The sequence below is a fragment of the Ischnura elegans genome, chromosome 11 (genome assembly GCF_921293095.1).
Source record: "Ischnura elegans chromosome 11, ioIscEleg1.1, whole genome shotgun sequence".
NCBI classification, from domain to species: domain Eukaryota; kingdom Metazoa; phylum Arthropoda; class Insecta; order Odonata; family Coenagrionidae; genus Ischnura; species Ischnura elegans.
The window spans coordinates 71189178-71333356 of record NC_060256.1 but is presented as its reverse complement, the minus strand read 5'-3'; the positions used below and the strand labels follow the sequence as shown (position 1 = coordinate 71333356).

At 39.9% G+C, this 144179-nt stretch overlaps 4 protein-coding genes across 4 annotated transcripts; 2 read left to right on the top strand and 2 right to left on the bottom strand.

The window, feature by feature from the left end:
- Window positions 1-1381: 1381 nt before the first annotated feature.
- LOC124168504 (two pore potassium channel protein sup-9-like) lies at window positions 1382-10782 on the bottom strand. The gene is made up of 5 exons (XM_046546826.1): window positions 10252-10782; window positions 9998-10153; window positions 8940-9283; window positions 7788-7906; window positions 1382-2459 (listed from the first exon to the last, which is right to left on the bottom strand). The coding sequence occupies exons 1-5, from the start codon at window positions 10376-10378 to the stop codon at window positions 2075-2077; spliced, it is 1131 nt and encodes a 376-aa protein (XP_046402782.1). The 5' UTR covers window positions 10379-10782; the 3' UTR covers window positions 1382-2074.
- A 72-nt stretch (window positions 10783-10854) lies between these two features.
- LOC124168505 (enolase-phosphatase E1-like) lies at window positions 10855-11837 on the top strand. Its single transcript, XM_046546827.1, has 4 exons — window positions 10855-11103; window positions 11248-11343; window positions 11413-11609; window positions 11729-11837. The coding sequence occupies exons 1-4, from the start codon at window positions 10984-10986 to the stop codon at window positions 11760-11762; spliced, it is 447 nt and encodes a 148-aa protein (XP_046402783.1). The 5' UTR covers window positions 10855-10983; the 3' UTR covers window positions 11763-11837.
- A 15462-nt stretch (window positions 11838-27299) lies between these two features.
- LOC124168503 (enolase-phosphatase E1-like) lies at window positions 27300-55043 on the top strand. The gene is made up of 6 exons (XM_046546825.1): window positions 27300-27491; window positions 27976-28077; window positions 28204-28385; window positions 33748-33880; window positions 40416-40539; window positions 53266-55043. Exons 1-6 carry the CDS (start codon window positions 27384-27386, stop codon window positions 54600-54602), a joined length of 1986 nt encoding a protein of 661 aa, XP_046402781.1. The 5' UTR covers window positions 27300-27383; the 3' UTR covers window positions 54603-55043.
- Window positions 55044-57606: 2563 nt separating this feature from the next.
- On the bottom strand, window positions 57607-95818 carry LOC124167683 (basic salivary proline-rich protein 2). The gene is made up of 2 exons (XM_046545667.1): window positions 95484-95818; window positions 57607-62462 (listed from the first exon to the last, which is right to left on the bottom strand). Exon 2 carries the CDS (start codon window positions 62448-62450, stop codon window positions 60441-60443), a length of 2010 nt encoding a protein of 669 aa, XP_046401623.1. The 5' UTR covers window positions 62451-62462; window positions 95484-95818; the 3' UTR covers window positions 57607-60440.
- Window positions 95819-144179: the final 48361 nt, after the last annotated feature.

Here is a 144179-nt window from a genome sequence, read left to right as displayed (position 1 = left end):
AATCACAAAGATGCTACCCAACACACATTGTCACAAAAAATGCCTTAAGGTTTACATTAAGATTGTCTTACTCAGTGATTCGACCCAAATGCTGGCTTTAGGACAGGAGCATATACATAACTAAGAAATGTTGATTAAAAAGTTATAAATGGCCATATTGATTAATGCTACGGTTCCACCTCCATTATTAGAACTTAAAAATTAGATGAAGAAGAACAATATTTAATTTAAAATGGGTTAGAGCCAATTATAGTTTAAATAATTTCAAAAGGCAAGTTTACAGAGTGTTTTGGTCACGTAGGCCACTCTTTTCATCGGATCATCTTGCCTCACTCAATCTGTGTGCTAGCTCAATTGGTGTTCTGATAGGAATTCAAGCTAAACAGCTGAAAACCATTTCAGTGGAATTAATAGTTTGAGGCATAATCCAAGACATTGCTTCAAGTTGAAATGAATATCATTGTTAATTTCCAGTGAGTAACTTTACCCAAGTTGCTTCTAAATTTTTTAACATCATCAGGCGCCATATTGTTGTGAGACAGGTGATGGTGGCACAGCGTGTAAATCGGTCAAGCAAAGTTAACAATAAGAAATTAACTAAGTTTTTCATTTCAACCCTTCAAAGAGAAATACTTGTACTTATTACCCTCCGGTTTAGTTTGTGAGCCTGACATAAAGGCCATAATAAAAATATAAATGCACATATGTGTTCCATAACAAGCATGCAACAAACTCAATTAAAAATGCCCCAGTGCGGAGCACGTCAATTGATGTGCTCTGCTGGTCGGATGGGGGTCCTTTCTCCGCCTCCATATGTGACTAATATCCACTCCCGAGTCTTCCGATCGAGTGCATGGCCTTCGGCAAGTTTCCCTCTTTCGACCCGTGTGCGCCGTTTGAAAATAGCAGTATTTGAACGGAAGTTATGGCGTGAAAACTTTCTCTATTTTTCTTTCTTATTTTATCGGCAGATTCTGACGACGTTCATGAAAATCGGGCCCGCATTGAATGTGTTAATTCTATTTGCTTCTCTATCTCACTCATAATATTGAACGTTTATTCCAAAAACTAGGCCAGTGTGCATTTACCAATTTCTGATAACAAAGATACCAAAAATTGAAGGCAATCAGGTAGAGACTCAGATTTGAAAAGTAGTGACAATGTGAGGAAAAGATTAAGTACCTATTCACAATGGCTATTTATAAAATGGAATGTCAAAAATAATGACTACATGATACAATTGGATGGGAAAAATAATTACCCATGAGTCATTCTTTGAATCCTCAATACCAGGTCAATCAAACTACATCTTCAGCTCACCAATGACAAAAAAATTATTTTGGCTTTAAGTCTTTAAAACAAAGTTAGATCAAAGTCATAAGATAGTTAATTTAAAAAACATAGGAGCTACATATACAGGCTGTCACCTTTTTAAATCAATGGTACACTAGTTTGTTGCCTCAAAGTGGTCATTGGTATGCAACGGGAAAACATATACGATTTCCACCCTTTCCTCTTCTGCTCACAACATCAGTGCCCCAGCATAGATTGATATGCAGTCAGAGGGAAATCTAAAAAAATTAGTCATGGCAGCTATCACTACTATAGAGATTAAATTGTGCAAAGCAGACAGAAAATCCTAGAAATCTTCTACGTTCATTTCCACATGGACTTCTCTTCATAGACTTACGAATATGGCTTTACAAAACCATACAATCACACAAACACAACTTTGTATCTGAAGTACTTAGAGATTACAAACAAGAATGTTATGAAATTGATGGCTGAGGGCAAATCTTATCCCTAGCTAATGAATGAATTCACATGAATAAAATCTTTGCATTAAAAGGACATCAAACACCAATCATTCGTAGAGTGGAATATGCTCTAAGTGCACTTTTCCATTCAATTATCTTTACAAAAACTGTTTCAACAATGCCACGAAATTCCAAGATTTGTGAATAAATTCCCCCAGAAAATGTCACATACCTCAGTTAATGTGTTTTAGGCTTAGCTCTATGGAGCTCAAGAAAAATTATTACCCCAATATGATTCGAGGGATGAGCACTGCTGATCAAACAGATGCTCTTTTCACATTTGAGCCCGCACCTAAGAGGGCAAGACCAGCGGCTTGACGCTGTGACTTTGGGTTCTTGTGACCTCGTATGGGCATGGGCCTGCTCTTTGAGCCAGGGCAAATGCTAAGAAGACGTCGGCACCCAGAAGCTTGGGGTGAGGGAGTAGATGCATGAGAATTATTCATGTGTAAGTGATGCCTGTGGGCCAGACAAGTGCACGAGCAAACAGACACTTGATCAGCAGTATCAGAAGCATTCAAAGACACCATGTGACCAGCCAGCAGCTTTCCATTCACAGCCATTACCTCGCCATCCAGGGTAACAACATGATGAGATGCGGACTGCAATTCATTGTCCTCACGTCTTACATCTTCGGCATTCCTAAATGGGAATAATGAAAGAAATAAATCAACAACTGGTCAAGAGTAGTTCAAAGTATACCGGGACTAGCCGCGGTGATAACTTTTACGGGAGTCACCCGCAATGCACAATCGTGCGAAAGATCCACAGAGAAAAAATCATTCGCCTTGGCCAGCCAGCAACATCTTGTCCGGTAATGTCCGAAAATATCCACAGGGAAGAATGACGCCTCGGTAGCTTAACTGGCTAAAGCACTCGACCGGAAATCGGGGGATCCGGGTTCGAATCACTGTCAAGGCGAATGATTTTTTCTCTGTGGATCTTTCGCACAACTGGTCAAGAGAAAAAAGATAAATTTAATTGTCTTTAAACAACATAAAAATATATACAGTAGAACCCCGTATTTGCGTTATCGGAATTTACGTTTTCCCGCAAATTGCAAGTTTTTTTCTGGGTCCCGTCATATTTCCTATCTCTCCAATGTAAATAGAACCCTGTATTTACGCCGTGTTTTTTTCGTTTTCCCGCCATGTGCATCACGACGTGCCGGCTAAAAAAATTATTTGCCTACTAAAACAATAAATCGTGCATATCAGCCCTTAAAAACTATCTTTTGGCTTCCTTTCGCGCATTTGTATTTAAAAATCCAAGAGAAAGAGACGCAATGAGAACTATTTTCGGGAAGAATTTGAATGTGGCGGGACAGAACGCCATTAACGTCGGAAAGTTGAACTACGTCATCTCGTTTTCTGTCAGCGGCGGAAAGATTCACGATATGAAAGTAGGTGTTTTGAGCAATCGAGCTATGTAATAATTATAATGCAAGAACTCCTGAAGCAATGTTGACAATAATCATGTAGCCTATAATTTGATACGAGAGTTTGAAAGGAAACCAGACGTGCTGAAACGTGATAAATGCCGGAACTATAAAACTTGACCGACAACTGGGATCATTTGCGCTGACTTCATTCAACAGTTGCGTAGCAATTATGGGTTAATTAAATACTTTAAAAAACTTATTTTAGCTTGAATTGTCCCATTCAAATAGCAGTGTATCGCAAACTATTGTAACTTTAAAAAATTATGAAGTCGCATGACAGTTTGTACTACGCACTTGTTCGCCGAGGAGTAGTTCAGATACTCGTGTGTTGCCAAGTTACCCTCAATTCGTACGGGAAATAGAATTTATCCGGCTTGAAAATGGAGATTCGAGGTGAAAAATTGACATTTTTAATTGACGAGAAAATGAAAATTTTCGAGCTAGTTGATTCCCACACCGGAACCCGCATCGATTCAAACGCTGGCGAAGCAACTCGAATGTTGGGACTGGCAATCCGATCGGATTCCCAGTCTAAAAATTTAATACCGTGGTGAAAAATCGCGATGCCATTGTAAAATATGCAAACCAGTGCGGACATTTATCAAAATAGAGAATATATGTGAAGAATTCCAGGTAAGAAGAAATAGAACGAATTCTAAAATAATAGTTTTTAGGTGCAAGATCATAAAATGTCCCTATAAATGGTGTCATTTAAAGGCCTGTTTACATAGTACATTAACCCATACAAGTTAATGTCTAAATTATGAACACGAAAATGCACCGTGTATTCACAAGGAGGCTCAATCATTTAATTCAACAATAATAACTTTGATATAAAAATAAAGAGAATTTTGTAAAGTCATTGTTATATCTTATTTTTAATCTCAATTAAGACAAGATCTTTTGCCTGTCAGGCCCTCTGTGCCACTCCCAGAAAAAAATCCTGGATCTGCCCCTGCCTACATTCGTACATGTCCCATTCCAGTCCACAAAAATCATTCATGCAAGCAGAAATTAACTCGTACGTGTTAATGTATTGTGTAAACAGGCCCAAGGACCCTTGAGAAAAAGTATTTCCCCACAAGATTGGGAATCGAAGATTCCACGGCATCTATAATGGTTGGTTGGATAGATTCAAAAATAGGTACAGTCTTGTATATAAGATGGTGAGTGGTGAAAGCAAAGATGATAACATAGAGACAGCAACTCAGTGGAAAGAATCTGAAGATATTAGAGTTCTGGAAGGTTACAGCACAAAAGATGTTTTCATTGCAGACAAAACAGGATTATTTTTTAATTTTTGCTGCCAGCAAAAACACTGCGCTTCAGAGGGAAACAATGTCATGTAATAATGCTTAGTGAACAATTAAAAAATTAACATTTCCAAAGCCAGTATGTGAATAAAAGTGAAAATTCTTTATTTCCCACTATTTGCATTTTCCCGCAATTTACACTTTTTTTCTTGGGTCCCTAGAAAAGTGTAAATAAGGGGTTTTACTGTATGTACATACATATCGATGGCCAAGTTCTAACAACACATAGCTTAAATTCGGCCTGTTTGAGACAAGTATCTTAAACAAAGTGTGACAACATTTAAAAAATATAATACAGGCAAAAAACAACTCTTTGGTTGCAAATGAATGCTTCTTTTCCAGTTTTATGAACTTTTGATTTTTAATTTCAGTGTGCACGTAAAATAAATTAATCATTTTTTTGCTCTCCTGAAAAGTTGCTATTTTTGAGATAAATGTTGTTAGAACTTAGCCATCGATATATCAGAATGGCAAATCAATAATTAAATATAAATTGAGACTCATTCGTTTCACAATAAGCTTATAAAATTAATTATTATTTGTTCAGATATCAATAACTTCAGTATCTGAAATACAATAACTGAAAAATGTTCCAAATGCCTAGCAATTAGCACATAAAGGCACATCATATGAAAGACATTTCCCTATCAGTAGGTGGAGGTTGACCCAAACACAGTAAATTAACAATAGTAACAAACATGAATTCTCCTAGAAGAAATGGCTACTCTATCACTCTTTATCAGCATTAATACTTCAGTAAATATGTATAACATCAAATAAAGAAAAGAAATCATAAACAACATAAAAGCTTATGATGCCATATATAAAGTACTATGTGGAAAATACCATGCTAGATTAATCTTAGGCGGCGATAGTTGGAATAAAAGCAAGCCAACTGAGCATAAATATCCTTCTTCCAACAGTATTAAAAAAAAGTCAACTTCAAGAATCAAGCTTAGCCTATCTGATATGAGAAGATCTAAGAGTTTAGTTCCATTTTCAAGTTTTTACTTATCCCTGCATTAAGGCTTCCACAGTGTTTCCATAATGATTCTTGGAGTCTACTTCCTGTGTGTTTACATTTTGCAGTATGTCTCTTTGTTAAATTTAGTTCATCTGTTTTATGAATGCGGAATTAGAGAAAATAGTATAAATATTTTATCATAATAGCCAGACACAGTAAATGGCAAATCTAAACCAATTTTGGTAGATATATGAATGGAAGATTCATCACGTGATCTTTGCTGGCATCTAGGATGAGATTTTTAGAACCCCTAGCAAAGTCAAGGGTGGTCATTGGTGGGAAGTTATTGTTGGCAACTATCTCAATGAAAATGATTGAATTAGTAAGTTTCGAATGGCCAAAGGCCTTGCGAATGGCTTGGACATTTTAGCCTCATTTTAAAACAAAACTACCGGTCGTGGATGACAGAAAAAGACCGCTATTAACAACTGAGTTGGATTAGCTGAATGTGTTTACCACTCAGACTAGCCGCGGTCAGGCTGAGCTGATATTTCAAACTGGTTTTGAAAGTGATCTCAACCCACTTGCTCTCAAACCAGTCCAGTCAGACCACTCCCTTTACCATCCCGTACCGAGTTCAGCTATACTCTGTACATTTTATCTCTGCGGGTGAGCTGGTGTGGCCAAAGCAAGTGGAGGTGAGGGGAGGGAAAGTTTCTCGACATGTGAATTTTACCTTTGCCAATCAGCAAAAAGTAGGCGTGGCCTCAGTGAGTCGCTCTCAGACCTCTGCCGAGTGAACATCGTGAACCTGTTCGTGGAGCAGTGCTACCAAACCTCATGCTTTTTACTTATATGTCTTTAAGTATGCCTTTCACCAACGGTGCCTCATTCAGCGTGGTAGCTGACAATGTCATGGGCTTCTGTGAAAGGATTATCCCCAATGCCTTCCATATGAGTAGGTGGGGGATCTGGTTGGTGTGGTGGCTAGAGTGTTGGCCTCCCACCAAGCGGGCCCGGGTTCAAGTCCCGGCAGAGGCAGAGAATTTTCAGAGACTGCCCGATCCCTGCTTGAATGTTGTGTGGAGGACATTTCAAGCGCAACACTCCGTCCGTCGGATGGGACGTTAAACCGTGGTCCCCTTGGCACCTTTCGTTAAGAGCAGGCTAATGCCGATGCTGGGTTTCTCTCCACCCTTCCTTCCATACCCTTCCCTCATGGCGCAAATTACCTCAGCTGTCGGTTGCCTCCTCCGAGTACCATACCATGAGTAGGTCTATTGTTTCGGCACCGGGGCCAAAATACCTGCGGCTAAAGTAGGGCGGCTATGCACATTTGGCAACGTTATGTTCGCTCCTCCTCTATCTCTCGGTACTACCCCTCCCCTATCAGCGAAGCCATCCGAGAGTATACAGTGTCTCACGAAAGCTCACCCGCAGACATTAAGTGAACAGACTATAGACTGATCTTAGCAAACATAGTGAAAAAGGCATAATAAATATGGACATGAAAAAGGCATGGTTCTGATGCCACAAGAATAATGTTCTCCATGGCTTTGTTCTGTGCATATAGCCAAGACTTTACGAGAGATTTTTGAAAGAAGCAAGAAATCATAAAATATAGAAAAAAGAAAAATGAGTTGCTACTTGAAAACCTAAAAAATAGCTGCAAGAAGTGGGGAAATGTAAAATACAGTAATAGAAATAGTAGGAAATGCTATACAGGAAAACAGGGTCTACGGCATACTTTTGAGCCAGTAGCTTAATGCTGACATAAACATTTAAAAAACAGGAGAGAATCATTCCAGAAAGCACTTGAAATGCACAGTTAACTAATTTTCACTGACTTATCAAATTAGCACCATGCACAATCCAAAAATTCAGGCTTTTTTCTTGTCAGTGGCTTTAAAGTGGTATGAAAATTGTAGAAAGGTTAACTTGATTTGATTTGTGATCATATTTCCTTCTTAAAGTTTATTGTACTTTCACAATGAGGGTTACTCATCATGTCGATTGCTACTCTGCGCCTGACAGAAAGCTAGAAGGTGGAAAGACCATGTTAATAGGTGCCACCGGTAGTCAACTTGTCAAATATTACTCATCAAAATCATTTCATGCAGAAAATTTACACTATTCCCAATTTAAGGTTTTATGACATTCAAGTTGTTGCTTTCTACTGCTCGAATTAGGGATACATGTATCTTTAAATAGAAAGTAAATGAATTAACTTTGCATCATGGACTAAAACTTACATAGTCATGAAGCGAAGGACTAAGAGATTGATGCTTGCAGCCACCACAGCTAGTCCGAAGAGAATGAACACCAAACTCAACGCAACATATCCAGGTTTGTTGCTCAGTGCCTGGTCATTCTAAAAAGTAATTAAAACAAAAATTTTGAGAATTTTTTGTTGGAATCTGTGATTTATCTTGACACTGCATTCATTTTAATAACATATAAGTTTGCCATTTGGATTGTCGCCTTCTTTTGCTTGAGAAGTACAGCTGATTGGTATTGCTTTGTATGTACTTGATCATATATTCTGTCTGCAATCAACTGTAACTATTTTTTGCATAAGTGAAAAGGTTGGTTGCAAAGAAAGATATAATACATAAGTTCATTTTCTAATGCTTTGCTCCACAGAACTTAGTTGAGAAGTAAGAATTAATTAAGAACTGCAACATTTTGTACTCAACATAGGAACACAATCATACAAATTTTAAAGAGAAAGACAAATTAACCTCATGGAAAACTAATACATATTTGGTATTCAATTTTTTTACACCCACAAAAGACTTTCAGTTTCTGCTGCACCAACTCCAATAATAACCATGAAATACATACATCATTCTGAAAACTCATGTAACACAATGGTAAAATTTTGTCTATGCTATCCACTCAAGCAGGAAACATCTGCCTGAACATAGCATAGAACCAAGATTCCCATGTGTGTTTCCATTTTTTCATGTGTGACCATAGATTTGTTTCATTTTTACCACGAGGACAGCCAGGCCAACACTAATACACAGTGGTTATGTATAAATATTTTTCCAGTTGATTCGGATAGTTTCGATATTAAACTTTTGAACACCTGTGAACTTTCTGCTGAAAGCTGAATACGTGAAATCAGCCACATAACTTACATGCACTCATTTGTATGATATCTATATTTCATGAAACACCAACGGAACAAATTAATGCAATAATTTTTCAAGAAGTGGCCCTCTGATTGCCCCCATTACTCAAAGCAACTACCTATCCTTGCCATACTTGAATTACTTATCATCTCAGTATCATTAGCTTACAATATTCAACAGATTCATTTTAAAGATTCAGTATATATTGAGAGGGTACATGGCACCGAAAATTCTGAGTCATTGTTATCATGATTTCATTGCACTGACCTGAAGAGCCACATAGTCACCAAATCCAATCGTAGTCAGTGTGACGAAGCAGTAATAGAAGCTATCAAAATAGCTCCATCCCTCATAACGAGAAAATACTGCAGCTCCAGTTGTGATGATTGCGGAAGACAATAAGCCAGTTGCCAACATCAAATTCATTTCAGTTGCTTCTGTTTGGCGAAAGCGAAGCCATCTTTTCCCTCGACGGATCACAAGAGATGCACATTTATTCAGTCTTTCACCAATACTCTGGAACATTACGAGGCCGAGGGGAATACCAACCATTGCATAAACTATGCAAAATGCTTTCCCTCCGTATGTTACTGGTGTGGAGTGCCCATACCCTGAGTTTAAAAAAATCATCATTAACAAAAGGCAGGATTAGGAAATCATTACAACGAATATGGAAAATAAAATTCACTTGGTACATTCCACAATGCCACTTGATTTTCGACCATGGTTTCAACACTGCTTTGTCATGATCAAAGTACAATACTATATTCATTGAACTTTATTTTTTTATGGTTACGGAAGGTTAAGTGGCATGCGTTTGAAAACTAAGCACTGTGGACACACAACTACATGTAGAATCAAGTCGATAACACTAAATGACAAAATAGCAGGCTGCTTTGATTGAAAAATAATTTCACAAAATATATCTTTCCATTACAAGATGGCAAACTTTGGTCATTAACCTCTTCCTTTTGGTAATCAAAATAAAATTCATAAAGAAACAAATATGCATTTACTCCAATTCCACAACCCTTACCCAAGAAAAATACCACACATAGAGTAACAGCAAATCCAACAAAAGGTCAAATTTCGATTCTTATCAAAACATATCAGTATGCTGTCCAATGTCCCTTCACTTACACTTCATAAAGGCAAGCACCCATAAGTAGATTGTTTTCAAGATTGCAAAAGATGTGGCCTTGTGGAACAAAAATCAACCCTGAGCGACATTTACAAGCTTTTATTATAATTTTTACGAGAGCTTAGTGAAAATTAATACTGATGTGATGAAAACTTCAATAAGATACAATGTAAAGGGTATTTACCTATCATGGCTAACACGACAGTGGCGAAGTAGAATGCACCAGCAAACTTCCATTGAGGTCCAGCTTTGTGGGGTTTGTTTTCAATTATGACAATCTCAATCATTTTATAATCTTCTTGGGAGAAATTGTATTTCCGGATAAGCTTATCTTTCAGTTCTGAAATTGAAAACATTGTGAAATCAACAAAAGTAAAAACCTCATTACCATAAACACAATTGAATCTAAAAAATTCATTCAAAAATGTTCATAGGTACCAGATAAAAATTCAAATCGTTTCCTCTCGGTGTCTGATTCCAATGCATCAAAAACTGCTGCTCCAATCAACAAATAAGTGAATGTGCAAACCACTAAAGACAGTGTCCTTACGTTTTGCCGCTTCATACTTGTTACTTTTATTTTTAAATATACAAACGAACAGCAAATTCATTAACTGAAACACTTATCGACGCACTCTCAAAGCCGACCGCAAGTTTGATAACTGCCAGTCAATTGCTACCAGCGGCATAGAAATAAAGTCCCTGAAGACGATTACTACCATTACAATAATTGATTCTATTTCAAATATATTTATATTGATGTAATTCCTAGTCTCACGAAGCCCTCGATTAGAAATCTGAGAATGGATCGATTTTTCCGGCGGATGATACGAAACATCACGGATCCAGCACACCAAAATAAATCCAGCGAAACCAAATACACATGATCAAAGAATAAAAGGGGCAGAATTTGGAAAAATTTCGAAAAGTAAACATCTACGAAAGGGTTCTTGCGTTCTTGTCTACGAACATGCGCTCGGGCGATATTATTTGTTTCCTTGCAGACGATTCTCTTTTCGCTAGTGTTTTGATTGTGAACTTTGAATCGAGAGCTTCCAAGTGCTTTAAATGTTTTTAAATGTGTATTGTTATTTTTACATTTTTTTAATTGTGGGCACTATTCGCTGATAGAGGTGGTGACTCATATTTCATTTGGAAAACCCATCTACAATGGATGATCTTATCAAAGCTAAAGATCATAAAATTGAAGATATTGTAGAAAGATTGCACTCTTTTCAAGTTGTTTTGTCAGACATAGAAGGGACGACGACTTCCATTTCTTTCGTAAGGGTGAGTGTATCCTTACTCCGTCTTTTTGAATAAATAAGCGAAACTGAAAGCATTATCCAACTTTTTATCCAGCTTTTTGTGGATGCTTTTTAGCATTTTGAGAAACTTTGCCTTGTCGTTTTCAAAGGGATGCTCCTTTTTCAGAATGTACTAAAAACGTATTGCATACAAAAGTTGGATAGCTATATTACGGAGCACTGGGACAGTGCGCATTTGTTAGACATCCGTCGTGAAAGAGAGGTCAGTAAGAATATTTTTTGTATTTTTTCTCAGTGCATTTAAAATTAATTCACATTCTCATATGAAAAGTCCACAGGATCAACTGGATGTAAGAACACAAACCCTCCCGGAGAGGAGAAACCTAACTCGTTGTCCAAATCAGAGAAAGATTTAGTTGGAGAGTACTTATTAAATAATATTAATTCCAAAGAAGCGTCTTATGCTTCGAAGTTCTTGCTGACAAAAATATGGGAGGAAGGATACAAATGCGGAGATTTAAAAGGACAGTAAGTAAATAGCTTCTATATTCATCTTGAAAGAAGAGATGAATACCAATGTAACTTAAGTTGACTTTAGGAAGATGAAAAGGTTGAAGATATTAACTTAGTAATGTTGATTTTAATAGAGAGGGAATAAGGTTGCAATGTAGACTGAAATGAAAAGATTATAAATAATTGACTAGTGTGTGATCATGAGCTGCTAAAAGAGGTGGATCGAAGGTTGGTTGCTGTTAATCCCGTAATAAAAATTATGATTACATCTTCATTGACATGCTCAAGTTAGTATGTACTCTCTTACATTTTACAAAATCAGCAGTCACAGAAATCCACTCAGATTAGGTTCAAACCCACAGCTTAGCAAGCAAGGAAATTACCCTGCCGCCAATGCCACAATGAAGGAAGAGCTTCTTGTAATTGGTTGATCAACGTATTTGTGATTATGATATTTTTGAGAGGTAGCTAGTGAACAACAGACGTGCTATGTGAGGGATTCATTATATGTTGTCATATTAACCTTACTGTTTCTTTATGCCTTGTAATTAAATTATATTTTTACAGCTTATTTCCTGATGTAATTCCTGCCTTGAGGAAGTTGAGACAGGAAGGACTTTGTGTATACATGTATTCTTCTGGCATCAAGTTTGCTCAAAAGCTTCTGTTCTCATATTCTTCAGAGGGTGACGTCCATGAGGTAAGATGTAGTACTCTCCAGGATCAATATTATTTAATCTTCCTAGTCACTGCAATGCTATCCATGTGGATCTGTCTGACAACCTCTGAATATTTGAAGTAGTCCAATAGGGTGGTTTCCTTCATCAAAGAAAACGAAAGGCATTGATTGCGATTCGTTACCCACCATTAGTGTATTCATAATATACAAATTATTTTGTTTTAGAAATACCGGGTTAGACGAATGGCAATGGTCCATTTTTATCCTCATTTGAAAAGGGCCAGATTGGCGCCCATGCGATGCCACTCCACGTGACGTCACAGGGACCTAGTTTCTATACGAGAAGATAGGAGTTATACGTCGTCTGAGGTTACCATTGCATGCATGAGGCGCAGAGCTCAGGGAAACATGTCTTAACAATCACTTATTAAAACTGGCTAAGGTCGGAAAGTTTTCCTTGTTTGATAAGTTATTAATAATCCTTATTTAAGCCAAGCGCTACCAGCCAGCAGGGTACTAGGCTAGCCGCTAGCAGCCTGCGTCGTATCAGCGCTAAGCCTCGCCTCAAGGTCACCTCGCAGGGCGGGAGGGGGAACCAGAAATACGTCACGCGGAGAGACTTCCCGACATTCATACTTAAGCGTCGCGTTTTCGCGCGCTTGAAAATTTTCACTTTTCATTTAATCGCGAAAAATAGATATCGTCATTTAAAAATCTAAAAGCGTGAAATACGTACTCCAGGAGTAATAATCTTTCGATTTAGGCAATAAAAAAATAATAGGAAACCACCCTATTGTCTCATCTGTGGACTAATGCAGGATTTCAATTTTAGACTTGAGCATTGATTTTCAATGATCTCAACATCAAGTGGATGAATTGGATGCCATTGACATGTTGGACTACATTTATTCTCTTACCAGTGGGGTCTGGTTCAAATCCTAGTGGTGGTAAGAATATTCATAGTATCCCTATCTCTGCTTGGGCATAGAGGACACTTGAAATGTGGAACTCATATCTATCATATGGGATGTTAAACTGTAGTCGGTGGCGGATCCAGGAGAGAAACAAGGGGAGGCTAATTGGGGGCAGTGGCGGATACAGAAAAAACTCAAGGGGGGGGGCGCAACATATCTTGAGTTGTCTTTACTTTTATCGTAATAAAAGATGATCAAGTCACAGGCAAAGTATATGAAAATTTTATTTAAAGTGATTATAAACATGTAAAAGACAATGCCATCTTGATATAAAAAAGTTACAATTGTGGTTTTGCAATGTTCGGCAATACAGGCGGACCCGCAAGGGGGGGGAGCGCGCCCCCCATCTGTATCCGCCACTGATTGGGGGTTGAAATTCCAGCAGTAGCGGGGGTTGGAAAAAATTACCATTTTCAGGGCCGGCCCTAGCAGGTGCGGGGCTAGGGGCGAACCTTCAGTGCGGGGCCCTTCACTTAAAATATTAAACTCTATAACCCATCTACAAACTCGAGCATTTTGAATCCCTACCACTCTCTGGCTAAGTATGTGTTCCCCTCCCAAATTCAGACTTCGTAATTACGCCGTTATGATACCATCACGCAGTTGAGTTCAAAATAGTATAATACAAATAAAATTTATTGTATCGTTGTTATCACTCACACGACACAGTACTGTACCTACTGACAAACGCAATTGCACAATAAAAATTACTGCATTATTATTCCTTTTTCATAATATTATTTTTTGTCTAGCATGGACTTAACAATACAGTAATAGTTGAAATTGCGTTTCCAAAACTATCGTTTATTTTAATTTTTTTTTTCACGAACACCCGGGGCCCCCCAAAGCACGGGGCCCGGGGCGGTCGCCCCGCCCTAAGGCCAGCCCTGACCATTCTATCTAGTGTAAATTGGATACCCAAGGGGCAGGCTGATGCAAATGCCAGGTTTCTCTCCTTACCCTTGAATAATGGACCAAATTACCTTAACTGAGTATCGTCCACTCCAAATATCACACTTAACTGAATACACATATTCCATAGATCATGTGTAAGTACACTGTCATTTATTTGATGACCAATGGATTTCTAATTGATGTCCACCCCATGAAGAACAGTGTTGAATATCCATTTCTAGTTACAGCTTGAATGCATTATTTTTGGAATGTTTCTTGGAGAAATTGCAGACATTAGCTGTGTTGCCAAACGTTCATTGCCTTTGTTTCTTGTACCATGATGATCTTTCCCTATTTCCTTTCCTAACCTCTTACCTATTTTTGGCTATTTACCTTATTCCTATCTCCGTCACCTAACCATCATTCCTCCATATTCGTTATTATTTTTTTCATTCCTTCTATCATTTCTTCCTCATTTTGAGGATAATTCGTCGAGGAGTTATTTGACCAACAAGCGTTATGTTAAATGAAATATTCACACTTTTCAAAATTTGAGCTCAAACCTCGCTCAACCCACCCACCCAGCTTTCTTCCTGGTGCACTGTCTCAGGTCCTCCCAACATTGTATTTTTTAGGTCCCTCAAAAATAGCGTAAAGTGCTGAAACCGGTCGGGAAATAAAAATGCGGTTGGTTAATTACAAAGTGTGACTCTTTCCTTTTACATCTGACAAAACTGTGACATTTTCAAATGTCCATTTCTGAGTCAACAGTTTAGCACTCAACCATTGCTCTCCAACAGCCCTTGAAAATGGTGGAAATAAGGAGTCCAAGCAGAAACTGAAAAGGGTGGGAAGGGATTAATCCTTTGCACGAGGAGGTAGCAAGAGGTATTCCCACCTTTCGTAAACAGCTCTTGTGATGGCTGGTGGTAAGAGGGTTTTTGATATATTCTTTTATTTCCATGCAGACAAACTCTTTTGAAAAGACATGGCAATGCCCGCCTCTCTCTCTCTCTCTCTCTCTCTCCATCCCACCTCCCCAGTGTCGCAGGTCACACCTCCTTCTGTGATGCCGCTCGAAACGTTCCGACCTTGCACGAAAGACCAGTCACAAAGATATTTTAAATAGATATTTAGTGACAATCAACCACATCTTGAACCCAAACACTTTTAATGTGAGTCTTATTCAATCTCCCACATCCAATGTCAATCTGCATTCAAGCTTGCATCCCGCATCTGCTTCCCTTTTCCTTGCCCTCATCAAAAATCTGCTCCTGAATTCCACTCCCTCGCTCAACATCCCCAACTCTACCCACATCCTTCCACACATGTAATATAAAATCAATTTTAAATAGTCAATGATCAAGGAAATCGAGATCAAGCCATAATCTTTGAGTTTTTATTCAAATTCAATTTTTCAACTTTGATCTTGACCATTTAGTTTCATCTCAGCGTTGTCACTACTGGCCTATGATAGCGCCATCCGTCACATGTAAAAGACTCAGGCTGGTAACAACTGAATGGCATGGCCTTGATCATCAAGAAGTATCTCAATCAGTTGATCTCTCATAAAAATTTTAGAGGGGCCGAATAGTTCCCAGTGTTCCAAGATCCCAAAACGTTAATGTTTATACACTTGTAAATTTTTACTAATAATAATATCATGCATTCTGAGTAGATTTTTTTCTGCTATTCAAGTGTGTATTTTGAGTGTTTTTGAATGAGTAATTAACATATTTTTTTACAAATGGTTTAAAAAAAACAACCATTGATTTTTTTCAATTAATCGATCTTTTGGTTCCAATTTTGATTTTTCATGAAAAGTGGGGCTTTTCATTTTGATTAAAAATCTGTTTCAACTGGCATTTTTCCATCATTATGCCCATTCCCCGCTGCCCCAATCTGCTCCCACATCATCATTGCCCTAATGCTCTCACATTCCGTATCCAAGCCTCACATCTGCTAAGCACCCTAACCTCCCATATGCACCCGAGTTCCACCCTCATTCACCATATTCCCAAACTGCAACCACAACCCCATCACTTTTCTGCACTCGGATTCCAGACCCATGAACCACTTCTCATGGTGGCACCGATGTCTTCTTCACTCTAATTCCTCACCCCAGTCCCATATCACCAGAAACTGAAGAATGAATACAAAAAAGAATTGATATTTGAAAATGTGAATCTGAAAAAGCTAGCAACAAGGAGCGAGGGCTGGCAAAGTATTATATTAATAAGTGATACTGAAACATGGAATCCAATCTGGAAACAATAGTCCCAGAGAAGAGTATTTACATAGATGCATCCATCTAAATCTATGATGTTGAATTTATTAGATGTATTTGAAGTTAAATTTGGCTTGGAAAAGAGTTATGCAACCAGTGAATTGCTGTCTTTGTGAGATGAAACTGTGTTTTAAATGGAATTTTTATTTGCTAAATATAATCAAATACACAGTGTAACTATTATTATTTTTATATTTACAGCTAATTTCAGACTTTTTTGATCTTGATGTTGGCTCTAAAGTGGAGGCTGAAAGCTACAAAAAAATAATGGAAAAATTGGAGTGCCCAGCTGAGGCAGCTATATTCCTTACAGATAATGTAAAAGGTAGAGTGTTCAGTATTCATATTGTCTTTTTAAACAATCCATCCTATTGTAAACTTTGAGTGGGTCCTTATGTTTTAGTGTGTATGTAATCGGTAGGGTTTCATTTTTGAGTCGAGTCGTGACAGATAACAGAGAAGGAAATTCTCCAGCCTTGAGGTGATAGATAATACCACAGTCCAATTGTGCGAAAAACATTGCATCGCGGGTGACTCTGTAAATATATCACTGTGGCTTGTCCCGGTACACTCAGACAGTAATGAACTTGGAATGATGCATGCCTATGTATAGGTATTCAATGTAACTGGATATAACTTTGGTGACTCTAGGGATAAGTTACTGATTGAAAATATTGTTGAAATCTTCTTAAAATGAAGGAAAGACAACTGCTCAGCACACACAAATGTATTTTATATCAGTTACCACAACAATGGTAACAACATTTACTTACATTTTCGTTTCCAGAGTGTTACATGCTGATGGCATATTCATATTTTTCTTTTTAATGTCAACAAATATGACACTGACATCCAAAGAAGAAGTACATAATTGATTTCCTAATATACTTACTCTATGGTGGCAACCGATGAATTTTTCCCGCGGCACATACATTGCAGAATTCTTCTTTGCTCTCATCTACTTTGATATTTATTTGCTTTAAGACACATTTTACGTGCTTCTTGTGTTGATGACTGAATCTTTTGTGATAAACATGCAGTATATCCGCTGAGGTCACTAAATTTACTTCTGTAGGTAGTCCGGGTTTTACAGCGTGCATGTCAAGCACGTATAGACCACGGCTTACACGCCCCGTCATCATCGTTTCCCCCGTGTCTTTGTCTTCAAGTTTGACACTTTTATCATCTAGTCTCGTGCAAAAACCTTTTCATGCAGATGCTTTCACAGATAATAAGTGAGGGCTTGCTTCAGGAGCATGAAGAACGTCTTTAAATTCCTCATTTTTCCAAGTCTTCTTCAAATGCACGTGAATTTTAACTGTTCCACTTCCATGAGCCAGCATGCCTACGCCTGGTTTTCCGAGTGAAACCATTCTAGGAACAGCAAAATTTGTCTATGATACAAAATATTGCTTATTCGGGGTAACATGATTGGTAGCACCTCGTGTTGCAATACCAGCTGTCGGCTTCAGCTTAGCAATTAATTGAAGTGCCAAGGAATGCAGCATTCTTTTCAGATTGGTTTTATCCAGTACTTCAATTGTTCCTTTTCATCAGACACTTCGCTGCTCAATGACCTACCTATCTGTTTGCACTTAAGACATGGAATTTTTGTTTTGCACGTTCATTAATTTTCTTCAATTTCTTACTAATACCACATCTATTTTGTGGATTTTTCTTCTTTGGGTTGTTGTGTGCAACAAACGTAGCCAATTCGAGTGTACTATGGTCTCACAGTTCAATCATACACAGTTTCTCAGACTTTGATTTCCCTACGGTATTGTGTCCCACAAGTCTTTGAAATTGTCGTATTCTTTTCCTAGCATGGATAAAATTCGACTGTTCAACATTCTTTCAGGTAACTCATTTTCTTTGTGTTTCTGCAATTCATTATTCAAATCCATGAAAAGTTTCTGTAGCTTTGCAACATGTGTGGTGATGCCCTCTTTTTCATCCCTAACACGAAAAAAGCTTCAACCAACATATTTGGCCAAGGAGCCTTTTACTAATGCATAGTTTTTTTGCAACATTATTCTAGCAGATCTCAGAAATCACCTTATCATATTATGGTGGTCTTTGAGGCTTTTGGCTAGAAGTACACATGTCTTAGTAATTGAGGAAATTAACGGTGACAGTCCTGGCCATATGATCAAGCTGTACAAGTGATTACATCTTGCGGAAAATATTTATGTTATTTATGCAAGATCTATATTCTTCTCCTCAGTCACCTTAAGTCATCCAGCTGGTGGAGTATCGCACATAATTTTTTTTAAAGTCTTATGGCTAAACCTGTGCTAAGTATTGTTAAAAGTAAAGTATTCACTATGTTATGAATCAAGTATTCATTATAAATCCCACTAAATACTTAGTGCATTTTTCCAATCATATGGTTCTGATTTTTGAAATAAATATTTCAAGTTCCATTGGAAGAGCAGTGGCCATACTAAGGACTCTTTCAATTGATCTTAGTGAAACCCTTCCCATGACACATTTTTGGACTGCACGGAGGGCTCTGAGTGATGATGACCGGTAGCCTTATAGAAAGATTTAATGGATATTAGTGTACTGTAAATTCTGTCTCTGAGACTTCCATCTGATTTGCATTCAGTTAAAATGTTCAGAAAGGTTTTAGAGTATCTTGGCCTTAATATTTTACTCTAAGAAACATTTTAACTTAGTTACTTTTTGTAAAAACAGTACTTTTTTGCAGTGAAGTTTTCTCGGGTTTTGCACCGGGTCAGGTCCTCCATTTCTCCTTCCAACGTTTCGATGGACGACTTGCCCATCGAAACCTTGGAAGGAGAAATGGAGGACCTGACCCCGTGCAAAACCCGAGAAAACTTCACTGCAATAGGGTAGTTTCCTTCATCAAAGAAAACGAAAGGCATTGATTGCGATTCGTTACCCACCATTACTGTATTCATGATATACAAATTATTTGGTTTTAGAAATACCGGTTTAGACGAATGGCAATGGTCAATTTTTATCCTCATTTGAAAAGGGCCAGATTGGCACCCATGCGATGCCACTCCACGTGACGTCACAGGGACCTAGTTTCTATACGAGAAGATAGGAGTTATACATCGTCTGAGGTTACCAATGCATGCATGAGGCGCAGAGCTCAGGGAAATATGTCTTAATAATCACTTATTAAAACTGGCTAAGGTCGGAAAGTTTTCTTCATTTGATAAGGTATTAATAATCCTTATTTAAGCCAAGCGCTACCAGCCAGCAGGGTACTCAGCTACCCGCTAGCAGCCTGTGTCGTATCAGCGCTAAGCCTCGCCTCAAGTTCACCTCACAGGGCGGCAGCGGGAACCAGAAATACGTCACACGGAGAGATTCATACTTACGCGTCGCGTTGTCGCGCGCTTGAAATTTTTCACTTTTCATTTAATCGCGAAAAATAGATATTGTCATGTAAAAATCTAAAAGCGTGAAATACGTACTCCAGGAGTAATAATCTTTCGATTTAGGCAATAAAAATATTATAGGAAACCACCCTATTGTTCACCGGGAAAAAACTAAAAATTATATTACAATACTTTTTTGTTTTACATGTGATCAATGGTAGGGGCAAGCTATTGTTAATCTTCGATTCAAGTGCTACGTTCCAGTGCTCAGTTTTGAAAATCCCTACTGATCCTTCGTAGTAAATCTTATTGAAACTCCATCATTAGTTTTTATAGCTAACTTGCTGACATTTAGTGATTCCTCTTTATTTGGTGCACAAACTTGAGGGACCCTTTAAAATTGATGAGTCAATGGCCAGGGTTATAACAGGGCACAGAAATCAGGGAAAAGTTAGGGAATCTCATCTAGGTATATCAGGAAAAATTTATATCATAACAAGTTAACTGCCATACTATCAGCTAGCTTAGGGCTTGCATCTTTGATGTGGAAAAATGTGGTAGATTTACCTTTGGAAATAAATACATAAATGCAAGATAAAACCATGTTACCCATTGTGTTAGAGAAATTAAGGTTCTAATAGCATTCTATTGCATAGCAATATGTATACACTATATATGATTACATGTACTCTATAGTCATATAATTATTTTGTTTTCTTAACTCTAAGAAATAAAATTCAACTGCAAGCCTCTCTGAATAACCTGTGAGAAGTGCAATGTGTATTTTCCCATGTGGTAACTGGGAAATACAGGATCATATGCGATGACTTGAATCACAGGTGAAGTTGGCCATGATTGTTAGAGCCAAGCAAAAATGTATGCAATGATCAAAAAGAGAGCATGAAAAAGCCACGAGAAATGAAGATTTTTGTCAGATAAAAGTCAGTGAAATTGCATTTGGGATAGCGCAATGTGTAGTAAACACAATGGCTATACCTATCAGTAGGTGCTGCTCCTGAGTGAAGATGTTCAGCCCACCTTGGGTTTAGCTGGGAATGTATTAGATTTCATCTTATTTGAGCATGTACCTTTTTTGTATTCCCACAGTCTATGGTAAATTAGTAAATATTTGATTAATGGATAATTTATGCCTGGCTAATGTCTTGGGAATTTTTGTGTCGGGGAGTGTTTGACATTGTTGGCAAAGGAAATACATAAGTGGATAATTCAATGAATGATCAATTGAACTAGGAATAGTTGAGGCTCCACCGCCTTGGTGGATCTTAAAAAATAATCAGTGTTCTCTTTTCTTCTTTCAGAAGCAGATGCTGCCAGAAAGGCTGGATTATATGCAGTACTAGTACTTAGAGAAGGAAATGAAACTATTGATGCTGAGTATTACAGCCTCTTCCCAAAGATACATTCTTTTGAAGAAATTACCTCATTGTATAATAAACGAAAACTGTCATCTAACGGTGAAAGTGACAATGTTTCACCGATGAAGAAGAAAAAGTTAACGGAGGATATGGCCGTTGGGGATAGAAAGTAAATGAAAGCCCTTTTTGCACTTATTCACTCTAATACCACATGCAGAGATTATAAATAAAGTTTTTTCAGGTATGACTATTGCCTTAATTTAATAGCTTGAATTTTCAGTATTCCCCGTTTTGAAATTTGTCACATACTTTTTATATTAGTTTTATTCACAAAAATAAGGTGAAATCTCACTCAGATGGTGCTATCCTCAAATTCCTTACCCAGGTAGCAACCTAGTACATATTGGCCTAACGTAGGCTCTTGAATGGCGAGTGTAGGCTTTTGGTCAATCCAATATCAGCTACCGACATTTGAGCCTTCTGTTGCATTGAATATTTGCTGATATTCAGCCGACATATACTGGGCTGACATTGGCCTGCCATTAGCCCAACATTTTGCCTATACTATCAGCCATATGCATAGCTGTCAGTTGTTGAGAAGAGCTTTTGTTTTAATAAAGGAGTTTCCTACTTCAAGTATTTAGGTAAAATGGCATGTAATGAGATAATCAGAATATTTAAGGACAAAATACCAGCAGGAAATTATATGTTAGGTCTAAGGTATGGGGAGGTTTAGGTACAAGAGAGTGAAGGAATGAGGAGGGAATTAGAAATTGAGTTTTGGGGTATGGGAGGGAAAATTAAAAGACCCAGCCAGCACATTATAAGTCATTGAGATAAGGCGAAAGGAAGGAATAGGGAAGGTGCTTGTAAGTAAGCTTGTCAGCCTTTTGTTATGGGTTTCTGACGGCCAGGCCGACAAACATCCAGGGTGATGACGAAATGGAGGCCAAACTTTCAGCGCTTTCGTAGATGGTGTTATTATTCTATCGTTTTAGAGTATTCATTAAGGCATTTATGTAGGTATAATAATGATGTTTTTATTCTTGGCGATACCATATTATGAGGAAAAATAACATCATACGGCCATAATGTGAAAATTATTCAATACTCCATGGGGCCTGAGGGGGCCCGAGCCCCCCCAAAAATTCGTTACAGATGTGAGGAAAAAATGTGTCAGGCTTGTCGATTTTCCCCAGAGTGTCCAGATATCAAGATTCGAGTGATCAGGTTCTAATGTTGATCATCTGACTCTTCTAAAATGCTTAAAAAACTTAATATTCACTACTTATAAAATTTACCGGGGCAAGGTCCCCGGTTTGGGCCCCCCCAGTATTTTTTGTAAGTCGGCACCCTTGCCATAAATTAAAATTCATGAATGTTTGATTGTGTGGAACTTGAATAATTTCAGTGTGTTTTATGCACGCAGCTGCTAAGTTTTTCTATAAAATTGGTTTTTAAACTGATACCTACACCTCTCATTTTTAACAGGTGCTGCAGTGTAATGATTTGCACACAAAGTTGCTGATCTGGAGGTCACTCGTTTGATTCTCTCGAATGTATTTTTTTTTCTTTCCGCCACTAGGAAAAAGTACGTGCATTATGCACTGCATCCTCACCAGCCAGCTGCTTGCAGTTGTTAATTTTTTTTCTATCTACGGGAAAATCTGTTATCAGTTGTTCAGCTCTTATAAGGACTCACTGAATTTCACCGTGTAGGCTTTAAATTCATGTCAGACTGAGCAGCGTAACATGTGTAATATGCCTTTCTGCCACCCTTGGTGCTCCAACAGAAGTGACTTATGTAAATCTGAGGATGGCATTCCTTACATATTCTTCCCTAAAATCTGGAGGCAGAATTTTCAGATGTATGATAGCATGGGGAATTGTGTATGCCTGCCATAGAGAGAATAGAAGAAGAAAGAATTACCAAAAGTGTTGCATGAGAAAAGTTCTGCCACTCAAGATGCAAGATGGAAAGGAACACCAGGATATGGATGGTTAGATGGTGTACTTTTAAACCTGCTTTTGCTGAATAGCAAGGAATGGGAGAGAACCAAGATTAGGAAGACTAAAGACAAATTGTGAATGAGTTCAAGACCCAATTAGGGCTGCAATGTCTCGAAAAAAAGAGACAAAATGAAGCCCCACAAAATGCTTAATGGAGAGGTAAATTTACTAAGCATCATAATTCAGTTTAAGAGGCAGTCAGAATTTCAATGCCAAATATAGCCTGCCTTAAGTCTTAAGGAACTTGAAAAATGTCTTCCAACAAGGTATATTGCCACCAGATATCATGAAATATGTTTAAACTGCAAATTTTCCTTTATTTACATTTTAATAAAATATTTAATGCCAAAATTGACTCAAAGTCATGCAGCAATATCGGTCTAATGTCAGCTTATGTTGGTCCGACGTGCTCTGTGCCAACATTGGTCTGATATCCGTTATTGAGACTATATGCTGGTCCAATATGCGTGTTACACATCCAGCATCGCGCCAAAGTCTGGCCAATATCTGGTGCTACCTGGGTAAAATAAAGTTTTCAAATAAAATTTTTAATTAATCTTAAGCTACCACTAGAGCTATTTAAAAAAATATTTCATCAGTAAGATTTACTAAGTTTATTTTTAATCCCCATAAGTAAATTTGAATTCAAGTAGATCTAGGATTGCCATGTCCTATGTAATATAGTTACAATCATAACCACAGATCTCTTAATTTTTTTGAGCCATCATTAATATATAAATAAATAAGACTGATAACAATTAATGAATCATTGCACCTAATGCAATTGGAAACAAAAAGTTGAAAATTTTTAAAAATTTCAAGAAACCAAATTATAATCTATAAATCCTATCTCATCCTCCAAATCTGCGAAATGCATTGAAAGAAATATTTTTCTTTTAAATGATGAGAAGCGATTCTGACAGTAAAATGTTGATAATCATGGATCAACTCTCAGTTGAAGTCCTGAGTAAAATACATTATGCTAACATGAGGATAGAATGCAAGCTCCATTTTTAAATGTTTTCTGTATAGCTGTGTTAGGACAGAAATATTCATGTCTAATTAAGTAGCTGGTCATCCAACTTCTGATGAAGTCTCCTTCATGTCATCATTCTTCCATCTGTTTGACAATTTCCAATCAACCTGCTAATTGGATTACGCTCAGGATTCATAGTTGACCCGTTGACCTGTGGTGAGGACTATCTTGTTGTATAGATCCTGCATTCCAGTTCAAAAAAACCCTCTTCTCCCATACTTCCCTTAACTTTTCTGAAGCTAATTTACCGGTATAATTCAGGAAATTAAAGGTTAATTAATTTTTATTTTAATGTTTAAAAGATTAGATGATTAGGTTCATAATCATATATAAACTTCAATAGTGATACATATATGGTTATTGGCAACATCAAAAGTAATGGCTTTCCAAAATGGTTCTCTGCTGAGCTCAGAAATTTAATATGTCTTAAGAAGCTGCATCATCAAACGTTTAAAAGAACTGGGAGTCATTTAGACTATGCAAAATTTTCTGAAATCAGAAGGAAGTGCAAAATCCTATCTAAAGAATGCTACTCTAAGTATATGGACGAGGTTCAATCATCCATTTCACATAATACTAAATATTTCTGGACTTATGTCAAGAATACCAAACAGATGGACAAATTTCCCCACCACATGACCTACGACAATATGATTGCTGAAAATTATAAAGAAATAGCTGACCTATTTGCCTCCTGTTTTGTCAAAGTCTACAGCAATCAACAGCCTGACAACTTAGTTATACCTAACTATGACACAACACTCAATCTGAGCAAGCTTCACATTTCTTGTGAAAACATTATCAGCAAACTGTCTCATCTAGATCTAACAAAGGGTACTGGCCCTGACAACATTCCTGCAATCGTCCTAAAAAGTTGTCGTCATTCATTAGCCTATCCTTTGTTCATATTGTTTAATAAATCCCTGGAAAGTGGCACAGTCCCAAGTGCACTAAAGACCAGTTATGTTGTACCCATCTTCAAAAGTGGAGATAAAACTGATGTGTCGAACTACAGACCAATTATAATTCAGTCTGTAATAACCAAAGTTCTTGAGAGCATAATTGTAGACAAAATAGCTCCTGACTTAAACTCGCTGATAGTGGAAGAGCAACATGGATTTCGGCCAGGTCGTTCCACTGTAACTAACCTCCTAATATATCAAGAATACATAATAAATTCCATGTCCCAGCACTCTCAGGTTGATTCAATCTATACAGATTTTTCAAAGGCATTTGATAAAATTAATCATAAAATTCTAATTGCTAAACTAAAAGCATATGGTATAAGTGGTCAACTTCTAGCCTGGGTTGAAAGTTACCTACATGATAGGAACTTGTATGTTAAAGTGAGCGGAGTTCTGTCCTCTGTCTTCACTGCCAATTCTGGTGTACCACAAGGGTCGCATTTGGGGCCACTTCTGTTCCTAATGTATATTAATGATATCAACTTCCCCCTGCATCCATTCAAGTACTTACTATATGCTGATGATTTAAAAATTTATGGCTGCATCCGATCACTTGAGGATTGTAACAAATTGCAAAATTGTCTCTACAAATTTGAAAAATGGTGTAATGATAACCTCATGGCACTAAACGCATTAAAATGTAATGTAATAACCTTTCATAAAATTAAGTCTCCAATTATGTACGACTATAGCTTAAATAATGCTACTATCTCTAGAGTTAGTAGAATATGTGACTTAGGTGTTACATTTGATTCATCCCTGACATTTCAGTATCATATCCAATCCATAGTCATAAAAGCTACTAAAACAATGGGTTTCATATTCAGAATTTCAAGAGATTTTGATAATATTCATACTTATAAGATCCTCTATTGCACTTTAATCCGCCCTATTCTTGAGTATGCCTCTATTGTATGGTCCCCGTTCTATAACATTCACATCAAAGCTATTGAGAGTGTGCAACGCAGATTCATTAGATTAGTATCCTACAGATTTAACATCCTCCCTATTATTTATGACTTAACACTATCCCTTCTTAATCTGTTACCTTTGGCAACCCGTCGATTACACCTGGACATAACATTCCTTCACCGTCTACTGCATGGAGACATTGACTCTGTTCATCTGGTAGAAATGATCCCTTTCCATGTCCCCATTTTAAACACTAGGCAAACATTCATGTTTTCACTCCCTCATTCTAATAGAAATTACGCCTTCCACTCACCCTTAACCAGAACTATGCGGAGCATTAACTACAAATGTAGTAACATTGACCTTTTTAATTTAAATCCAAAGAATTTAAGGAGGGAGCTGCCTTTGTTTGTGCAATGACTTGGATGATTTATTCTTGTGTATGGTGATAGTGTCTGTTTCCACTGTTTGAGAGATGTGTGACTGGTCAATCTGTTATTCTTGACTGCTGTGTTTGTTTTTTTTCTATTGTTGGTTTTTGCAGCAAGTTTGTGCGATTGTTCCTATATTTTTGGGAGCTTGGAAATGTTTTCAATCTTGTGTTAATTTGTGCATTTTTGTAATTGGGAGGTTTTTCCCGTAAATAAACTATTATTATTATTATTATTATATAGAAAGAATTTTTACATTGTTACTATTTTTATCACCAAGATCATGGTATAGTCTGAGAATTGGAGTTCGATTTGGCCCTCATAGTATTTCTTGTGCCTTCAGTTTTGATTTGGATTGTTATTTGGGTACTGTACAACAAAAAGTTTTCTTAAATTTTTGTAATTGAGGTGGCCTTTTTCTTTAATTAAAGATTATAAAGTCGCGGGCCAAGTCAACTAATAAAGGCCTCTTTTACATCCCCATTTAACGGCACATGTTGTAATTATAAGTAAGATAATTGTGGATGGTGGCCTGCTCTTTCAATTTTCCAATCGATTTTTGTATGAGGACACGTAATGCTTATGTGTGTTTGATATTTTTCAGGCCATAAAGCATGTTATTAAATTTAATAAGCTGCTGATGGAAGTAATTAGCTTTACATAATTTTCAGTGTTTAACTTATCGGATATTTTTCACAAACGTAACTTTAAACGTCGCGGCAAATTCACCTGCCAACAGATGTCTCTGCAAATGTATCAATCCGCGCCGCGCCAACCGGCAAATACGTACGCCCTCTTCACCTAGGTTAGGGAACGCCGGTATTGCGAATTTGACAGCCCTTGTGACAACAGGTCTATTATCTTTAAGAGTAATGGCTGTCGACATTAAGAACCTAAGTGATTACTCTGATAAGATAAGAAATGTATCGCATATCCTCTCAGAAACTTTGGGTACGACAACATCCTATTCCTTCTTTGAAGTAAGTATACCTTCTGGGAACTGGTGCACGTGCAGCCATCACCGGTCAAAATGTCTTCTAGTGTGCACGTTGCTCTGATTTATTGTAATCATGGGTCAGTTATGTTTACTTCGTATTAGTTTGAGTTTTTTGAATTCGGTGTTTTTGAAATTCATTAGTTGTTTTATAAATGTTCTGTTAATGTTGAGGATGAATGATGAAATGTTTGATGCGTGCTAAGGATAGGTAGTTGGGGACAGAATTTTCAGGTATTCATGGTTTTCTTCGGCCATCACACCCGAAATTTAGAATATAAACAGTTAACTTGAAAAAATTTTTCTTGAGTAACAGGGAAATCAGCTTCAACTTGGAGATTTCAATTCGATTTCCATTAGTTAGGCGAATGAAATGACGGATGAGTCTTGAACGTCAAAATAGCTCCACGAGATGCCTTTCTACTTTCTGTTCGTGCATGTTTAATATGAATGTATTATTTCAATTTCAGGATACCTTACGTCCCTATGTGAAGAAGAATTTGAAGGAATACATCCTAAATCACTGGAATGATGAAGAGCTTGTGGAGATCGTGAACGCGTTGAAAAAGCAGGCGAGTGTCATCAGCTTAATATTTTATGAACGTTTATTGTTTTGCAGCAACTGCGAAGTGCTTTTCATGTTGTGCATTATATTTTACTCGTCGATTTTAGTTTTAAACTTCATGATGCTGTTACAGGCGGAGGTGGAATTGAAGGAAGGATGGGTTGGAGGTGTCGAAATTCCGGATGGCCAAGACAGCGATGCTACCAAAGATGCGATAATTACATACGCATTAAGCCAGATGGACGGTACCAATTTGTCATCACTTAATCGGCTTGTCGTGAAGGACGGCTATTGCAAGGGGCACTTGAAGGGCCAGTAAGTTGACGGTGCTAAGGGCATTTTGTACGCGTTGATCCTCAAGTTAGAATTATTAGTTATTTATCATTCTTGTTTGTTCTTAAGCCGTTGATCTGCATATCTTCGCTCAATGAGCTCGCCGGAAACGTTTGTTTCCGAATTCTGTCATTTTGATAATTAGTTAGGTAATTTCCTCTAATGAAGTGGTTATTTATTGAAATAAGATTTTCTGTAAATTTTTTGGTGAAACCAAGATTCCGTATCAATTGAGTGAGAAGTATGAAACTCGTGGATTTCTGTAAAAATGATGTGAATGACCCTATTGATGAGTCATTCACATTTCTGACATGGTGGTCACTTGTTTTGAAAATCTGTTTCACATGTAATCCTGGGATGTCAGGCTAAGTGAGGAATGTCTGGAAAATTTGTTGCATACTTCACTGTATTTGCCTCAGGTTTAACTTAATGGAATTTTCAGGGTGGGCAATTATTTTAATATCTGATAAATTTGGGAATTTAATTGCCGAGAAAGTTGCAGAATGTCAGGGTAAATCTTCTTTGTGGTGAAAATCAGCTTAAAGAAGTTTCATCATCCTCTTGAACATAGGTAAATGTTAGACATTAGAAAATCCTCTTGAACATAGGTAAATGTTAGACATTAGAAAATCTGCACTTCATGGGCACCTCATATTCCAGTGGCAACTTCTTTACTGTGGGAAACTTAAATGATAAATGTAGTTCTCTCTGGTAATTTTATAATCTCGCTTTAATTTTCATAATCATTATTTGCAACAATCCTGGGATTTATATGATTCCACTTAGTTTGCTCAATAGCCAATCTTTACACGTAATCATCCTCCATTGCCTGATCCTTACATTTTTTTCCAAGGCCGTCCTCTGATCTTGCTACACTTCTATGCATTTGTACCACAAGAGTAAGATTGTATGACTAGGACAATCTAAAACTAAGAGGGAAATCTACTCTCTAGAGTAGATTCCTCTTCAACCGAAAGAGGAATCTACCCTACAGAGTCGATTCCTCTTCCAGTTGAATACTGTATTCACCTGAGATGTTGTTGTATGAATTTCTCACTTGTTTCTTTCAGTAAGTATCAGAGTTCTTTCACCTCTTCAAGGTTCTATTTTTTAATGTTAATTTTAAGCCAATGTCTGACCATTGTTCTGTCCATACTAATGATAATCTTCAAACTTTCTGCTCTTTTCTATTATGGGTAATTCAAGGTTGTTGATTTTTCCCCCCCAAATACTCCTGGAGCCATATGGCAGAAGCCTGACAGCTTTCTTATTGCAAATATCAACAATTACTGAAGACTAACAATCTAACGCCTTCATATTGGTCTCTCAGTGGTCCTGATTGAATCTCTGGGAGTTGTGTAAAAACTCCAGTTCCTTTGCTGGTACTCTTTAAAGCACCGAATTCCTCCTGCTGTTCTAAGTATTTAATACAAGTCCACACATTCAAAAGCCATATTTTAGTTCACCAATGCAATATTGGCTTGAATTTATCCATTGCTTTGTCAACTTGAGCTGCTGGCCTAATATTGCTAACTTTAGTTTTTCCTTAAATTGGATTGATATTCACAAAGGAACTCGTGGATTTGTTTTATTTTCTTCTGTAGATGATTCTTGTCAATGCCTTCAGCTTGTGCTGTCATGCTTATGCTCAAAAAATTTTCAAATTTCTCAATTTCTTCGTTTTAGGAATAGAAAGACGATACTCTTTGTCCATAGGTATCTCACCTTGAGGGTCTTTCTTCAGATTGTTTTGTATGCCAAGTTGAGGGTGACATAGGGTGTAGTGTCTCAACCTGGGTCACACCATTAAAAAAATTTGTGTAACATAGAATATTAGTGTATCTGTGATTGTTACATGTGTTGAATACCATAGTGGAGGCTAATTCCAGAGGCCTAGTAATTGAGCTTTCATGTCATCCTTCATAACCTCACTTTCTTTTTTGATTAGGTGATTATGTTTTACTTCATTGTTGTTGCATAATTCTTCCAGATATTCCTTTTGTCTCTTCAAATAATCTATTATCAATAACAAGGTCTCTATATTTATCCCTTAATGCTTTCCGGTGTGTTCCAATTATATTGCATGTTTTCTACACCTAAATTTCTGTGGTATCGTGCGTTGCGAGTGTTTTCTATCTGCATCTTCTTTGGCTGTGACTTATTGATAATGTTTTTATTACCACTACCTTGTGCCTGGCAGATTTTTAACAGTTTATCTCTTTCATTGTTGTTCTTCCATCTTGACCTTAGCTGGGATGTAAGAATCTCCTAAATAATAAGATTTTCTTAACCTCATACTTGTTTGATGATATCATTACCTCCATGGATATCTTACTCTTATTAATTGTCAGTTTGTTTGGGGCATGTAAACCTACGCCATATAAGTATCATCAAGTTAGGTCTTGACATCAACCCCTATCACCCATGCTGTACCATACCACTATGCTGCAGGAGGCTTTTACTGCACTTACTTTGGTACTCTTTCTGTGCATTAGCCCAACTCCTGCTCTGCATTTTAGATGTCGTGTATTCATAATTCTGGTGCTTTTATCCAGAAATTTCAATAGTATGCAGGTTGGGAAACAAATTAAAAGATACATGTGTTGTATGTTCCACAGAAATTTAACATAAAAGTGTATATTTTACTATGAGCATTCATCAGTGTATCTTTTATTATGGCTCCTGTCACCAAGTTCCACCAAATATTGCCATCAAGCCTCTATTTGAGTATGCAGGTCCCTTTATTTCACTGATTCTCAGTATATCATAGTTCACTCTTCATATTTTTCACTGTCAGATTCTCCAGATGTATGCAGGCCTATTGATCTCTCATTCTGTGTGGCTTCTTTTAACCCTTTCACTGCTGTTGAATCTCCGGAAACCTTCTCCTCACATGCGGCGAAAATGTTAAAATGCTCTTCCTGGCCCATGGAGCAGGCACCTCCGGGATGGGTGTGGTACACCCTCCGAAAGGTCGCTAATCCGCGACCCTATCCTCGACGAACTCACCCTCGCAGGACCGTCTCATCGGCCCTACCAGCGGGGGCCCTACCTCCGGAAAAGTGACCGCTCTGACTAAAATTTGAAAATCAATCAATCAATCCGATCATCACAAAATTATTGTTTTCATCGCACTCCTGCCAATCAAGCAATCAAGTACGTCTTTGAACCGTGTTTCTGCGATGAAAAATAGCGATTTTGTTAACTTTGCAACAAAACGTGGCTGCGGACCACTGGAAAACTGCCATTATATTAAAGTTAACAAAATCGTTATTTTTCATCGCAGAAACACGGTTCAAAGACGTACTTGATTGCTTGATTGGCAGGTGTGCGATGAAAACAATTATTTTGTGACGATCGGATTGATTGATTGATTTTCAAATTGTAGTCAGAGCGGTCACTTTTCCGGAGGTAGGGCCCCCGATGGTAGGGCCGATGAGACGGCCCTGCGTTGGTGAGTTCGTCGAGGAAAGGGTCCTGGATTAGTGGGTCCCTTCGAAGTGCTTCGGCGAAAGTGCTGACCGCATGGCAGGGAGGAAGAAAAAGTACGTCCACCGCAGTCTACCGTGCGGACGTACTAGGTACGTCCACAGCAGTGAAAGGGTTAAATCATACCACATTAGACCAATGTACTCTTTTGTTCCACCATGGAATTCCAAATGGGGACTAGTACCATGGAGACTAGTACTAGTATTTATAGTGTTATTCAAGTAGGAAAACTTCTATAATGGTCTCTGATACCGGTACTTAATCTTGTACTAGAGATCATTTTTTCTCTCACCAAGTTTGGTGTAGCTTTTTCCTTCCCTAGTTCTGCCCATGCTCTTTTCCAGCTGACTATCCAAATAATTCTTCAGTCAGCTCCTTTCCCTCCTCTGTTCTAAGGTCTCCTGACCTTGTGTGTTGAGCACTTCAGGCACTTCTTTGTGTGTACATATCCACTTTTTTTTGCTTTTTCTTAGTTATCTGCTCATTATATGGGTCCCGAGTATTGTAGTATACTCAAAGAATTGGGAGAATTAAGGTTTTAGAGGACATGTGTTTTGTGATGTTACTGGTACCTTTGACAATTGTCATTGCTGAATGCATTTATTTGGTGCAGTGCACGGAACATGGTTTATGCCATCGCGCAGTGACTTAACTGCTGGTAATAGAAAAACTGGCAGCAAAAAATTAGGCACAACTAGTTTCCTTTGTTGATCATATCTGTCCCGGATAATACCAGATCAATGATCACATCACTACACCTTGTGCAACATGCAGCCAATGATGTGCAATTTTGGAATAAAGCACCAATAATTATGAGATATTTCATTTACAAAATTGTATACATATACACAATTAATGGCATACACAGTTCTTATTTATCTGTGAAATAGCACCAATACTAAAGAAGAGCGGTAAGTATGAGTGAAATGGGATTTTGATGGGCATCTACCATAACTCTTTTGCTGCTGCTCAATCTCCAAAAACCCACCCCTTACGTGCGGCAAAAGTGCTGAGTGCATGGCAGGGAGGAAGGAAAGGTACATTCACAGCAGTCTGCCTTGCAAACGTACTTGGTACATTCACGGCAGTGAAAGGGTTAACCTTCAGGTATTATGTGTACGACTTATAGGGAGCAATTTTCCATTTATTATCTGCATATGTTTAACCAATCTTCCACTGTAATTAGTAAAGTCCATATCCTTAAGAATTGGGTCTTTGTATATCACAACTAAGGTACAGTGAACCCTCGATATAACGACACCCCACGGTGCACTAATAAACACTCGCTATAGCGAATTGTCGCTTTACCGGAGGTGGAGCAAATAATAGCCAATATACCTGTTGCGAACAGATATACAGGAATAGGAGTGGTGCGGCGACAGATAAACATCTATCCGATAAACGTAAGCATAAATCCAGACGAAAGGCGATGTTTTTTTGCATCACTAAATTTCCATACTCAAATAACGACCAACTATTCAAACAATTTATATGCGCCGCACTGAATAAAAATCATGCAAAGCATTGTTTCGTCATCGTTATATTTATCGAACGACAGTTTACCACATAAATTTTAGACTGAGCACTCCATTAACTTCATTTCTGACAGATCGCTAGCAATTACAGAGGTTAAGGAGTCTTCATGAAAGTCTTCCGGCGGTGAAACCCTCGCTATGGCGAGAGCCAACACCGAAAGGGTCTCGTAAAAATGAAATTTTTAACACTCTTATTATAGGGTCAATTGACGGTGCATCGGCTATCTCTCGTAATAGCGGGGGTGTCGCTATAGCCCGTACTCGCTTTAACGAGGTTCCACTGTATTTCAGATTTTGTATGTATAATTTTTTTATTGCAGTGTGTTCCCTGATGTTATTCCTGCTTTTAAGAAGTGGTCTGAGGAAGGAAAAAAGATCTATCTCTATTCATCTGGAATGGAATTATCTCAGAAATGCTTGATATCAAACACCATAGATGGGGATATGTCAGAGGTTAGTTATCATATGTTTTACAAGGTTCTTATACATATTGCATCATGTCTTGCCTTGCTCATCAAACAGAAGGTAGAGGAAAGATGTGGTGGAAGGTACTGCTTGCTTTTGCGTATCAGTGTTGTTTTTTGCATGAATTTTTTGTAAGCTTGTTATTGATGGAAAGGAGATAAGGAAAAAAAGGAATAATAGAGACCCTGGAAGTTGTAATGTAGAAGGATTTTAGTAATTGTTGCCTTCTGTACGGTTACTATTTGGAATGAACTTTGGAGCTGTACATTTCACTGTAGCATAGCATCTATCATATAGTTAAGATGATACATTTTTCTTTAATGAAAGTTATGTTAAGGTACAATTTATTTTTCCACTTGAACTTAATGTCAATGGAAACAATGAAACTTCTATTTAATTGTGTTGCACTTCCTTGGGTATGGTGCGAGTATTTAAACAGGATATATTTCCAGTCAAGACAATTTCTTTTGTCCCTTAAACAATTGAATCTGCTTGTTGACAATTCTCAGGTTTTTCAAAGTTGAAGAGAACCTTAATCATTCTTTGAGGGAAAGGTATGCTCACTTGGCGCTTGTGGAAGTAGACCCTCCTCATCGCCAGCCTCTTAAACTATTTTCCCCTCAGCTGATACCAATGTACAATGTGTTTTTTACAACATGAAATCTTTCTATGTAAAGGCATTTGTGATTTTGCCCTTGCCTCACTTCTCTTGACTGAAGATGACATTGATTGTAGAATGTTCATGTCCATATAAGAATCATCTATTTGTAGTTGTGACGAAATATTTAAATTGTTGAGGTCAGTGCTTAGCTAAAAAAAATGCCCCTGTGTTTCAAAACTACAACTAATTATTTAGGCAGTTCAACATATACTGATTTCTTGTATGATCTGTACTGTGGACCTCAGAAGCGAATGTGCACATCTGGTGATCCATTACTTATTAGCAAGGGAGTTAATCTTCAGTTGGTAATGCTGTTATAAATAGATAAGGCAAGAAATATTGAACGTGGATTGGAAAAGGTTGTAACAAGAAAGATTAGAGTAGTGACATAGGGTAATGTCACTCTGTCAAGTGGAAGTTAAATGTTTCGACTCAAGCAAGCTTGTGCCATAGGCAGAAGTACTTCTTCTATTACCTCTTCCGCATGTTTCTGCTAATTGTTACGTTATAAAGCCCACCTCGTAGCAAATTCATACCTTCTTATTCTATCTGGGGATAAGTTAAACCCCAACTCTCAGATTCAGCTGTGACAGATTGAGTCAACTCCTGATCATTCGTGCAAATGAATGTAAAGGCCGCTGTACACGGTGAAAGATCATTCGAAAGATCTTTCGAAAGATCATTCGAATGATCATTCGCAAGAAATTCATTCGCCGGTACCGCTATACACGGTGAAAGATTTCGGTGAAAGTTCTGCACTGAAACGATGCGCACTGGTGCGACTATCGATAGTGTATTTCGATTCTAACGATATTTCCGACCGTTTCTCACCACATGATTTGTTTAGGAGCTCGCAGACGATGGAACGCTTTGTTTACATGTGCGATTCAATATACTTTGGTATTGCTTTGACTTTCGGTGGGGTATGACGCACTAAGTAATGAGAGGAATTAGAACGATACGTATTGACAGCGGAAAACCACTTTAATAAATCGTGCGTTTTGTACTCCCGTAACGAAGTACATAATTGGTTGTTTTCGCTGCAGAGCAAAGATGATTATGCTTCAAGATAGTGTGCTCTGTAACAAGATCATAAGGGAACTTACTCTTCAAATGGCTGCCCGAGGTCTTTTCCCTCCCGATTCATTAAATTATAAAGTTAGTGAAAATATAATTTGGGGAAAAACTGCACATTGTTACTCGTTCAGAAAAATCCTATCTCAGTCCCGTATTGATGCCGCAGCGTCCAGCTCCCATAAAAAAAGAACATAATAAGCATACAGCAAAAGCTCCTCAAGGTTGAAGGCCGGTCGACCATGAGTTTTTATGTTTGGGGTTCCTTCGTGTACACAGCCTTTACAATGTAGTCGAACAAAGGTCATTCCTGTGCGAGAAAAGAAAGGTAACGTGAAGAGAAAAAAGGAAGCGACCTGTTCTATTTTCGAAAGAATGCGCTTCAGCATCCTCATACTTTCTACAATGAAGTTGGCTCAGTGCTTGCTATCGAAGCAGGGGAAGAAAGTGGACTGTGATATTCATGGGCTAACTTATAGGGTTTGCCCCTTGAATTATAGGCAACCCCGTGAGATTGTGACTCCCTAGGTGGGCCAATGTGATGTCACGGCTCGTTTTGGCTGGAATGTGTTCACCGAATAAACAGATATTTTGTCATTAATTGGCAGTCTCACCCCAAACTTTAGCGTTCAAATCATTGAATACAGTTTGATAATTGTAAATCAAACAAAATATAGACGCAATCGAAGAGAAAAACGACGATTTTGAACTTTAAAAATCCGGAATGTTTTTTCCAAATTACTCAATTTTGAGGAATGATGTTTGTGAATTTACTTTCTTTCAAAGTAAATATTTATGATTTAAGCTATCACATGAGTTAATATGCTTCCAAAGTTTATACATATTATCTTAAAATTCCGAGGTGGTGCTAATGGCAAGATGGACGCCATGCGCTCATATCATTCACGGAATCATTCAAGCAAATTAGGACATGCTCGAAATTTCTTTCGGGTGAGTTCCTTGAATGATTAGAGATAGGCAATATTGTGATCCCATAGGTGAGCCAAGATAACGTAGCGGCTCGTGTTGGCTGGAATGTGTTCACCGAATAAACAGATATTGTGTGATTAATTGGGACTCTGACCCGAAACTTTAGCGCTCAAATAATGAACTATAGTTTAATAATTGTAAATTAAACAACATAAAGACGCAATCGAGGAGAAAAACGACGTTTTTATTCATTAACTATCCGAAATATTATTTCCAAATTACTGACTTTAGACAGTTGATGTTTGTGAATTTATGTTCTCTCAAAGTACATATTAATTATTTGAGCTATTTCATGGGTTACTATGCTTCCGAAGTTTTAATATAAAATATTAAAATTCAGAGGTGGATGCCAATGGCAAGATGGACGCCGTGCGCTCATATCATTCACGGAAATCATTCAAGCAAATTAGAACAGGCCTGAAAGTTCATTCGAATGATCATTCACGCTGGAAATTTCCAGGAAATTTCCGTTGTACACGGTGAATGATGGATCATTCGAATGATCTTTCGAAAGATCTTTCGAAAGATCTTTCGAATGATCTTTCACCGTGTAAAGCGGCCTTAAGACAAGACCAGGATATTGGATAATAATTTAACCTTAAGGGTTATATCAACATTTTCCATCTTGATATGAAAAATATGTCACATGCTAGCAAGCAAAAGCAATACCCTAAGAACAGAATTTGTCAATTATTTTCCTGTAATTAATAATGCACTACTCAAACCAACTTCAATTTATTTCTTCCATCATCTTTTCGTAACAAAATCTGTAATATTCTTTTAAGATGCTTTTTATTGGATTCAATAACTTCTTGATCCATGTATTGAACTATGTATTGCTTTTACATGAAGAGGCAAAACATATGCTGCCATTTTGTAATTATTTTAAGCTATATCTCCTACAGTTAGCAAACACACATAATATACTTCTGCTAATTTCTGCCCTGACTCTCTCTATTCATTCTCTGTGATCAGTTTTAGTTTTAGTGATGAGAAATAAAGTTATCTTCTGCTTTTTTACTATTTTATCTCTATAGCAAAATTGTAGCACTACAGGTTATTGTAACTTAGAAAATTTGCCTCATAAGTGATAAAATAATATTTAATCATGTCCATCGCTGGGCTCATTTAAGATTTTGGAGCACTGCCAGTACACTGAATGAGAAGCTTGGTTGCTATGAGTGTAGTAGAAAGTTTGTTTGATGGGCTGCCATATTTATCACTGTATCAGCAACTGAAGACTTCATTTCAGAGAAAATGTTCCCAATCTCACTCGATATTGCTATCTTTTGGTGAATTAGGACGAAGCATTGAATTTGCAAATTATGAATGAAAATAAGGAACATACTGATGGAGAATAGCAGATGAAACTGACCGAGGTGCAGTTTAATGTAGGGCTTTGTTTTTAAAGAAATACAGTCGGATCCGGAGTTAATGTCTTCGCATTTAACGTTTTTCCGCATTTAGCGTTTATTTTTTTTGGTCCCGATTCATTCCCTATTAGGACAATGTAAAAATTATCCGTATTTAGTGTTTCCGCATTTTGCGTTTTTCCGCATTTATGGTCGAAAAAATTTGTCCCGCTCAAGATTTTTTTGCTCGATTTAACGTTTTTTCATGACGGTTCATCCAAATCTTCGAATTTATGCTCATCAACAAGAACAGTCTCATGAAAGTTTACCAAGATTCGATAGAATCTACCGGGGAACGCTTCTTCAACTGCTTTCTTCCGCGAGTTCAGCGCTGCGACCTTAAACTTGCAAGCTGGATGATTTGTCATCTCGTAATGTTTCGCTCCCCTTCTGATCCAAACACCAGACACTTTTTGTATCAGATCCGATCTAATGGAGCAAAGTCATCCCTTAATAACCTCGAACTACCTTATCCTTCACTTCTTGAACTTGACTTCGATGATACGTGACGACTGATGACACGAGTTATCCTCCGAGGGCCGCTACAATAATGTTTTCTCGTAATGTTTTCAATTGATGGCTTATGCCCCTTTCAACTCTACTCCCTACGGGCAGTCCACTATTAGCCCAATATTTTTCCAGTCGGCTACTTCCTCTTTTCGAAAGAGGAGGCCCAATATCAATTGTGCAGTTCACTAGAAGATTCTTTCTGTAATCCATTCCAAGGTCAGTTTCCACGGAGGAACAGCGAAAGAACAGACGAAGTGTTTCCCCTGTCATGACCGTGAGTGAGAGCATTCTTTCCCTGTGGAACAACATTACTTTACATCGTAATTTAGATATCCCGGAGCCAATTTACTGACATGCGGCTGGTTGATATCGATGTTGATTCAAAAATATGTATCTGGTGCTAATTAATGTCAAAAGAGAATGACAATTGGAGTTTTGACGAACTATCACGGTCCCTGACTCTAAATAAATTGCTCATGCTGGAAAAAAATCACCGCATACTCATGATAGAATAGATGAGTGCGAAAAATACGAAAATCCGGCAGGTATCCCTTGGTGGTTAACTTCGACATCGTAACCCTGACGAAATTGCCAAACTCCAGAGGCACTGACAATTTTTCTGATGAAATCCAGTTTTGTTGAAGATTAAACCTTTTCTTTTAACTTAAAGTTAAGCTAATCGTTATTCATGGTCCAACCAAATTTCACTAAAAGTTGCCGAGAAACAAGGTGAGTTGGAGTCAAGGTGTTCAGCGCGCCGCGTAAACAACTTCTCCCGGTTCCATTCGACCTGCATGAGGCCGTGGATATATTACAACGAATCTGGTGCCATCATCGAGTTGAATCGCTATCGACTTGTACGCATACTAGAAATAAGATTCTCCTTTTTTGGATGACCTCGAAATCCAAAATGTGCGCATGGGAGGCTTTTTAAAGGCTCATAAATCCCTTGTTTTGCCGAGGCAACAGATAACATGAAGTTGGTATAATTCCAGAAAACCTCCCTTTTACTAGATATTCGGTAGATTTAGGTAGGTTTAGATTTCGGAATTAGCGATCTTCTGCTGTCCCTTTATTTCACTCATCTTTATAGATGCAATGGTGATTTTTCGAGTACCTACTTTCACCTTTTCTTATTATATTAGAAATGCTAGTCACCTACATGTAGCTTTTACAGAAAAAAATTTAAAATTTCATCGAGACCACTGAAATGTACGTAAAAATGGAATCACTAATTTCTATAATAATATTCCGTGTGGGAATGCTTTTCAGTTGATGCATATTATAATTTTCTTAAAATATTTCTTTAAAACAATTGTCATCCTCTCATTACTTATTTTTACTTCCCATCTTTTTAGCTGATTCCTGAAAAGTATTATCCAACCTTCATAGGGCTGAAAACACTTAATCAATGAATTTTTTGCTGCATGCAGCACCTTTTAGTTAGGTAAAATAATATTTTTTATTCATAAAAAGCCATTTCAATCATTACAGACCCTAAAACCTGAAAAAAAATGGCAGGTCCTCATTTAGTGTTTTAAAGTTTGTCCCCCCTGAAAAACCTTAAATCATGATTCTACTGTAGAACCATGATTTAATAAGGGAATGACAATCTTTGTGCATAGGCAATGCACTTTCCAATTACACAATGTTTTTAAATGTAATTTTCAATGATAAGTACAACCCTGTGATTGAGTTTTTAATTGTTTAACTGAGGAGTAGCCAAACACTAGCACCATATTGTAATTTTATCAAGTTAACCAAGAACGTGAAGTTTTACTTAACTCAATGCATTTTATGAATACCTCATGTACATATGTAGATGCATTTTATGGAGTTATATAAATAGCATGTCTAATAATTATTTTTTCTTTAGCTTATTTCAGGGTGTTTTGAGAGCAGTGAATACCCTCCTGCAAAATCGGAAAGCTTTCGGGAGCTCTGCAAGAAGGTGGATAGCCCGGCCGATAAAGTAGCCTTTTTAACTCACAATGCTACAAGTGAGTATGAGATTTAAATTTTTGGCTCTTATATGTATTTTTTAGTGGGGTGTCGCAAATTCAGGTCAGTAGTGTTGTCCAGTTAAGTTCATCCCTTCATTGTTAGCATTTAATTATGGGAGGTATTATACAGGCGGTCCCCGACTTTCGTACACAATGCGTTCCCGAAAACTTGTACGAAAGTCGAATTGTACGAAAGTCGAACCATTGACTTCCATACTAATTAGGGGTTACGTTCCAAAAGAGCGGAATTTACGTACTAAAACCTTTTTTTTCACGGAATTCATTTCAATTGACTTAATTTTAATAATATATTAATAAAACTCCTCAAATCATATAATTTATTTCGAAAATACGCAGAAAATGCAAATATAAGTTTAAAAAACAAGAACTCCGTTGGCTATCGAGTGAAACTTCCTCTTGGCGTTTAAGTTGACATTCCACTTATTACGTCCACTATAAATAAAAGGACATATCAAGTAGCATAAAAATATGTATTCGTTGAACCCGCACTCTGGATACCTTTTAATTTTTACACCAAAATTCGATGTTTGGCAGGTGACATTCGTGATCGCGTATATTCCGCATGTTATTCAAAAAAGACAAAAGACAAACGGAATTCGGGTGATATGTCGTGCAATATTGTTGCTGAAGGTTTACATGAATTAAACAGCACTCAAACGAAAAAACACAATTAGAAAGAAGGTCTTACTAGTTTTATTGAAAGCTATTCGATGATGTCTAGTAAACTTCTTTTGAAAAATATCTTCAATGAAGGCTTTCCTCTTCTCTTGATAAAGGAGCCAACAGCAGGCAGTCTCTCTCCGAAATAAATCACCTAGATCAGAGTCAATTACCAACAATTCCCTTCATTATATACGTTCATATTGTTCGCATATACTGCCAATACTGCAATTTGAAACAATTGAATGTTGGGATGCGCAATAAACTTAGCGGGAATTTTAAAAAAATTACAGACCAGCGTCCGAAAGTCCGAATTTAGTGTACGAAAGTCGAGTAAAAGGTGTCAATTTTGAATGTACGAAAGTGCGAATTGTACGAAAGTCGAGTGTACGAAAGTCAAGGACCGCCTGTATATATAAAGTAAAACCTCTTTTTATCAAAATGGAGGGGACCAAAATTTGGGCAGTTTTATGTCTGGAGGTTCACTATAGAGAGGGTTGTGTTTGGCAGTTTCTTCATATCATTTGGAAATGAAAGGCAATGCTGTCTCTCAAACCATTATATTTATGTTTTTAAACATACATGCATGCATAAGTGAACATGTATTTGCAATGTAATGATAATACACACTTGAGTCGTCGTTTGAATGAAAATTCCAGCTGTCCTGCACAGGGAATGATCGATTAAAAATTGGCCTGCTAGAATTCACCAAAATGTATTTCACAATAACTTATCACATTCATAATTCATAAAAATATCCTGATAGGGATGAATAAATGATAATGGAAATTCTGATTAAGATGAGCAAAGCGAAAAAAAAACATGCATGAAGCAAAAAATGGAAATAAAGCGACCTTTTCCCCCTCGAAAGTATGGTTCAAGTTACAGTATACTGAAAATAATTACGGCTGACTTTCACATGTGCCCTTAAATGAATTTTCTTGATTGTTCAAGAATAGTTCCCTCTCTGGTTTTATTAGCACTTTATCTCTCAAGTTCGTTGAGGACAATGCACTAGAGCCAAAAAGGAATGGAGATTCTGATTCCGTGACTAGGGAAGTGAGCGTATCTGGGTAACCAGAATGTTGGACGCGTCTTAAGCAGAGGTAGAGGGAAATACCAGGAGGCATCGGGGGAATGAATATCTTTCAGGTTTTTACATCTGGGAGGGTTGCATGGTGAGGGTGGGGTGGTGGTGATGAACTGGGATTTTCAATTTTCTGCGATTTCAATTTTCAGAGCCACCCTCCCACTTCAATGAAACGATATCCCATTAGAGTGATGTCCCAGAAAACTGACCTCTTTCAATTCCTCTTCTAGGTTTATGGTTTTTCTTGATTTTTCTACCCACATTCCTATTTATTGCCATTGTTCTGTTGGATTTTACTCTGTATGGCTCTATCAAAATCACCTACTGCTGCACTGTATTCCTGAGACGCAGAGGGCTTAAGACTGCTGGGAGGGAATGAAGCAATTGTGTTTGAGACTATAGTGGACCCTTTTATGTGTTGATGCTATTCATATGCAACTCTGCCACAGCTCCATTTCTCCCCTGTTATTAGGGATGACCTTGAAGGCTTTAGTATGGACCCTCTGCCTGGTAGTCAATCGCCCAATAACCTATGACGGCAAAAATTACGTCTCAAACCATATTGCTTTAAAAAAACTCATTTCCTATAGCTCCACGCTTAAGTAATGATCTAAATTAACTGTTGTCATTCTGTTAAGGAGACAAGATAAATTACTTCGGTAGGCTGGCCATCTGGACCGCATGACAAGTAATGCATTTGGCCGGTGCTCAACAATGGATTTCGATTAATATGTAAACAAAAAAGAAAATCTGAGGCAAGCAATACTATTAATATGCATAAAATGATAGCAATTTCCTGCCTACTTAGCGCAAGTTCACGTTTTATCATGAGAGCATTAAAGTTTTTTGACTAGGCTACACTGCATTACGATGCTTCGCAGAGGAACGGATTTGTGCTACATCGAAATTGCAGTAATTATAATTGTGCTATGCGAGGCATGGGTGTATTTAGGTTTATTATGCTCTAATTGATTGACACAAAGCTTTCTATTTACAACAGCCTTATAGCCTTGTTGCTTGAAAGACAGGGGGAGTGCATTCCTTCCCCTCCAACTCTCCTTCACAAACTTGCCCAATCCCTCACTGAGTGGTCGTCTCGCACTGAAGTTCGCCGAAGTCGAAGTCTATATTACCCTTAATTGTGTTGCAAGTTGTGAAGTTACAATTTAATTTAATTATTAACTATATTTATAAATATGTTTTTCATAGCGTGGAAAAATTTTTACTTGGATAAGGAGAACTCATTCTGTGCCGTTTGCACACACTGGCGTAAATATATTGTGAGGAATAGCAAAATCCACCTCACTAATACTGAAGCATCTGCCATAGGGTGGTTTCCTATTATTTTTTATTGCCTAAATGAAAAGTGAAAATTTTCAAGCGCACATAAACGCAATGTCTAAGTATAAATGCTGGGAAAAGCCCATGTGACTTATTTCTGGTTCCCGCTGCTGCTGTGTGAGGTGACCTTGGGGCGAGGCTTTAAGTGCTGCTACAATGCAGGCTGCTAGCAGGTAGCATAGTACCCAGCTAGCAGGTAGCGCTTGGCTTAAATAAGGATTATTAATACCCTATCAAAAAAAGGAAACTTTCCGGCTGTAGGCAATTTTAATAGGTGATTATCAAGAGATGTTTCCCTGAGCTCTGTGCCTCATGCATGCATTGTTAATCTCAGATGATGTAAAACTGCTGACTACTCGTATAGCATCTAGGTCCCTGTGACGTCACGTGGAGTGGCATCACATAGCCGCCAATCTGGCCTTTTACAAATGAGGTTAAAATTGGCCATTAACATTCGTCTAAACGGATTTCTAAATCCAAATAATTTGTATATAATGAAAACACTAATGGTGGTTAGCAAATCACATTCAGTGCCTATTGTTTTCATTGATGAAGGAAACTACCCTATTGCAATGAGAAAGTGACAACATTTGGAGAAAACATGTGTAAGGGAATTTTGAAGGTACTAAAATGTGTATGACAATCTAAACAGCTTTCCTTTTATTGTATGTACCCTGAAGAAACTTGTATAATTACTTCATTGTATAGCGCGATATTAAAAAAAAAACATTTGACTCACAAAATATCCGAAGATTCGACACCTGAAATCAAGTATCCGATCTGGATCTGGAAACAAATCCTGGATCCATCCATTCCTGCTCAAAGTAGTGAAATTCATTTTAGATTTATTATAATGATATCTGTGTGACATGAATCCACAATATTCTACTGATAAAAAAACACTAATGACATCACAGGCAATAAGTACTATAACACAATAGCGGCATACATGTGAAAAATACCTGTCATTAAAATGGCAAAATTGTATTTTGCCTTTGTATATAATAAATTTAATATCTTGAATAGAATTGTTAGTCAACATTTATTTAAGAGCATATTTCTATGGATGTACTCTATGGATGATATTTAGTGATATCCCTTAATATTCATTTAATCAGGATAACAGCATGAGGTCAAACATCTTTATTAACCCTTTCGAGACGGCAGAGTTTTCGTCTTAGCATGACTGCTGTACTGAGCCCCAAGAGACTTCTTTCTCGTGGTACGGAAATTTTTGGAGGGCATTCATTAAGAAGCGTCTCGCTGAACCTTTTTCGACCCCTCCACGCAGGGACTTCGCATTATCTCGGACTCCGAGAGTAGTTGTGCTCCCTCCTTTCCGGGTTTACAACCATACCTGCGGCATTGGTTCGTGGTCAACTTATGTATTGCTTATATGTATTTAGCAAATGGATAATTGTTGCTTGCACGTAAATTACAGACTTTGAATTGAATTCCTCATTTTTATCTGAGCATTGTCAAATTTTAAACGAAGTTCTAAGGTCATTATTAACACATTTAACGCAGCAACAATTTCCATGTTGATGTTTATACATAACTCGAGATATAAGTTAATATTTGTCGTAGAATTTCGTTTAAAAATTGTAAACACTGCTCTAAAGACAAATAATTCAATTCTTAGTGTATATTTCTTGATAAATGAACAAATATTTATTTCGAAAATTGACTGTATAAACAATTGAATGACCGCTGTCCCGTACCGCTGAGAGGGGTTATAAAAGACGAAGGGTCCGGGTACCTGCTCCTGGATTCAGAGGGTTAATCCTAAACCCCGAAGCATTGGGTCCAGAGACAAAGACGTCGTAAACCCACGACCGTCCTAAAAGGGGGGGAGCTAGAAAACGTATATACAGTAAAACTTCGATTTTACGCACTTTGATTTTACATCAAGTCTCGTTTTTACGCAGCGACACTCAAGTCCGGCCTGAAAGCATAGGGAATTCCAATGGTGAAACTTCGATTTTACATCTTTTCTTGATTTTACGCAGTTTTTCGATTTTGCGCAGCATAACCCCAGCCCCAAAGAGGCCGCTAATCTTGATTTTACGCAGTTGTCTTTCGAATTGTTTTGAAAATCCCGACTGGAGCAATATGAAGTAAGGTTATTTATTCGTCTCAATGAGTTGCAAAAATGAATACAAGAACGGTTGAAATGACGTCGCGCTGTTGAGCGTGAAACTAAAAACATCGCGAATCTAATTATTGCTTCCCCCTACGACCTCTCAGTTATATTTCAGGCTCCTTTACGAACGCAAATATCGCTCTTAGTTAAAATTTGCCGTAGAAGGATATCGAAACCTAAAATATACGGCTACCGCCGTGTATGCGTGATTAAGACAGATGATCGCCGAAGATATTAACATTATCACCTTTCGTTTATTATTCGACTTATTGATCGACGCTGTTTATAACATATTTATTTTAATTACAGTAGATGGTCGTTAATCCGGAATTATGAACAACGGAATATCTATCCCTAATGGAAGGTTTTCTAGAATTTTGCGAACGCTATGTTTTCCTTCGCCCCAGCGAAATCTAACGGCGAAATTAGCCGTTAAAAATCCTCCCGTGCCAAAATTTTGGCTTCCAAGGTGATACAAAAAAGACAGTCGTACTTCTAATACGGACGTAAGTCGATGGTGATTCATCACGATGGTAAAAGCAGCATGCGTTGTCTCATTCCGCGGGCTAACCCATCTGCGAGACGAATGGAGGCGAGGGAAAGTTGATTGCGCGGCGCGCTTATCAGGGCTTATTCAACTTGTATCTCATTTTCAGTGGGTTTAAATGAAACATGGTTGGAACTTGAATAGCTATTATCTTAACTCCGCTAGGTGGCAAGCGTTTATTTTTAACGGAACGGGAGTTAATGCCCTCTGAGAATAACTCGCGTCGTCAATCGTCATGTAATCATTGAAGTAAAATTCAAGACGTGAGTGATAAGGCAGTCCCTTTAAACTCAGGAATGGCTTAGCACCATTAAATCGAAATACAAATAGTGTCCGTTGTTGTTATCAGATGCAAAATATTACGTTAAGATGAGTCACACGGCTTGAGTCGAAGGTCCCGGCGCTGAATTCGCGGAAGAATGCCGACAGAGAAGCTATACCCGGTAGATTCTATCTACTAATGCTAAATTTTTATGGGAAAATGCTTTTTTAATGCGTAAAAATTATAAAGAAGGAAGATTGTTCTGGACTATTAATAATTTTTTTATTCATCACTGGCGGCATGACGGTAGTTGCGCGGTTATTTAAATAGCTCACTTTTAAAAAGTGATCTAAACACCGGAAAAATCTGAATTTCCGAATATCCCGGGTCCTATGTGCTCCATATTATCTATGGTATGCTATTTGGAAGGAGGTAACTGACAGCTGGGGTCATTAGCGCCATGAAGTAAGGGCTGGGGGGATAGGAACCCTAAATTGGCATTAGCCAGGTTGTAATGATAGGCCTTAAAGGGATGAGGGCTTAACGTCCCATCTGCTGGACAGAGTGGTGCACTGGAAGTGCCCTCCACATTACTCTCTAGTAGGGATAGGGCCATCTCTTATAAGTTTCTGCTACTGCCAGGACTTGAACCCAGGCCCACAGCCTTTGTGATGTATTAGCAAAATTTTGCTCCATGTTAATGGGGTTAATTTGGATGACTATTCTCAGATATCTCATTTCTTCAATCTCCAATCTTTGTTTGCCTGCAGGTGGTTAAACGGATTTCCTGCAAACTGCTTTTAATGAGAATATTTTCGAAAATTAGCTTCTCTGCGAGCATTTAGTATCGCCATTCCGACATTTCTCCTGGGTAACAGAAGTAATCTTAGTGCCAGAAATGCTAGCAATTCTACCATGTTATTCAACCATGGGAAACAATGTTCAGGAATGCATCGTTGTTTCTCTAAAGGTAATACGTCATCTGGGGTGTTGCTTGTGAGTAAATAAGATTACCTATTAGGCTTCATTTCATTACCTCCAAATGAGTAATTGAATCCAGGAAACATATATCTGAAGCGATTGAAAAGGATTTCATGCTCTTTTACCGTAAAGCCTCACATATGAGACTTTTTCTGGATCTGGTTCTGGCTCAAATGAGAACTATTCAAAAGTGTATGACTAAGGGTTTTAAAAATAATGAGCAAGAGTTATCCTGAAACTATACTTCTCCTCAATGCCAACTCTTGATTTTACACACTTTGATTTTACACAGTGCCCATATTTCGGTCCCTCCAACTGCGTAAAATCAAAGTTTTACTGTATACGGCTTTCGATCTCCTGGCCGGGAAAATCTCACATGTATATATACGCCCGTCGTCTCCCGGGTCAGGAAACGTCCACACGTATATATACGTGTACAGTAGGGAAAAGGTTAATGCATCACTCTTCCAAAGCTTCTGTTTTTAGTCACTTTGTCGCTAGTCCAATTGTTGGGCACTGTTTTATGGTAAATGATGTAAGAGCTACAGAAATGTCCACTGTGGAAGGGTGCTCAGAATTGCATCACCTGAGGTGTTCATTAGGTGGTTTGGCATTTCATTGTAAAATATTTTTAATGTGGATGTGAGGAGTGGTAACTTCAATACAGGATTTTTAAGTGCTAAAGGATATTTCATGGTATTGATACATCAGCTAAGAAAATTTGCATTCTTTTTTTTCCAATATTTCAAAAATTGTTGAATCGCAATTTTATTGGGAGAGATGAGCATTTCACAAACTTTCATCAAAATTTGAGAAGTTTCAATGGTCAACAGTGCTCGGAAGAGGAATGATTTGATCTGAATGTATGCTAGCAATTTCATGAGGATGATCATTTTCATTTTGGTGGTACTCAGTTTTTGTACATAATTCCTTTTCTATTTTCTGTTAATTTAGGGTTCCACTGGCTATTTATTGGTTGGTTTCTTTAGCTGGCCAATGGCTACATTAGGGTGCCTTGCTTGAATTTTTTTCTTCTTTGAAAATGTATATACAGTAAAACCTCTTTCCTCTTTGCATCAAAATGGAGGGGACCAAAATTGGGGCAATTTGATGTATGGAGGTTCACTATACAGAGGTTTTAGTGATATGCACCATTTTATTAACATATTTAAACATACACACATGCATTAGTGAACATATATTTACAATTTAATGATTACACAAAGGTAAAAGTAACTTGTTCAAGAGGACTTTTTAGGAAAGAAATTAGTTACTGGGTTTGCTTAAACTTTTTTCAAACTCTTTCGAAATAATGTTTTCAATTCTATTGAATACAATCGCATTCCTCCATGCTTAATAAAAACCATTCAATTACGTTCAATGAATCCTCATCTCTTTTTTGTTGGGAACTGTAACTGATTCCTCATTATCAACATCTTCCTCTAAATCCATCTCTTCCGGTATCCTGCAATATATGTACGTCTCCTTCACCACTATCTTCCCACTCATGTGGAGAACATATGAATAAATCATTATCAACATTTACAAAGTCTTCAAATTTTGAATTTGTGTCAACTATTTTGTTGATTTTATCCTACTCTGTAGCTTCATTCTCAAATATCTCACTTTCTTCCTGTTTGTTACCACCTGTGATCCCTGCCTTGAAGTATTTCTCAAAAATTGATGATACTAATTTCTTCCACAAAAAGCTCAGCCTGTGCATGGTCTGAAGGATGTTCCATGAGCACTTTTAATGTCATTTTCACTATCCACTCTCCATAACAAATAAATCACTAGCTGTTTTCGATAATGCCTTTTGACCAAAGAAATAATCCCCTGGTCTAAGGGTTGTAATTTAATAGAAGTGTTTGGAGGGAAGTACACAAGTTTTATATTTCTTAACATAATTCCTTCATCCTCTTATTTCACTGCCTGAGTTTTTTTAAATGTGCAGCCTACGTATGTAGTTTCTTCTGTTTTTCCTCAGTCGTTTAAAGTAGATGTCAGGGTGAATGATGGTATTCCAAAGGTCACTGCTACATCTTTCTTCTCCCTACCCTTGTCGATGGCTCGGAAAATTGCTAATTATGTGGTAATGTCAAGCAGCCGCCTTGTTTTATTTGTCGAATCCATCATCAGCTTATAATTAAGTAATTTTCATGTTTTCATATTTTATGGCAAATAATTGAAAATACTCCTTACAATATATTTTAGAAAATTGATTTATCATTCTTAAAACATATGCCTTGTTTAAGATTATAATAAAATGAATAAACTCATGACTATTGCAAAAAATAAACAAGAAATTGAGCATAATTTTGAAAATTTCGTCGAATTCCCTTTCTCTGAAATACAATGCTCGTAGAGTTCCGAAGAAAAACTCTGTCGAGGGCGCGAAGAAACGCTAGGTCTGCGAAACGACGTGATTTCCTGGTGAGAATGCTGGGCGAATTACTTCAGAATGTGGCGGCGACGGTAAAAAATTTCATTGCTCTACCATGTATCAGCTAATTTGCTGTCTCCTTCACCTAACATTGTCGTGCATGGAGTGATGCTTGTTCAGTATTGCTAGAAATTGACGTCCCGGACTCACGATGGAAGAGTCAGATTTCGCGGCATAAATACGCACACAAGACACATGACTGTCGCTAAGCGCAATAAATTGTAAACTACGATCATTCACGAAAGCATCAAAAAAATTACCAAGGCGGTAGTAAGAAAGTGCTACACAGGGAAATATGGGAATAAAATAATTTAAACTGTATTTGATTTATTTCGAGTCACAATAAATTCATGAAATATTTTCATTTTAGAAGCGGAAGTAGCAATGCGGTTGAGTAATTCTGTCTCCATGGATGGGAGTGAAGTTAGTTGAAATATTTCCGCCGGCAAGGGATTATAGGCTGTGCTGGTCGCCTCTTTTATTTACTGAAGTATGTAAGCACTTACAGTAAAATAAAGCCATAAATAACAGAAAGCGAGTGCGCAATTTTTACCATGTTTCGAGAGAAAACGATGCGTTCTGTCTTCATTTACTGTTTGTTAAAATGATTTGGATAGTTGGTTGCCTCTTTCTTATTTACAGTTACGTATGCTCTCATATGGAACAAAATAGCCCTAACTAATGGCTAACGTGAAAATTACAGTACCTATAGTAAAGGTGTTTAAGAAAAGAATAAGGGTGAAACATTTGTCACTGAAAATGTCATTCCATGTTCGTTATCGCGGCTGCATTAATGGTCTCTAGTTGTCTCGGTACGATTTGCGGAGGTAGTTAGGCCGTCTCGGGGGTGTCTCGTTGCTATGATAAATAGAGGTTTTACGAGATAAATAGGTTCACTATAGAGAGGTATGCCTATAAATTTACATGTAAATCCTACGGGACCAGAGGGTTGGTACGAAGTATGGAGGTTTACGATGTATAGAGGTTTTACTGTATGTATGTCAAAATTATATGGGCAGTGCCATCTGTAATATGTTCTTGTCAATTTTATCTTACAAGGGGAGACCGCATACCTTGCTCTGCCTTTTTCAATGCCGTATTTTTTATGGCAATCGGAATGGCGAACACATCTCTGAACTGATAGTGGTTCCATTGAATGGGCCTTAGTTTGGCTGTAGTTAATTAATTTCCGAGTGGTATTTTAAACAAGCGCTATATAATCCCAAAATAGCCCCTATACTACTACAGGGTCAGTTGGTCTAGTGGTGAGCGTGTCCGGCTGGCTCCTTGGGGGCCCGAGTTAGATACTTTGTCCTTGCAGTATTATTTTGTAGTTTTCATATTCATCATACGGCGACAAGTTTTTCACTAATCGCAAGTCAATTTATTTGCGTTTAAATTAAAAAATGAACCCTGTTCTTTGACTGTAGTGGATGGTGTAATCTTGGCAGTATGTAACTTCATTATCGACTCGTATGCTTCCCAATGAATTAAATTTGTAGTATTTGTAGCATGCTGACAAACTGTCTTGTAGTTAAAATAAATCATCCTGCATTGATCATCTCATGTATTCTGAGCTAAATATTTGAACGTCGCAACACTAAAACTGTTTTATTCTTGCCAACTGATTTTTTTTTATGGAGAGAGAATCACTGTTTTTGGAGATACCTCCGTTTTTTTCTAATTATTTTATAACTATCAAATTACTGGAAATTAGAATTGGAATTTTTGTGATCCTATTATCAGTATTAAAGTCTTGATTAATTAAAGTTATGTGGTGTCATTGTGGTCAGGTATTTTAGAACTGGTTACCAAAGTCATGGTGTCTGCTGTGTAGTCAAAAACTGTGCCTGATTTTTTTCAATCTAAACTCAGAAAATTTGACTAGCTTATTTTGAAAGGAACATGCTCCTCGAGAAACTTTCGCTACTGTTTTTTGGTATGAATGTTTCGTAACGATTTCATCCACTCTCCAACAGTTGGTGCAATACGAAATCTTAACTTAAAATTAGTAAAAGAATTTGATTATAATGGTACTTGTTGTCTTCTTGCCCCCAGGGCTCTGCGAAGCCTAAGGGACAAGTACCCATATGCCAATGAAGATGATTCTGGTTACTTAGAGACATTGCCAAGGCAAATTTCAACCAAATATGTAGAGATTATGTCCCTGAATTTTCTGTAGACTCGTAGGGAATGCTAACAAATGACTGTTTGATTTGAGATCGTACTAATGGTCGTTCGTACTGCTCAGAAGCATAGCCAAATCGGAACCCAACAGCATATATGACATCCGAAACCCATCTTCAAAAATGGCATGCAGAAAGCTGCATTTGAAACTATGCCCTACGTTTTCTTCACTGCAGTGTAATAAATACTCGGCTTACTGCAATTTAATAAAAACTCTGTTATAAGAAAAGTATATTTATGGAACAATATTGCTTAAATATGCATGGTTTGAAATGGCTGTGGCAAAACCTTGTAAGTTCTCCATTATGCCTACTGCCGAAGTCTTGCTATGAATTAAACAAGATGCCTTCAAATGAATAATTGAAATATGATAATGCAGATTATGAAGAAAGACCAGCTATTGCAATCGTTACCAGGGGTGGAGTGTACTACTATACGTATAGTCAAGGTCATTAATTATTTCTGGTTTCAACAGTATCACATTTTGGTGGACACAATAAATGATGTTAAGCTTGGAACCATGACTAATAAACATTCATAGAAAACCATAAGTTCTAAAGTCTTGGTTATGTTCTATATTTAGCTATGTCAGGGTGAAGGGTCTGGAAGAAATTTAAGATTGATAATACTCGTTAATCGGAAATTGCTATTTATTCACTTTTGTATTGGATGATTTTCATAATAATATACATTAAATTTCTGGATGTAATGAATATTTAATTTGATTTTAACGTTCAATTTTTGTTCAAAGTTTTATTTCATTCGATATCTTATTTATATTTGCCAGCGTGAAAACTACATTTGTATGTTAGACAAATTAAAAGGAAATATTGTTGGAAGTTAAAGATGCTAGAAAGTTTACAAATTGCATTGGTTGAAATATTTGATTCAACTTTTATCCATTCATTGTGTTAACCAACTCCTTTCCAAAAAATGTATAGTTATGAATGATTGCAAAAATGGAGTTTCATAGATTTTTATAAGATTTTTTGGTCATTACCTTTTTGGCTATTTTGACTAATGAGAAATATTTGATTTTATCTCTTAGCTGCCTGTGCTGCTCATAAGGCTGGATTGGTGGTGATAATGTTAAGCAGGGATGGAAATTCGTACTTGGGGAATTGCACACGAGAGAGTTTTCCTGTGATCACATCTTTTGATGACATTTCTAAGCAAATATGTGGTAAGAGAAAGGCACCAGTAGAAGAAAATGCTGATGGTAAAAGGGCAAAATTAGATGAACAGCTTGTAGAGAAGGAAGCAGAAAAACAGGTGGAAGATAAGGTGGAATCTGTGTCAGATTCTAATGCTCAGGCGGAAAAAAGTGAGGTGGAAGTTCCTGTAGAGATGGATTCTGAGGTCAAAGATGACCCTGAAGAAAAGATGGAAGTGGATGAGGAAACCAAGGAAATCGTTAAACCTGGAGATTGTGAAGTGAAAGTTGTTGTTACTCCTCCAGTGGATGATGCCTCTGTAGAAAAGGATAGTGAGAAAGTCGGTGGTGCTGAAGAAGCTGTTGAGAAGGTTAGTGAAGAAGTCGGTAGTGTTCCTGAAAAGGCTGAAAAGATTAGTGATAAGGTCAATGGTGCTCCAGAAGAATTAGAAAAGGTAGGTGACAAAGAGGTGCCTGAAAAGGTAAAGGAGACTGCTGCGGTACAAGGTGTGGCAGAAGAGACTGTTGATAAGGTGAAAGATGTTCCCAAAGATTCTTCTGAAAAGGTTAAAGAAATTGAGAAACAGGAAGTTGATGAGGTGAAAGAGAAAGAAACTGTTGAGACGGTGAAGGACTCTAAGGAAGAAGCTTCTGGTAAAGTAGATGATGGTGAAAAAGAAACTGCCATGAAGGGAGATGAATCAAAGGAGGGATGCAATGAAACCAAGGAGGAGGAACCCAAGGCAGATGTAAAAGATGAAGTCAAACGCGAAGTAGATGCGAAGGAAAGTTCAGAGAAAGCTGATGTGGCAGAGGATGTATTTGATAAGGTGGAAGGAAAGGTGTGCGTCAATGAGAAGGTTGAGGAGAAAGAGTTGAAAGAGGAGAGCAAGAAGGAAGTGGCAGTGGAGAATGTTACTGGTGATAGTTCCTTAGAGGCTAAAGCAGAAGTGACTGAAGCAGCAGCTAAGAATGATGATGCAGCTTCCTCAGAGGAAGATAAAGCAAAAGAAAATGGAGTTTCAGAAGCTAAAGTAGTTGAAAATGGTGGCGATGCTGTTTCGGTGAAAGAGAAAAGCGAGGTGAATGGTAATGGTATAATGCATGTGAATGGGAAGGGAGATGGTGTTGATGGAGACAAGGCAAAATCTGCTGAGAAGAATACTGAGATAGTTGCCAAAAAGGTAGAAACTGACAATAAAGTTGAAGCAACTGCTGAGGAGACTGCTTAATTTTATCGTATTTATGGTATTTACATTCCTGGATATCTACTAGTCCTAGTACGCATAATTCACGGTTGAACGTTCTTACATAGGTTCACTGCCTTTTTTGTAATGGACTTTTTTACTACTATTTTTTGAAGACTGAAGGTTGTATTATCCCCTCTGTGATTCACACTTAGCCCAAGGGCTGTGCTATTGTCAATTGCTCAATCATTTTTTTAATGCCTTGAACAGATGTTGTAGGCTCATGGGAACTTCTGTGTTCAAGGTTTTTTTTTTTAATGTCTTCCCATGTGTTTTATTGTTTGGAGAGATTCCATGTCCAGCATGTATTTAGGGAAGTTGAAATAATTTATTGATGTTTTGTCTGTGCTATTTTTCATGGAAAAATTTTTGATATTTTTTCTTTTGTATCCCAATGCTTAATAAATGTCTTACATTTTTTTATTAAGTTTTCTTTTATTCTCTTACCATAATTTATAGGTTACGAATAAGTGTATACAGTTCTTATTCCTGTTTACCTTCCAGTATTTTTTCATTGATGCTGTTCACTTGAATTCCTTCAGTATGCTTGTTTGTGAATTACAGGATAGCACTGCAAGTCATTCATGCAGACTTACATTGATTTTAAGGTACCCATAGATCTTTTCTCAGAACCTGAAAGTTTTGAATGATTTTCAAGTATCATTACATTACAAGAATGCTCATAATATTAGGGTTTTTAGTAGGCAATACGAAACATATGCAATTGTTGGAAAATCTGGAAGATATGTTGGTGAAATGGTTGGTTGTAGGATGATGCCAAATGAAATAGATCTGTGGGTTGCTGGTTTATGCCTCTTGAGTTCATATTTGCTTTACGAGTGCTTGAGTAAATCTGCACCAATATGTTTCAGTGGTATAATATGCTTCTGCAGCAATAAATTTCGCAGGGGAATAGGAGTGAAGGGCCTTGTGGGTTGGTGTTTCCATAGACAAACTCAGCATTAAAGACTAATTTAACTCTTTGGTCTCATTTTATCCTTAGTTCACATTCATTATCCATCCCTTGCCGTGTACACTACTCAGTCAGCTTTTGGTATCCTATACTCTGTTTTTGTGGAAATAAGTGGTTTACTTCATGTTTGGACAATCTAGGATTGTAAAATATAAAGCATAGCTCTCAAAATATGGAAGGGCATAGCTAGATAATTATGTTGAATCAGCCCATAGGGTTATTTCTAAGATTATTGGCCCAATAAGAGTGCTAAGCCATTTAGCCATGCCAAGTATGAAGCCTATATTCATAATAAATTTGATATTCTAGGCATTAAAACATGATTTTCAAGCCTTAAAATATTTCTTTTGTTAGTATATTTTTAATGTTCTCATGATAGGACGCCATCTGGTATGCATTACCACAATTTTAGAATTGTTTTCGGTTTTATTCATTGCATCAATAAATTTAAATAAACAGTTGGGACACAACAACCAAAATATTTTAAGATTATGTGCTTGACACTTTGGAAAATATGAACAAACTTCAGATAGATAAAATTGAGTTGTGCACAAAAGGTCGAGTCTTCAAGGAATGCACTATGTTAGCCATGGATGGTTGATGGTCATATTACCCCTCGCCATTGTTATAAACGTGAGTATTACGTACAAGAATGCTTAGGTTTTTGTTTCTTGGTTACCAATGTTATGTTCACCTGACTGTATATCGATGGCTAAGTTCTAACAACACGTATCTCAAAAGTTGCAACTTATCAGGAGAGCAAAAGAAACAATATTTTTAATTGTACAATGCAGGGGCACAGCTAGGAATTAAAGCTGGGGAGGTTTATGTACAACTAACATCAGGGTGTGTGGGCATATTGAATACCCACCAGGATAAGCGGTAGGTGCGAGATTAATAAATTGCAGAATTTTAAGATAAATGGTTTAAAATGGTGATTTATACGGCTTTCTGAGGGATATTTTATTTATCCTTACACTTTTTTATTATTAATACAAATCCAATTAAGTAAAATGGATTAAACTTAAAAATTTCTGTGAGCTCTGGAGGGGTTTGATCACCCAAAACCTCCCCCTCGCTGAACCACTGGTACACTGAAATTAAAAACGAAAAAGAAGCATACATTTGCAAACAGTGGTTTTTTGTTTGATTTTTATTTTTCAAATGTCATTGTTCAAGATACCTGTCTCAAACTGGCCAAATTTTGAGGTATGTATGTGTTGTTAGTACTTACCCATCGATATGTCCAATGAAGTTGGTTTAAAATCATTATGTAATGGATTATGGTGAATATGAGCTTTAATGTTTCCCATGGCCCATTTAGCTCACTGAGACCTTCAATTGAACCAAGAATCTTATATCTCCCAGGGGTTTATTCACCTTACTTATCCTGACATTATACTCATCCTTTTTGCCGTAGTGGAATGTCATTCAAGGCAGGGTTGACAATGTCACTCAGCGTACTGCTGAGGCACCTGTGATGTGTGTGAAGCATATGCAGATGTGGATTTGTACTGTCATTGTATTGAAATTTCTTCAGATGTGTGATATGTCCGTGTTGCAGAAGTTATTGCATCAAAGATTTGTAATGACCCTGAGATGGAACTGAATTCTTTTCCTTGGGAGGAAACAATATTGGTTTTATGAAGGAAAAATGCTTTGCTGCATACCATTCTACACCTGCATTTATTTGGCTGCAGTGCAGAATAATTTGTGAATTTCAAGTTTTCAGTGCTGCATTATGAATCAGATATCAATTTTTAGCTGTTCTTTTGGGTCTTAGCTGTTATCAACTGATGCTCTTACTTTCATTTGAAATATGTTTAATGCTCACCTCCATGTCCCGAGTACAAATGATTGTTCAAGTTTAAGTCCCAAAAGGGATTACCAAATGATCCTCGTTGGAAGAAAATTCCACCTTTCTTATTATTTAAGTTGCTGACCTAACAGGAAAGCCATTGAGTTTTTTGGCTGTCTCGGAGTTTCATTTTTAAGGGATAAAAAAAACACATTGCGCAGTTTGGAAACCATTATTTTATTGCTCATTGCTTTGTTCCTGTTTCTGTACAAGGGTTTCTGTACAGTATGCATCTATTCATTTGCTGAAATTGAATAAATACACTTGCATATCCTGATATAAACCATTAATAAAGCACTGTATCTTAAACGTTAGTTGCTTCTCTCCCATGTCCAATAAAATATCTTTGGCTTTGAAAATATACAAACCTTTTGTACATTAATGCCATTAGTTCAGCAGGAGAAAAATCATTTTATTCAACGACAATCTTTTTGCACATGGTTTGGGGTTTTAAATGGAGTGATTATTTCACATTTGAGTTACCAGCAATGCAAGAGTGATACTGAATGTTTGTCATTTATTGAACAGGTCCCATTATGATACCATGAATGGATTAAATGTGGAATCAATATATAAACACAAATACTTGAGATAAGTCTCTGTACCTGAAGAGGATCTCAATCTTGTAAAATTAATCCAGTGATGCTTCCTGTGAGAGCTTCAAAAAGAAATGTCCGTAATGCCAAGAGTTGAAACAGGAATTGGATAACGTTGGTTTTTCTTATTAATTTTCCCTTTCCTCTGGTCATATTATCCTTAAAAGGCGAACAAAGTCCTTCCATACTTTAAAAACATGTGATATTTCATTATCAAATTTAATTAAACTTCATAGAGTAGCTAATTTTTACTAAATTTTTTGTTTATAATGAATTGGTAAATTCAACTAATATGCAGCCATACGAGTTACTAGTGTAAATGCACCCTTGATTTAAAGTTCATTATTTTCAGCTTGATGAATTACCTTCGGCGGAGAAATATTTTCTCTATTTTGGACCTCTGTTGCTTTTGTATGTAAAAAGTACTTATGGACAATTGAACAGACGTTTCAAGTTAGCATTATGTACAAATTTTCTCTTTAAATTTGTAAAGTTTTCATGATGAATATTAAAGCCACTTAATAACATAATGAGAGTAATCATTAAATTTTTTAGTGTAACAGAATTGAGACAATATCACAGAACAATCATTTTTGCTTGTCCATCTGCTATTTTGCCGAGTAGCTTGTATTATAATATGTTATTACTGTGATTGCACCAATATTTCATGTTGGAAAAAACATTCACTGGATGACAAAAATAGTAGAAAATTGCTTCATCCAGTCAAAAAACTGGTCTCTCATTGTCATGAGCTCCCCATCAAGTGTTAAAATTTATGCATGAATAACAATTACAATGAACAACTTCTCACCATAGCCAAATGTTAAATTCTAGGATGAATGACTCTGCAAAAAGCACAATTTTGAAAGGTGTGATATAACATTCATAATGGTATCCTGTGCTACACAAAATTATACTACTAACTTTTATAGTGACATTTTCGCAATATCCTAAATACCATCAGAATGTGACAGCCAGGAGAGCCTTGAGATTGGAATGGATAGTTTTTTTTAAGCTTCATTATTCTGAAATCTTTTGCAGAAACTCTTCAGTGGATGATAGATTTTTTGGACTAGCGTTTTATCACTTACTCAAAATATCTGTTTTCTCTGGTCAAAATATATTAGCTTGATTTTTTCCTTTTGCCTTTACCTGATAACATCTGAATTCTGAAGCATTTCAAACCACCCATTCTTGCTTTGGCTGCCAAACCATGTGTTAAGATTTCTCTTCATATATGTATTAAGAATTCACTGTACATATCAGTTTGCCTGAAAGGCTGCATTTCACAGTATTAGTCCCGAGGCTGAATGAAAGATCATTTGTAATAAAATTCTGTAGGGTTCTAAAGTGATTAAATTTCATTATTTGATAATTCTCAAACAACTGTATTGCTAATCCTCAATTTCTTCCTGGATTTTGCCAAAACATTAATCAAAAATCAATGCATCACTTTTTTGCCAGGTGATTATTATTGCCGCAAAGTTTAGATATTGAAGTTTGATGGCCAAGTTTTGTGGTTATGATTGCTAAGCACCCCTGTGACTATACTGTGAAATGTCAATTATCCAATATGTTATGTACAAATGGACAAAGCTGCCATTTAAATGGATACAGCAGTCAAAAGCATTTCTTTTGACCTAACATGCAATCTCTGGTAACAGCTATGAGCACTGATTTTCTATATTTGCACCATACATGGGGCACATTTCTGAATATTCAAAAAGAGCCACATATTTTGTACACCAGTTCTTATTATTTCCTTCAAAAAATATACATATTTCTCACTAAATTCTAATTCAAATGTACAGAAAATCAAGAAAAATCTCAATCATTTGATGTCAAATTATGAACAGAATTGAGAAATGGCAACAACAGCACATAAACATATAATGGCAATTGATAATAAAGTGGTCGAATTATCTTCAGAGAAGACAAGTGGGTGAAAATTCTGTCGTTGTTGAGAACACTTGATGAAATTATTGAGCATTTTTTGTCATTACCAGCATTCTATGTCATCCATATCTTAATTTAAGTTACTACCATTGAGGTAAAATGTTCATACAATCACAGTATCTCATTGGATGACATATGCTCCTTGCTCCATGCCTTCAGAGTAAGGAGAGTATGTTATTCCAAAGCCAATATTTGGATTTCCATCTCTAACAGACGACAGTTAAATAATCAATAAAACAATAAACAAATAGACCTTATACATGATGCTTTTGTGCATGTACATATTTCTCTCCCATATAATATATATATTTTTATATATATATAGACAAAAATTGTGGTCAGAAGGGACACACTAATCATCAAACTGAAGAACGTTCTGATTATGCCCCTTCTTCCACTCACAACCTGAGGTGAACTCGATGACCACTGTTGCATTCCTGCTACGTCCCAACCAGGACATGCATTAGGTTATCTATGTCCTCACCAGGGGGACGGAGCCCAATTCCCGGGCCCATGGCCCAACCACTACCACGGTCACTCATGGGCGACATAGAGGATGAAGAGGACGTCGAGGCACCACACGAGGAGGAAGAAGATGAGTCCGTCCGACACGATGGGTGTGAAGAAAAGTCATCAACACCCAAGGGGGCTAGTTTCCACCCCGGGAGGAAGTCTTCAAACTCATTCCCTAAGTCTACATCACCAAGTAAGAGGGACGAAGATGACACAGGGGTGTGTTCAGAACACGAGGACAGGGCACTAGAAGACGAGTGGGCAGGGGACGTGAAGGGAGAGGAACACTGGGGCGTGGCGGCTGCCGGGGATGGTGGGGACGGGTAAAGCTCCCCAAGAGAATTGTTGTTCAAGGGATCCAAGTCTGACTGACTGGATAAGCTCAGGACGGAGCCCCAGTTGATACCCCCGACGTCGGCTGGTGTGGCCTCGATGCCACTGCCTGGATGGGTGGGACTGGGAAAAGGGGTAGCCCTCGGCGCTGTCGCAGAGAGCTCCCGGAGGTTCTGTTCATATGGAGGAGGGACCACGTGGGGGAGAGGTCCCGTCTCCGGGACGCCACACCTGTAAGGGACTTGGTAGCTGCCGCCAATGGAGTCGGAGAAGCCACCCACTTGGTGACCATGGGGCAGGGGAGGGTGACTCGGGTAGCCATGCCCATGGATTGGGGGGCCCTCATCCTCGTCATCCTCTTCCTCATCATCGTCCTCATCACACTGGGAGCCAGGGTGCGGCGAGGGCGGTGGCGGGGGGTGGAGGGGCGAACGCCCCGCATTGTGGGGTGGAGGAGGGCCGCCACAGACGTGCGGGTTGCCCGCCCCGCCGTGACCACCGCCGAAGAACACTCCCTCCCGTTCCATCTCCCTCTCGATGCACCTCAGCGTGTTGCAGATGAGAACCGACCTGTGCAGGCTGGGGTCCGGGAACTGTCTATACCTCCCCAGTTTGCACATGGAGATGTTGAGCACTGCCAGTCTCTGCCTGCGGTAGCAACAACACCCGCCGTTGATGGGACTCCGACCGGACGTGGCCCGATCGCAACACCCGTTGGGCGGGTGCCCAACTTCGGACGGTTCCTGAACACCCATGCAAGCACCACCACTAGGGTTGCCGCCGGCCGGGCCGCCTCCACCGCCCAGCACTCTCCTGACGGGCGGCCCGGACGGGGGCGTGGACCCGGGGCAGGGGGCAGAGCTCCCGAGTTCGAGATAGGACTTTCCGTTTTCGTCGCACCTTATAGTCTGGTTGGGGGGCGGGCTGGGCGGAGGATGGGCGGGTCCGGGAGAGTAGTAGCCCTCCTCGGGGCTCCCAGGGTGCCAGTAGTTGGGCGGGCTTACCCTCTGGGGGGGCGCGAACTGGGGGTGCGGCTGCTGGACGCGAGAGCAGTAGGGCGAAGGGGGCGGACACCGGGGGTCGGCGGGGTCGCCGCCGTAGTAGGGCGTCGCCTGCGGCGGCCTCAAGTCCGTAGGGTGGTGGTGCAGGTGGGGATGGTGCAGGTGGGGGCCGGTGGGAGGGTTGAAGAGGTGGGCGGAAGGGGTGTAGCACTGCGCGGAGCCGCCCATCTCGTCCCCGTAGCGGAGGCACTGCGGGGCCAAGGGGTTGGGCGGCAGGAGGTAGCTCCTGCCGGACGGGAGGTACTGGTCGCCCCGCTCCTTGTCGCACTCCTCCTCCTCGTCGTCCTCCTCCTCTTCCTCCTCTTCTTCCTCCTCCTCTTCCTCCTCCTCCTCTTCGTCCTCCTCCTCGTCCACCGGCGGCGGCGGCGGGTGTTGGCCTTCCCGCCGCCTCCACTCGGGAGAGCCTTCTTCGACCCTCAGCCTCGCGCCTCCCTCCTCCTCGCTCACCTCCTCCTCCCTCCGGCCCTGCTTTGGTGAAACCAGGGGCTGGTCCGCCCCTTCCTCCCGTTTTCTTTTCGTAGCAGTCGTTTGCAGACCCATCATGACAGTCAGAACCTGCAATGACAAAAAATATTTCTATCATTAATACAGGTGGCCATAGTCCAAGGATCTCATCCCTCCGGAAAGACTCGGATTGGGTTCCAAGAGTGTGTACCATTAAATTTTTCACAATAATGGACAGTAATGGACAGAATTATAAATTACCGAAATGTGATGAAGAATATGATCGGATCAATTCTGAGGTAGGACAAATTTCATGCTTTAAAATCAATCAGATATCTGGTTTTACACGACTATTACTTTCTCTTAGTGATCATGGCCTTATTTCTCAATCATATGATGTTTATACACTGCACTAATAATAGGTTGATAAGCTATAAATATCAAAACATCAGCTTACATAAAATATAGAACAATTTGTTCAGAAAGAGAACAGAAAATTACCATAGCAACTTTTGTGAGTAGACTATTTTGAAAAAAATACCACGGATATTTCAACACTGTTTTATATGAAAAAGGAAATTCGGACAATTTATTCATAGAATTGTCGGTCTCTTTCAACCCTAACAGGGACCAATCACAATTCAATAGGGGTTAAAAGATTAAAATATCACCAGCGATGACTATTCTCGCCAGGGGCGGATCCAGGATTTTTTTCTGGGGGGGGGCACGAGCAAGGCCGTATCCAGGATTTTGTTCTGGGTGGGGCACAAGGATACCTCGTAATACAAAACGAACACAATGATAATGGGACCGTATTAAAAATATTGCATATTTTTGAGGGTCTGGGGGGGGCACGTGCCCCCGTGCCCCCCCCCCCCCCCCTGGATCCGCCTATGAACCCGCCATACCGAATGCGGGAATAGCACCCCAACACATGACTATCCCTAACATCAGCATGATTTCTCCGAGTAAGAGAAAAGTTGGAAATACTTTTCTCTTTCCCGGGATAAAGTGACGCGAGCATTCATGGAAAAAAGCCTGTTGCTCGAGGAATCGAGACGAGATCGCCACATGTGGAGGGAGGGTGAAGGAATAGATCTGAGTCATCTTCAACTCCGGCGAATGCATGGTTGGAAAATGCGTGCGTCACAATCTCGTCTAAAATCAGCTGGCGAACCTACAACGACTATTCTGCGCCCAAAGTTCGTCCATTTTAGGATTCAACCAAGTACTACTCACGAAACTCACACTTGTCAGTAAAAATATTTGATCGGACATCTCCTCAACATATTTCTAATCGGAGAGCAAGCTGTCCATTTCCAACTACCTCCTCCCAAGGGCGTACCCAGGATCAAAACTGGGGGGGGGGGGGGGCAAGCCATTGTTGTTCAAGTTTAAGGTACGATGTAAGCATGGAAAAGGAGAATGAAATCCACATTTTAAGGAAACTATAACAGCTCTTCATTAGTTTTTTAAATTAATTGCTTGAAAAAATATTATTTTCCTTAAAAGCATTAACGATTTTTGCTTCTAGGGGGTTCAGCTACTCCCTCCTGCCCCTCGCTGGGTACGCCCATCTCCTCCTTTTGTTCCCCTCCTTTGATGCTTGCTTGATTTTTGTAAAGGTGTCCGGAGCTGAACATATTTTTCGAGAAAATTCATGTTAAATATCTCACTAGACGAGTACTTATATCTCATATGTTGTCATCTATTTTATCTCCTCTTTTTCACCTGCCATTCGTTCCGACTAGAATAAATCGTAAATGTAAGTGATAAAAATGGAAATTACTGGATCAGAGAAATGCCCTCTTAAGAGAATTTGGAAAGCCTAAAACTTCCGGAGCGTGTTTCTTCCTCACCGAAACATCTTTGGGGCACTAGCGTCCAAAAGATAGTGTTATTGTCTGTTCGCTGGCCTGCGTGGGCTCGAAGGGAAAGCAGCGTACGTTTCAGAGTAAATGGGTCAGTGGGACGGTAGTGATTGCGTGACTTAGTCGGTCGCCGCACCAGAGACTTCACGGACCTTTGCCACTCGGGAAGGAGGCTGCGTCTTATAAAACTGCTCCTCGAAAGCATCTCCGGGCTGAGATGATGTACTCCGTCCTCTCACAAACCGTTCTAAGAATTTAGGGTGGAGTATTTCACATCGCCGACCTATCATTCCGATTCGGGCAAAAATGTCTCACTGGATTCATTGGAGCGTTTTCACCACTGCGACTGCCTCACAGTAATACTTGAAACCATTACCACAATTTTAAAACTCAATCCTTCGCGAATGGAGGGATTTAGTATTAAAACAAAACTACGGATTCAAATACATAACGAATATAAAGTGTTAAACTTTCGCTCCGATTCCATCTGTCTCTAAAATTCTTTGTTCTTAATTTACATCAAGAGGCTAAAATGAAAATCAAGAGGCTCTTAGTATTTTTGGACTAACACCACGCAAGTTTCACATTTTATAGGATTTATAGAAAAAAAGATGGACCTAGTCAGCCTTAAATCTTTCCCACTTTCTACAACGTCCTCATAATTTATTTTATTTCTTTAATTAACATCTCATTCATGGTTCGCCGAATCGACTGAATTACCTTCACTAATAAACTGGCCCGTCAGGAATACAACGAAAAAATCGAGTGTGAATCGACCGTATGCGACCACGACGCGTCGCCGGCCTGCTCCATAAATGAGAGGAGCCCGCGCGCTGGATATCGAGCTATTTGTTGACGTCCCCGATAGAAACTGTGTCCGACGACGTGACGTCTACCTCACGCAACAATAGCCACGGCGACACGGGTATGCATTCACAGAGACGGTACAATACCCCACCCCCTCCCCCATTACGAACGTTCTCACTCACCCCACCGCCTCAACTCATTGAGAAGACTCTACGACTCAAAAACATGCGATGAGGTTACTCATATGAGTTCAGGTCATCATTTACTTGAGGAAAAAAAAACACCTTCCCTAGCAGACCTCCCAACACACGTAGATGCCCATAGGGGGAGAGATAGGGTGTAGAGTGGGGTTTGATTTCCCCTCGATCCCTCACCCCCTCGCAAACACCTTGGAGCAGACGAATCACCGCCAAGGACGGAGCCGGATCGAGAGGGAACCGTCAAATGGGACTGGGGGGTGGGTTGTGGCTATCGCCTCATTCTCTCCATCAACCCAACCGCCCGCCCTCGCATATATATCGGCGCCGGGTTGAATGACTAGCACGCGAGACCCCGTGCCAGTAAATCGATTCGTATCGTCCTACCCCCGCCTCCCTTCCCTCGCGAACGGTCGCGTTCCGCGCAGTCAATTTTTTTTCCTCTCCTCCTCCTCCGCACGCCCATCTGTACCACCTTCCCTCTCTCCCCACGAGTGTGACAGCACCCTTAAGCGCATCTGTTTGCTTCGTGACGGGGGATCAAGCTAGCGGAGAGAGAAGTGTGCGTGGTCTCGTCTGGTGCCCACCCCCACGAGGATGCGATGCGTCCGCGCGTGATTTCAAAGTCGTCGGACTTGGGGTGGTGATGATGTTGGGGGAGGGAGGAAGGGGGGGAGGGAGGGAGGTCGAGTAATTTAAAGCTCTCAAGAGAGAGAAAGGAAGTTGTACTCGTGGCTTAACGGGACGTGGCGATTTTCATTTGTCATCCACATGCTTCTCCTACCTTCCCCTCTTTCCGTTGATACTCCATTCCGGCTTGCCCACGTGACTTTCTCAAGTCCTCCGTTTTTTCTCCCCCTCAAATTTTCCCAAGGTGAGAAAGACGCGATTTTGTCACACGTTATCACTCCAACTTTTTTCGTTCTACATGCAGTACCAATATTTGTTTCCTTTGGTGCAGGGTAACTTTTATGTCTGTGGTAACTGAAAAAGTATTCGGATTGAGACTGGAAAGTAATGGTAAGAAATACAAGAAAACTATGGATCCTGTCGTATTTCTGGATGAATTTAATAATCAGCGCGTCAATAACAAATCCTTTAGCCCGCATGCACGTGTTTTTAATCACACCTTCTATTATGAGTGGCAAGTCAATTCGAGAAACGATACAGAAATTGATTCATCTCCCCTCATCTGATACCCAACGAAAGGTGAAAATAATGTAGCAAACAAAATATTAGTAAACAAATAGTCAATGGTGTCTTGATTATCGTCATCATTTTAGGTCTATCTTTCTGGGATTCCTATATTGCCTTGAAGTGCAACGCATTCCATTGACGCCACATCCGCCCTCAACCGGTCTTAGCAAGGTTGTGAAGACATTCCGCGAGTTTTGGCAAACGTCTCGAAGAATACAAAGATATCCTCAACGGAAGCTGAAAGAACCAGTTATTCAAATTCAACGTTCTCCAGACTAAGATTATTTCCGCTGAAAAAAAATGCCACTCGCTCTCGTTTTCGGCCCTGAAGCTGTTTACGGAATCGCGGCGACTACCGCTTCAAGCGGCCTTACAACAGCGGTGCGTGGGAAACATGAGTCTGACCGAGACCAGACAGTGCGAGCAAACATGAGCTCCCGCAAGGAACGAGACAGCTATGACTAGAGATGAGTCCAACTACGGACACAATTTTTATGATAGTATGGACGACCATCAGTGGCGCAGCGAGGGGGGGGGGGTTTGGGGGTTAAACCCCCCTCCCCCCAGAGCTCAGAGAAATGCTGAAGTTTAATCTATTTTACCTAATTGGATTGATATTACTAATAGAATAGTGTAAGGATTAATAAAATATCCCTCAGAAAGCCGTAAAACTCACCATTTTGAACCGTTAATTTTAAAATTCCGCAATTTATTAATCTCGCACCTACCGCTTATCCTGGTGGGTATTCCATACCCCCACACACCCCGGTATTGGTTGCTCCTAAGCCCCACCCAGCCTTAATTCCTGGCTGCGCCCCTGGACGACATGAGATTAACATCGTCACGTTACAAATCAAAATTAGTTAGAACTTCATCTGTTTCCGCCCTTTCACAAACTGGCGAGCAACTAAAGGCATTTCCACGAGAAGTGAGGAAAAATATTTATACTTCGTTCATAAATCGGAAATAGACACATTACGTAAACACTCCTGGCACATTTTTCATGTGCATTCCTATTCCAGTAAATGAATTCTGAAATCACCATTAACGGGGCGACGAAGCCCATGAATATCTGGTAAAATGGGTATTATTAGGGGCAATACTGATAGAGAAGGAGAAGAATATTTTCCACGAACACACTCTTCTTTCCTCACGTATCCATACTTATTTCCTTTGAGGTGTAGTCCATCCCGATCCTACTCATCTCAAATCGCATCGCCGATCTGCTAATGATTGGCAAGTGAATTCGATACTATACGACACATTCGATACTATACGACAAATTCGATACTATACGACAAATTCGATACTACACGATACAATCGTCGGCGGGCGCTTATCTCCAGCGGGTAGTTAGTACAAATACAAAGGTTCCGATCGACCTGAGACGACGGAGGATTGTCCATGGGTAGAGATTCCACGAGAGCGAATACTTTTCGAAAGCGCATGGTCCCGACCGCGGGTGGGGTTCATCGTCGGGACAGGACGCCCATCGCCCCGAGCCCCAGATGTAAAAATGGAACGGTAAAAGCTACTGAGGTCCAGAGGCGAAGAAGTTCCGCGTCCACTATGTGGTTCGCTCCGTCACCCCTCTCCTAAAACGTCTTGCTTGAGGGGAGGTAACCCATCTCTCCCCTTCCAACCCCCTCCCCGCCCCCCTGAATTCCGCCACCCCCTCCCCTTGCCATTGCGACGGGGAGACCCACCTCGTATTTACAACGCGCTCCGCGACCAAGGACGGTGCATACCCCCAGGTCGTTCCTTCTCGGGGACAACAGTCTTCTCCCCCCTTCTTCTCCCGCACGTGGCTGCCTCCCCTCTTTTTTCTCTTCCCCTCACCTCGCTCATCCTTACTATCCCGCCGGGTCCTTTGTTTGTGTTTTTTCTCATCCGAGGCATTGTTTGAGTGAGGGCCGACCGGAACGGTCGTCAAAATAACCCGTGCGTGAAGCCAAGGCGACTAGCCGTCCGCCGTCTGGCGGTTTGCGGACTGATTTCGTTTTGCATGGGACTGACTTCGCTCCTGGCACCGTCCGTCGCATTTGTGATCCTCACCTGTGTCTGCATGCGATAGTCAACACAGGGAAATAGGCCACTACACGATAAGTCCCAACTACTTGGATGTGGCAATAATGGTGACTCGCTCAACGGCGAATTCTGCTCGAGTATAAACAATTAAAATCTATCCCCCAACTGCTTTATAATAGCAACATCTCTCAATCCATTCCACGAAGTTATGTACAGACGAGCTAAATATTAAGGGATTAATCAATGTTCAGCCGAATATTTACTTTAAGTATCATAAGGTTCTTTATAGCAATTTAAATTGACGGAGACGGTAGTTTCGAAATACTGAGGAAATGTAACCAAAAGTTTCACGAAATAGTTTCCCGTTTCCGATAATTCACATGAGGAGTAGAGAATTCTATCAGGAGATGTATCTCCGCCAGAATGGTAGGATTGCTATAAATTGGTTAAACATCGATTTTTTGTACTATAAATATACCAAAAGCCCATATCTTTAGAGGCACAAAGTTAATAAATTGAGGTAATATGTACGGGTATATTTTAATTGCCAGTGAACATTCCATCCATTTATTACCCTTCGTCCTCTAAATAGTACGGTCTTGGGAAATGATTTGCATACTACAAATGATGCTGTTTTAGAACGCTCCCTTTTCACTGCCGGATAGCAGGTTCTCTCCCCCAATCGACTCAATAGTCACCGAACTCTAACCGAACGATTAATCCAAAAGCCAACTCCAGTAACAACAGATACTTCCTCATTATTTCGTGACGTGTGGTGAGCCAACCGTGCCAACAACATCATACCGTCGCAGATTCATAATTTCCGCCTTCTCCAATGACGTCGGCTGGGTAACTTACGCAAACAAAATTAAAAAAATTCTCGAAACTGTTTATTCCTTGCTGGCGAGGGAGGGGTCGGAGGGGGGATGGTTTCGCCAACTCTTCCTCGTTTACGTCCTCACGTCGCATATCTGTGGAACTCTACCATTCCTTGAACTCCGGGAATCCTTGAAACAGCAGAGTGCCCTGTAGTCATTTCAGCGGTAGTAAACGCAGAGAGAGATTTGAGATTGATGCCTACTAATGAAGATATAGTTCCTCAACAGGAGCAGGCCATGGTTAGTCATAAGAAAAAATAAACAAGTTCCGAGATATTCTTCATATAAATTGGACACTAATTTGAATCTAATATTTTTAAGTAAATCCCGAAAAATTAGAAACGGAATGTTCGAGAGCCACTTAACTAAATTATAATTATCGAAAATATTTGACAGCCGATTAAATTCATGCGTAGAAAGTTATCCTGGTTGTAATAACCATCACAAATACCTCAAGTTAACTACTACAGATTTGCATTTCATTTTAGACTATGCTACATATAAATATTAAAATTTTACTCACAAACACAAGCACGAAAGCACTGAGTTTATGCAAACATGAAAGCGAACAAACGATATTAAAAATCATGTCAGAGTTTGAAGTCTATTGGAAACTCGATAAAACATAATTCTAGACTCATTTACATTGCCTGAGGCATGAATCGCTCGGCCTCGGAGTTGAGCCAGTAGAAAAAAAGCTAGAGATAATTTCAAGCCGATGCGAATAAAATTCGTTGTGTTTTAACAGAGCTAAGATGTGCCACTCGAAAACCAGTTTATTTTTTGAGGCATGCAACGATGAGGGGAGGATATCTTTGCGGAAGGTCATGGGTGAAGGATTATTGTTGCCTAAGTGGCTCAAAGAAATCAATCCTTAATGAGAGTGACTTCCAATGTTCTTATCCACCGCGTTAATTGAGGTAAAAAGGAGGTAAACCAACTTCCGCTCTTTTCTGCATTACGTGAATTTCGAAAGCCTCTTCCACATTAAATAATGCATACTTAGTTCATTTCTATTCATTACACTACACTACCAACTAAAAATTGACTTTTTGCGTGTGGGGCATGACAACTGACCTTATACACTTAAGTACTCCGCCTATATTGCGATTAAGAATAGTAAGAATAAAGTTTGGATGCAGTAGCTTTTCTAACGTCGAGAAATATTTGAAACATAGTCCAAATATTCTACCAATGCTATTTTACGAAACATTTAGTTGTATTATAGATCAAAACGGAAGAATAGTAGACCCCCAATCCTGATATATTTCCAAACGGTGGAGCCAAATTCCCTTCTATAAAAGACACACATACTTTATGGCGATGGATTCATTTTACTCTCATGTACGGCAGTCTTTAAGTTAAGTTGATCGAACTCTTCAATTTCTTGACGATTTTAGACAGTAGACATGCGCGGACCAGCTTTTGGATTCCCTGTTAACTCTAATGGGTACTTCATAAGTTATTGCTATAAGCCTAACATGCTCACTGTTCTAAAAGGGCCTTGACATCATTGAAAACTGTAGCAAAAAGCATGTTCCCTTAACGCATCACGCAGAAATAAGATATAAACGAAACTTTTCGCTCGTTTTAGATGTAATCGATTATAATACTACATGACTGAATTATTGCTTAATTATGTTACCTTTTGTACAACCTGTTGGACCCAGAAAAACGGTGGATGACTGTATTGAGGTATTATTTAAATATACCTTTTTTCTAAGCAAAAAAAAAAGAAAATGTTGTCATGCTGGGCAGGTGGCCAGGGAGGATACTGTAAGGGCTTAAAACACCCCCCAAAATATGTTCAGCTTTCCCAAAAATATAGGGTGACTGATAGCATACAAAAGGCGGTTAGCGCATGTCCATTAAAAAAAAACATTCTTCGTTTATTAATGCGGATTTCTAGAGTTTTTCGTAACTCCCCCATTACAAAAGTCTATTTAACCATCAGCAAAAAATTAATTTCTGATTTGTGCCCGTTTTTCGCCTTACGCCATCTCGATTCGACCGCCCAAAAGAACCAAATCGACCTCGACGACCAAGTTCGGCAGCGCGCCCGAGAGATGGCGCGAGGATCCCGGAGAATTCCGAAAGCTCTCCCGCAGGCACCGGAGTGGGTCGACCGGCGAGAGGCAGCGCGACTGCCGGCGATAAGAGGAGCGCACATGCGGCGGACGGAGGACTGCCGAGAAAGAGAATACCTCCCCCTCCCACTTCCTTTCCCAATCCTCCTCCTCCTCCCCCCCCACACCCTCAATATCCCCCCTCCCACCGCGTTGCCCTCGCAACATCCTTCGCCGCCTCCGCAGGTGTGCAGTCGGCAGCGCGCCTGTCGCAATCCTCCTCACCCATTGGTCGGCGAAGTTCTCCATTTTCCCCTCACATTCCCTCCTCCTCCTCCTCATTTCCCTTCCCAAAGGTCTGCCCTGACGGACGCAAGAGACGGGGGAGTTTTGAGGGGGTGGCCGAGGAGAATATTATTTCCCCTATCTCGGGGCCCTCATTTTTTTTCTTCCAACCAGCCGACACGCGGAAATCCTTCGTCCTTCCTTCAGCGACACACCCGAGCTGGCTCTCTCCATGTACTCAAGAAGAAGAGCTTCTTCCTCCACGATCAACCACGACTACTAATGCGGGGAACCAAATCTAAATATATGGGCAAAAGTTGCGTCAGTGCTAGTTTGCGAAAAACCTTATAGGAAACAAAAAAAACTCCAAATCGCAGGAAAATAATAAAAGCAACATTCAGCTCCTCCTAATTCAATTTGGGAACACTGCATCAGAGACGAAACAATCACTCATTACGTCTTACAGCAGACGAAAAGCATTCTGCGCGACAGATATTAACTCTCAGTTCACCACTATTTTTAGTCCAATATTTAATTTAAAGGCACAATTTTGGCATAAAGCCCTAATAATTCCAAGTCAGCGGACATTTATCGTACGTAAAGAATTCCTTAATGTACTAGAATTAAGATTTTGGACTAAAACATAAAAGGAGGTGCTGGAAGGGGTAGTCAATGGACAGTCCCACTATCAGCCAACTAGGATGAGATGGATACGACTTATTGTGAATTGTTCCGGATTTTATTCGGAAAAATCCGGAAAGGCATCCTCCCCCCACAGATATTAAATTGATGATAATAACAAATATTATCACCAGGCTTAATATTTGCGGGGAATTCCAATATCAAAATAACTGAAAAGGATTATAATTGCAGCAAATTCCTTACCTTCGCTGCCACTTTTTAAATCGCCTTTCATAACTCATTCGCGGATTTAATAAATGGAATGATTCGCCTCCAATACTTCAGCGAAAGCTAAATGCAGGCCTTTTTGGTTTATTATGTTATAGACTGGCTTTTACATAAGATGAGTTTTATTTACGTCCCTACTTGCGGCGTTTCTTATTCTTTAGCCATGCGTCACTGAACAAGAAGAAAGCTCGCCTTGAAAATTTTTATCGCGCTGTCCGGACGCTGGGTAGTATCTCAGGATGTGGATACGTGGACAGCCTGCTGTCGAAGTTAACCGCCCACAATCACAAACCTTTTCCCCTGTCGAGTTTCCAATACACGCGCCGGATCTGCGTTATTACGACTTCCCTCCACTATCTTGACGAGAGATAGCCTATGATTTACACAAACGGTACTCAATACAAATATTTCTTCCGTATTTCCAATAACTGAAATCGAAGAGAAAATTAATTTCTAGATTCTTCAAAACTTACTGACGTATCGTTAATTCTGACGAACGGCAGTTTCGATGAGAGAGGGCCAACAGTCTTAGCCGTGACTGACACCAGATAGGCATTGACTGCGTTCTACCCAGACTATAGTTAGAATGCTCTGCGCAAAGCGGTATTCCACGAGGTCACCGGCTTTCTCATTTTACTACGAAGTCAACCTGATAGCCACTCACACATGCCGCTGAACTGGGCGCCTAATCCATTTCATTCTGTCGTCAGATTTTAATTACGCTTTCCATACGGTTACCATAAAATTTGTTCTCTTTTTTTCCAACCTAAGTACATCCAATGGTAAATCAGAAGTTCTTTCGCAATCACCAGTCCATTATGACATTATTGATACGTGAAACAATTGAATTTCATGCTTATAAATGCGTGTTCTAATGATAACATTATGGGAAGTAACAAAAGCCACAATAAGTGATTTTAGAAGTGTAATGAGATACTTTAATTGGCAACTGAAGTACGGAATTCGAACTTCCTTCTACCATGCAAAAAGTCCACGTGTGAACGTATTTGGCTGCATTTTGTAGAAATATCGCACGGGAATGACAATATTTATATCGATTAATAAAATAATATTTTATTATTTTGAAATGGAAGTTTTAAATGTTTAAATTCCACTGAAATTGTTTATGTATCCCTACTGTAAGTCACAGGCAGAAAGAAGTTGGTTAACTGAGGAAACACAGCTGACAATAGGATTTCTTGGCGCGCACTGATAAACTCCAACCGGCTTGTGAGAACATATAATTCACACGGAGGATTTTGGAAATAGATTCAAGTAAAGTTGTCAGTTTTTCTGGGGAGAGAATGTTCATTTGGACTTATCGGAAGTATACCTCGGTGCTCTCATCCATTAACCAAAAAATAAATATTGGAGAACGTAAAAATTCGAAAGATAATATGTTGACTTCGAAGCAACGAAAACGCTGGCTAATAAGAGTAGCAAAATCCCGTGCTTCGCTCGGTGTCTAACTCCAAGGATAGGGTCCACGGCCCTCCGGGGCAAGTTGCGTGGCAGCCAAGGGGAGGGAATAGAACGGATAACAAGTTGGAGGCGCTGCAGTCGTTCGGACGAATGGCAGAAAGCGAAGATATGCGGGGATCCTTCAAGCGGGAGATTTGATCGAAGTTCACTCTACGACATCGCGTGGCGGTTACGATCTTCATGCGCAGCAATTGCGCAATGCCAAGTCACCACGACCTTGAATGTCGACGTTAGCTAGTCAAAACTAGGAATACGTCTAAGCAGGAGGAAATATTCCTACAATTCACGTCCACTGCTTTTATATAGTAAAACATAATGTATTGTATTGATATTTAATCGAAGGACAAGTGAACTAAATTAATATAAAGTGCACAAATAATATATTCAATAATTCCCACTTCTATATAAAATTCACGTAATCGAATTCAGCTCCCCGTACAGCGTCCTATACTACATTAATTGGTAGCATAATTGAACTATCTTCGTCTAATATTCACCATTAATAAATTCTACCAATTCCGTCAGGTGCGACGAAAATATAGTTCTTACCCCTAGTGTTGAAACATTCTTCGAAAAGAATTCATTCCCTACGATATATTTACTCGTGGATTAACTGTGGATTGCGCAATACTCCGATGTGGAGTGACTTCACAGCTCAAGTATGTCTTAAAACATAGGAATGGAAACAACTTTCCACATAGAAGAAAATGCATTGGGACGATCGCTTAGAATTTCGGCCAAACGAATAGCTGCGGACTGAAAGGTGCTCAATGATACGAGCTCAAGGTAGGGCAGCGTATCTGAGACACCACGGCGCGCTCCACCGAGATAACGGTTCCCGCCTGCAGTTCGCAACATTGCCCCACACGAGTCCCAAAACGAGTCGCCAAACACCATCGATTCCTTAATCCATTTCACTCATCCTACATCTATCCTATAATATTCCTTGTTTTTGACAGACCAACCCATCAGTAAAACCCACCATACGTCACTGATTTTTGATGCCCCAAGTACCATGACGAATGAAGTTCTGTGCCAAAGACTCGTGTACGTATGAAGTTTATTTATTTCTTACTCAAAAGTATGACAGAACTGGGATGGATTATGCGGTCTACATTTATTACGCACCATTTCATTATAAAAAGGATTGTGGAGGAAATAGGTTTGAGCTTCTTAAGAAGCTCCGCTCGCGTCGGTACTTCAGAAAAAGCCGTCTTGCTAGCGATAAGAAACCGAGCGCCCGGAGGGATATCTTATCGGCAAAAAGATATTCCCTTTGTAACGCCATTCCTCCGACACGCAGATATTCACTCAAAGAAAAATATGAGGTCAACAAATACTCGGTTTAGGTCGAAACTCCTTGTATTTTAAATTCTGGAGCATCTTTTTCTTCAGAATTAGTTACTTATCACATTTCTGATCCATTTTTCAATAAAAAATTCTCATTCAAGGAAGGAAATTTTAAAATCGTCAATTTATACAAACATCAGATGACTATTCCGTATTCGGAGTCCACCTGGCGATTAGAATTGGAGAAGAGATAATTAAATCCGGAACCAATGAACCCTTAGTCTCAAGAATAGATCTAGCTATAACGCTTTCAGTGTGTTACTCTTCCACTGTCCCACACATGCATCCCTTTCTATGGACACCAATTGCAACTCAACTCAGTGGCGCAGCGAGGGGAGGTTTTGGGGATTAAAACCCCCCCAGAGCTCAGAGAAATTTTTAAGTTTAATCCATTTTACTTAATTGGTTAAATGTTACTAATAGAACAGTGTAAGTATTAATTAAATATTACTCTGAAAGCTGTAAAACTCACCATTTTGAACCGTTCATCTTAAAATTCCGCAATTTATTAATATCTCGCACCTACCGATTATCCTGGTGGGTATTCCAAACCCCCACACACCCCGGTATTAGTTGCACCTAAAACCCTCCCCCCCCAATCTTAATTCCTAGCTGCGCCCCCGTCTCAACTGTATTGGTTATCAGCGTTTTCAGCGGATTTAAAGCAATGCCGTAATTCACCCCGGAGCTTCGTTTTCAACATTACTCTGCCTCTACCGATTTATTTGTAGGCTTTATTTCTTCGAGGACTCTATTCCGCTACATGAGGCACGATCTAAGGGAGTCGCTTCATTAACCTACTTATTATTTTCCAAGGATTATTCGCACCTCGGCAACACTGGCATCGTAGCGAAGGAGACTTAACCGCGACCGCTCACCCACCCACTTTTCCGTCTCCGAGATATCGCTCGCTCCACACGAGCGGGAAGATTGTCTAAAGTCAAAGATCATCTCCCTACTCCGAGAAGCGCGACGCGCAATACGTACTCGCATTCTCAGTGCATTTTCCTTGATCGACGAATATGCAGTGGAGAGAAAAGAGCGATCTCTCGCAGAAGAAATTATTGACGGATATATTATTCGTTTCAATTTCGATGAAGGGAGGATCGTCACACAATTCAAATCAGTGCTTAATTTTTATAAAAGTAATTTCCTATTGGTGTACAAATAATTAAGCGTTTCTCGCTCTATTTATCCCTGAACGCCACGCTAAAATAAACCTCTCGCTTTGATAGAAAATTGGAAGAAAGAGGACAAACGAGATGTTTTATATGCTTGATAACAGATGTTTTGTTAAATTTCATTTTTAATAATAACCATTACACTCATAAATGGTCTAATTGTTTTTTAAACCGCACATTTTTCTCATGCGTATTCCGTGGCATACACTTTAGGAATAGTGATAAGTGCGATATCTTTCGATAAGCCTTTCATTTATAGTGGGAAATTATGCAGTTAATCATTCCGTGAGTTAAATTAATTTTCTGAAGTCATACATATTTAAACTGAAATTTACGGAATCATCGATCATCAAAGCTATAGAGAATAAATAGCGTTGCATTTGCTCCAAGTATGCTCGGCACCGCTTGCTAGTTGTGGCTAAAACCAGCATCGATATTTAGAATCGAAATCCGCGTATGCCCCTCTCTCTCTCGCATTCCGGCGGCAGGAGAGTATTCAAGAGGTGAGCAACCAAGAGAATCGAAGGCCTCGGCAGAAGTCGAAGGAAATAGGTGTGTTGAAAAGAGCGGGGAGTGAGAGCGGCCCTCACGGTGGTGGAGAAGCAGCTTTCCCACCGGTCCCACAGAGAGAGAGGAAGGAGAGGGTGAGGGGCCAACTCCGAGAGGGAGCGTATGTTCTGGGGGAGGAGGAAGAGGGTTGACTGGATGATACCCGCACTGCCTCTCGCTACGACGATCGGCCGCAGTGGAACGGTCTTTGCCGGCTGGCTGGCGGATCCACGACACGGCACCACCGCCCCCTCCCCCCCATTCCCCCCCGAAGGCCTTTCGGGGACGACCGCCTTCAGACTCTCGCGGACTAACGACCACCTCCTACCCGCCAGGCAGGCGGCGGCGACGGCCGCAGCCGCCCTCTCGCCTTCCCATGCCAGCTCCGGCCATTCTTTCCCCACACTCCTTCCCCGAACCTGTTTCCTGCGGCGTTGCCACACGTGCCGCATCCGTCTGCGAAGGCCTTTCTCTCGCAGCTCGGCCTTCCTCGATGGAAAGTAGGAGCCATAGCGGGGTCGACTGCCTGCCACCCCGTCAGCCCCCTTCTCTCTCTACACCGATGGCCAAACACACAAAAGGGCCTTTTACTGCATATCTCTTCTGGCAAAAGTAAAAAGGTGGATGCCGCGGCTCCATTCCTAATGACATTCGTTATTGTGTAAGGCTACTATCGAGTTTTCGTATCTTGTTTGTATGCCCAGGGGGAGGGAGACAAGTGAGGACAATAAACGAGATTATTCTCGTGCAAATTTTCACCCATTTTTAACCTGTTGCCGTTGGAGCCACTCATGAGCTTTCCTGCTTCAATTGTTGTTGTGGAGGTGGGTTTTGCAGGCTTTTATTGCACCTCAGTATACGAAAGAGGATTGGAGCTATTTTCGCGTGCGCCTTTGGAGGTCAATGATGACTAACAACCGGATTGAATGGTTTGAACTACCTTAGTTATTGTTCCCAATATTTCGGCCGATTCTTGGATTCTCCAGTGCTAATAAATAAAGTTTCCTTTATAGCCGCTGTCTTCTCCGTGCTATTATTTTACAATGCCACTCGCGATTCGAAGGATCGAGGCGCGCAATACTGCATTGTCATTTTGTTTCACTGACGATATCTTGAGTTTACCGAGTATTTCTCCATCAAGTGAACGTCTTCAAAAATATTGAAAGGATATCACAGTTAAATTTAAAATCACGAATATTTTTGCAAAACTCGTGTTACTATCACATTAAATATGCTCAATTCCTAAAATGTCAGTGCTACAAAGTAGTGGGGTAACAAAGCTGTGGAAACAGGAAAATTGATATTACTTTCCATGACCAAAAATACAAACGACTTTTTCGCATAAGAGATTCAATTTAAAAACTATATCAAAGAGCGTGCACGTTTCCATATTGGATAAGATTTATTTGGAGATTAATTAAGCTAGGTTCATTACGAGTTAGGTATTCGATTGATGTAATATTACTAACGAAAGATAGCTAAATAATCGTAAAATAATACCTCTTACTGATCAACGTTAAATTTACCCTTCCATATGCAACAATAAAATGACAAGCTGAATGCGACAAGTAAACTTACATGAAAACGCACTTTATCACAGCAAGAAGTAGTTACCGGATTTCATTAAGAGCGGACAAGTTATTCTGGGGAAAATATTTCATTTGTAAATAAAGTATAAAAAACCACTTGAGGCAGTACAAATACGGCCGTTGAAGTCTCCAAGTTTCAAAGGCTATCTCCATCAGATGTAGGCAGGTTTGCAATGTATTTAGAAGTATTCTTGGACAATAATACAGGTAGGCATTCAGCATCTCAACGCATAACGATATCGATTAGACAGCCGTAAGAAATGCCATGGAGGCCATGCGGTAGATTATTCATTAGCCTCGGAGCCTCATAGAGGTTGATATTAAAGAAAATTTGTCCAATAGTGACAACTTCGCCCGCCTCTCTACCCTTCTCCCTTCAAAACTCGCAATACGGGAGTTTGAAATCCCACAGGCTCGAGCGGTAATGCAACCTTAGGTTTTCGAAAGCGCCGCGCCTTCCAACGTAGCTTCTCACGAAAAGCCAACCCCTTTGTACGCTCTCCATTGGCGTACGCTTGGCATCGCTGTGCGTTCCGTGCTGATACCCACGCTCGCTCGGAAACGGAGTTGACGGGGGAGGGGTAGTCTGAAGCGTTCGGAAGGGAAGAGAACTCTGGGCTAACCCAGGCGGGTTCTTCTACCTCTATGCCGCTTATTCAGGCGTTGATGTCTCCCGTGCTACAGGCTGGTTTTTCCTCATGCTGAATGCCGTGGAGTACTGCTGAAAGAGGGCCGGTTATTACGAACTCAGTGCTCCTCTTATGAAATACCGACCTCCTGCCCCAGCCCATTGAGTCATGGCAGAGCGCACTGAAGTGCAATCATTCATGCGTCATCCCTGGGGTCATGATTTGGTCGTTACATAGAACTAGATCTAGCGTAATGAAATGGAATGCGAGCTTTGAAAATTTTTCTGCATATTACTGATTTCCAATTCAACAAATTATATTTTAATGAATTTTTTAATGAGTTAAATGAACCTGCATGGTTTTAGATTTCACATTTAAGGTTATGGTGTTTCAAATTGGGTATGATTTTTTTAACCAATGCACAATTTAATGAAGAATGATTTAAAAAATATCAACACCAGAATTTTACATGAAAACGATTCCTATGTTTCTATACTGCTTATACTTCAATTTGAAGCAAAACGCCTTTTCGTTCCATTTATTGTGTACAACAAGTTCAGCAGCTTGCAGCATAATTTTTCTTGCATTACACTTTAGACCTCACCACAGTTGATGCAGTAGACATGATACTGCAAGGCAACATGGATAGTTTACTAACTTCTCGAATTTATGCGATAAAAATCCCAGTGTTCACACACGTCAATTGAGCCATGAAAATTTGAACCATGAGTAGCAATAATCTCCAAAACTGCAGTCGTTTCAACAAAGGCGGGAGACAATGGAAAGCAGTAGTAAGTAAGCCACTTCGACATTCGCAAGGAATGTACAGAAAAGAGGAGGACAAAATTTTTTAAATAAAACAGAAAAATTGGTTTTATATGCATGAATCGTGTAAGTGAGAAGATAATTATTTTTATGAGGATAATACCAACGCAACGAAGACATATTCATATCTATATTCATCACTGCTATTCATTGATTTTCACGGTTAATATGCAGATGAATAGCTGTAAAACTGCCGAAATTCAAAATCGGCACGTCTAATTCAGAAGTGAATAATCAAACTGTACCTATGAGAATATGCGATGGAAATAATTCTTATTTATAACAGAAAAAGAATATACGCTCGTAGACCTTAGAGCCTGATCCTGTTTTCACCTACGCTTCAAAAATCTGTCTCCCTTTCCACTGAACTTCCGCGCGGCCCGAAGGGAAGACACCAGATGTCAGAGTAGAATGACAGACCAATCCCGATTTCCGTTGCCAACGCCAGCGAATGGACCTATTCGAGTTGAATGAAATGGACAGGGAATGGTGGCAAAGGGATAACCCCAGGGCTATAGGAAGGGTGCGGGAGTACACAAGGGTCAACAGGTTATCCATGAAACATTTCCATTGTGCACGGCAAAGTAATGAATTAATACGTTTATTCAAGGCCCTAATTCTTTGTTTCTGGTAATTTAAAAAGGAGAAATAGAACGCGAAGAGCAGTGAAAGTGACAATGATACAAAAGGCATACCTTTCGGATCATATGAGAGTAAGAAAGAATAAAATCTCTTACGAAAGTCTCCTTCCTTGATATCTATTTCTATTATTAGATTCAAGATTTTACCGATTAGCCAGTGGAGTGGCGGTGAGTGATGTCTTCGCTCCGAAACCTTCATGACATCAAATACTCATTGTGTAGTGTAAGAAATATAATGAAGTACTGCGAGAATAAATTAACCCTGCAAGGATCACATACTTCCCTAGGAATGAATTGGGTTAAGTATTGGTTAATTTTGTAAGTGATACGGAAGAATAACGATGACCACACTACAATTGAGTGCGTGACTGAATATAAATCGTATCTTTCTTAAAACATTATCGAGCGATGGGGACTTTTTCATGAGAATCTGAATATTAAGGAATTAAGTACACGCCTACTAATATGGCGTAAGGATTAGTGCGTCGATGTGGAAGTACTGGCAAATTACCGTTGAAGTCCATAATTATATGTTCGCCGCTGAATCCAAAGAATGTATTCAAAACTTTCCAGCCAACAATAGCAAGGTTCTCGGTGCCACAGGGTACATTTCGGTTTTCGGTCTAAATTTGGATACTTCACCATTGCGTATTTTTACCCCGGCTTAACCAAGCAAGAGAGTCGCTGCTGACGAACCTCTCTCCCCAATTCAGCCGTTGGACTGACGTGCGGGGAATTCTTCCTCCTCCGAAACTTTCGGGAGAGCTAAGAATTCCACTGTCTCGTCTCCTCTCCCGGCTTCCCTTCCTCCCAGAGCATATTCCCTTCCTCAACCTCCCACCCATATCTTCGCCGCTCGAGAAGAAGGCTTTCCCCGGCTTCGTCGCCCGCTGGCCTCGGGAACGAAAACCCGAGTGCCTACCGTGCCCACTTCACCTCCTCCCCCAATACGTCGCCGCACCCAGTCGACTTTCCTCTCTCCCGGCTTCGAATAGCGTGGCGAGCAGGCGCCTATGGGTAGGCGGACAGTGAGCGGACTCAGAAAACTCAGCCCTCGACACGGCGAGGAGCACGGAGGTTGAGTAGGGAATCGGATGAGTTATTTTCACAGCGTCCGTGCCTCAACCATCAGCCGCCAGCGTTCAAAAACCGATGCATATTTTGACCACAAATGCAAAATCAAGTTCAAGAAGCAAATAACGGACATTTTGAAAAAAAATACTTTTTGCATTTAGAGGAATAAAGGAGTGGAAGAACCTACATGAAGATATTTTAAAGATCTTTCAAGCATATCCTAAAGTTTCAAAGAGCAATTGTTCATTGATTCTTGATTGATGTCATTGTGATTTATTAGGAGTTGGAAATTGGGTTATTTGGTTCAAATTTCATTCGTAACCTATATGATATTATAATTAATACATTTTTATATACTATGGAAGTATTTTCTACCTCTTTACTTTGTTGTTAGATAGATGGACGTTTCATTCATTTATTTAAATCCCATGGTGCACCAGGCAATAGCCTACTCGTAGCAATACGTCATAAATAATTAATAAAATTTCAAGTCTTATTTATGCTCTATCGGGTTTCCGTCGCCACGAGTGCTGTTCAGCGAATCCTCACGAATGGATGAGTCTTACATTTTCCGCAGATTGATCTCGCTTTCGAAGAGTCACACTTGATCATATTTCTAGCCAGGAGATACAAAAGCAGGCGATAATATTGGGTACTTACATTGATTGAATATTTACAGATTGAATATTTACAATAATGTAACTCTGAGAACGCTTGTTGTAATATGTGGTGCTACGTTTAGTATTCAGAACGGAGTCATGTGTTGAAAAAAGGCCGTGATAACCTTTAATCCTTGAAACATGTAAGCAATATCAATGAGGCATAGCTTGAAATTAATAAATTGTAAGTCCAGCGGAATGAAGAGTTGACGTTTACACAATGGTTACAACCAATCTGTTTTGAACATTTCATCAATAACATCGATAATATCGAGACGAAAATTATATTTTCAAGGCACATGACGACAAATAGCTTATAAATCTCTGAAAAGTAATAGAAAGGTATTCGGCCCACGAATACGCTTTGTCGAAATACGATAGAAATATTACTGTAAGCCATGTAACGGAATGGCGCTACGTAACTTAACTGCTTATTCAAGTGATTGCCACGTAATATGCATAACTTTTATTAAGAACGGTTCGTCGTAAGAGGAACTCAGTGACTCAGGAATGCTGACTGATTGTGAGAATGGAAAAAATATGTTTCAGCGGTCCTACACTCATCGTAACTCTTTTTATAATTCCAACCGAGTTCCCTTCCTCCCCTCTAAGAGCACGGAAAAAAATTTTTCGCCCAGACTCTGGTGGTCCACGGGTTGACGAGAGACGCAGCCTCCGAAGGGGAAAAGGAAAAAGGGCTCGGGAGCATAGGGGAGGAAGGTGATGCGTCTCTCCGAGGGGTGGCTGTGGAAAAGGGGAAAATGAACCGTCGGGGGTTGTGCGAGGGTATACAAGTCGACCCGCAGGGAGGGTTCTACCCCTGCACGAGGGGTGACAATTTTTGCCGTGAGTCGATGGCATCGCACGTGGGGAGGGTACGGCTCAAACGCACAGGGTTGCTCTCAGACCCCCTCGGTCGCCTCTGCTCTCCCCGACACACTCCGCGGCATCTGACGGCGAAGAGCATTCACGTACAGTCGCTTTCCCCTCCCAAATGCAGTCAGTCGCTCACTGCTACTCTCCGTACCCGCCCCCCTCTACCTCACACCCCAAAATCAAGCCAAACCCCGCCTCCTCCTCCACGGCGCTATTTATCGACTGTTGTCATGTACACATCATCCTCTCAAGAGTTTAGTCACCATCTCGCGTCTCCTGGACGTCGCGATCCACGCCGGCCGGACGCCCACGTGGTCTTGTTTATCACTTACGACGACTCCCTCAGCCTCCCATAGACAATTTAAGGCAGGCGGAGATATTGGAAGGGAGGATCACGCAATACGGGTCCCACATGCGTACCTCACTTCCTGCCCGGACCTCACCACTTAACGAAAGAAGTCTCCGGCGGTGATGGGGGCTATATACTATAGTCACGCACCAAAAAAGAATCATCTCTGCCGAGGGCTCAAAGGAATGCATTGTTCATTTAAAATCCACGATATGTCCAAACTGTAGTTTCATTATACCTGAAACTATTTCATAGTTAAATAAAATAAAAATATTCTTCCATACAGAAACTGCTCACATTGCTGTCGTTAAACGTCGAAGTGTCCCTTCGACACATAATTAAGAACGACTTCACGATAATTTTGTACCTTGACAGGGTAGAAATTCACACCGATTGGAAATATTCCATGTTTTCGAATTTTTTGCTTCATAAATAAAGGCCATCAGTGTAGTAGAATTTACATAATTCTCAATAGATGAATGTGTTTGTGCATACCTACATAACACGTACTGAAATTACAGCAAACAAAGTAATATTTTTTCTATCCACCTCAACCTGATTTTATTTTAAAAATCTATATCGTCGATCACAGATTGGATGAGAAAACCAGTCTGTGAGGCGAAAGACGCGCCTCCACGACTCTTCGTCTCTCAACGACTCGCCTAGTGGTTCCCTGTGTTGCCACCCTACTCAGCGCTGCGCTCGTGCCGTCCGCTATTTCGATCGTCAGCGCAATACACAATAAGTGACGACGCGGGCTACTCAAAAACATACAACGCGTTCAATTCTGTTCTGGTCCACGACAGAGGATAGTTATCGCGCACGTCCGAGGTACAAACATTTGCATTACCGTTAAGGAAATTCTTCAGTGCTTCTGTACGTAAAATAGTAGAAACATCGCTTATTCCACCTGTACAAGCCGAGTCAGTTGGAAATTCTGGGTAAATTCATGTCTGGGTATTTGATCTCTGGGTAAATTATTAGGTAAATACACGTTGAACACAGTAATATCTTGACCCTGCATACCTCAACAGCTTTGCTAATCGTCAATTTCCCGTTCGTTTTAGATGTCAGCACTAGAGGGCAGCACAGGTTTAAACCATCGTCGTGCGAATGCACGATAGTTCCGACAATCGCTGGAACAATCGTAATATGAATGAGGCATTATCGTGATTGTGTAGCACGGTGGAGCGGGAATGGATTTGACTTGCGGGTGCTCCTGGTTAGAGCAATCTCCCATCGACCTCAACAGCAGCGAGGACACAGGTCAGTCCACGAAGCCTAGACTGTAAGGACGAGGATTTCTCTCTCTCTCTCTTCGATTCCCAAAACCTTTCCATAACTCCCACCCATTCTTATCTCCCTCACACCCACGACGTAGTCAGCAGCACCCAAGAAGGGGATCCCTACGTGGAGACGGTCGACATCGAAGCATCAGCGCCGCTGGGAAGTGGCTGGCTCGGGGCCAGAGAAAAGGTTCTCTGGACGGCGATCACGGCGCCGCGGGGCGAAAGCGGAGCGCAGTCGGAACAGCCAGGCGGAGGAGTTCGAGCGAAAAGACGAGAGAGCTTTTAACACTGAGCACCATAGCAGGAATATATATGTATTCGGAAAAGAGAATAAATCTCTATCGCAAATGGTTCAAAGTACACCAAGAGATGTAAATAAACTATAGCCTTACGGTAGTAAGGCAACTTCTAACCGATCAGAAAAAAACAATTGAGCAGTTATAGATGTTAAGCGCTCATTATGGCCGACAATGAAAGGGCGTACTCACAAGAATTAAAAATTTCCATTTGGAAAAGATGGTGAATTTTGACTTTGAAGGGTGAATATCGATTACTAAGAATCAATTGAAAATTACTTTTCGTAAACGCTCATAAATAACTCCTTCAGTCTATTACAATTACATATCGCAAATTAATCAGTAAGAAACAATAGCAAGGATGCTTTTCAAAAGAAGTGGCCATTTATAAGTAACTGGCCACAAATGGTAGCGTCAATGTAGAGCTTCCTCCTTATCCTATGAACTCTGCAACCCTTCCTACCTCACGTCTGGTAACAGGACCTCACTGCTTCGTAAGCGCTCTCCTGCACGCAGTCTTTTAAAAGCTGTTTTGCTGCACGAATGAGAAGCGCATTGTGGAATGAGACAATAGGATACAATACGCTCTCTCATTGGGTTAAAATCAGTATCACGGCATTAACTAGATTATTCAAAGATTACCGAGCAAGTTTCCAGAAGGAATAAAAAGTCAGTACCAATAAAACACGGTCAAAAACTTGGCTCCGCGGAAAAATTATAAGAAATTAACAGAATTAAAGCCATCAATGAGTAAATATTTCCTAAGGGATGTACAACGATGAGTCAGACCTCTGCGATCCACGCTCTTAATTTTGAAACAGTTGGCGCAGCAGAGCAGCAGTTGCGAGGAAGAAAGAAGATTTTGTTACATGCGTCGCTGACCAAGCCCTTCAGAGTTAGTAGTAGTCCCTTTCGAGCCAAGGCAAAGACGAAGCACGCCCTCCAATCCCCACAATCGAGGAAAACGAACGCAATCCTCATTTCGCTTAAAAATAGTGGAGCAATGACAAAAGGGAACTCCTCAGCGCTCTGGGTTAAAAAAAAACAACGAAGAGAGAGAGAGAGGGTCTTTCTCCACGCTATATACACTTATCTCCCACCTCCCCCGCCACCGATACCAACGAGACGTACATAACTCGGAAAAGTTATTCCCCGAGTAAAAAAATATACCCCTCCCCTTAACCGTACTCCCACCTCTCTTCTCCCGCGCCAGGGTACAAGTAGGGAGGGGTGTATGCGAGGCGGTGCAGGAAAAGGAATGCCACGGGGAAAAAGGGGCGCCTCCGGACGGCGTCGGGTGCAGCGCCCGCGCCGCACACAAGCCGCTCCACCCCGGCACGTGTGGAGGGAACACATCCACGCCCGCCTCACACCATCCCTCATTCCCACAGAAAGACAACTGCCGGCGCTCTCCGCCGCCGTTGGGAGCCAGGCGGAGGAGATATGCCATAATATCTGCGCCTCTCCGTCTCTCCCGTGCACGATCGAACGCTGGTCTCCCGTGAATAAAGACACGGAGAACCGCGTTCACCGCACTGCCAAAGAGTTGAGGCCGTGCGAGCCCCAGTTCGCACCAACAGCAAGTGTTGTTTCTCCAGAAGGTAAATTTACGACGGAGTATTTGCGGTCGCAGTCTGAGAAAACTACCGCGCTGAGTACAAAATCGATCGAATTTTTGACAATTATTGAAATTTCAGATGACATTTAATCATTTGACTAGAAAACAACTGTGGTTAAAGGATTAAAAAAAATATGATTACGGTTTGACGGTATGATTCGTGAGGATAGATACCTGCCTGTTTAATTCATTTTGCATACCAAACGTGTAAGAGCACTTTTCTGTGCAGAATTTTGTCCATACAAAATAGATAGCCATCAGGCTCTTTACCATAGTGTCTATTTCTAGCCACGGCCCCTTCGCATCACGAATACCCATGCTTCAGCAGAGAAGGCATCCCGCGAAATGGGGAGAAGGCCTCCCGATTGGGCAACTCTGACAGATACTGCGGCGCAGGCATTGCGGAGAGACGTCGAGGGCAGAGGGAATGGACTCGGCGATGGTGTTACCATCCTCTCTGAGTCTCCGCTACGATCTCTCTGTGTGCCAACCCATTGCCTGGGTATGCTTCGCCAGGGGAAGTTTCCGCGGGGAGGAGTGGGAGGAGAGAGGGGCGGTCACCGCCCCCTCTGTCCCCATCCATGCGCGCCGCGAGGGGAGGCGACGGGTGGAGTTTTCCGTGGAGGCGGGGGAGGCATGCGGGAGAAGGGGGCGTACATATATGGTTGGGAGAGGGAGATTGTAGGGTGGGGGCTGCAGGCAGCAAGCAGTCAGGTCGTTCTATCCCCCTCCTGATGGCACCCCCCCTCTCCTCCCCGCCCTTAACGTCATTCTCCGTCCCCAACCCTCTCCCCATTCCCTTTATGTGCTTCATTCCCCATCCCCACATCCCCGATCCTCCCACTCACACGTTATCCCCTCGTCGGGCCACACGGAGGGACCACACGTACCCACACGCGGTCCCCCGCCTTTCTCCCCCATCCCACGACCCAACCAACATCGCCACGAACCCCCTACCCCATCTCCCCCACCTTCCCCACACTCTCCTCTCCGTCCCTCCCTTCTGCGGCTCTAACTATAGATCGGGCCAGGCTGGAGCCGAGGACGCTTGGCAACGCCGCAGCTCGGCGCCCCGACTCGCTCTCGAGGGGTGGGATGGGGGAAAAGGGATGGGTTTTTGGGGCTTTCTCAGCCCGTCGGGGGGGAAACAGATCGGGAGGGACGTATTTCGTGAGGGTTTTCGGAGAGGAGAACCGCGAGGGAAGGGGAAGATTCTCTCCCGCTCGCGGTGGAAGGGGTTGGGGAATGCGGGGCGGGGAAGGTAGGGTCCACACGTGGTGTGCTCCTTACTATTACGCACTGCAACGAGATGTTTCTGTGTTTGTGAGGGGGTAAAGGGAGGTGGTGTGCACTTGAAGGGGAGGGGGTGGGTAAGCTGCGAAAGGGGTGAGTCGGTGCGTTTGTGAATGTTTCGCGGAGGGAGAAGGTGGCCCTCTTTTGTGCTGGCGGGGAGGTTTCACCCAAAACATCAACATTGGACGTGAAGGCGGGTAGGCATCTGGGAGGGGTGGGGTGAGAGGAGAGGGAAGGAGATATATAGGAGCGCCTCTGCCGCTTCAATCGAGTGGGGGAATGACCTACCTACGCTCCGGCTACCTCTACAGGTAGCTGCTCTTCCTTGATTCGGCTGATGATGATCATCATGCGTACGTGCCGCCGGCGACGGGGTGGAATCAACCCCCAGAATCGCCGAATCCGTACCCGCGCGAACGGAGGCGTTCATTGGGTTCGGACCTCCCGCGATTCTTCGCTCTGATCGCGATTTTGGAGTGAAAGGGAGTGATGATCTTTCAGCGTGACATATGCATCTGGGAACAATTTTATTTTAGAAAGAACACAATGATATGGACGAAAAATAATCCGGAAATTCGATTGAATTATTAGGTTTCAGGTTGAAAAATCTTCGCTTCCAACGTAACACACTTTCGACAAATATTCTCGCGGTGTAACACATCGAAAAGCCAAAAAAATATTTAAAACTTCTGCAAACAATAAGTAAAAACATTAATTTACTTTGATAAAAATCATTGCAGTTAATTCAGCAATAGAAAATGACGCGCAAATAATTATATCATGGCATTTTACAACTTTATTAGTAAAATGATCTGGGAAAAATATATCCATATTCTACGAAATAAAAAACAAATGCTCACCGAGTACTGAAATTTCTTTCAACGACAAATATACCCTTTGAAAACAGTCCGTGCACTCACGGGTAACGCCAAATATTTCCGATAACGTTAATAGAATGTCTTCCCTAAATCGGCTTTTTTTTCGATATGCTTCGCTAAATATATAATGTGGCATATACTCGAGGATCATGTTCGCAAAAACGGAATTTCCATTTTTATTTTTTTTGGTAGGTGTCGCCGATGTTTTCTAACGAATATATTTGCTTATCTCCGCCAAAAAAAATAGTTCGCTCATGAGATTTTAAGCATCTTAGGAATGATACGCGACCATTTTAGATCAAAATCAAACCATCATTACCAAGACTCGTAAAACAATTAGGAGAAAGCGATCAAAATGACTTCTAAGGATTGAGATAATTTAAGTAGCCCTAAGGATTGATATATTACCGGTCTTTTTCTATGCAGGGAAAAAGTAAACGTTTAAAAATTGGTTAGTATTAACATGAAATTTCCATATAGACGTTGTATATACCCGATTACTATTTTTATGTGCCGTTTTACTTGCCTCCCTGCCACTTATTCCCTACTGTTAAAATTTTCATTAGCAAACTCCTAAGAAAAAAAGTTCATGATACAAGACAAAAACTTATCCCCTTATTATCTCAAGAATTTTAGAGCGGTTTCGTTCAACCACTTAGGCCGCGGCGATGACGCGGAAAGCCAGCTATATCTCGCTCGAGGAAAATTACGTCCAGAGACTTCGAAATGGTTCAGACTGAACCCTCGCCGCGGCCCTTTAAATTTCCCGCAGTGACGCCAGACCTCCGCCCCCTCGCCTCCACTCCTCTCGTCCAGATGGAGCTGGCGATGCCGTCTCGAGCCGGAAGAGTGATGTCATCGACAGCCTACGAGTCTGGCATTGGGCGCCTCTCTATGCGTGCATGTGTGTACTGGGGGCAAGGGTCTTCCCTCGCGGATGAAATGAAATCACTCTCGAGGCAAAACCGGGGATAAGTCTCTCCGCTATCGCTGGGGTCATTTCTCGGGGCACCTACGCCTCCCTCCACCGGGACTCAGTGCGCACTGAAGCTCGGAGTAGAAAGGCCTCCACCCGAAGGCCGCTGGTACCCCTATGAATGTGGACTAGACCATCCCGTGGGTATCGGACTGCAGTTAAACAATACCTATGGGTTCAATTGCGTGAACTTTAAACAATGGCAAGGTGGTCTTGGTGATAAGGATATAAAAAAACCCAATCGGGCCGAGGTTGAAAAATGCGGCAACAGTAAATGCAACAGCAACATAAGGCGTGTCGTAGACATTCGAAAAATGCAAATACATATTTTATTTGATGGAAAGATGATGATTTAGACAGTCATTAGATTTTTTTTGTTACAACGTCCTTTCACCCAAAACTATGGCTGTAGAAGGCCGAACAGTTAGCCAGGAGTTAGTAATAACTACTGCTCAAGTAATCATTTCCCTCCAAGCTAATAATAAGATCAGATGATAGCTATGACGAAAAAGGGGATTATTTCCTTTGCCAGAGTTAAAAATTATGCACAATTAAGTAGAACTTATCATGAGTGATTATGGTAGTAAAATCCAAATCTCATGCTTTACATTTTTAATGTTTCAGTTATGGTATTTAATCGCTCGAGATCATGAACCTGATTCCATACGAAAAGAACATTTGTTACTCACAGTGAAATATAAATACCAAGAGACGGTACTTGTTGACCGCAAAAATATTTCATCAGGAATTAATTACAGGCTATGTAATACTAGGTGTTAGTATTAACTGTTTCATCACTATTACAGCAATATTTTGTCCGTTCGTCAAGAAGAAGTCTTGCTTTCATTGTCAACACATTTGAAACGACTGCAAGACGAGTTTTCTCTCTCCCCCTCTTCAACTGATGTTTGCCAAAATAGTACAGTATGGCCGCGCTAAGTTGTAAAAATTTTCCTCGATTGGAAACATTTGGACTCTATACCCACGCGATGATATTTTTCTGAAAAAGATCTAAAGCAAAAGTACGTATATCTTTCCCTTGCATAACTTGGAGAGGATGTCGTGGCGCCTAAAATCCCGCTTGCCCGAAGGCGCCTGTTTTGATACCGGAGCGCAAAAAAAAGGTTGATCTCCTACGGCATCTCGGACGCAAGTGCGCCAGAACGACCTCCAATTGCACTCCCACACAGCCTTTACCCCTACTACCCTGAAAAAAACAACCCTCCCTCCACTTTTCGTCCCCTCTTTTCACGCAATTGTCCCAAGTATGGACAGCCCCTTAGATATTCCTCCCCTCCAACCACCCTTTCCCGAATCTCCCTCCCCTCCAATGTCGTCCTTATTCCCTTCGTACAGTTTTTCATGCCTTTCCCCCCTTCCCCCGCAATCTTATCCTTCCCCTACTCTGACAGTCCATTCCACCCTCACCCCACAAGACCTCGTGTCGAAATAGTACCTCTGGCGGCCGCTTGGCGCCGTTGCTGCAGAGATGCGCGGGTTTTTCGGATCGATTCGAATGGGAGTCGTGAGGGTTTCGTGTGATTTGATGTCCCGACGGAAAGCATCTTCGAGTTAGCAGTAAAAATTAATTCACTTTACCAAACTAAAACCTCGAAATAGATTTCTGCTCCCATTTCACTCAACAAATAAAGGCATGAGTGTTGAACTAAAGTTATGTCCATTATTACTCACAAATTATGGCTATTATCACCACTATTTCAATAAAATTTAATTACGTAGATCTATATTTTTATGCTTTTACAGTCTTATTCGTCCATTTCACTCGTTTCCATACTTATAATTCACTTTCAAAGAAAAATACGAAGAAGACAAATTGAAATTATTAAAACAAAACTACATAACTACCAATACGATAAAGCAAAATCGACAAGCACCATTAACACTGAAATTAACACGAACTACGTCCAAATAGCCCTTCTCGATGGCATAAGAATAAAATTCGGAAAATCGAAACTGACCACGGTTTTGCCAATATTCTCATAAGGAAAAGTTTTGCGAGTTACGCCTAAATTCACAATGAAAGTATGTTAAAAAATACGAGCAAAATTTCTTTCGTAAATCAGAGGAGATTCTTGAAAATAATTTGAAAGCTGAAGTTCACAAAAAACGACAAAATTAATATGAAAATCTGTCAACCATGATCACTACTTGCACTAATTACCCGCTCCTACACGTAGAAAGAAAACTTCACAGAAGGGAACGAGTGATCCGTCAGAACGTGGCAAACCGCGCAGGGAAGCCGTTTACTCCACAGGATCAGGCGCCGGTAAAGCCTCACTAGTCGCGGCGGTAACTGGGGGCGCGCGGGGACAGCGGCGAGTCCCTTCCGTCCCAAGGTGGAACGCAGGGTCCCTACCTCGACCCGCACAAAGTCCTCGTACAGTCATACATCGTATGTAGCTCAAATAGTGAAATGAAAGTACTAATCAAAACGCAATACACGCAATAACACTAAAAAGAGATAAACACATCAGCGACGAGAAGCTTAGTGAAAGATTTTACTTAAAAAACGGACCATGGATTATCACAACAATGAGCATTTCCCCATGGTCACGAATCTCCGTAGCTTTTTTCGGGAGCACCAAGGAACAGAGCGGGCACATGCCCACGATTATCTTTAAAACATCACGGACATCCGGGAAAGCGGACGATCATCGGAGCGACGTCCGGGAAGGGCGCGGGAAAATGTATTTTTGGGCGATATCCACGCGCGGGACGGGAAATATGCTGTAATTTCGTCGCTTCCGCAGCCTCCGTAAAAACCGTAAAGGTGATCGAGGCACCCGAGCGGTAGTCTTTACCGCCGCATCCGAACCCGTTAGGTCAACAGCGACCGGGGGAGGGTGTGAGAAAAGACCCCGGACGGAGGCGGCGTCTCCGGCCGCCAGATGCCAGGGTGGACGTGGCCACGGTGTTTCGGGGCGGGAAGACGAGAGAGACAGCGCCGAGTCCCGAGGGGTGACGCGGGCGACGGAGGCGGCCGCCGGGGCATGCCTCTCCGACATGGAGAAACACACAACGCTAACCTGACTTAAAAACCTACTACCTCAACAAGACTAAGTAAAAACTAGATACAGAAGCGAATATATATGCCATCGTTAACATGATGCCGCACTATGCTACGCCACAAATGCAAAAGCCACGCGCACGGAGAAATGAAATTATGTTTAACATTCGTTTAATTTGTTCCGTTCGATGTTTAGAAAGTATATTTCAGAAAACTGGATTGCACGAGGAAATAGACATTGCTATTGAGGCATCAAATTCTGCATCAAAATAAGCTTTACGTACGCACGAGATCTGAAACAGCAAACAACGGCGTTTCCTCAGCTCATGCCCTCATCATCTGGCTTAACAAATGATTACTCGCATTAGCAAAAATTACTTTTTAGGGTTACTAATTTTTTGGGATTATTGATAGCGGACTATGTTAGAGCTATAAAATATTGCGAAATGAAAAAAATGCCCCAAGTCTTAAGTTAAACCTATGATATACACATAATGACGTTTAACGCAGAACTTTTTTTCTAAGCTCGCCTTGCCGATTTAAAGTATTTCACGCAATTGCGCGCGCCGGGTTTCGAACCCACTCCATAATGCCCCTCCTCCACGAAATTGAAAAAACACAATCCACCCCGGTCGTCCTCGCCGTGGAAGGGTGGGAGAGACAGGGAGGCGTCCCTTGCCCTGAGTCGGTTTCCATGGAGACCCTGGTAAGGTAGCTAAGGAGAAGGGTCTCTGTGTTTTGTGGGAGCTTATGGAATGAAGCAGGGTGGGGGTGGGGGAGTAGGTGTCAGTAAAGGAGGAAAGGGGGTGGGGTATATAGGTGGAAGGCTCCATTCCTCTTATCCCCCCAGCAAAACCTCTCCTACTTCCTCCCATACCACCCTCCATCATACTTTCAGCCGTCTCCCCACCCCCATAAGCAAAAAAGAGAGCATCAAGGGTTGAAGGAGGAGGGGGTGAAGGGAATACGAGGGTGGAAGGGTTGCGTTAGGGAGAGAGGGGGTGAGGGGAGATATAGGGGGGTTGAATCGCACTCTTACGAATGAAAAAGACCGGTAAGTGTAGGGGAGGGGGTGTGGAGGGAGGGATGGGAATCTTGTCGACGGGCAAAGTAAAGGAGGGGAGGGGTCTGGTCGGATGAATGCCTCCCGTGTGTCTATGTATGTGTGTTTGTGTCTGTGTGCGTCTTTGTGCCATCCTCCTCCTCCTCCCCCCCGCCCACTCACCGTGTGCTTTCCCATCAAGCGGAAGATGCCCGCTCGATTCAAAACGACTTTCGGGGCGGCGATTCTTCTTTTTCGACTCATCTGCCGACGCCAAATGTAACCTATCGCGCGGTGAGCGCTTTGATGGAATCTTTGGCGGATCGTAGCGGTTTGTCGCATGCGATCGAAACGTGAAGTCGATGATCATGGACAGCTGAGGTTAAATTAAAGGCTGTGAGAAATTAAGCAAAAATTGTAATACGGGATAGACCCGAAGATGGACAGAGTGCCTCCACCAATATGGAGCATAATGGGAATAAACGCACCAATCATCTCCCCATACGGCTTAAAAATACCCTGAAGTCGCAATCTCTATCGTGCCTTCGACGTCGATGAATGCAATCAAGAGAAAACCTTAGGACAATTGTTGGGTTCCGCAACTAACCGACTATGAAGTCAAAGTTACCCCAGCGTGAGATACCCCGGAAAATACTTGGAAAAGGCGAAATTATAGACAAGATTTAAGTACCTATGGTAACAAATAAATTGGAATAAAATTAACTGAGCGAACGCCAGCGTGATTCATGAGTACAAGTCGTCAGATACGGCCACGGAAAATTCGATGACGAAGAGTCGAAGAACAACCGGGTGTCGATGACTGTCACGAAGTTAACTTAGCATAAGGGAAAGAAACTCGCCGCGTCATTCATTCGCCTATTCCTCGAAGTCCTCCGCAAGTCTCATATTCAAGGCAGCTGCAGGTTACGAATGCCATCCACGCAATGCTTGCGTCAAGTTTTTCAGGAGTCAAAAACGGGACAAAAATGAATTGAACAGCGAGTAGTCACCCTTGAGGACACGGTGAAGGTAACAAGGAACACTTTGAAAAACAGAATACGACGTGTCAACCATTCGAAGGGAAGTGTTATGGAGCGCGGGAGCCGCGCTGATCGTCCCCCGGGAGGAGCGCCCGGGATGGCCGAGAACAGCCGCTCCGCGGCCGCGCTCACGCAGGTGGGTTCCACTAAGTCGATTTGCAAACAAGTGTCACGAAATAGGACCATGACAGTGACGTCTCGGGCACCATTGGATATGACATCGTACTCACCGTGATGAATTCAAGCCGCTCCTGCGGCTATTTCAGGTGACCGAGACATTGTGGAAAGCAGGATTCCGTGACATCCCCGCGGGTAACAGAAATCCCTCCCGGGATTTAAACAGGAAAAAAGCGTCCGTTTCCCGGTGATTCTCGAACTGTTCCTCCGTCCACTGACACGTTCGTTTGCAGCGTCTCACAAAAAACACACTCAATGGAACACGAGAAACACGCGGGTTTTTCCGAACACGACACACCGACCGGCTTTCACGGGAAGCACATACAAGTCCACCCGCACGACTCCAAAGCCTGAGCACGTCTCATGATTTCTCGGTGTGGTTCTCGGACCGCCCATTCCCCTCTCGTCCCTGGAGAGCGCCCCCTTCCCCTTTACCCGCTCCGAACCCCTCCGTTCTATCCACACGAGCAGCCAGCCACGTCAGCCCTTCCGCCATCCAATCGGTTTCCGTAGGGACGCCGTCCGCCGTTCCAACTTGCGCGGCGCTGCCGTCGCCCGGGCTGCCATCGGAGCGATCCGAACGCTCCCTCCCCTGCCTCCCGGAACTACCCCTCCCCTCAAAACTCCCTCTTCCCTCACCCCTCCCTCAGATATCCAGCCGCCCGACCAAGCCACATAAACCCGGCTCGGCTCTCTCGCTGCCTGAGCGAACGAGGAGGGGAAGGAGGGAGGTTGAGTTCCACAGGCCGGCTCGCAACGGCCCGGTTCTCTCTTGGTCGGATAGAGGACGGGGCATTGCATGTGCTGCGAGGGTCGGCCGCCACGTACCCATCCCATGCGACCGTGCCGTGGGCTTCCGTGCCTCACACTCCGCGTTCCCGACCCTGTCACCCCGCTCGGCACGGCGCGGGGGACCATTTTTCTGCTCCCGAACCCCGGCCCGGGATCGGATCAGCCGAGTAGGGACGGCTCGATATGCCCTTATATTATCCCGCTTTCTACTCGCGCTATTCTGCCTCCCTCCCTCACATTTACCTCTTTCTCCACCACTTCCTCTGTTATTTCTTTCTCTTCATACCACTTTCTAGGATCTGGCCGCGGTGTGCTAGAAACTTCTCTTTAATTTAATTTTTTTAATTCAGTTTTATTTCATCAGTTTGAGTCCCGGTGGATACAAGCGAATTAGATTTGCGCGGTCATTAAAAAAAAAAAATTCTCGCGGCATTCATTCATGTCATTTTGATTATTTTTTATTAATTGTTTTTATGTGATACTTTGATTTGAGTAATCTGTTACTCTTCTATTTTTCACTCTATGATCTATCTGAACTTTTTATTTATTATGAAATATCAGCATTATTATTGCTGATCATTAAAATTATTTAATATGAAAAATATACACTTCCTTTTTCTTTCAAATTCTTTCTTCTCCACTTCCTCTCTAGGTTCTTTCCTTCCATCTCTTCATACCACTTCCAGTATCAAGCCGCGCTGTGCTATAAACTTCTATCTCATTTTTAAAATTTTTATTCAGTGTTATTTCATCAGTTTGATTTCCAGTGGATACAGGCGTATTAGATTTGGACTGTCATTTTCAGAAAAATATCTTACAGCGTTCGTTTATGGTTTGTCCAGATTTTTTATGCTTCTTTTCCTTACTAGAAGAATTATTTTCTATCAGCATTATTCTTGACGGTCATTTAAATTACTTAAACTGAGAAAATATACACAATATGGATTTATTCTGGATTTATTTCGTACGGCCATTATTTCTTCCTGAATTTTCGAATCGGTAATGAAAAGAGAATGCATCTGTGGTTAAACCACAAAATTATTTTTATCTTTAATAATCTTTTGGAATTAAAAATTAACAATGTATAATGTAATTTCTTATCATTTGTCCCGGCTCAAGGTTGGATAAAATATACAGTGCGATTTTTTTATGACGGCTGATAACAAAAAACATGTTCGCTTCCTAATATATTTACATGAAGTTTTGTTATTTAATTCAACAAATTTTCAGAAAAACCCCTAATTTTAATGGTATATTAAAAATGCTCTCTAGTTTTATTTTCTCCTGGGTTGAGTGACAAGGAGGGAGAATAACTGCAAGAATGATGACCTCGAGGAATAATATATCTCGATTAAACTCTCGATAGGCATTTGGATTTTTTTTTAAATATGAATTATTTGACATTTAATGCAGTGAATGGTAAGTTCGAGAGATATATATGCGACACATAGACGCGAAAAATATAATTTCAGAATTCATGAACAAATATTTTCGCTAATCCGAAAGTTGCGGCAACGAGCATATCTTTGAGCTGCTGTGTGAGAGCGGAAGTACTAGTCGCGTAACGTAGTAGTGTCATCAACTTCTCTCGTTTTTCATGAAATTCTTCATAAGTTCAATATTTCGTTGATGATAACATGAAAAGTGGGATCTAGGATAGAAATGAATAAATAGTGATGTTTCTTTTATCAAACTCTTCCAAGATCTGTTACAAAGAATTTTAAGTTTGAGTGGTGCAGTTTGTGTTAAATATCAGCGGGAGGTATTAATGGTGGTAAGAAAGGAGAGATATGACGCCACGGTAACGAAGTTCTTAGCATCTAGGGGTGGATTCAGTATTAAATTTGGTGGGGGTGGGTGACGACCTGGGTCCTAAGAGTATGGAATGCCCCCCCAGAGAGAGGGTCTTTTTTACCGAAGGGAGTTCTACACCCTACGATTAATAAAACTCAAACTTGTCTCAGATTTGGGTATTCCAGCCATCCTGTTGCATATACCTGCACTCCCTTTACTCCTTTACTTAGATACGAAAACTATTACACTAAAAAAAAATTGAAAATTTCTTTTAAAGTTAGGGGGAACATGGCCCCTGTGGCCCTAAATCCGTCCCTGTTACTATATGATCTCAAATATTTTATCGCTACTTTTGAAAGTTTGAACTAATAAATACATTTTAGGAATATCACTTTACTTATTTGTGCGCGATAAGCATTGTAAAAATCGCCCCCAAAGTATTGAAATTTCACATCGCGTAGGAACAACTTATCGCTTGATTGAGGGGTGATGTTGGGCTGTACCGATGTCCCTGTCGACCTCATTTCTTTGTTGGGAGCATTAAGAGATCGTGAAAATCACCGATCGTACCCCATTTCTCTGCTCCAGAAAGCGCTGGAAAATACATCAAAGTAGATAGTAAGACACTATTGATGGTGCATCCTCCCAAATGCTCTCCAAAATCAGCATAAACGTCCGAAAAAGGATAACTTCCTGTGATTAAAATAGAGTTGTACAGAGAGAAATGGTATTAATTTACTTTGCGAGGCTCTACCCTTTGCTCTGTGTGTCATTCACATTTTTCGATAAGGACATGCTAGCAATAACACTTTAAAAAAGAAATTTGCCTTTTCGTTCAAAATATTATACTTCTTCCGCTTTTTTACCATAAATTTACGGTCGAACTGCGTCACCTCCGTAGTAAGTTCCAAAATAATATCTTAAGCGTATACTCCGCATTAGATCCTATGTTTTACGCTAAAACAGTACTTGCCGTTAATCCATTGGGTGTATATATGAGCGAATAAGAGAATACCTAACCTATCGATGAGGGCATCGATCTAGTGCAAGGTATGGCTCATGAATCTTGTGTAATTTAATTAAAGGCCAAGGCAAACGCGCGCTATGTAAATATTTAAATGCTGAATTGAATGTTCATTCGTAAAATTCAAACTCAATCAGCAGATAGTACCTCAAATATTAATGGAAAATTAACGCTATCCCATAATTTTAAAAGTTGGAAGAGACGTCGAAAGCGTCTTGGTATTGGAATCTTTGGAATAAGTGAGATAGGCGAAGAAAATAGCATTGAGTTATGGAAAACTTTAATGATTAGGACGACGATCATCATTTTCTGCCAGTATCAGTTAATGAAGTTGACAGCAGTATTGATACCGGTGCAATTGAATGGTTTATGGTTTCTTTGTTTTAACAGGGTCGAATGGGGTCACAATCCTGTCCCCTTTTTCCACGGACCAAGACTCTTTCGTAAGGGATACTAAATTCACAGTATTAGCTAAGAGTGGTAGAGAGATCTTAGGACATTTCATAGAGCAAAATAACAATAGGGTGGTTTCCTATTATTTTTTTATTGCCTAAATCGAAAGATTATTACTCCTGGAGTACGTATTTCACGCTTTTAGATTTTTAAATGACGATATCTATTTTTCGCGATTAAATGAAAAGTGAAAATTTTCAAGCGCGCGAAAACGCGGCGGCTAAGTATGAATGTCGGGAAGTCTCTCCGCGTGACGTATTTCTGGTTCCCCCTCCCGCCCTGCGAGGTGACCTTGAGGCGAGGCTTAGCGCTGATACGACGCAGGCTGCTAGCGGCTAGCCTAGTACCCTGCTGACTGGTAGCGCTTGGCTTAAATAAGGATTATTAATAACTTATCAAACGAGGAAAACTTTCTGACCTTAGCCAGTTTTAATAAGTGATTGTTAAGACATGTTTCCCTGAGCTCTGCGCCTCATGCATGCAATGGTAACCTCAGACGACGTATAACTCCTATCTTCTCGTATAGAAACTAGGTCCCTGTGACGTCACGTGGAGTGGCATCGCATGGGCGCCAATCTGGCCCTTTTCAAATGAGGATAAAAATGGACCATTGCCATTCGTCTAACCCGGTATTTCTAAAACAAAATAATTTGTATATTATGAATACACTAATGGTGGGTAACGAATCGCAATCAATGCCTTTCGTTTTCTTTGATGAAGGAAACCACCCTATTAACTTCTCGCAAGGACGACCCAGTTTATGCAAACAGAAGAGCGAAACGGAAACGCTGGATTAGTCTCGGGAACACGTGTACCCTTGCATCAAAAGTTTTCCACGAAATGAGTCGAAGAAAACATATCGCGAGTAAAAAGGATGTCCTCCTCGAATAATTTTTAAAATAAAGTCAATAATGAATGGCGTAGAAAAAAATAAAAACAACAGCCGAGCTTTGTTCTTAGAACCTGGTGCTCTTGCTTTCAAGACAATAACTACTACACCAAGGCTATGTAACTACTTCGTTGACGAACTTTCGTCAAAAACCTTGACGTCACTTAGTAAATTTCTTTTGGTGTTTCGAATGTAATGAATTTTTGTTAAAAATCATTTTCGTTGTATTTTATTGCTTCTTTTACAGTGAAAACGTAATTGATGGTAAATCTTATTCTCATTATTATGCTTCCTGTCATGGAATAGAGCTGTTTGATTTCACTTCGTCGGAATGTTTGCAAATTAGTTTCATCGGAAGGTGAGCTCATCAACAAATTGTTCCAAAATATGATTGATCACCACAAAAATCAAAAATGGTTGATTGAGAGAACAATTTTGACAGCTTATGTTAGAACGAATATGTGGATTACTCAAACTAGGTAAATCAGGATCAAATAGTTGGTACTCTGCATGAATTCAAATATTTTAACTGTGCAACAAACGAAGATGAAATCATCAACTATCTATCTGAATATTTTAAGTCCTTGGAAGTACCTGGCTTACCAAGGTACGATTTACGGCTAAATGTAGGCTCTGTGTACATGATCTTTCGAAACCTAAACCAACCATAACTATCCAACGGAACGCGTTTGGTGATTTAAAAAATTGGTAATGAATGTGATTCACGCGACTTTACTCAAAGGAAAATTCAAAGATGAGGAAGTTCTCATTCCGAAGATTCCATGATCCCTACTTATATGCCATTTTGAGCTTAAACGTATTCAATTTCCAATTCGTGTTGCATTCGTGATAACGATTAACAAATCGCATGGTCAGTCTTTCAGTTTTCGTGATGTTTGTGTCATGTGCTAATGAAAACCCATGATTTTCTCATGGTCGATTAAACGTGGTATGTTAACGATTCGGTAAACCATCCGCTGTATTTCTTCCTTCGCTTCAAGAGCGCAGCTAGGAATTAACGATAAGGGGGGTTTTAGGCGCAGCTAATACTCCGGGTCTGTAGGGTATAGAAATCTCGCTAAGGTAAGCGAGAGGTGCGGGGGCCCTCCCCCAGACATTTTTTAACATAAAGGTTCAAAATAGTGGGTTTTGAGGCTGTGTGAGTAGTTAAATATGTTTTGTTTGTTACTCATCCGTCCCCCTAATATTAGTAACAAAAGTTTTTATAAAAAAAGTTCTCTGAGCTCTTGGGGGGTTTTAACCCCCAGAAACATCCCTCGCTGCGTCACTACTTCGCTTCGCTATATTTGTTTAGCTTCATCCGCTTTATCTTGCGCCTGATAACAAAACAAAAACTGTTGTTTATCAGAAGGTGCTTGACGCAAGAATTTAAACCCGAAAGTGTAGGGCACACCGTGGTGCGTTTACGCATGCAGCACGTTTACGCAGTGCATTTTTTCCAAGCAGAGATACTATAACTGGCGCGCCTAAAGTCATTTGATACGAATGCTGCTTCATCGGGGCTTTTCTTAGACGATTTTGAGCATCAGTCAAGCGTCGGTCTGGCGTTATGTTAACCTGCCCCGTGAACGGGCCAAGTTTACGCAACAGAATTGTACCTAAAAACATTTTTTTACGGTTAATAACACAAATAGCCAACAACTGAATCCGTATAATTTTTATTTCATTAACTGCTTTATAAAACCACAATGCCTAAAATTTCTTGAAATTTAGAAAATTTAAGAAAATTCATTGAAAAAAATCCGCGTAAACGTGCTCTGATCCACCCTATGTAGATTCAATGAAGAAAAAGTCTTTCTGACAAGCAATTTTGATACTCATTTACGCAGTTTTAATGAATTTGTATCCTTATCATATTATAATAAATTAAACATGATTACAAAAGATACAGCCGCTCTTGATTTATAAATGGTGTAACTAAACTGTAAGTTCATTGATTGTTAGGCGGTACGAAGTTCGCCGGGTCAGCTAGTTACTTATAGAAGATAAATCACATGGTGTATGTGATTAATATCAAAGTATTCTGCCGAATAAGGTAGGTTTTCATGGATTAGTACTTGAGAAATATTCTGGCAATCTCCCCTCCCTTCATATACTTGTGCAGACAAAAATTGCAGCGTTTCCAATAAGTTACACGAGTTAGGATGGGAATATTTACAGGAGCGTAGATCGAAGTAGCGGCTTAACTTACTTAGGCAATTCGAAGAAGGTATTTTCTCAGACGACGTGAATCATATCCTTCGTTTACCATCGCACTATAGTAGACGTGATCATGAGAATAAAATAAAAGAAATAGACTGCAAAACAGAGAGATTTAAAATGTCATTCTTCCCTCGTACTATTAAGGATAGCAACGTTGTCTCTCTCGCTAGGATCACTCATTGCATGTGTTTTCATAGTTCTAACCTTGCATGTATTTGCTTTGGGAATTACTAACCATTAGCAATTTTTTATGAATAAGCATGTATATTTTCCTAGTTTGCGTAATATTTATATGACTTTGCGGTGTGCATGTGGCGGTCCTCTTGCATGCTGCATGTTTGTGATTGGTCACCCCCTGCCAAACAACCTAGAGGTGGCTCGCAGGGTATTATGTAGATGTAGATACTTCCCACCTCGATTAATATTAGGGCCTACTTCATTATATCAAAAAAATCCTATTCTCTCCCTTCCTCTCCCAAGTTTATCGAACATTCTACCTCTAAAAACCCTTTTCAACATGTCCTCCCCGCTCAGTACTCGTTCCAACTATACCTTCCCTCTCCTCCGTATTTCGTGTAGAAGCTGCCTCTCCTCACCCACCCTCCTCAGCACTTCATCGTTCCTCCTTCTTTCGTTCACTTTACTTTCTCCATTCTCCTTCACACCCACATCTCGAACGCCAGCAGTCTTCTCTCGTCCTCCTTTCTAAATGTCCATGTTTCCGCACCTACTTCACTAGCCACATCTTTTAACACGTACACCTGTCGTACAATCCTTTCATAAGCTCCTTCCTGTTCATGAATGCCTCCTTTGCTTACGCAATGGAGAATACGATGAGGGACGGAAACTGTTGCCTTCTCGGCTGCTTCTCCTCATAGATTTTTTTTCTCACAGTTGTCATTCACCCACAATTAGTATCTGATATTGTGTAAATGATTAACTTTTAGCTAAGTTTATAAATTTTATCCCAAATTTGAAATTGGGGCGTAACTGCGTTGGATCACGACGATAATGTTCTCAACTTCGTCGATTTCGACCCCATTTAATGTACGTTTCGCATAGCCGGTAAGTTCATTTCTTAATATCCAGAAATATACATACATTTGTTGAAGAATTAATTCACGTAGAAAAAAATTAATTAGTTTAAACGGAATTTGTTAACTCGAGCCATGTCATCGTAAATCTATGAGGGGCTTCAAAAGGAGCCAATGCAACTCCTAACTAGCCTCTTTGTTCAATGAGTTTTCGATAATTATAGTATCATAAGAAAGCATATAGTAAAGTAATGTAAGGATAAAAATTTATCCGAGTACTCTATAACGATATGATAGGCTTAAAAGGAATACGCGCGACAAATTGCTACTTTGCCTTGTGCTTAAATATGTTAAGCGCGTTACCAACGGTTTACAAGCATTCCATCTGCCTGGTGACGTCATGGCGAATTTTTTGGCATGGGCTCCTGTTATCGCGGCCTTAAAATTCCTTCAATTTTTCGCTGAGATTAAATTTGTTATATTTACCTTGAACAAAACCTTTATCCCTTGCCCAGGGAATCCTAATGACTGTATTCTTTTGTGGCTTGGATTTATTACATACTTATCTCTTCTTTCTCTAATTCCACCTATACCCAGCCTATATCAATTAATAGGAGAATGCCATCATAATTCAATAATACTCAAACATCACTAAACATGGAGGAAGAAAATCTTTATTTATATTAATTAATTCATCAAATTACAGTGGAGGACAGCAGATTTTGAGGATAGGAATTGATTGATACGCTAATGGATAAAATCTACATCTACGAGGTACCGTGCAAGCTACCACTAGGGAGTGTGGCACGTGATGATTCCAAACCCAGCATGTGGGAGCGTAGATCGAACTAAAGGCTAAATTTACGTAGTAAATTCGGAGAAAATGCTTTCTCAGACGACGTGAAACACATCCTACGTGTACCATCGCTCTATGGTAGACGTGATCACGAGAATAAAATAAACGAAATTGACTGAATTGTGGTTCTTCAATGTTTGGCAATACGTGCGGGCCCGCAAGGGGGGGGGGCGCCCCCTGCGCCCCCCATCTGCATCCGCCACTGCACGAAGTCAAGCCTGAAACCACCAAATGAGGTTATTGTTTAATAAATTACGGTGTGAAATTATTTTATGTAAAAACTCAATTTTTGTAAAATTTTCTGTTCCTAGACTTGCGGACATACCATTATGGCGTCAACTACATATGTATGTCACCGTCATAATATTTCTATGACGTGATGTGCGGTGTGCATGTGGCGGTCCTCTTGCACGCTGCATGTTGGTGATTTGTCACCCCCTGCCAAACACCCTAGAGGTGGCTCGCAAGGTATTATGTAGGTGTAGATGTAGACTGCAAAACAGAGAGATTTAAAATGTGATTCTTCTCTCGCACTATTGAGGGTAGCAACAGCGTCTCGTAATGGCGTCACTTGCTAGTACGACTCATTCAACGTTTTTTTTCTTCCATAGATCCAACCTTGGATGGATTTTCCATAGGAATTACTAACCATTGGCAAGATTTGTCTTTGCATTAATATGCACGTATATTTTTCTAATATGCATAATATTTTTATGACGTGCTTGTGTCGGTCCTCTTGCATTTTGGTGATTGGTCACTACTGGCAAACACCCTATAGGTGGCTCGCAGGATATTACGTAGATGTAGATGTAGTATTCATCCTAGCCTTGATCAGATACACGAACGTTTGCCTAAAACAGGCCAAGCACACAAGAAAACGACTCGCGGTCAGACCAGAAACTAGGAGATTGGTAAGGACGCGAAGATGTTACCATGCAAATATAACTAATAGTTAGTAATGGAAAAGGAAGGGAGTAGCCCTCATTGCGAGTTAAAGAAGGAATGTCAGTGTGGGAAGAGGGTCATGCCGTTATGTTTCTTAAAATTTTCCAAGTACACCTATCTAAATTGTGCATAAAATCTTTATTTATAGTAACTGGTATAATAGAGCCTACAATATAGAACCGCACATTTTGAGGATTGAAATAGAATTGGTACGCTACTTTTAAAGCTCTTAGCAGCACAGAATGACAGCTCAACACACGATGGCAGTGCAGTTTCAATGTGCCTTGCTTATTGTAGACTGCAATTTTCCAGGAATTTGGCGCCCAGAAAGCCTCCCAGCAGCTGAACGTGTGCTCAGTGACTTCTACCGGATTTGGAACTGTGCTTCAACACTTGCTGTTGTAAGTTTTGCACTCGAAGATCGCTTTCCGACTCAACGGTAAGACAGATGTGTAGACCCTAAATTTTCTAGCCTGTAAGGAATAATGACAGTTGCTTTAACTTAGGGTAAGCTTTTGAAATTCTCCAAAAATAAAGTAGTCTCGTATATCACTAATCATTGATTTCAAATGTTGCAATTCTATTATTTCCTGTTGGGTCAGTGACTGTCTAGAGTGAATAAAATGTATTTGTCTATAGTTTACGACCGTACCTTTCCGGAGCATAAAAAAATAAAATATGCAATTTTTAGAAAATTTCTCGATAAAAGGACAAATTATTTTAATGATTTAGTTTCGCCTATGGTATCATTTGGAAAATAAAAATGGAAAGCTTTAATTGACTCATTTTTAGGGTATAATTGAATTGATACGCTACTTTCAAGGTGTTTAGCAGCACAGAATGATAACTCAGCACATGATGACAGTTTAGTTTCAATGTACCTTGCTTTGTGTAGGCTGAAACTTTCTAGGAAATTTTTAGATAGAAATTAAAACAGAGAATATTTTATAGCATCAATACATGATTGTTACTATATCCGAAAAGGAATAGAAGTTCGACGTCGTTTTGAAGCCAAAGTTGCCCCGTTTCCTTGAATGACAGCATTTCAAATCGATAGAATGAAACTAAAAATCAATAGTGGAGCATTTCTTAGAGGATACATTGGGAGGTATCCACATCTACATAATACCCTGCGAGCCACCTCTAAGGTGTTTGGCAGGGGATGTATATTGCTGAAACTTTTAAATACGTGATTTTCTGCTTGATTCTTACTTGAGGGTTGGACTGCACGCTTGAAGTGACAACACAGTTGCTGAATGGATTTAGGAAGGTTCATTTAGCTCCAAAACTGTATTGATGGTTGATTTGTTTCTGAATACTGTCATAAAATATTTATTTCATATCAGTAATGATGCTTGGACTATTTTTTTTGGCACATTTTGTTCAATACCAAGATTGGCATACTGCAGTTCTCCGTTTCTCAAGCTAGTTTATTTAGTTCCCTGAGGTTCTTCTTACTTATGTCCTTCTTTATCTGCTCCAAATATATATTTCTTGCCTTTTCTCGGGCATCCCTCCTTCTTCTTTTTCTGGCTTTTATTCTTCACGTAATCATTAATGTGATGTATGCCATTTGGTATTTTGTCCAATTGCATGCTGGATGCTGCATACTGGTGATCGATCACCCCCTGCCAAACACCCTAGAGGTGGCTCGCAGAGTATCATGTAGATGTAGATGTATGCGGCGAGCAGTATGATTTATTAAAATTGCTGCGATAAACATAATTATGTAATTGAATTAATTAGGAATTTAGGATCGGAAAGCTTAGCCAATCGAAGGAAAATATGTATATTAAATCTTATGCGGAAATTGAACGTCAAATACTTTTTACCTGAATTACAAGATATATCGAGGGAGCCTAATTATTATTGTCGAAACGATTTCATGGATTAGATAAGGGAAATAGACTGTAGAATCGATGGGTTTAAGATTTGCTCTATGAATTACTAACCATGGGCAATTTTTTATGAATAAGCATGTATATTTTGCTAGTGTGCGTAATATTTCTATGACCATGCGGTGTGCATGTGGCGGTCCTCTTGCTAAGTGCATGTTGGTGATTTGTCACTTCCTGCGAAACACCCTAGAGGTGGCTCGCAGGGTATTATGTAGATGTAGATGAAGATGTCGTTTTTTTCGGCGTACAGTAAGGGACTGTAATACATGCGATAGTTCTAGGATAGTTTGACTCGGACTAGGAAAAATAGGCTGTACTTGTGTAGTGAATAGCATATCATATTTGTAAATACTAACTAATGGCATGAATTTATTAGCATGTTATAACAAAAGTATGAATCTCTTACTGCATGCATTTTTCGTTTTTCTATCACTAACAAGCGATTTTATATGCATGTTAGCATGTCCGTGTCCTTTGCAATCTCCTAGATTCTTGTCGGTCCGCGCTATGTTGTCCTGAGTGCTAGGCTTGCATCCGGCGAACGAGCGCGTTTCCAATTATGCTAGGATGTGTGTTGCATACCTGGTATGGAATCACCCCGTGCCACACACCCTGGTTGTAACCTAGTTGCACGGTATTTCGTAGTTGTGTAATACTTTAGTGAGAGCTTCAAATGTGCATGCTACTTTGGAAAATGTTACTCATTTGGATTCACTCCCGCTGTCAAAGAACGGGTATTGCGGTAAGGGTTCCCAGCAAGGGCCTAAGAAGGCCTATTGCCAATCGGGAACCACCTAATGATTTCTTTGCTTTACCTCTACCTAGGCAAACGTCACGACCTTCAAGGAAGTACATTATTTCGGGGATTCCTCTCCGCTTTTTCCGCGATAGCTGGCTTCCGATGACGTAATACCTACTTACAGACCATTCCCTACGGTTTTCTTGTTAAGCTCGTCGTCTGCAGTCATTGCTCTTGCAATGCGTCATAGGTCCTTTTCTCAGGGAAAGAAGTTGCTGAGCTCCACCAATCTAGCTTATTTCCACTGTTGCTACATCTACGTAATATTCTTTAAGCCACCTCAAGGGCGTACGCCAAGGGGTGAGTTTTCACCAGTATGCAATACACCACTTCATGCTTCATGTAAGTCATGCTTACGAAAAATATAAATGTGATAGCACGTTTACGCGCACGTGTGCATGAATTCTACATCTGCATCTACATAATACCCTGCGAGCCACCTCTAGGGATCTCCCACGATATTTTAGTCTCCGGAGAGGACAACATTCCAGTAGATGCGATTTTTTTTGATTTCATAAAAGCATTTGATAAAGTGTGTGGGACCCTCATGAAAAAGGCTTAATAGCAATATTTAGAACGCGTGCAAAGAAGATCTGCCAGGTATGTGAAAAGTCGTTACGATAGTCTTGCTAGTGTAACTGACCTCTTAAATAAACTCGGATGGGAATCTCTGTCAGACCGTAGATTGAAAAATAGACTAAACCTTTTAGATAAATTCAAGAGCAGTGTCTTTTCTAACGATGTTAACCATATCTTACGGACGCCAATATACTACGGAAGATAAGATCATATAAATAAAATAAGTGAGATAGATTGCTAACTATTGCTATTAAGCCTTTTTCATGAGGGTCCCAAACACTGGCAGCGTATTGCAAACGGGGTCTAACGAGGGAGAAGTTTCTAATTTCTCTCACTTTGTCGTCGCTCTTTCCTAATATTCTTTTTAAAAAACCTATTTTACGATTAGCTTGGCAGTTGTTTCCCGAATATGTTTATTCCACGATAGATCATTATTGAGTCTAACTCCTAGATATTTCACGGATTCAACAGTCTCCAATTTGGTACCCCGAATGATATAGCAATGCTGTGGGGAGTTATTCTTCTTCCAGAAATTCATTACGACGCATTTTTTCAAATTTAATTATAACTGCCATGCATCGCACCACGCTTGGATAGCAGCAAGGTCATTCGTTACTTCATCTATATCTTTGCTGGAACGGATTTCTCTGTAAACTACAGCGTCGTCTGTAAATAATCTTAACTGACTGTGTACTACTTCGCCAATGTCGTTTACATAAAGAAGGAATAGGAGTGGGCCTATGGCACTACCCTGGGGGACGCCAGAAGTGACTCTAACCTTTTTGGAGACTGCACCGTCTAATACTACTCTTTGGACGCGGTCACTCAAAAGTTCTCTTATCCAGGAGGCAGTTAGATTTAATGCATTATTATTATTGAAGTATTCTATCGATTTAAGTTTTTTATAGAGTTTTTAAGAAGTATCCTGGCAGTCTTCCCTCCCTTCATTCACCTTCCTCTTCAATTCACAATAATGCCTAATCCCTATCATTCTATCTAAAACTACTATTCTCTTCCTTCCTATCCCTCGTTTACCCAACATTCTTCTCTTAAACTCCGTTTTCAACATGCCCTCCCCGCTCAGTACCCGTTCCAACCATACCTTCCGTCTCCTCCACATCTAGGAGTTGCCTCTCCTCACCCACCATGTCCAGCACTTCGCCGTTCCTCCTCCTTCCTGTCCACTTTACTTTCTTCATTCTCCTCCATACCTATATCTAGAATTTCGCCAGTCTTCTCTCGACTTCCTTCTTATTGCATTATTAACCACGAAGAATTCTTTGGTGAGTCTAAACTTAAAGATGCGGGGAGTAACAGTACCTTTAATAGGAAATAACCTCTCCTCAAATAACTTATGTTTTTTGCTTCCCGTTGTATTGCATCTCAAATAAATATAAATAGACAAACTCGTATATGAGATTGGGGCCGGCCATGATAGTAATTTTCAGCTTTTTTCGATTATGGAATGTGTGAGGCTTTCCATTAATTGAATGCGAGTGGTGAAATTATCATAATACTAATTACGTGAAATACTCCCCTTTTCTTTCTCTTGACGGTGGCCGTGGAGAACGATCAAACTGTGTAGCAGACGCACTTTAATCAGAGATGTCTCGCGAGGTATGAGCCATTTCACTGAGAGTATGATCGCTGGTGTTCCTTTAAATACTTGATCGTATAACAATAGATCATCATGTAAATTATTTCCATGTGATTACATTGTTTACTTAGAACTGGCATCATTTTTTATGCATCGTATTCAGAGATTGCGTTTTAGAAAATTATCACTTTTGTTTTCGCCGCTAAATATTTATATATTATGACGTTGAGCTTCAATACATTCTTTTAAGCGTCGTTTTGTTTTACTTTAATTTTTTCGTTAGAAATGTGAAAAAATGGAAATAATGTTTAACTTAAAGCATTCCGCGTTTTATTCCCCCCTCCCTAACGAAAATAAAATCACTAAAATAAACTTTACGCATCATATTAGTTGAAAAAGAGGATTGTCTCTTACGTATGGGATAAAATTTGCTTCCCCGAACAAGTATCGGATATATTATTGGGTGATGTAAACGAATATCATCATAATTAATTGCCATATTCAATTTCTTCTAGTGTGGTGAGCTCCTGGAGTGTATTTTGGAAAATGTGCTAAGCCTCCAGTTGCATTAGTAGCCTAAATACGAAAATGTGAGGAAGATAAAATATGAGAAGTGAAGTAAGAGGAAGAGAGAGTAACAAAAGAGCAAATAAAGAAAAGAATAAAAAAAGCAAATAAAAAAGTTAAATGAGAGCTTTTTTCAGACTTATTGGTTGGTGGAAGCAGGACTGTCCTCAGTAGCAAGCTTCATGTTGATGATCAATCAATCCCTGCCAAATATCGAGTAGAGGATCACATGGTATTATGTAGATGTTGAGTTATGGCATTGAGAGGTCATTTATCCTTCCACTGCGCTGCTGGAATCCATACAAGATTGAATAGCCAATCGCTAATTATTTCGCCGTAAAGTCGTGTTGCAACTAAAATATGAGACAATCAGTCATGACTTGGTTGTTGTTAAAGTAATTGGAAAGTGAATAATATTTCATTAGAACTCCAAAAAGCATGTGATTTCATCATACCTCATTCCAAGAACTTTTATCCACTTTATGTAGTTATTAATTTAAAAAGGATACATTTTTAGCCAAAGCTCTCGAATGATTGCATTTTCAATTTATTTTGTAATCCTTTGAACTCTGATAAAATTAGAAAGATAGTTAGAGCACCCTTAATTTTTGTACCCCTATTTTTATTCAATTATTGCCAGAAAACAATCCTAAACCTAAATCGTCGACGTGACACTACTACTCCGTTAAAATGGGTCACCTGGTCAGATTATGGAACGGTTACTCTTGGTTTCCATTGTGACTGAGACGGAGACGAATAGCGAGTGATAAATAAATATGAAGTCTTGAATTCGTAGTCGAGGGGAGAGCGTTGAAGTGTGAGATGCGTCACCGAATGCATGAGGGTGACTCGAATCTCAGATTCAATCAGACATTCCGTTTGTTGGAATGAATATATTTCTTCACGAGACGTTGGATAAACGCTGGTGGGAGCCAAAGAGTGATGAGTGAGCGGCCACAAAGAGTGGCCGTAAGCATAGCGGTCGAAAAAGACTTTCCAGATCACATTTTCATCTGGAGGAGAATTGCATTACTATATTCTTTTTTTTCTATGCTCGATGGTATCATCTATGCAATGTGTGATTGGTTTAACCCTTAACCAGTGACGTGAAATATTTGTTACACTACCAGTGACGTGCGGTCTGGGAGACCGCAGTAAAACAAAAATTCAGAAAACATTGCAACGGCATTTTTGTTGTTATGTTTAATTTTTTTTTGACTTCTCAACTATTATAAAACTTATTATTAATACAATGCATTCCCAATACGACTAACTTTTTCAGTAAAAATTGTTATTTGAAACAGGGTCAAAAAACTGGTATCAAAAACACTTGAGTTGTTATTATCAACGTACCTTTTTCAATTAAGTACTCAACTATCCACGTTATGCAACTAAAAATACTTCCTTACAAATTATTAATTATTACTATTATACTTGAAAAATCACTAGGAAATGTTTTTAAATACTTTTTGAATTATTTCCACCAGCATTGCGTTTATTGGTTTTTCCAATTTAGTGACGGGTGACGGAATTAAGGTCTCAATTCCTAAAAATACCATACCGCTACTAAAATTCAGTTGCAAATTTTCAGAAATGAATAACAAGAACTTTAATTTTAAGAGTGCTATGTCCTCATTATACAAAATTACGACGCTCACGAGGATTATAGATATTTTGTAATAGCAATTTTGAAAATATTCATAATTTTAGAAACCCAGCGGTCTCTCAGACCGCACGTCACCGGTTGAGGGTTAAACTAGCACTCTGGTGAAAAGTCCTACCTCTTAGCAGAGTATCCATGCCGCCCATACGATGCAATTTATCTGAATATGTAATATGTAATTGGAATCGATTTTTTCGTTCACATCGGTTTACTCAATCTCATCGATAACTCCTTGACACCTTTAATTGTTTGGTCGATTTTATGCAACTCTACGCTCCATCAATCTTCCTACACAATTAACAATGTATCGCTTATTTACTCGCTGATCTTCCTTTGTCTCAGTTCTTGTATAAGTTATTTTAGGTTCTCTTTAATGCTTCTAATTCGTTTCTTCTATGAATAATGCTTAGAATATATTATTTTGTTTCAAAATTAAAAAAAATATGTGCTATATTAAAAATACTATGCTGGACACTCAATAAAATTGTATGCCCTAACTTTCACAAATTACTTCTTTCCAGTTTGCTTTATCTGATGGCGCAAATCCCCACAAAATCCTAAACCTAATGTTTTTGTTCATCAGCAGGTATCACTGGAGCCTCCCTTGCGCGCGAATATGGACATGCCTCAAAATGAGGTTGTTATAGATGGCTTCCCAACTCCCTTGCTGGGAGTACTTGATTTTTTCTTTCATCTTCAACGATAATTTTCTTTGTCCACTCTTATTGTATCGTTGTTCCTTTACCACTCATTATCTCTCCTTGAGACCTCTTTAATTCCTCAATTTATTCTCGATTTTGACGAACTAGTCATATTGATTTCTTTAGCAGATTACCTATTATTTAAGAATCTTTACACCAATGTCAAGTTTGTCGTCAACCCAAATATTTCACGGAATTGAGAATTTTCCACTGTATTATTATAGAGTAGAATAACAAGTAACTTAATAATGGCCGGAATAGACTGCAGTTGAAAATTACCGGCTCCTCAATGAATTTCATTGCTCCGAAATGAAAGATAATGAATAAGATAAATTGAATGGATGAATTCCTTAAGGAGATTAGTACGGTTTTTATATCAATTTTAGTTGTGTTTTACCTTAGATATTTGTTATGATCGTATATTTTGCCTTTAATGTAAAGAAATTTCAGCAGGGTTCCAATTGAAGCTTATTAATGCATCCCAGCTACTTGCTGGCTGTAAGAAAAAAATAACATAAACCGTAGAATTTTGGCAGGTTTACTGCATGATGTAGTGAAAGACTCATTTCATCCCCCTTTCTTCATTTCTTTTTAAGTGCTGGATGATTATAAAATTCTTATCGTAGAGGTTTTGGAAGACACCACACGGTCTTTTCATATCCGATTTTTTTTCGTATTTTTATCAAATAGTTAAAATGTATGGTTAGATATCACTGTGCGTGCCTTTCCATTGCCTTGAAAGGGTATCAGTGAACGACATATTTTCCTGCCATCTACATACATCTACATCTACATAATACCCTGAGAGCCACCTCTAGGCTGTTTGACAGGGGGTGATCAATCACCAGCATGCAGCATGCATTTGGACTCCCACATGCACACCACACCGTCCAAAAAACGTCCCGTATACTAACAAACTATACTACTATATGCTGTTAGAAATAATAATTGAATTAAGAAACATGCATTAATTATTACATAGGTTAGTAGGCTACACTACAAGTCATGCAATCTATTTATGACTTCTATCGATGCCGTTATAATCTCTTATTGATCGTGGAAAAAATGACATTCTGAATCTGTCTGTTCTACAATCTTTCTCTCTTACTTTATTTATATGATCTGATCTTCCGTAGCTAGCCATCTTTAACTCACTGCTGGTTATTGAATGTTCTCGAATATTCAGTCCAATACTTTTAAGTGTGCACTCCGGCGTTTTTAGTAGTTAAAATGCGGAAAGCTTATTTCCTTCCGGCTGTGGTTGAGTAACATTGTTGATCACTCTTGCCACTTTAGATCTTGAGGCAAAATATTAAACCATTTATTAATGGCCTTCCACCGATATTTTACATCTAATAGCACCTCGAATATTTATTAGAAGTAGCACAAATTTTTACAGTAATTTTTGGGGTTATATTTATCATTCCGATGTGACAATATTTTTGACTGTACAAAAAAGAATGTTACCAGCTGGTTCCGATGTGGCTATTCACTCCTCGAAGATTCACTGCGTTTATACGATAATTAGATAGCTAATAATAAATTTTCATACCAATGCTTTTCCTGATAGCGTCCTCTTTGGTGGAAAGCATCATTTTTCATGCAAATAATTTAATGACCTGCTAGAGAAGGAGCTTGTTTGTATAAAATAAAGTACTATTTCATGTTGTTATTCTTCGTGTAAGTATCATCGCTATATTTAAAGCTTTTTTAAAAGTATGTGCCTATTATAGGTACTTTTGATTTCAATACCCTTCTATAAAGTACCCAGCGAGCAGCTTCGCTCGGGGTAGGTTGCTCCTATTTTATTAAAAAGAAAGCTGAATAGGCCATATGATACTTATGATTTTGCTTATTTTTAAGCCAATCTCTTGAATTAACAGGAGCAAAACATCTAAGTCCTTAAAACTTTCTCGGAAAGGGTAGAGGAAAATTTAATATGTCACTTCCTGTATCTATCTATAACAATAGGCGCTTTGTTGGGATCCTCTTCCCTGACTTTCTCAAGGATGACGTCACAAACTTTTTCAAATCAGTTGTAAATTAACACTATTTTTCGTACGAGAGTTCGAATGCTGGAAAGTTTTTTTTTCGCCAAATAATTTTTTTGTCTTTTAAAGAATTGATTTTAAAGTCTTTAACGAATCCATGTGTTAGAATATGAACTTGATTCTGGTGAGTGAAATAAGCCAATAATATTCCTCTCAGCCGTCTTATCCATGACACCATGTACTTAAAGAAGGCGTTTGATTATTGTATGTTTTGGTGTGTTTTAGGTTAATATTTAGCACTTAAATGATTGAATCCATTTTTATTACGTAATTTAGAAGAGACTTATTATTAAAACTCCTCGATGCCGCGAATGAATGCCACCAATCTAGACGGTTACTATATTTAATCAGTGAATATCCCGATGGAAAACATCAATCATATAATTTAACCAGTTCCAAGTACTTATGAAGCTGTATGCCCTGACGTTATCATTGTTACTCACTGAAAGATTATAGGGGGTGGCTGCGGGGATGCCGACTAACAAAAAATATTGGTGGGGCCGAAACCTGGGATCTTGTCCCGGGAAATTTTATAAGTAGTGAGTTTTAAGTTTTTTAAGCATTTTATAAGAGTCATATGATCAACATTAGAACCCTGATAACTCGAATCTCGATATCTGGACACTCCGGGGAAATCGACAAGCCCGAAACATTTTTTCCTCACACCCATAACGATTTTTGAGGGGGCTCTGGCCCCCTCAGGTCCCATGGAGTCGGCGTCACTGGGTGGCTGGTATCTGTGAGTGATATTTATTTGAAGTCACTCGTGAGCTCTGGATTACGACACGAGGGATTCAGGTGTATGTCCATTGGAAAGGTACGTTCGGAGCGGCCACGGTTTAGGAATAGGTCACGCTTAGGGACTTAAATTGTAACAGAATAAATAAGCTAACTTATATGCTTGTATTCTCAGCTGTAAGAAGATTCTTCTTTTTGTAGGAAACCCTCTTCACCTGCGCTATTCTATTGACTATTTCTTTCTTGATTCGTCCATCGTTGGTGATTCGGTTTCCTAGGTAACAAAACTAATAATCTTAACTAACAATAAGTGATATGCCCTGCTGGAATATCATCTACTATTGAAGCCTTACTATTTCCGCATGTCTCTAATTGGAGCGTCGAATTCCGACCCTAAGATGCTGGATCCTATCTCATCCTTTTCTACTTCACTTTCCTCTTCGATAATCTTTGAGCTGAGTTTGCTTCCGTAGTGTAACTCCTCGAGGTATTCTTTCCACCTCTCGGCTTTGCCTTCGTTCTCAATCAAAATATTTCCATATTTGTCCCTTATGAAAATACATCATGTGCTCCACTCCTTGATATCGTTCCTCAGTTTTCTACAGGCCGCTTCCACTTTCCCTAGTAAGAGATTATTTCGCGCATCCTCGCATATGTCCATCATCCACGCTTCCCTAGCTTTCTTCGCTTTGCGACAAATCTTGTTCCTTATTCTCTTGTAGCAAGCCTGTGCTTCCTCAGTAATAACGTTCTTATGCTTTCGCCGTTCATCAATTAGGTCTACTTCTAATGAGGTGTTTTAGTAACTTTACCTCTTTACAAGGCCGTAGCCAGAAAATATTTTCGGGGGGGTTTATGGAATAGTAGGCAAGCATAAAATTATTTTTATAAGATAAATAAAATAGCGTATACGGTTAAATATACATATTTATTATAAACCCGGAAAGGAAAATATAAAAATATTATTATAAAATTGAATTTAGCCTTCTAGCTTTTTTTTTGCAGCGACTAAATGAATTAACTCCTCGGTGTCGATGTCAATTCTGCGGTCCCTCAGGAGGCTCATAAGTCACTCACCTCTCTACTAATTCACAGCACTATTATTTCACACACTGCACTACAACTACACACACTGCACCTACAAATTCGCTTAGACAATTATTGACTTAAGTCGCATTGGACTACTAGATGTCCCTGCGCCGCTATATAATATCGTTGTGTGAGCACCAAGCGAGCATAAAGTATCCATTTAATTTATTTCATTTCGGGGGGGGGGGGGGGGGGTGGATCAATCCCCCTTGATCCCCCCCTGGCTACGGCCTTATCTGTTTACCATGGCTTTTTCTTAACAAATTTTCTTCACCTTAGACCGTCTACAGCATCCTCCTGAAGCACAATTTTGATATTTTTCCGGTTATTCTCCACTGATTTCTCAGTCTGATCTAATCCTATCTTGCCTTCCTCTGCTACTTGAAAGGACTGTTGATTTTTTGACTCCTTTAATTTCTCTAATTGCCATGCGTTCTTCGCTGATTTCTTTAATTTCTTGAATCTCAGCTGGCAATTCATCATCACTAGATTATGATCACTACCTATATCTGACCCTGGTAGCTTTTGCTATCCTTTATCTGGTTCCTAAACCTCTGCTTCACTAAAATATAGTATATTTGAAATATTCTTTTGTCTCCTGGCATTTTCCATGTGTATTTTCTTCGCATGTGATTCTTGAATAGCATGTTGGAAAACACTAATATGTTTTCTGTGCATAATTCCAGAAGCCTTTCTCGTCTTTCATTTCGATTTCTTTATCCATATTTTCCGGTTATTCTTCCATCCTGACCTCCGCCGATGACAGCGTTCCAATCACCTAAAACAAAAAGGTTTTCTTCACCCCTTACTTGTTTGATAACTTCCCTGATATTCAACTTCTTCATCCTTGTAGTCTGTCGTAGGAATGTAAACCTGTACCAATACGGTATCTACTGGCTTTGTCTGTAACTTTACCATAACTATCCTTTTACTGTACTGTAGGAAGCTTATCACACGCATTACGGCGCTCTTTCTGAGCATTATCCCAACCCCAGCATCACCGTTGACAAATCCTGTGTGCATAATCCGATAGCTTCTACTCCAAAAGTATCGCATCCACATATCACGCTCCATGTTCTTATCATTCTAGCTCTACCGCAGTTGACCGATGTATCCTCTGGGGTAGTCCCCGCTCAGAGATTCGAATGTGTTTTTATGTGCGGAATATTTTACGTGAGATGATATGCCATCATGTCCTATTTGTTTTGAGATTAAAATTGGAGTAGATACGACTCTTCGGGATAAAAATGTGATAGTCTTCCCTCACCTTCCATATCACATTAGTATATTTTCAAGCAACATAAAGTAAATTCTGCCGCGACTATAGCGTAATGAATGTCGCTGTGCTGAGCAAGATGGTCTCCAACTACATGTATATGAATAATAGCTGCATGCCAGGGCAGAGGACTTGCCCTCTCCGATGAGAGGTATAATAGGGTAGTTTACTTCATCAAAGAAAACGAAAGGCATTGATTACGATTCGTTACCCTCCATTAGTGTATTCTTAATATACAAATTATTTGGTTTTAGAAATTCCAGTTCAGACGAATGGCAATGGTCAATTTTAACCGCATTTGAAAAGGGCCAGATTGGCGCCCATGCGATGCCACTCCACGTACGTCACAGGGACCAGGGAGTAGATAGGATTTTTACATCGTCTGAGACTACCAATGCATGCATGAGGCACAGAACACAGGGAAACATGTCTTATTAATCACCTATTAAAAATGGACATGGTCGGAAAGTTTCCTTCGTTTGATAAGGTATTAATAATCCATAATTAAGCCAAGCGCTACCTGCTATCAGGGTACTCTGCTACCTGCTAGCACCCTACATTGTATCAGCGCTCAAAGCTTCGCCCCAAGGTCACCTCACTTTGCGGCAGCGGGAACCAGAAATACGTCACACGGACTTTTCCCGGCATTCATACTTACGCGTCGCGTTTTCACGCGCTTAAAATTTTTCACTTTTCAATTAATCGCGAAAAATAGATAGCGTCATTTAAAAATCTGAAAGCGTGAAATGTATACTCTAGGAGTAATAATCTTTCGATTTGGGCAATAAAAAATAATAGGAAACCACCCTATTGTTTGGTGGCAGCCAGACGCCAAGTCACGGTGTCTTCACAGTTTTCGATATCATTGAAATGGCCTACCTTACCATAGGATAGGCCAATACCCCCTAAGAACGCCGTAGCATTTTGCCCACGACTACTTACTCAACGAGTGAACTCGCTAGCACCGCAGGTAACCCCTACAGGTCGACCCACTATCCGCAACCTAGTGGACGCACTCGGTGGCATAAAGCTCAGCCGCGAGGAGGCAGCAATTAACATGCTATAATTAGGGAGAATTTCATCACCATGTACGTTACGTGTATATGGTGGTCAACAATATCGTCTTATATCATTGTGTTCAGCAAATAAATGCGCATGATTTTATTCACCTTTTTCAATATAGTAGGAATAATAGTGTTGCCGATTTTCAGCACACCCATTAATGTAAAAATTAATTAATTCCCTTAATTTTATACTTGGGTGCTTCCGTAAATGTTTTATAAGTTTAAAACTATGTATGCCTATAATTTCTGATAGTTGCTGGAATTCGCCAATAATTATCACTATCATTATTATATAACTGTAAGAATAGCCTTCAGCTGGACCATTAGTCGTGGTACTAAGTAGTACCATGCCAGTAAGTAATAATTTCTTTGCTGCATGAAAATTTTTGTCATTTATTAGAATTTAGCCACCAGTATCTTGTATTTCGTGATTGTTGCGATGAGTGGTGTCAAAGGGTCTCGAATTAATTCAAGCGCGATCTGCCTGTACGCAGCTTTTCGCAAACTTTCTTAGTAGTATCTTACAGTAGTAAACCACCAATTCGTCCTACGTATTGGCCAACGTGGCTGCTAACACTTAGAATCTGTTAATGTGAATCGAGTGTTGAAATGTGTCGTCCCGATTGGTGCTTAATGTATCGTAAATGTCATTCTCTGGAAATCGAATAAATTCCTCCTCTCTGTTCTACAATACCAATGGTATTCCGGCTAAACTGCTCAGTTTTCAGCGATTCATCGTCCAGCGCTATTGCTTTAAATCTGTACGCATTGTTAAATGCGTTATCAATTGATTTGGCCATTGTAACTAAATGAATGTTAATTCGGAGGGCTTTGGAATTGAGGAGACGATTAACATCGATAACCCCGTTAAACATTCAATTTATTCTGCAAGGAATATTCTAATACATGAATCTCGAGCGTAACTACAAGTGCTTATGGGACATTTGCAGTTAAATGTACTAGGAACTAAGCGCTGATTTTCCCTTCAAATTACATTTTCGCTGGCGTTAATAAAATATTGTCAAAGTGTTCGTATTCGTTTTCAATTCATAATCATCATTTCGTTCGCCATAAGTATCCATTTCTAAAGTCTTTTTCATTCCCGTTTCAAAATTTATTATCTCTTAATGACGATTACATAAAAAGTTATCGTCATTAACTACGAAACTATGTGATATTTTTCCTGTTTACTATTTTTTTATTGCCATCTTTAGTCATGTGGCTCACGAATATTATTGAAGATATTTTTCAAAATTTTAGATTCTGTTGCCCTTACATTAGCTTTTTCATTTCCTCATCCCATGTTTGATTTTTCTCAACGCCCTGTTCATTCGCGGTTAACTTTTCAGCCGCAATACCCTTTCATATCATTCGCACTCACATATGAATGTCGAGGATAGTACGTATTGTGGTACTTTTGCAAATAAATGTACTGGTTACTAGGAACTGATTCATAGACTTAAATCGAGTCTTGTAATTTAATTTCTTTGAGAGGGATTACATGATTTTAAATAATGATTCGAAAAATCCATTCCCGCGATCATTATCAACCATGCCCTTTGCTCTGAAAAATATCGCCCATGCGTTCCGAGATGCGTCCTAAAAATCCCTCAGAACAAGAGCTTGCTACTCAATATCGATCCAAAGTTTACTTACACCAATGCAAAGGTGGGGGGTTTGTTACTGATTTTTCCTTTTTTGTTTTCCTAGATTTGAAATGGTCATTTTAGTGACACTGTTGGCTTGTTGAAAGAATAATTATGAATACCATTCCTAAGTATAGGAGTTCTAGCCCTTTCTCATTTAATGCCCAACTTCAAACACATTCTAAATTTTTAAATAAAAATTATGTTGACCATCTTCACAGACCATAATCATCAATAATATAAATATGGTGGGGATTCAGGGTGAATAATTTGTGATTTGCCTTTATTAATCTAGGATAGATGATAAAATATTATGTAACGTTAGTAATAAATCCTAAAATTTACGTGTCAGCCATTCAATTCGTCATTATGGAGAAAATGGAGTTCATCACCGAAATGATCTATATAATCAAATATTCTTATGTATGTTTGGATATTAATAGTATAGGCATGTGTAGGTGAATTTTTGCCCTCCAAAAATGTGATAATTTATTCCCTTTATTTATTAAATCTGTACAAAATGGCAACTTCACCGTAAAGTGGTAAGAATGGTAGCTTCAAGTTTAGGTTCGTCGTAAAAGTTTTGATGCTCTTCATTTAAATATCGGAAAATATCAGGAGAAGAATTTTCTTTGTTCCCAGTGCAGCAATTTCAGCTAACTCTGGGACATTCATAAGGATAATCTTAACTATTCCTCATAATAAAATTTGAAGTGCAAAGCAATTGGATGGAAAAAATTGTGGACCTTTCGGCCGTTTGTTTGTTTCGAGTGTGAAAAGACGGAATATATTTTTTGCTTTTTTTCATCTTTAGGGTAATTAGCTCATACTTCATTCATTAAAGTAACAAATAAAATGTTTTAACAACCTATGTTTACCTATCGAAAAAGTGAAAAACGTGAGTGGCTCCTATCAGGTTTCGTAATTCTCGAGTTGGATATTTGCTACATCTTATTTCTCACAATTTGATCCTGGCTTTCATATAGCAGAATCCACAAAATGATTCGATGAAAATTTGAATGTAGCAAGACGTAATAATTCATGTCCTACATGTAAGAAATGTTGAAAAGGTAGCAAATAGCTATTTAGTCCTGTATTTACACATTTTTATGCTGGCTTCCCTTTTGCATAATCCAATAAGTTATTCTACGAAAATTTTACTTTTATAAGACATTAAAATTCTCGTCCTTAAATCTAAGAAATATTTGTAATGTTATGTTAAAATGTTATTTTTCGCATCATTTGGCTTAGCGTTCTCAGGGAAAGGTATTCAATTTTTCGTCGAATTAGCCGCATCATTGTGTCCAGCCATATCCTCGAACAGCGCGCGTTTTGAATCTTTGGGTGCGTTTTTTCCCCAGATATACCGCATTCATTCACTATCATCTCAATTCACGTAAATATATTCGCACCAGATTAGTATTCCGCGTTATACCAGTATTCCTAGCAGTATTATAGTAGACGCGATCATGAGAATAAAGTAAAAGAAATAGACTGCAAAACAGAGAGATTTAAAATGTAATTCTTCCCTCATACTATTTAGGATAGCAACGTTGTCTCAATTGATAGGATTAATGGCATCGCTCATTGCATGTTTTTTCATAGTTCTAATCTTGCATGTATTTGCTCTAGGAATTACTAACCATTAGCAATTTTTTTAATGAATAAGAATGTATATGTTTCTAGTGTGCGTAATATTTCCATGGCCGTGTGGTGTGCATGTGGCGGTCCTATTGCTTGCTGCATTTTGGTGATTTTTCACCCCCTGTCAAACACCATAGAGGTGTCTCGCAGGGTATGATGTAGATGTGTAATTCTCGGGAGTTAGCTAAAGTGAAAATTACAGCTCGCCCATGATATTTAGTTGCATCATTTATCGTAGCGTATTCACCCCATATCTCTAGGAAAAAGCATTCAATTTTCCGTCGTATCATTGTGTCCAGCCAGATCCTCGAGCATTGGAGAGCGACGGCCCTCGCCCCGAGGAAGCAGACAACTGAGGTATCCGAGGTAACGAAGGAGGCCGGGTAGCGTAGCGGTCCGCTGGGGCGAGGCGACCCGACCACGCATACCTCTCGACCTCGAAGGGAGGGAGGGGCGGGGCGGGAGGGGCAAGGCTCTCTCTCAGGGCATCTCCCACCCCCTCCACCGCCACCGTCACCTCCCCGCGCCATTCCCACCCACTTTCCGCCCCCCGGCGGCCGCCCTCGGCCGTACCCACCGCCCCCGCTGTACTCATACCGCTGGGAGTTCGATGACTCCTCTACCTCTTTCTGAAAGAGGTTGAATTTACCTCCCCTCCTCGCCCTCCTCCTCCTCTTCCCACTCCCCTCACCCGAAGCCGCTCCCACCCTGAATTCTCATTACCATCTCTCCAGTTCCCTTCCTCCTTCCCATGCCAGTCCTATGGTCTTCCTCCCTGCTCTCTCTACAGCCTTTATAATTTTCTCCATTCTCCCTTGCCTACATATTCTGTATCCTCTCCATTACATAATCCCACTTTCCTCCTCAAATTCATCCATGTACTTATATATCTCATATACTTTTAGCCTTGTACCTACTTATGTATCTATGAGATGGGTTAAATGTTTTAAAGCAATGATTCCGAAATTTATTCACGCTATTTCTATCTCCTCAACCATGCCTTATGTTAATGATTGAAAATATCGTCCGTACGCACTTAAGTTTCTATTCTCTTGGGCCTCCTGTTGTAGAATTTCTCCAGCGTCGAGTTGGGAAAACCTGAGTGTATCCTAAAAATTCGCTAGAACATGTGCTCACTTCTCAATATCGATTCAAAATTTACTTATTCCTGTGCTAAGGTTAAGCTTTTGTTTCTGTGTTTTCCTTTCTTCGTTTTTCAAGCTTTAAAACGGTAATATTTGTGTCATTAGATATTCATGAGGAAAGAATTCTTACAAATATTATTCCTAATTAGAAGAGTTCCAGATTTTCCTAATTTTACGTCGTTTGCTACTTGTGTCCAGCGTTCTGACGTCTTTCGTCTTTCTACTAATATTTGTTCTGCCTCTCGTTATTCCCTTAATGTATGAATTATTCTATACTTTCCTTCTCCATGGTTTCCCTCTTTTGCACTGCTCGAAAAATTCACTCCTCGCTAAGAACGTGGTGAGGTAAAAATGTCGATTGAAATCGATTTTTCGAGCAATCGATTTTTAATCGAAATGAAAAGCTCGACTTTTCAACAGAAATCGAAATTGGAATCAAAAGATCGATTAATCAAAAAATCGACTGTTCTTTGAAATAACTGTTTGTACAAAAGCGTTTTTATTACTCACTCTAAAAACTCTCAAAATACACATTTGAGTAGTAGGAAAAAAATCTGCATAGCTTGAATATCCTCTCCTTTCCCTAATTCCTCTTTCCTCCTCAAATTCATCCACTTTTTCTCATCCGCCTCGTTTGCTACTTTATCCTGCGTTCCCACCTTCTTCGTCTTTCTACGTGCATTCATTCTTCCTCTCGTAATTCCCTTAATGTTTGAATTATTCCATATTTCCCTTTCTCGTATTTTCCTCTTTCGCGCTGCTCGGAAAATTCACTCCTCGCTGAACATGGTCCCCCGTATTTTCTATCTCTTCCTTTCCTCGTAACTTTTTCTTTGATTTTATTTTGCGCTTATCCCGTCCTTTCCTCTCATCCAATTTTCCTAATTTTTACGCCTTTCCTCGGCATTTTACTCAGCTGGATAAAACATTCTTTGTCGCAAGAAATTCGAAGGCACTCCGTTAATGATCGCTAGAACTAATGTGCACAGCGAAATGTTTACGCGTCATTTTAAAAACTGAGGAGTATAGTTCAAAACCAAAAGGCTTGGGTCTTATCTTTGCTGCCTTCCCTAGTGACCGCACTCGCGTACCTCTGTAGAACAGATAGATTAAGAATTTATTTCCGCGGTAGATAAGAGACTAAAACGGCAGTGCTAGGACTTAGAAATAGGTTAGTTGACTTATGGTGCAGCTTACTAATTTATGTATTCCTTAATTCACGTTTCTGAATTTTCATAGTATTTCTAACTGAATGTTTTGCATGTTCTATCTTCTTATATAGGCTGATTGCTTTCATGAAGAGGACATAGTAGCTTATGTGCCATATCTACAAATGATGTGTGAATGTGGGGATCCTCTTGCATGTTGCATGTTGGTGATTGATCACCCCCTGCCAAACACTCCAGAGGTGCCTCCCAAGGTATTGTGTGGATATACTCAAACCCTTCATATCGCCAGTGATTGGGCAATTCTTCGTTTAGCGCATTATCTTCTCTGATCCCTTCTTTGACCTATGGAATCTTATTCACAAATGAATCCCACACTTTCCGTGGCATATATACACATTCTCTCTTTCAGGGGAAAAAAATGAGTTAAAAATAGGAATCTCAATATCTCATTTTCGTCGAAGCGTAGCTCTCCACAACGAATCCGACTTCTTTTGATGCCTCAGAAATATACCGTCTTTGAATTTCCCTGTTTCACGATTGCAAGTCTCACATACCCTCCTACGTGTTCCTTCTCTCCTTTATAATCAGTTCCTCGCATTTATTCCAATTTTATATATTTTTTAAATAGAATGAAATCTGTCTTAGCTTCCATTACGTAATCATCATTCTACATCTTTTATCTTACCATAAAACGTCTCACGTTACCTTTAAACTGAGAAGTGAAGTACTAAGGAATTAAAAGGATAATGTATTATGCTCGTTTGCGTTGAAAAATGAAATTCAGTGATGTACCTTACATCATCATAAGTCAATAATCCCAAGATTGATTTATGACTTCATCCTTTTTCCGGTGAACAAGTTTGATGAATCTCTCTCGGCTTACGCCGACCATAACTCGGTTGGTAGTCCGAGACAGTTAATCCAATCCTACGAAGGGTTAGAGGCAGTTCTCTACTCATTCATTGGCAAACTTTTTATCTTCGCTTATTTATTTTCCTTTGTATTCTAAATAAATTTACTTGTGCCTATGTTCCAGCAAGAATTTGGCCCTCTGTTAATAGGTATAATTATGCATTTATTATCATCATCATCACCAATAGTCAAAGATTGGCTTGTCGCAGCTCTCCATTCCTCTCTCCTATCCGCCAGCCTTTTCATAGCTACAAATGTCTTCTCTTTAACATCCTTTATAACCTGTCCTATGTAACCCATTCGGGGCCGTCCCTTGCCCTTCTTTCATTCCACCCGTCCTGCTACGATTGTTTTCATCAGGCCATCCTCATGTTGTGGCCATCTAAGTTGTCCAGTCTTCTGGTTAAGGTTTTTAGGAGACTTCTCTTCTCTCCCACTCTTCTTAGCACTTCCTCGTTACTTACACGGTCAATCCATTTTGGATTCATCATTCTTCGGTAGCACCATATTACAAATGCTTCCACTCTTGACATCTCCGCTGCTATCAATGTCCAAGCCTCGCTTCCATAGAGAAACATACTCCATATGTAGCATCTGGTGGATTATTTCTTTACTTCTAGCTTTTACAGTCCTTTATCTGATTCATTAACCTCTGCTTCACTAAATTATAGTCTAGTTGAAATCTTCTTTTGTCTCCTGGCATTTTCCATGTGTACCTTCTTCGCATGTGATTCTTAAACAGGGTATTGGCAACCACTAATTAGTGTTCTGTGCAGAATTTCAGGAGCCATTCTCTTCTTTCATTTCGATTTCCTAATCCATACTTTTCGGTTATTATTCCATCCTGTCCTTCGCCGACAACAGCGTTCCGATCACCTAAAAAAAAAAAAGTTTTCTTCACCCCTTACCTGTTTAATAACTTCCCTGATATCTTCGTAGATATCTTCAACTCTTCATCCTCATAGACTGTCGTAGGCATGTAAACCAGTACCACTACGGTATCTACCGACTTAGTCTCTAAATTTACCATAACTATCCTTTTACTGCACTGTAGGAAGCCTTTCTTACGCATTCCGGCGCTTTTTCTGAGAATTATCCCAACCCCAGTATTACCGTTTATGGATCCTGTGTGTACAATCCTATAGCTTCTACTCCGTCTCCCTCATCCGGCCACTTCATTTCGCTGATTCCTTCCACGTCGATATCCCATCTTTGCATTCCTACCTTAAGGTTTCTAGCATACCCCAGGTCCTAATTGATCGCACATGAACCGATCCCCATAACTTTATCCCGATACCGAAATGTATCATTTAGGTGGCCTATCTTACTCAGGGATACACCCAAACCAACTCGGAATGCCGCAGCTTTTTGTCCACGACTGCTTATTTGACAAGTAAATTCACTTATTTCGCAGCTAACCTCTATATCTAGAGTTTTGCCCACCATCCGCAACCCGGTGGACGCACTCGGTGACTTAAAGCTCAGCCACGAGACATATATTATAGGCACATATAATTTTTTATTACCTCAATGATGAATTATGAGCTTTCTGTAAAATTCTCTGGCATCAACATTTGAGGAGAATTTGACGCTCCTCGTTGCATTTTCAGCCTAATTCTTTTCTATGTAAAGGCGCGCCGGACAACAGAAATTATACCGCTGCGTGGGATATAGTTCCTGTTGTGTGTCCGATCGCCCTGTGTGAGAACTTTCGAAGAACGGTACACACTTGTGAGGGAGGGCCCAACCATTGGTCTTTCCTTGCGCACCTTCGAGTTCATCGGGTATCATTCCGTCCCCTCCCACGTGTCATTCTCAATCTGAAAACGTAGGCTTTTTCTTCTTTAACCGTTTTCAACCACTATAGTCATATGTCCTACCATTCTGAATGTATGAGGAGCAAATTCGTTAATGAAGCTTGTTATAAATTATTCCTCTCATTAGTTTATTTTTGAAGCCGGTCGAAATAAGGCCTATGTGTGAAAGAGACGGGTGCGAAACTGAAATTCAATATGGACGCCTACCATAGGCGGATCTAGGGGCAGGGGGCACGTGCCCCCCCAGAAACCTAAAAGATAGACAAGATTTTTAATACGGTTACCATTAAGTTCGTTTTATTTGGTGTATTAGGGAGCCTCAATAACTTAATTTAATATTAATATCTTTCATAACAAAATAAAGATAATATTTTCTAGAGTAATTGCTGTATTTTTTAAAAATCTCAAATCCTAGAAGACCTGTTAGACCCCTTGTGCCCCCCAGAAAAATATCCTGGATTCGCCCCTGACGCCTACTGTCAGTAAATTATATGCAAGTGTAATTATAGTAAATAGGAAATGGCATTGTATAAACTATTTTACTTTCGTTCATCCAAAAATATGCTTGCCCTGAATGTTCATTCTATCTAAGGTTACTCGTAGTAATTTAACAACATTAGATTCTGACCTCGTTACCGCTCAGTGTAGGTATTTGGTTACGTGTAATTTTGAAGAAAGGAGATGATGTACCACCAAAATGTTTCCCTGGATTACAAAAGACGACCATTAGAACAATGTACCTAAATCGTAACAACCATAAGCACAAACTTTTCTGGGATGAAATGGGTTAAAACTTGGTGTTTTAAACATGAAATTTCATGCAGTGTCCCTGCAACTAAAAATTTTTTCCTAATATACATCAAGGGCGAAGTTCGCCATGAAGAAATATTTGGCCGGGATTCGAACCCGGATCTCCCGATTGTTGGTTTAGTGTTTTAGCCAGTGACACCTCCTATCCAATTCTCCTATTTTTTTCGTGGCGAATTTCTCCCTTAGGGTACTTAACTTTCCACCCCTGCTTGTGACTGCGTGCAAGGTCACTTTTTTCATGCATTGCATTTAACTCTTTTACTTTCTTCATTATCGTCAATTTTGGGGCATTACATACGCCTCGGCATGACGACTCTTGTGACGCCTATCTACTTTTTTGTGGTGTGTTGAAAATTTCAGAATCTTACGAATAGGATTTTAGAAATAAAAATTTTATCATAATTTGAAAGCGATTGCGAGACGTGACTATCCTGGCGACAGTGGCGCAGCGAGGGGGGGGTTTTGGGGGATAAAACCCAGCTCAGAGAAATTTTTAAGTTACATCCATTTTACTTAATTGCATTAATATTACTTATAGAAAATTCTAAGGATTTATAAAATATCCCTCAGAAAGCTGCAAAACTCACTATTCATCCTAAAAATGTTCTGGGGAGGGCCCCCGCACCATCGATTACCCTGGCGGGTATGCCATACCCCCAGACACCCCAGTATTAGTTGCGCCTAAAACCCCTCCAAGCCTTAATTCCTAGCTGCGCCCCTGACTGGCACCACCTTTCTGATACATTGTAGACCTGTCGTTGTCTGTTATTTGAGATACAGTAGATTCCGTTTAATGGGTCCACCGGTTACTTGGGGCAGCCGTTTAATTGGGGCAGATCTTGAAGAACAGAACCCAATAGAGGAATGTCCCAGAGTATTCTCCGCTTAATTGGGACAGCATGCCGATTTATTGGGCCATGAGTCGGCGACATAGACTCTATACTCGCGACGAAATTAAATTTTTTCGTTTTCAGAATACTATTTTTTTATTATCCTCCTTTGATTTACTCTTATTTTTCACAAATTTTCGTATTCTTGCCCTATTTTGAAAGCTCGTGTCGTTATCTTATCCCCAAGAGGATAGGACTTTTCTTAAGTAGGACTTAGTAAAAGACATTCATTCAGCGTCGCCCGAGGCTGTGAAAAATATTTTTAACTATATAGTTATAATTCTTAAAAATGATAATAAATTAACTAAACTCGCTGATCAAATTAATAGTTTAATAAACTTATGTTGCATTATAAACATTCTTTAGTCTTCTTTCTATCATTTCAACGTTTGTTAATGCCCATATACTGGATAGTTCGCCTAATTGGGGCAGCCGCTTGATTGGGGAAAAGTGCACAAGTCCCGATATGTCCCAATTAACCAGAATCTACTGTAGTTTGACAAGGCCCATCCAAATGCGAATGCCTTATAACTCATTCATTTCTTTCCTATGATGTCAAACCAAGTCTTTGCCGTGCTAGAGCGTTTAAGCGGGTGAGCTGCAATATAGTTATTGGCATTGATGTTTGTCTGTATCACCATGTCATCGATGATTTATTTCATCGCTAAACAATCTGGTAAACATACGGAGGCGCCATCGAACTTCCGATACTTACGCGCTATCTGTGAATGGAGTTACAGGTTCGCTGCCAATGCATTGTCCCCACGGCGTTATATCTTGATTATCAGTGTCGATTTTCAGACTGTCTCTATTTTGGATTTCATATTACGGATTTCATAATACGGATAGTAATGGACAAAAGCCTAAAAATTTATCTGAATGGACTACAGTACAGTCTAGAAACTTCCATAATTTTTTTATTCTCATTTAATTGCATGAACAAAATAATGATTATATCAGTCCCTTGACGTTGCATTCAGCTTAACATAATTTCGCCGATAAAAGGTTTAAAAATATTTAAATGCGTTCATAATAAATCGTGAATGAATACTAATCAAATGAAAAATTGGCAGATGAGTGCAAAATACACTATATGGTTCTAATGATAACATGTTGCAAATAAATTACTCTTTCACCATATTACCATAGCATGAGCTACAAGAGCCGTATAAACCCGTGGGACGAATCACATCACTTGTAAAGAATCAATAGATTCCGGAAAGAGTGATTATTAAGTGGATTGAAAACATCGAATTGAGAATCATGCCTGCATTAGAAGAGGAATGATCATCGGACTCTGATGATGTATAAGACTCCTCGGAAAACTCTCAACCAGTGTTTTCTTCGTAAGAAAAATCCTTCGATGTCATCTGTGGAGGACAAATAGTCAGAATAAAACATACACTCGATTTCTTCTTCGTTAAAACGTTTCTTTCCCCACTAATGCGTCTTGGAGTACACATGATATATCCGCTGAACTGGTCATCACTTTCAGTGGCGCAGCGAGGGGTTTTAGGGGATAAAACCCCCCTCGCTGTAGCATAATAATTATATACTTAATAGTGTAAGGATTGATAAAATATCCCTCAGAAAAAATATTTCGTGCTTTCCCGGCGAATGGACTTGGTAAAGAGTTCTCGGGATCGTCACCGGGTCAGGAACACATACTATCCCTCAGAAAGCCGTAAAACTCACCATTTTGAAACATTTATCTTAAAAATTTTATAGGGGAGGGTTCCCGTACCTCCCTCTTACCCTGGTGGGTATTCCATAACCCCTAGGCCCCCCTGTATTAGTTACATTTAAAACCCCCCTTACCATTAATTCCTAGCTGCGACCCTGATCTCTTTTGTATCGAAGGCACAGATATAGTAACGATATTGAGTTTCTTGATGCGCTCCTCACTCGGTTAAGTCTGGGCGACAACTTAAAAAAAGGATAAAAGCTATGAAAGTGTGATTTGAAACATTGTGTAGGTGTATTATAGTTCAACACTTGAAACGTTATATGCTGTAGCCATTGATATCTGCGGCCCCAAAAAACGACGTGAAACCGAATGCGAAAAAAACATGAAATTCGAGCTGACAACTGTTACCGATAGCTTCCCCCATAAAAAATGCATGGTCTCATCAGCGCATTAGGGAATGTAGCTTATATTTCCCATGCATAGGTTGATGATTCCATGAAAACGCTACTTTGTCGCCAATAGGTGTCTCACTAGTTGAGTCCAGTTGTAATGCGAGACGCCAAATGGTGGCTCACTGGGCAGGACTTGAAGTGGCCGGGAACGTGTGAGATCTACAAATTAAATGAAGACCTTGATTCTACGAAAATGATGAGGATTAGATGATTATACTCAGTGGAAAAATTTTTCGAATCTAAGTTCAGATTTGATAGCTAAATTACGAATATGATTCTTGAAAAGTCAGCTTTGAACTTATTTACTTGCTAAATAGTTATTTAAATCTCTATTCTTAGGAATCATTAGATCTGGATTGCATCAATTGGTGATAATTGCTGACTTATTGGTGGCAGGGCAGGCTGTTAAAGTTGCCTAACTCAGCTACTTTGATTTCTTAGATATATTATTTTTATGGAATTCTGGAGAGAAAATGAAATGAAGAGGAGGACTTATTTAGAAATTTATTAAAGTAATTATCCTCATCACCATTCATATTCCCTTTTTTGTTTTATGGTAATCTCGTGCACCATCATCATCATCAGTCAGTAATCCTAAAGGCCGTTTTACACGGGGCGCGGAATTGCGCAGGTTAGAGCTGCATTAATTTCTAAAATGGCGTGGAATTGCGCGAATGCATGAACGAAATTAGAACAAGGGCTATTTTTCCGTCTCGCATCCACGCATTCTCGCATGTGTTCTAGCATTTCACCGCTTTAAGGCTGTTTTACACGGAGCACGGAATTGCGCAGGTTAGAGCTGCATTGATTTCTAAAATTGCGTGGAATTGCGCGAATGCATGAACGAAATCAGAACAGGGGCTATTTTGCCGTCTCGCATCCACGCATTCTCGCATGTTTTCTAGCAATTCACCACTTTACACGACGCAATTTTGATTGCGCCTTCGCACGTACGTCAGATTGCGCAATTCCGTGTACCGTGTAAAACGGCCTTTACACGACGCAATTTTGATTGCGCCTTCGCACGTACGTCAGATTGCGCAATTCCGTGTACCGTGTAAAACGGCCTTTACACGACGCAATTTTGATTGCGCCTTCGCATGTACGTCAGATTGCGCAATTCCGTGTACCGTGTAAAACGGCCTTAAGATTCGTTGGACGCATCTCTCAACCCCTCTCTCCTATCCGCTAGTGTTTTCACAGTGACGTATTTCCTCTCTTTTTAATCCTTTATAATCTATTCTATGTAACTATTTCGGGGCCGTCCCTCGCCCTTTTTTCCCTTCCACCTGTCCTTCTACGATTGTTTCCATCGGGCCATCATGTCTCATAATGTACGTCTAGTTCATCTCTCTCTTCGTCAAAGACACGTACGTCTCCCTCAAACGAGAGGACACTTTTCTGTATCTGACCCTTCAGTTATTTTTTATGACTAAATACACAATATCCTGAAATTGAGGAATTAAAAAATAAATTTATCATAAAATCATGACATTCTTGCCCCGAATTGTCCGTGGCATATCGGTAGTGACATTGACCTCATATTTTGCTTTGCTTATATGATCTCCTTCACTACCTTCTCACGGTGCGATAGAAGAAAATTTTGGGGTTATTGGTATTTAAATCTTTTGTGAGATGTAAGTTAGAATAAGCTGGATCCCTCAGTGAGGTATAACGAGAGGATAAGGTCGGAAAATCTGGAAAGAGTGGAACTGGAGGGGTACAGATGAACCGGTAATGCGCAGAGCTTATGAGTAATTGCGTTAATCAAGCGAAGTTTAAATTGACAACATAATTGATTTTTTTGTTTACGATGCATATTCTTTGTGCATGAAGTAATGGCACTTGTCGGAAGCACCTATTCCCATTCGCGGTATTATATAGACTCCAGTAGTCTACATAGTCTGACGAACGCATTGTCATGGGAGGTAACGAAAATGATCCCGAATGTTTCAGAATCCAAGTACTTTATTAATTTGGTTTTGATAATGCAATTTAAAAATGAAGTAGCTCTAAAAAATGTAAAACCTTCCTACGGTTCACTTTCGAGGTACCTAAATTCCTGAACCAGGCTTTAACCTTCCGGATCTCCGGTATTCCCTATCGACTCTCGCGTAATTTATATTTAACTTTTCAATTCATATTTCAATGCATTTATTTTCTCAGCTAAAAGCAATGAGGAGATACTCCGAAGGTAAATATGAAATGAGGAAAATAAGTATCTCTGTAACCAATTAATTGTTAAAATAACCCACAAGATTATGAAGCCAGTGGGAGAGAATCAAAATATACTCTCGTTGGGATATTATATTGAGTGGTTAGTATGTACTGCTTTCTATAAGTATCTGTTTTCTAATAAATTCTGCTTTTTTCAAAACTAGTAATTCACTTTGCTTACAAACTGGACGCTGTTGGAATTGTACTTCTCCTTCTCAGGATCTAAGATACCTGATATAAAGAAGATTGGCGAGTCTTCTCTTTGTCACATTTGATGATCAAATAAGTGATCATAGCATATTTACAAGAGCCAAGAACCATGTTTTTCTAAACTTGTTCGCAAGTAGGTGCTAATTTTATTACAAGCCGCATGGGTGTTTCATAGTTAGAGATCAGGTGGTGTTAATCTAATCCTATGAATCATCATCGCATTGAGGAACCCGGTATGCTCGCTCCAGCCGTGCTTCTGGTTGGAGAAAATAATAGGAAATTTTTAACGTGCATGCATGTTTTTTTTCCGTACGACTTCAGCCTGCATAGAAATATTTGATTCATTAAGCATGATGCTTTGGAATTTTAAGATATTTCTACGAGTAACATTGATCTTTGAAGACAAGTTGCACCCTCGTGCAAATGTTGCCTTTGAGAAGATATTGGGTAATATCTGTTTGCAAAATTGTCATCGTATTTTGAGCTTACTATTTGAAATAAACCCTTTTCTTTTACAGGCGATAAATACATTGAAAAACAACATATTTCATCCTCAGGTGCATATGAACCGATTCTTGGAGTATTGCTGCTAGCGTCTCTGCACAAGAGAGATATTCACGACTCTCATTGTCAGTCGACTTTAGGAAGACAAGTGCTTTCGAGGAGAATCATATTAATCACTTCTTTATTCGTTTTGTTTCTTGTTTCTGATCACAGCACAACGGCATCCATCCAGTGGTGGAAATTGGTGAGTTGGGCTAAAGATTCATCCTTTGAGTAATCATATGGTGGGTCCTAGAATACAGTATCATAATCTAAGTGGAGTACGGGAATTTATTATTATTTAATTAAAGTATGATGCAAACTTACTGATTGGATAACCTACCTTACTCCATGCAAACCTACCTTTATTGGTTTGCATGTAGTAAAACCGATAAAGGTAGGTTTGCATGGAGCAATTAAGAAGTATTCTGCTACTCGTCTAGAAACTAGGTCCCTGTGACGTCACGTGGAGTGGAATCGCATGGGCGCCAATCTGGCCTTTTTCAAATGAGGATAAAATAGAGTATGTGCACGTTTTTGGGAAGTGATCTTAAAAAAAATATATAAACCTCAATTAGGCTAAATTCCGAGTCTGAGAATAGAGAGGTACTTTTTAAGTGAGATATTAATTATTAAAATTTGCAAAATTAATGATGCGCTGAAACACCAGTCGGCCATATTCTCAAGGCTGTGACGTCATTTTGTTCGATGCGTTCTCAGGCATACCTTGTTCTTTAGGGTGAGCCCCTCTACAGCGTATACTGAGTTTGGAAAGAAGCCATGGAATGGCTTATAAACTGGATTGAAAGTGTGTACATGCCATCATCTACATCTTTTAATTCATTTATTTCTCGGTTACGACGACGACAAGACTCAATCAACTTTTCAACCTTGAACTACCTAATCGTATTTCTTACTCCTCGGTTCTCGCATTTACGTTCGTTTGCAGATTTATAGTGACATTAAAATTAAGATTCAATTAAACAGTGATGATCATTGAAAATTGTACGACTTAATTCGTGAAAACTAAGTCACTAATTAGTAACTAACTAACTTATAGTAACAGTACCCGTACTACTAACTAAAAAACGGAAAATTAATTTTCGATAAAAAGTGATAGTTTGGGTATTCATAATGTTTGTAATTTAATTCCAAGCACAGTGATGCTAATATTTTCCAAATCGGATGTGAAATAAGCTCATTATTACGTATCACAAGTCGGGACTACTTTTTGGAAATGCACCGCGCGCAGGGATTCCTTGCGCTTAATGGATAGTCATAACAAGACAGTTGTACCTTGAAAACCTATAAACTTATGCTGTGAAGAAATGTAAAATGAACCAATTTTTAAATTGTGCTAACAAATGCTTCGAGAAACATATTGAAACCGAATGAATGAAAAGTAATCGTCTGATCTAACTATCAAACATTTGATTTCCAGCCCGAGAGATTTCCATCATACACCCGGACCAAGTTTTCTATAACATTATTTTTAGATATACCTCACTGATGCTATTCATAAACCTCAACCAAGCAAGTGTATATCTGACTGACATATCTCTGTTAGCGAAATGAAAATAACTTGTAGAAACATTGAGATAATCAGAACTCTGCTTTTGAATACATTAATTCTACGAAAGAACAAATACATCGATAAAAAGTGCATTTTTTAAAGAAATTAAGATCAGATTACTGCTTAGACTGGACCAAAATGTAACTTCAGTTATTTGTGCTTACGTATCAAACCTTAAATAGCCCAGAAGAAGAAGAGCCCAACACAGTTGCGGCAATTAAATAATGAACTATGGATCAGTATGGATAAATAATGGATATGGATCCAGTCACCTCGGGCCATAACTTAATATGAAAAATTATTTTTCCCGAGTCAGTAGGTCAAATAAAAATAGAATAGAAACTAGTTAAATTGATAAATTAAATTATGATCGGTATTTGAAATGATAATAATACAAATATCGATAGTTATCTACGTACCGGCACTTTTACTTCCGTAAACCTTCGAATCGTGCTAACAAACTTTTGGCCATTTACCTACTGTAAACAATCTTACTTAATTCACTTAGACCTGATTTCCGATGAGGTTTCCCGTCGATTGCTCTTTATTATGAATGAGGCAACACAACAAAAAAGCTCCAGTTCAACATTAAAACTTCGTGCCGAGGCATGTATCAACACGGTCCAACATAATCAGCACGGTCAATCATTGAAGCATCCACCTTCGGGATATTATTTGAAGAAACCTTCACGAAACCTGATTCCATGATAAGCACTTAAACCTATTTCCCTTTACACAGATCAGATCCACCAACTTTTTCCAATGCTCACGTAGTTTATTGTATCCCTTGTAGAATCTGAGTTTTTCCCGGCGTATGCTCTGCAGGAATATTTCTCGGGTTTCCCACCGGGTGTCGTATCGGGTTGTAGTTCCCAACGTATTGTATCCCTTGATTGTATCATAAACACGATAAACACCTTGCACGCTGATGAGATAGAACAGAATGACGTCACATACCGAGGAGCCAATAGATGAGCGTTTTCGTCTGCTCAATATCGTTGCGAAAAAAATGCATATTAAATATTAATTATTAAACAAACTAAGAAACAATTAATGCTGTTAATCGAAAGTAATGATATTTACGATACAATTTATCGAATAAACTTCATTTCAATCGTATTCCTCCCGAGTGCACATACTCTATTGACCCTTGCCATTCGTCTACAACGGTATTTCTAAAACCAAATAATTTATATATTATGAATACACTATTGATGGGGAACGAATCGCAATCAATGCCTTTCGTTTTCTTTGATGAAGGAAACTACCCTATTCATTAGGCCTATTTCCTTTCATTCTATCTAAAAATCCTATTCTCTTCTTCCTATCCCTCATTATCCAACATTCTACCCTCTAACACTGTTTTCAACATCCTCTCCCCGCTATGTTCTCGCTCCATCCACACCTTCTGTCTCATCTGAATCTCATCTATAAGCTACATATCCTCACTCACCATGTCCAGCACTTCGTCGTTCCTCCTCCTTTCCGTCCACTTTAGTTCCCCCATTCTTCTATGGGTTATTTAAAGTAACATACCATTTACCATTCTGTTTTTATGATATCTCTTGCTACAGGAGAAGTCTGCTGTTTCTTTGCAAAGGCAGGGTCAGAGATTTGTTGGTTAAAAAATCTCATGCATACTAATGAATTCTTTTAGGGTGACGTTTCGATGCTTGCCGCTGCGATCGAAACGGTGGCCTACAAGCAACTCACCCTGTGTAAAACCCGAGAAGATTCCACCAATATCATACGACGGGAAAGACCAAAATCATATTTCAAATCCCATGCATATTTTCCTGCCATCGCCCCTCGAAAGGATTCCAATAATGCCATAACCCAGACCTTAAAAAGTCCCCCGTTGCTTTGAGTTTTCATAGAGCTCACTGAACTGGATGTAATATTTCAAATCGTGTTGAGGTTTCCGCACTCGCCATTCTCACGCTAAACTCTCACGTTCATCGCAAACAATCGTATTCATTGATCACTCCCGAGGTGTTGAGACTCATGTTTTCCTCGTGTCGCGTCGCAAAAATTTTCACTCCACAGGTTTCCATGCAGTCATAACCCTTCGGGACGTGCTCCGAATCGTATATTCGAAACTTTTTTCCTTGAGATATTCGAGCCTTATAATTCTCACAAAGGCTTTTTCGAGCTCTCGCAGTGGCCAAACTCTCACTCTTTGCCGCGGTGAAAGCGACGCTCGTTGCTGCGAAAGCAAAAAATGTGCTCCCGGGAAAATGTCGACGGCCGCATTCATGTTGCGTGCGAGAGGAAACCTTAACTCGGGACTCGTAGGATTTCGTGCGGCCGTCGAAAACAACAGATTGTGGTAGAGTGGTGAATATCTACAAGCTTATCATTGTTAGCAAAAAGCCTGGAATGATACGAACGATTGTTTTTCGTGAATACCATGTACCTTCGTGTCTTCACCGGGGACAAAAATATAAATCACGTCACGGAAAAGTCACTCTCGTACAACTTGCCATTATTTTTTCCTTTTTAAAAATTTTGACCAAACTTCCTCAATTTACCATCCTTGAGAATGGATTCAGACCGTCGGAAGTTTATTGTTGACTAGTGACCCATCAGAATTAAATAAAGGCAATAATTTTAAATCGAAACTTGAAGCTTTTACGTGGTGGAAGGGCTCCATATTAATAATGAAAAACACTTTTTTACTTCCACAAAATTCACAGAGTTTCTATTTTATTACCGGTTTCGGCTATTACACCATTTTCAAATACTTGTATTTGAAATTCACATAGTTTCTATTTTATTAGTATAAAAGTATTTGAAAATTGTGTAATACCCGAAACCGGCAATAAAATAGAATCGCTGTGAATTTTGTGGAAGAAACAAAGTGTTTTTCATTATTAATATGGCAATAATTTTGGTATCAATTTTTCTCCATGATAACATATTGACTACAAATAGTACTTTCCACACTTTAATATTAAACTCCTGTACCGACCATGGTTTCGACATTCTATATCACTTTCAAGTACCATTTCTAGTTAATATTTTTATCATGAAAATGACGCATTTCGATCAAGTCAAGCCAGAAACGATTTCATGCGATCAATTTAACTCTTTATAATATGTGTTTTATTTGGACTAAATGTGGTCTTCGCTGAAATTTTATTTCACCATTAACTCTTTATTAGCACTGAGGATTCTAAATGCTTTAATATGTTATCACATTTCCTTTTTTACTCCACTTCCCTTCTCCTCGTACTTTTCTTCCACCATTTTTGGATATTTTCTCTTAAAAATGGCTTATCACTACCCAGTTTGTATATAATTGTTAAAATATGTGTGCATGATGGTACCAGAACCTCCAGTTTCCGATTGAAGGTTGCAAGTTTAATAAAGGATGACTGTTTTTAAAAGCTATTGCCTTATAGGAGAGAATTTTAGCATTGGAAAAGATGATAATGAAGTGATCAATGTCCGAAGATTGATAGTTAGGTTCGTAAATCTCGTTTGTTTAACATAATTGCGGATATTTTAACTATGTGGACCCAAAGGTAATGATTAATCAGAGGTCGGAAACCTTTATGTTTGTGTGGGAAGACATTTTCCCCTCCTTTATGTTCAACTGTCACTCACCGCGTGCTAAGAGTAAGTTATCCGTCAATTCAACCTTCCGTCAACAACCGTCAATTCCTTTTGGTGGAAAAGTATAGTTTTTACTATTTTGTATGCATGTTGCCAACTGATTTACACACATAAGTAACGAGCACGCCTACTCATTACAGTTACTTCTCTTGGAAGTAGTGCAGATCTTCATAAATTTGATTTCCCATCCAAGTGTATTATTTTAATGTTTGGTCTACCGACAGTTAACTACCTTATACATTCTACGTACTTAAGTACGCGTCCCGATTTCTTTCATCATGTTTTCAATCTTGAAAACTATGGTGGCACTCTTTTTCAATAGAATGGTCCTCGAATTATTTGACATTGGAATTTACCCACGAAATTTGTCGGCCTTCGCATGAAAATATCCTTACTACCTACTTAACACCAAGGCTGCTTTTTTATAGTCTCCCAACCGTAGTTTTTAGAGTAACCTTTCGTCGTCTAAATCCGCATCAGATATCGGCGTCATCTGTAGTAGATTCCGTAATGTCTGTTTTATCCGGCGAACAATGGCAGCGAAGATTTCTCGGGTCTTACTCTTGGTAAGGTCCTTCATATCTTCTTCCGACGTTTCGATGTGCGACTAGCCCATCGTTTTGATCCTGAATCCCAAAGGACGATGGGCGAGTTGCACATCGAAATGTCGGAAGGAGACTTGGAGGACATTATCCGGTGTGAGACCTCATCTATAGTTCACATCTATAGTAGATTCCCTAAAGTAGGAGGTAATGTTCGGCGAAACGTTTCTCCTGCTGATGGTTTCAAGCCCCAGTATTTTCCGGCATGAAGAGGACCATAACCCTACGGAATGAATCCAGTGAAAGTGATGGCCTTGATGACACTTCTGGGATATATTTGGATGTTTGCCGGAAAGTATTTAAGTGCGTCATTTTTTTCTCTCGCCGAGAGGGAAAACGTAATTCGGCGCCGTCTTCGGGATAAAAAAGTTTTAATCCCACGAATGGCGCCGCTCTATCCCTCTCATTCTTTTTTCGGGGGGGAGCGTAATGAAATCCCCCGACCTCCTTCCCCGCACGCCTTCCCTCCTTTGTTTATCCCGGCGGAGTATGTATGTGCTCTCCGCGGGCAACAGGTTCTCCGTCTCACAAGCCTTCTGGATGCCCCTGACGCCACGCCGACTTGCTCGCATTCCCCCCTTGACTTGGCCCGCCACCACCCCCGAGCACTTGGCCCCTCTTCCGCCACCTCCGACCCCTTCCCATCGCCTGTCTTCCTGATCCCCTCCGCTTGCCTTGTCCTCTTCTTTCACATTATTCTCCCCTTGACCAATAGCCACCCGCTCCGCGCCCTTATATACCTTTATAACCCGTCTATCCCGCTCTAAAATCAGAGGATTTTTGTCAAGTCTGACGCTAGAATATTTTTGTCGCGCCGCGCGCAATAAAATCAGATTACGAAATCGCCGCTCGTGGCGCTCATCCATTTCCACCTTTCGCGAGGTATTACACGACATTAATACGTAACTGTGCCAATAAATCATATAAACCACACATTTAACGCGTGCGAGAAAATTGTCAACTTAAAGAAACATTTCCACGACGCTTAATGGCGAAAGTCACACTGAATGGGATACCGCTGCCCTGTGGCTCTGCCGAATAAAATGCGCGCGAAACGGCAAGAGATGTAACGCTTAACCGCCATGTCCATCAGCTTCCTTTTAATGGAGTTCTCTTTCCAAAATCTTTCATGTGGCTCACTTTCGCCCCGATTGTTGCGTTGCATTCCGCTGTCTCTTTCCTCTCCTCCCTGTCCCCTTTTCTTCATCTATTGTGGAGACAAATCTAAGGACTTAGTCATCGGAGTCTTTCCTCGATAGGCCGAAGTGTCCCCCTTTCAAACAACCTAGAGGCGGCTGGCTGGGAATTATGTAGATTTGTCCACCTGTGCTGCTTGTGAGTCCTTCCTCAAGTTATTCCGATTGTATAGAAAGTACTGGAGTTGTCCTAGACGTGCCGGAGGGTTAAAAAGTCTGCTCTTTGTGAGTCTGAATAAACATCGATCTTTCTTAGCAACATTTTAAATTTTTATTTCGCTGGCAATATTGATGACATCATGACGTTTTGTAAGATAAGGAGCTGAAAGAAGAATTTAGGCTTATTTTACAGTGGACTCCGAATAACGGTACACATTTCAACTTTCAAAGGCGTAATTTTACGATAAAAGCTTCATTTATGTTTTAGTGGGTGTAGACTCGAAGTTGTATCAGCTTAATTTTGTGGTAAGTGCATAGGAGGACAGTATTAAGGACATCGTGATGATTATCTCGTTTGCTGAGGTAGCGCTCTTCTTAATATATCCACGGTCGGTTATGAAAAAAATAGTGAAAAGACTCACAATTGCTCATGAGGTAAACAATTCCACGCAGTATGGGTTGGACACATTATCCCTTTGGAAGAAGGAGCATAATAGACGTCACGCGTTCGAGACGGGGTCGTAGCAAGCGGGACAATATGGTATTTACACCTCCCCCCCGAAAGGTTTAGCGATATGGTCCTAAGTGTTCTACTGCTTATTACCTCCCAGAACTGTGCCCCCTCTTCATATACCCCCCAGAAATTTTTCATGGCTACGATCTTGATTTCACATATAGGCTGCTACGATGCTAAGTTTTTATTTAGTTATTTCTGTCAAATTGACGTGTTGACTTTGGGGAAGACCATGGATAAAGATAATTTAATGAGCAGTAGTATTTTTCCACACTTTTTTATTCTTTCTCCACCGGTTTCAATGCTTACGCACCATTATCAAGGGCTGTCTACGAGGCCGTGTTGGTAGGTGATAACTACACTAAGGAACCACGGCCTCTGTAGACAGCTCTTGATAATGATGCGTAAGCATTGAAACCGGTCGAGAAAGAATTAAAAAGTGTGGAAAAATACTATTGCTATTTCAATAGGTTAGTTTCCTTCATCAAAGAAAACGAAATGCATTTATTGCGATTCGTTACCCACCATTAGTGTATTCATAATATACAAATTATTTGGTTTTAGAAATCCCAGTTTAGACGAATGGCAACGGTCAATTTTAACCTCATTTGAAAAAGGCCACATTGGCGACCATGCGATTCCACTCCACGTGACGTCACAGGGACCTAGTTTCTATACGAGTAGATAGGAGTTTTACATTGTCTGAGATTACTAATGCATGCATGAGGCGTAGAGCTCAGGGAAACATCTCTTAATAATCACACATTAAAATGACCTATGTTTGGAAAGTTTCCTTTGTTTGATAGGGGAATAATAACCCTTATTTAAGCCAAGCGCTACTAGCTAGCAGGGTACTCGGCTACCTGCTTGCAGCCTGCGTCGTATCAGCCCTCAAGCCTCGCCCCAAGGTTACCTCACATGCCGGCAGCTGGAACCAGAAATACGTCACACTGACTTTTCCCATCATTCCTACTTAGCCGTCGCGTTTTCGCGCGCTTGAAATTTTTCGCTTTTCGTTTAATCGCGAAAAATAGATATCGTGATTCGAAAATCTAAGAGTGTGAAATGCGCACTCCAGGAGTCTTATATTTCGATTTAGGAAATAAAAACATAATAGGAAACCACCCTATTCTCTTCATTTGTTTCTGCACAACACCGAAAAAAGCATCGGGGTTATTATATTTATACTTATAAATTAAAGGAACACGAACATCCACGCTCTGGATAGGGGCAACCTACCCAGGTGGGGCTCAAACCCGCGACCTCCTCCGTGGCAGTTTACCCCGCCGCCACCGAGGCCAGCATAAGTTAAGACATGAGAAGGTAGCAATTAGTCCACTACTACTGATAAGCAAATTAAATGGAGGGGGTTTTGGCATACAGTCCTTGAATTTCGACGATCCTATATCGACGCGATTGTTTACTGCCATCCACGATTTTATTTCTCAAGCCCTTGGTCATCGGCCAAGCCAATGACCATTGTTTCAGGGTTCCGTTGGGAACTGCCAAGCAACCTACCAACACGGCCTCATCAATGAAATCGTACCCACGGCAACCGTGTGGAGTGCGCGCAAAATAACGGCGTAGTAATTGGAGAGCTTCCCCTCCCACCCGTGCTCACTTCGCCCAGTATGAGAAATCTTAAAAAGGGGGCAGGGGATGAAGGGAAGGGGGGTGGTGGTAAAAGGCCAGCCAATTGGCGATCGGGCTCGGACCACGCGCGCTTTTCTCCGCAGAAATGAACGGCATGGTTAGGCGTTGCGCGATCGCCTGAGCGTGAACAGAAACCCCGCTCCGCTCGAACGGGATCGATAGAGGTTCAACAGTTGTGGTGCTCGGTCTCGATTCACCGGTAGGCTGCTTTGCGACACTCGGGAACGCGGTTTCAATTGAACTCGTTCTTTGAAAGAATA

What these genes read in the sequence shown, in the direction of transcription:
- LOC124168503 (XM_046546825.1), top strand. Translation starts at nt 27,384, where the DNA reads ATGGCTGTCGACATTAAGAACCTAAGTGATTACTCTGATAAGATAAGA. An exon ending in CATCCTATTCCTTCTTTGAA is followed by an intron (nt 27,492 to 27,975) that starts GTAAGTATACCT and finishes TTTCAATTTCAG; the next exon opens with GATACCTTACGTCCCTATGT. An exon ending in TTTAACTCACAATGCTACAA is followed by an intron (nt 40,540 to 53,265) that starts GTGAGTATGAGA and finishes TTTATCTCTTAG; the next exon opens with CTGCCTGTGCTGCTCATAAG.
- LOC124168504 (XM_046546826.1), bottom strand. Translation starts at nt 10,378, where the DNA reads ATGAAGCGGCAAAACGTAAGGACACTGTCTTTAGTGGTTTGCACATTC. An exon ending in TGTCGTGTTAGCCATGATAG is followed by an intron (nt 9,284 to 9,997) that starts GTAAATACCCTT and finishes TTTTAAACTCAG; the next exon opens with GGTATGGGCACTCCACACCA. An exon ending in GTGACTATGTGGCTCTTCAG is followed by an intron (nt 7,907 to 8,939) that starts GTCAGTGCAATG and finishes ATTACTTTTTAG; the next exon opens with AATGACCAGGCACTGAGCAA.
- LOC124168505 (XM_046546827.1), top strand. Translation starts at nt 10,984, where the DNA reads ATGGATGATCTTATCAAAGCTAAAGATCATAAAATTGAAGATATTGTA. An exon ending in ACATCCGTCGTGAAAGAGAG is followed by an intron (nt 11,344 to 11,412) that starts GTCAGTAAGAAT and finishes TCATATGAAAAG; the next exon opens with TCCACAGGATCAACTGGATG. An exon ending in TGCGGAGATTTAAAAGGACA is followed by an intron (nt 11,610 to 11,728) that starts GTAAGTAAATAG and finishes TGATTTTAATAG; the next exon opens with AGAGGGAATAAGGTTGCAAT.
- LOC124167683 (XM_046545667.1), bottom strand. Translation starts at nt 62,450, where the DNA reads ATGATGGGTCTGCAAACGACTGCTACGAAAAGAAAACGGGAGGAAGGG.